Source organism: Bacillus rossius (assembly GCF_032445375.1).
Source record: "Bacillus rossius redtenbacheri isolate Brsri chromosome 9 unlocalized genomic scaffold, Brsri_v3 Brsri_v3_scf9_1, whole genome shotgun sequence".
NCBI lineage: Eukaryota > Metazoa > Arthropoda > Insecta > Phasmatodea > Bacillidae > Bacillus > Bacillus rossius.
This window is the reverse complement of record NW_026962012.1, coordinates 13,987,335-14,131,513: the sequence shown is the minus strand read 5'-3', so window position 1 is coordinate 14,131,513 and position 144,179 is coordinate 13,987,335. Positions and strand designations below refer to the sequence as shown.

General features: G+C 38.2%; 2 protein-coding genes across 2 annotated transcripts; both read right to left on the bottom strand.

The window, feature by feature from the left end:
• Positions 1-32,510: 32,510 nt before the first annotated feature.
• On the bottom strand, positions 32,511-50,187 carry LOC134542542 (glutathione S-transferase 1-1-like). Its single transcript, XM_063386898.1, has 6 exons — positions 50,078-50,187; positions 45,459-45,609; positions 44,811-44,869; positions 44,584-44,725; positions 39,065-39,229; positions 32,511-33,363 (listed from the first exon to the last, which is right to left on the bottom strand). The coding sequence occupies exons 1-6, from the start codon at positions 50,164-50,166 to the stop codon at positions 33,220-33,222; spliced, it is 750 nt and encodes a 249-aa protein (XP_063242968.1). The 5' UTR covers positions 50,167-50,187; the 3' UTR covers positions 32,511-33,219.
• Positions 50,188-60,194: 10,007 nt separating this feature from the next.
• Positions 60,195-141,047, bottom strand: LOC134542717 (uncharacterized). Its single transcript, XM_063387191.1, has 13 exons — positions 140,942-141,047; positions 112,149-112,296; positions 111,572-111,630; positions 111,352-111,493; positions 108,357-108,521; positions 104,658-104,797; positions 102,720-102,750; positions 95,129-95,250; positions 70,640-70,787; positions 66,962-67,020; positions 64,882-65,023; positions 64,269-64,433; positions 60,195-60,470 (listed from the first exon to the last, which is right to left on the bottom strand). Exons 2-13 carry the CDS (start codon positions 112,287-112,289, stop codon positions 60,327-60,329), a joined length of 1,458 nt encoding a protein of 485 aa, XP_063243261.1. The 5' UTR covers positions 112,290-112,296; positions 140,942-141,047; the 3' UTR covers positions 60,195-60,326.
• Positions 141,048-144,179: the final 3,132 nt, after the last annotated feature.

Below are 144,179 nucleotides of genomic sequence, written 5' to 3'. Positions count from 1 at the left end.
GGGAAAATGTGCGTAACGGGACAATTTTTAGTGCGTGCAGCCGGCGTTCATCTATTTATTAGACGTTGTAACGTCAAAAACATTTTTGACGTGACAACGTCTAATAAATCGATGAACGCTGGCTGCACGCATGAAATTGTCCCACTACGGATGTCCCACTACAGATGTCCCACTACGGATGTGTTTACGCATGCGTGGCATCTCTCTGGTATGTTGCGGACGGTACAGAGAACTCGGCCGGCACGTGGCGGCGTACTGGTTCGAAGTTATTGTTGTGCACCGCGCCACGGGAGTATATTCGCAAGGAAATGGCGTTCTTACAAGTACGTATTATTTTAATTACTAGTGTAAATCAGTATATTTAAACAGTGTTGTATGAGTATTGTTTTAGCTGTGTAACTAAATCTATTGCTGGTATGATACTTTTCACGCTTTAGTTTGGCATTGGTAATTATTTGTCATGAGTTATTATTTGATCAACTAAATCACACACCGTATTATAGTTATGAGCCCACGAGCGTGTAAATATTTCGAGTCCAACAGAGAATATGCTAGTTAAAAGAAATTCAAACAAATATTGTGTGTGGAATATTATTAATTTATAACATCTGAAACAATTGTTTCCAATATGGCCTCGTGGCTGTGCGGTTAGCAATGCTGACTACTAATCGATAGGTTGACGGATCAAATACTGGCGGCTGAAATTATTTTTGTACTAGTAAAACAAAATACGGCGCGCACGACACTTCAAAAGTAATAAATATATTTGAATTAATGAATGCAGATAAAAGTAAATTTATTGATTAAATTGTACATTTCATTTTACTCCTTCTTTGTATCCATACAAAATAGTGATAATTCAATAAAAATGATTCAATTTTATTCATAAAAGTATGCAGAGGTAGATTTTATCATACAAAAGACAGAAAAATTTTAAAAAATTTTTTTCCTCAAAGAATATAATATTTTTAATGCCTAAATGGTTTGGTTCCAAAAACATATTACGGCTCAGTCTCAGGCCGAATATTATATTTCATTTTCTTCTGGATCAATGATTTCATCAATGTTTTGTTATGACGTTGTCACGTTAAACTATCGTCCGTAAACCGACTTTACAGACAACCAATTTTCTTTTGTACTTGTAAAAATAAATACGGCGCACGCAACATTTCAAAAGTAACAAATATATTTTAATTAATGAATGCAAATAAAAGTAAATGTATTAATTAAATTGTTCATTTCATTTCACTCATTCTTTGTATCCATACAAAATAGTGATAATTCAATAAAATTGATTCAATTTTATTCATAAAATTATGCAGGGGTAGATTTTATCATTCAAAAGATAGAAAAAGTTAAAAAAAAAATTCTTCCTCAAAGAATATAATATTTTTAATGCCTAAATGGTTTGGTTGCAAAAACCTATTACGGCTCAGTCTCAGGTCGAATATGATATTTCCTTTTCTTCTGGATCAATCATTTCATCAATGTTTAGTTATGACGTTGTCACGTTAAACTATCGTCCGTAAACCAACTTTACAAACAACCAATTATTTTAAATAAATATAAAATTTGTATGTTCAACTTAATTCCTTTATAAAATTCCTTAGAAATATTGTTCAATTCTTTTATACGTTTATGTATTGTTGCATGATATAAAAATTCTGAATATAAGTATCATTGTTTGGCTAAATTCACTCTTAAAAAGCAACAGGTAGTCCGTGAGAACATAGCGAAGTCTTGGTTAACATAAACACAAACCAAAATTAGGTTGGTTTCTCTAAAGTTTAATACAATCCAAGGGTGGCCACTTAAAAATTTTTTTTAATCTTTTTTGGTTTTTTAAGAATTCAAAAACATACTCGATATTAATATGTGAAATTACCTGATGGGTTTGAAAATGTTGGATTGAAACTCGAACACAAAGAGTGAAGCTGGGAGCGACCTCGCTCCCGACGGAGAGCCTGAGTCACGTGCCTGCAGGTCGTGTCCTGGTCGTCGTTAGGGCCGGGACATTAGGCGGCGCTGTTCAGGCCCCTGCGGCTCGGTCGATAGTCCTGGTCGGCCCGCCGAGCGCCCAGGCGGCACTTGCCACTTGCCCAGGCCGCGCGCCTGCAGCTATGCTCGCTTCCATGGCTGCGAACCGCCCACGGATCTTTCACTTTTTTTTTTTTGACGTGACAACGTCTAATGAATCGATGAACGCCGGCTGCACGCACGAAAAAGTGACCCGTTACGCACATTGTCCCGTTACGCTGTGTCCCGTTAAGCTCATTGTACGCTTGCGCCGCATCTATCTCTCTTCCACTCGATTGGAACAACCATCGATTCGACTTTTTCGAGGCACATTAAACTTGAAACACTCCCATTCGTTTCCTACTTTTCCTATCCTCGTCCTATCATTAACAGAATAACACATATTGGAAGAAGTTAAATAGCAAACATGTATAAAATTTATAGTTAAATTAATCTCTTCGTTAAAGTAATAAACATATTTGAATTAATGAGTGCAAATAAAAGTAAATTTATCAATTAAATTGTAGATTTCATTTCACTCCTTCTTTGTATCCATACAAAATTGCGATAATTCAATAAAAATGATTCAATTTGATTAATGAAAGTATTTCATCAATGTTTTGTTATGACGTTGTCACTTTAGACTATCGTCCGTAAACCGACTTTACAGACAACCAATTTTTTTTATATCTCCTTTATCTCCGAAGCTAACTTACTGAGGCCTTGAACTCGCCTTGTTTCTTTATGACTCTGTCTCACACGACGTGTAGATATCGTTTTTTTATATTTAAATTTATTTAAGGTCTTTTCAAATACATACCTTGCATTTGTTGTACTGCCACAAATAGTTTCAACAGATATTCTCTTAGTGCAATATTATGGGGGTGAAAATACGCGCAAGGAATGGTAATTACGAATACGTTCTAGCATTTTTACACCAATTTAATTACACAAAATGAATATATGTTGGTAGGTAATTTTAGGGACAGAACAACAAATGCAAGGAAGATATCAAGATTAAAATTTAGAAATAGCCGAAGAATGTTTCCTTTATTTCAGTGTAAATATTTATAGTAAAGTCCGTACTTTTTTCTACTCTGTAATTCATAAAAGTACACTATGCCTTAGCATAGTGTTAAAGTTAAAAAATTTCACAGCATATAGTGAGTGAAACTTTCAATGCAGAAAGTTCGTTTAAGTTGATATTTGCCATGTTAAAATAGTTGCTGAGGTGGTTAGCTAATTAACAATGTGAACGTTAATGTGCCATCTGTTAAAAACGAGGGTGTAATTGTTAAGATACTCTAACTTTTATACAAGTTGTGTTGCTAAATCTTAGTTCAGGAACAGCTCCATGTTCAGAAGATAAAAAATGTTCCAAATCAAAATTTGCTTTTCGTGCAGAATAACGTCAGTCACTTGCTCCTACGTGCTAAGCCTTGTCCAGCTTTACACTATGACTGTGAAGCAGTTTTTTTTGAATCAGTGACGTGGCACTAACTGAACAACCTGCTTAAATGTTGCAACTGACTGGGTGGGCGCATAGATTGGAATTCACCAAGTCACCGATAAATAAATGACTTATAGTAACTAAAATTAACTATTTCAATCAATTTATTAAAGTGGAGAAGTTATAACAAATAATCAGTAAAACCAAATTAATCTACTTATCTTCTTTATGTATTAAAATAAAACATATTTTTTTTTACATTTATAAGTTTACTTTAAATTAATATTCTTTACAAGTGAAATAATTTCTAAAAAAAAAGTTAAATCCATTATTTTCATGATTTTAATTTTTAAAATTTAAGGGGGGAAATCCTCACCCAAATCTACCTCCTTGCTACAAATGTTCATGTTTTAGAACATTTCACCGCTCTAACCCTTCAGAAAAAATGTAAAGACTAAGGTAAACCTTTTCATCATTCTAAACTATTGAAAATTGTAAAATAGTTAAGGGGCCTCCTCCGAAAACGGTGGGTGTTGGGGGGGGGGGGGGGATGAGGCTATATTCAGATTCAGGAGGTGATTTTTCATAATAATCAGCAAGAATTGCTCAGGGCCTATTTTCAAAGAAACCAGTGTAATTAAAGTACTGGAGTGTTATTATAAATTTGGTTGGTAAAATATAATATCGCTCAAATTAAAAAAAAATAATAAATACTCAGTATTCAATCAAAATAAAAACACATGTATGAAATATATTATTCAATTTGATAAAAAAAATAAGGGAAAAATTTTTATTTAACAATAAAAATCAATCATTATTCTGAATGTTTATTATAATTTATTAATTGTAATTATTTATTAAATAAAAATGTCAGAATTTATAATGTAAATATATTATACATACAAGAAGATAATCTCACAAACATGAAAACGGTCAGGAGACTACTACAAATACTGACCCTGCCAGCGAGAATGTAAGCTTGCTAGCAACCTGATATTGTTTATACCTAAGGGAACATACACTCACTTACCTAAATACATTTGAAAATATCCTTGAAAGTATATAAACACAATTTATATCACTAATATTCACAATAATTAGCATTATATTTTAATATATGGACCAGTATTCAATATGAATAACTAAAGTATATAATTTAAAAGCACCTTTAATATTTTTTAAGCCTATGTAGCCTTTTAACATGTTCTAAATTTGTTTGGATGCTGTGCTTCCATTTTAACACTCTCATAATTTTTTCATAACGAACCTAAGAAAGCATAATCTAACCTCACTTATTTATATATATATATATATATATATATATATATATACTGATTGAATATTTTTTTAACACTTATTATATCTATAATATTAACAACAATTTTTTTTAATTTAATGGACTTTTTTGACGTGACAACGTCTAATAAATCGATGAACGCCGGATGCACGCACGTAAAAGTGACCCGTAACGAACATTGTCCCACTACGATGTGTCCCGTTACGCTCAATGTACGCTTGCACCGCATCTCTCTTCCACTCGATTGGAACAACCATCGATTTGACTTTTCAATCTAGTTTTCGTCCTTTGAATTATTAATATTATGTAATTTAACGAACGTCCCTGATTTTCAGCACAATCGGTACGGTAAATTAAAAGTAATCTTGAATTTGCAAATACGTTTCTGTTCGAACAATGGTGTTATACAGTTACACATAATAATTCAAATTGCACCAGGGATCTTATGAACAATATTAAAAAAAAATATTGTAACACATTATAAATAAGTTTGATATATTTGGGAGCGTATTTGTTATAAAATCGTATTATAAAAACTAAATAATATTATTCCCCTACAGTGCTGTCATCTATGGTGACGGACGCGAACCGAAGAATCGCGCTATCTATCTATTCCGCGGCAACAAGGCACTCGTTAATACATATTTTCCTTGTTTATCGCGAGGGGCGTTATTATTATAATGAATTATAAATAAAATTTCGTGCCCGGGGCCACAATTGCATATCATTTTGAGCACTGGAAGACATAAAAACGTAAAATATTCTCGACGAATTTTAATCTCGGCCCCAGCGCACCACGAGCGTCTGGGTTGGAGATTAAAGCCGAAATTCTTTCTTAAACTTACTAATACTTATCTTATTAACTGCAAGGGCATTTTTATTAAATTCTATGTTTAATTTCACGACGAACAAACTTCGTCGTTAAATGTGTAATTGCGAAAAAGCGTAAAACATTCTCGACTATCTTGAAGTTCAATAGCAAACATGTATAAAAGTTATAGTTATAATTATCTCTTCGTTAAAGTAATAAACATATTTGAATTAATGAGTTCAAATAAAAATAATATATCAATTAAATCGTAGATTTCATTTCACTCCTTTGTATCCATTCAAAATAGTGGTAATCCAATAAAAATGATTCAATTTTATTCATAAAAGTATGCAATAATTTCATCAATTTTTTGTTATGATGTTGTCACGTTAAACTATCGTCCGTTTACCGACTTTACAGTCAACAAATGTTTTAAATATAATCACGAACAATTAGTTAAAATGCCCGCGTTAACCTGTTTGATATTATAGAAGATTATCTGGCCGGTTTTTGCACGATCGGCTCAGGCGGAATGTGACAATTTTTCGTGCATGCAACCGGCGTTCATCGATTTATAAGACGTTATCACGTCAAAACATCCAATATTCGAGTCACGATTAAACCCACTTTTATTTCCGCCTATATTAAATTGAGTATTTATTTTCATAGCGAAATTGTTATACCTTCTTAAGTTAATAAACTGAAGGGAAGGTTCGAACATAACAATTTAAAACAAAAATATTTTAAGAAAAGTGAAATCTCTTCTTGAATGATATATTATTTTGGGCGGAATAAACATACACCAAAATTATATGAACTTTTTATACTGTAACAGTTAAACATAATACACGATTTATACTATTACACGTAGAAATATTACACAACCAAAATATTTAAAACACAATATTCCAACTTTTGTTACAATTTAAATTACAAATAATTAAATAGCGATGTCACTGCGATGTGCACAAATATTTAAAAATCATTCTGTGGTTGTGTTCTCCAAGATATTCATGTTTAATAATCCCGATGATTTATTTAAGTTTCTGGGGGTTTTATTGTATGAATTAAAACAGTTATGCTTCTGCTGAACTCTGATTTATTCTCCTGCTTAACCCTGCGGTAAGCTATTAACATGAATTCTGTACTCAGAAATACTGCAAGTTCCAATAAAATATAGTTGTATTCAAATAATGGGGATATTTCTAAATAAGTAAGCAAATCTCACAAAACTAGTGTCATCTAAATTCTTAGTCTTCACAAACTGATCGATTTAATGTCAGTACTAGCATAACCTGAAATTCCGGTGATGTCAGTATGAAAATGTAACTTTTAATTTGACAACTCCAATACTATCATAGATTTAATACTTAATTTAAGATTTTGAGAATGCCTATTTGCAAACAGTTGTTTGGATAGCTTTCCAGTATAAGCTGCGCATGTTAAACACGGTAAAACAAAAGAAAACGAAAAGTGATATAAAAAAGTAACCTTTCTGTGGCTTTAAAACCAAATAAATAAAATGTTTATACAATAACTTCATGCTTGTAAGCACACACATATTTGAACTAAACACAATCTTTCAAAATAAATTTACCATCGACAGTGCAAGCTCTTACATATTTTTTGACTAGGCTATATTTCTATTGAATTATTGTACAGCTTGACTGTAAGTTTTTTTTGCAGGAAATCAACTAAAAAATTGCCAGACTAGTTATACAAATTATATTTTACTGTTATGAAATAGTAGTATAGGAATGGGGCCCCGGGCGCAGGGTCCAGGGTGTGGTGTCTGTGGTGTTTTCCGCCATCTTGGATTGTGACGTCACGGCGGCCATCTTGGAGGAGTGTAACGGGACACAGCGTAACGGTACAAGTTTGACCTTGACCTTTGACCCTCAAAATCCACCAAAATTGGGCAAAATTTGCCCAAAATTCCTCAAAATTCGCCAAAATTTCCATTTCTGTGAAAAAAAATTCCGCCAAAAAATCTCAAAAAATTCCACAATTCAAAAATTCCCGTTTTCGAAAGAAAAATTCCCGTTTCGAGGGAAAATTTCCCGTTTTTAGTCCTTAAAAATCCCAGCGGCTAGAAATGTCCATATGTAGGCTTAAGCATCCATGTCTACAGCCTACGATAAGCCTCTGACGTCATCATGGATTATGACGTCACCGTTGCAATTTTCGTTACGGCCACCATCTATAACTTTTTTATTTATTATCCGATTTTAATGAAAAAAAAATTAAAATTTATAAAAAAAATCACTTAATAAAATTTAATGAAAAATATTTAAAAAACATACATTTACGACACGGAGTTCGTAGTCCTCGGTTCGAACCCGGTGAGGGCAAAAAAATTAAAAATGGCGACAGGCTCCTTTCTCAATGGTGGCTGCAGGCAGACTGACTCCCACCACTTTTTTTCAAAGCATATATATCGTCACCTAGTATGACGTCATGTCCGCCATCTTGTCTTTGATGCTGGAGACCACCATCTTGTTTTCGTCGGTGAGAGTGCGCTGACACCATGTTAGTTTAGTTCTTATCCGCTAGAGTGCAGTAATCATTTATTATTACTGTGAAACCCGCCATCTTGAAATTTGACCGCCATCTTGAAAATCCGTAATTATTTAGCTAGAAATTCGGGAAAAATTCCAAAATTCATCAAAAAAATCACTCATTAATTTACATATTGATTCGATCGATTCCTGTCCTCGGTTCGATACCCGATCGATGCAAATAATCTTAATTTTTATGTAAAAATACCTAAAAAATGACAGGTTCGAAAATAAAAACACTGCAAGTTCTTTTACAAACATAATATTTATTACATAATTTCTATTTTACTACAGGATCACCTGCGAATGTTAGCAATCTTACAAACATTTAGGTCCGCATAGGCGTGAAATGACTAATTCTTAGCTCCAATCGGTTTATACAAGACAGAGTCCAACCAGATCCTTTACAGACATAGTCCTCCTCTTCTTGACAGAGTTTCTGGATACCTTGTTTAACAGTTTGCTTGACATCGTTAGAACTGTAAATTACTGCAGCCGATGTCTTGAATGCACACTTCTTCACTTTGTCATCGAACGGATAAGGCTTTCCATATATACAGTCCAACCACAAGTTATATTTCAAAGGTCCGTTTGTTGCTACGTCATCAGTAAGCTGATTGATTATGTCCTGTCTGATATCATCAAGAAAATAACAAATGTCCTTTGACTCACTTAACGTACTTGGATAATAGTAGTCTTTCAATGTTCCACGAAATGCAGACTGCGCCAAGTAGAAGCCATTATCGTTCACTTGTAATGCTCCGATCACAGTCTTATGTTCAGATGCCACAGCAATCGGTTGCTGCACATCAGTTTTTTTACTTGTACGCTCACGGGTCACCAATCTAAACTCAGGAGTCGTAATTGCTGCAGGTAGTTCAGCAGTAGGCGCACGGACTTCACCTTTACAGTTTATCGAATGTCGGCACAAATTATCAATTCGAGTAAACCATTTATGACACTCGTCACAGCGAAACTTCATGCGAGAAGGATTCTTCGTACATTTACTCCTCTCATGTCTCCGTACATCATGTGCAAATGCAAACGTCATGTCGCAGTAGCCACAAGGATGCCTAGTTGAAGACAAACCCGAACCAGATGTCGCTGTTACTGCAACTGAATCATTTCCAGGCATACTCTTATGCACATCAATGCATCGTTGTTGTATAGAAACCTTTACTTTCTGCCGCACTGCAGGTCCTTTACATGTCTCCAAGTGATGCTTCAAATTAGCATTTCTTGTAAATTGCTTGCGACACTTAATACAACCAAACATTTTACGATAAGGGTTCTTGGCACATTCTCTCTTCTCGTGTCGACGAGCATTGCTGATGTTTGTGAAAATCTTGTCACAGTAACGACATCGATGTTCGTTAGTTGTTGACGATTCGCCATCCATTGAAGTCTCCATCGAGGGCGAAACAGCGTTCGTCAAGGTTTCCTGTACAGTCAGCACTACCGGCATTAAAGTCTCTTCTGCTGGTGGTATCACATCTGTTGAAATCTCCTCCAATGTTGACGTCATCGTTGCCAACGGGATCTACTCCTTCTCCGTCGTAGCTGTCGTCAAGGTTCCCGTATACGATGGTACAACCTCCGAGTTCAACGTTAAAGTCGGTAAAGATGCCATCGAGTTCGCAAGAACAGGTAATTACGCGATTTATGCTCCAGATTAAACAAACTAGGTGATCCTTACACCGCCGACGTCAGTAACAAAACTGAGCGTCCTGCTGTCTAGGACTCGCTTATATACATGCACCGTATGGAATAATACGCTAGTCAAATCAAGAACAATTTATTATAATACTAGAGTCGAAACAACATTTAAAAAATAGAAGCTCCATCAACAAAAAGGAAGCACATTCTGGAAGCACCGACAACGAAAAGGCAGATCATTTGGAAGCACCGACAACGAAAAGACAGATCATTTGGAAGCACCGACAACGAAAAGGCAGCACATTTGGAAGCACCGACAACGAAAAGGCAGCACATTTGGAAGCACCGACAACGAAAAGGCAGCACATTTGGAAGCACCGACAACGAAAAGGCAGCACATTTGGAAGCACCGACAACGAAAAGGCAGCACATTTGGAAGCACCGACAACGAAAAGGCAGCACATTTGGAAGCACCGACAACGAAAAGGCAGCACATTTGGAAGCACCGACAACGAAAAGGCAGCACATTTGGCAGCACCTAAAACGAAAAGGCAGCACATTTGGCAGCACCGACAACGAAAAGGCAGCACATATGGAAGCACCGACTACGAAAAGGCAGCACATTTGGAAGCACCGACAACGAAAAGGCAGCACATTTGGAAGCACCGACAACGAAAAGGCAGCACATTTTGGGATGCACCATCATAAAGGCAGCACATTTTGGAAGCACCATCGAATAAGGAAGCACATTTGGAAGCTCCATCAACAAAAAAAAAAAGGCAAAAAGGGAGCAAAAGTTACGAGATCTAAGTCTTAGTTAGAAATCAGAATACAAGAAATAAAAACATTAAATTCTTATAATTTAAATTATTTATTTTATTGCTTTACATTATACAAATGCAAGTAAAACAAGCCATTATTGTATGTAGCCAGCATTCCTCAGTTCCTTGAGTATGAAGGATATTTCTTTGATGCACGAATAGTTTCCTGCACAAAGCGAACCATGTAGAAGTCTTAGCCGGTCAACCAATATGTTTGGATCTTTCCATGATGTGTAATCATTCTCTTCTACCACCATCTTCCTTGCACCTTTATAATAAATATTATGATCTCTGGTGTCCTCCGTTTTACCATCAACCTCAGGGTAACTTCCATGTTTGAGACGGTGATCATCACAAGCTTTATCAGATTTATTTAATATATCACGTCGTTTCCACCGTTTCGGTCTCAGGACACCACCACATTCTTCGATCTTGACAGCTTTAGGTGCTTCATCATAGTCTATGTCTTTGTCAACAGCCTCAGAGTCACTGTAACAATCACCGTAGAAGGAATCGTCTTCACCCAATTTACCGTAATAATTCGATGTTGATGATGTTGAAGTGTCTTCATCGTCTTCATGCTTCCTTATTAGGAGTCCATCATTTTTACAAAGTAGGAAAGATCTACTTGAATTCGGCTGGAATATATTCTCACTTTTCACGTTAAGGATTCTTCCATTGTCTTCATTCTTCCGTAAATCATCAACCTCCTTCAATTTAAGTTCTTTGTCGAGATCGGAAGAGCCAAGAAAATTATTGTCGTAATGCAGATCACTCTTCCTTAGGCTAGTAGATTCATCGTTGTCCTCTAGCTTGTACGCAGGCTTGGCGCTACAAGTTCTGCCATGTCTTTTTAGGCTCTCTCTCCGCGTAAACGACTTGCTACATCGAACACAACTTATCATATTGCGCAGTGGATTTTTAACACAGTCATTCTTCTCGTGTTGTCTTTTATTCTTTCTCAAGATAAACTCTTTACTGCAAAACTTACACCTATGTTCTTTCGATACAGCGTCAGATCCCAAATCGGAATTCATATTAGTTACTGAGACTAATGTCAGATACCAATTGAGTGTTTTTAAATTAGATCTAATACTTAAATAGAAATTTTTTCATATTTCATCAGCGAGAATTAATATATCACATGCAAAAGTACTTTATGCATGTAGTTCTGCTTTTCAACAACAGATGACGCCACATGTTGCTTGAAGGTAAATAATATTTAGTTCTTTTATGCGGGATGCGTGATGCTCACTAACGATCGCAAAAGAAGGATGGCTTCGCTAGACTCCAAGGAAAAGGAAGTTCGTCTTGCATGTTGGTGCTCCACAGATGTCTCATGGCGTAATATTAATTTGACTGAGTAATGATATTTGTCAATTCCACCTGATAAAAATATTGCAAGTTTTGATTTAGTAGCAGAAATTATCGAATTAAATGTAACTCCAAATAAAATGACATGTCTCATTAGACAAAAAAAATCCATGCAGAGAGCGGTTCCTCAGAATAGTCAGAAACACTTGAAGAAACCACAGGAATGATTGCAAGAACACGGGAAAAACCATCAAAATATTGACAAGAATAATCAGGAGCACACGGAGAAAACTATCATAATATTTGCAAGAATAATCAGGAGCACACGGAGAAAACCATCATAATATTTGCAAGAATAATCAGGAGCACACGGAGGAAACCATCATAACATTGACCAGATTAATCAGAAGTACTCGGAGAAAACCACCACATGTTTTCTTTGATATAAAATTACAGGAAAAAATATTTAAAAATAAAAATAAATTTATTTAAAAATAAAAAAAATTAAAAAAAATGCATAAATTTCTGGCTTGTACAAGAACTCTATCTTTGCTCAACAATGATAAGTTTACAAGCTAGCAGAAACTGTTTATGCATTTTTTTTAAATGTGGCGTCATCTGTTGTTGAAAAGCAGAACTACATGCATAAAGTACTTTTGCATGTGATATATTAATTCTCGCTGATGAAATATGAAAAAATTTCTATTTTAGTATTAGATCTAATTTAAAAACACTCAATTGGTATCTGACATTAGTCTCAGTAACTAATATGAATTCCGATTTGGGATCTGACGCTGTATCGAAAGAACATAGGTGTAAGTTTTGCAGTAAAGAGTTTATCTTGAGAAAGAATAAAAGACAACACGAGAAGAATGACTGTGTTAAAAATCCACTGCGCAATATGATAAGTTGTGTTCGATGTAGCAAGTCGTTTACGCGGAGAGAGAGCCTAAAAAGACATGGCAGAACTTGTAGCGCCAAGCCTGCGTACAAGCTAGAGGACAACGATGAATCTACTAGCCTAAGGAAGAGTGATCTGCATTACGACAATAATTTTCTTGGCTCTTCCGATCTCGACAAAGAACTTAAATTGAAGGAGGTTGATGATTTACGGAAGAATGAAGACAATGGAAGAATCCTTAACGTGAAAAGTGAGAATATATTCCAGCCGAATTCAAGTAGATCTTTCCTACTTTGTAAAAATGATGGACTCCTAATAAGGAAGCATGAAGACGATGAAGACACTTCAACATCATCAACATCGAATTATTACGGTAAATTGGGTGAAGACGATTCCTTCTACGGTGATTGTTACAGTGACTCTGAGGCTGTTGACAAAGACATAGACTATGATGAAGCACCTAAAGCTGTCAAGATCGAAGAATGTGGTGGTGTCCTGAGACCGAAACGGTGGAAACGACGTGATATATTAAATAAATCTGATAAAGCTTGTGATGATCACCGTCTCAAACATGGAAGTTACCCTGAGGTTGATGGTAAAACGGAGGACACCAGAGATCATAATATTTATTATAAAGGTGCAAGAAAGATGGTGGTAGAAGAGAATGATTACACATCATGGAAAGATCCAAACATATTGGTTGACCGGCTAAGACTTCTACATGGTTCGCTTTGTGCAGGAAACTATTCGTGCATCAAAGAAATATCCTTCATACTCAAGGAACTGAGGAATGCTGGCTACATACAATAATGGCTTGTTTTACTTGCATTTGTATAATGTAAAGCAATAAAATAAATAATTTAAATTATAAGAATTTAATGTTTTTATTTCTTGTATTCTGATTTCTAACTAAGACTTAGATCTCGTAACTTTTGCTTCCTTTTTGCCTTTTTTTTTTTTTTTTTTGTTGATGGAGCTTCCAAATTTGCTTCCTTATTCGATGGTGCTTCCAAAATGTGCTGCCTTTATGATGGTGCATCCCAAAATGTGCTGCCTTTTCGTTGTCGGTGCTTCCAAATGTGCTGCCTTTTCGTTGTCGGTGCTTCCAAATGTGCTGCCTTTTCGTAGTCGGTGCTTCCATATGTGCTGCCTTTTCGTTGTCGGTGCTGCCAAATGTGCTGCCTTTTCGTTTTCGGTGCTGCCAAATGTGCTGCCTTTTCGTTGTCGGTGCTTCCAAATGTGCTGCCTTTTCGTTGTCGGTGCTTCCAAATGTGCTGCCTTTTCGTTGTCGGTGCTTCCAAATGTGCTGCCTTTTCGTTGTCGGTGCTTCCAAATGTGCTGCCTTTTCGTTGTCGGTGCTTCCAAATGTGCTGCCTTTTCGTTGTCGGTGCTTCCAAATGTGCTGCCTTTTCGTTGTCGGTGCTTCCAAATGTGCTGCCTTTTCGTTGTCGGTGCTTCCAAATGATCTGTCTTTTCGTTGTCGATGCTTCCAAATGTGCTGCCTTTTCGTTGTCGGTGCTTCCAAATGATCTGCCTTTTCGTTGTCGGTGCTTCCAGAATGTGCTTCCTTTTTGTTGATGGAGCTTCTATTTTTTAAATGTTGTTTCGACTCTAGTATTATAATAAATTGTTCTTGATTTGACTAGCGTATTATTCCATACGGTGCATGTATATAAGCGAGTCCTAGACAGCAGGACGCTCAGTTTTGTTACTGACGTCGGCGGTGTAAGGATCACCTAGTTTGTTTAATCTGGAGCATAAATCGCGTAATTACCTGTTCTTGCGAACTCGATGGCATCTTTACCGACTTTAACGTTGAACTCGGAGGTTGTACCATCGTATACGGGAACCTTGACGACAGCTACGACGGAGAAGGAGTAGATCCCGTTGGCAACGATGACGTCAACATTGGAGGAGATTTCAACAGATGTGATACCACCAGCAGAAGAGACTTTAATGCCGGTAGTGCTGACTGTACAGGAAACCTTGACGAACGCTGTTTCGCCCTCGATGGAGACTTCAATGGATGGCGAATCGTCAACAACTAACGAACATCGATGTCGTTACTGTGACAAGATTTTCTCAAACATCAGCAATGCTCGTCGACACGAGAAGAGAGAATGTGCCAAGAACCCTTATCGTAAAATGTTTGGTTGTATTAAGTGTCCCAAGCAATTTACAAGAAATGCTAATTTGAAGCATCACTTGGAGACATGTAAAGGACCTGCAGTGCGGCAGAAAGTAAAGGTTTCTATACAACAACGATGCATTGATGTGCATAAGAGTATGCCTGGAAATGATTCAGTTGCAGTAACAGCGACATCTGGTTCAGGTTTGTCTTCAACTAGGCATCCTTGTGGCTACTGCGACATGACGTTTGCATTTGCACATGATGTACGGAGACATGAGAGGAGTAAATGTACGAAGAATCCTTCTCGCATGAAGTTTCGCTGTGACGAGTGTCATAAATGGTTTACTCGAATTGATAATTTGTGCCGACATTCGATAAACTGTAAAGGTGAAGTCCGTGCGCCTACTGCTGAACTACCTGCAGCAATTACGACTCCTGAGTTTAGATTGGTGACCCGTGAGCGTACAAGTAAAAAAACTGATGTGCAGCAACCGATTGCTGTGGCATCTGAACATAAGACTGTGATCGGAGCATTACAAGTGAACGATAATGGCTTCTACTTGGCGCAGTCTGCATTTCGTGGAACATTGAAAGACTACTATTATCCAAGTACGTTAAGTGAGTCAAAGGACATTTGTAATTTTCTTGATGATATCAGACAGGACATAATCAATCAGCTTACTGATGACGTAGCAACAAACGGACCTTTGAAATATAACTTGTGGTTGGACTGTATATATGGAAAGCCTTATCCGTTCGATGACAAAGTGAAGAAGTGTGCATTCAAGACATCGGCTGCAGTAATTTACAGTTCTAACGATGTCAAGCAAACTGTTAAACAAGGTATCCAGAAACTCTGTCAAGAAGAGGACTATGTCTGTAAAGGATCTGGTTGGACTCTGTCTTGTATAAACCGATTGGACCTAAGAATTAGTCATTTCACGCCTATGCGGACCTAAATGTTTGTAAGATTGCTAACCTTCGCAGGTGATCCTGTAGTAAAATAGAAATTATGTAATAAATATTATGTTTGTAAAAGAACTTGCAGTGTTTTTATTTTCGAACCTGTCATTTTTTAGGTATTTTTACATAAAAATTAAGATTATTTGCATCGATCGGGTATCGAACCGAGGACAGGAATCGATCTAATCAATATGTAAATTAATGAGTGATTTTTTTGATGAATTTTGGAATTTTTCCCGAATTTCTAGCTAAATAATTACGGATTTTCAAGATGGCGGTCAAATTTCAAGATGGCGGGTGTCACAGTAATAATAAATGATTACTGCACTCTAGCGGATAAGAACTAAACTAACATGGTGTCAGCGCACTCTCACCGACGAAAACAAGATGGTGGTCTCCAGCATCAAAGACAAGATGGCGGACATGACGTCATACTAGGTGACGATATATATGCTTTGAAAAAAAGTGGTGGGAGTCAGTCTGCCTGCAGCCACCATTGAGGAAGGAGCCTGTCGCCATTTTTAATTTTTTTGCCCTCACCGGGTTCGAACCGAGGACTACGAACTCCGTGTCGTAAATGTATGTTTTTTAAATATTTTTCATTAAATTTTATTAAGTGAATTTTTTTATAAATTTTAATTTTTTTTCATTAAAATCGGATAATAAATAAAAAAGTTAAAGATGGTGGCCGTAACGAAAATTGCAACGGTGACGTCATAATCCATGATGACGTCAGAGGCTTATCGTAGGCTGTAGACATGGATGCTGAAGCCTACATATGGACATTTCTAGCCGCTGGGATTTTTAAGGACTAAAAACGGGAAATTTTTCTTCGAAACGGGAATTTTTCTCTCGAAAACGGGAATTTTTGAATTGTGGAATTTTTTGAGATTTTTTGGCGGAATTTTTTTTCACAGAAATGGAAATTTTGGCGAATTTTGAGGAATTTTGGGCAAATTTTGCCCAATTTTGGCGGATTTTGAGGGTCAAAGGTCAAGGTCAAACTTGTCCCGTTACGCTGTGTCCCGTTACACTCCTCCAAGATGGCCGCCGTGACGTCTCAATCCAAGATGGCGGAAAACACCACAGACACCACACCCTGGACCCTGCGCCCGGGGCCCCATTCCTATACTACTTGAAATGACATAATTAATGCTGAACGAAAACATAATAATACATAAATTTGTTCGTTACCGAGGTTTAATGTTACTGCACGTGTTAATGACACACGAAACTACAGTAAACTCGTGGAATAATATCATGTCAGTGTTGAGAAGAATACAAGTATTCGCTCTACCACTCTGGTTCTGGGGTAGAGCGCCTGCCTTGTGACTTATAGGACCCGGGTTCGCGCCCCGGCTCCTCCAAGGCGGATTGCCCAGAAAAAATGGTGGCATTTTCTCTGGTAGGAATACAATCCCTTGTAACAAGTCAGGCTACCAAAGAATCGGTGGGTGGAACAGAAAAAAACCTTCCAGGTGGCTTCCAAATGGGGAGCCCGTTTCTTTTCTTGGGCTCCCCATGCGGTGGCCATTCCGGGGGTTTCTCCGGGGGAACGGAGTTCTGCAAAAATATTTTATGTAGCCTTTTGTTCATTCTGTAAATATTTCGTTGCATTGAGAGCACTAATCGTAGAAATTCACTTTCATATTTTTTCCATAATGCACCTAAAGAATATAACTAATAAAATGAATTTTTATTAAAACCTATTATTTTTATTATTCGTTAGATTTTTTAAGTTATACTTTTTTAGGTGTGTTATGAAAAAAAATTAAGAGAATATATTTATGCGATGCGCGCGCACCATGCAACGAAATTTTGACAGGATTAACTTAAGGCTACATTCGAGAATAGGTTTAGTTAAATTAGGCTACATAAAAATTAAAATTATATATGTGCTGTTAAATCTTATACTTTTGTAATAGATAGATATTAAATTTTGGTCCAGTTCATTAAAAAAATTTTTTGTGGTTATAAGTGATAGATATTGTGTTTATAAACATGATTTTGTACTTTTTAAGTGTACTTATATCTGTGTGTTTCGGTTATACTTCTTCAGTTACGTTATGAAAAAATAATAAAAAAAAGGTAAATATTCACGATGTATCCGCATCATGAAACAAAAATTGAGCATTTTAAAGGCAACATACCAATAAAAATTATGTATAAATGGTTTTAAATCTGTATCCACCACAGGTCCACTCTCCAAATGAATGGAACAAGGGACATGTTAAAAACGTGACGCAAAAGTAACACACTAAGTCAGCGGAACATTAGTTTTAACATTATATCTCAGCAAATGGAAAAGGTGTGACCGTGTTTATTGGTTACGAGACGTTTCGTGTTAATTTTCTACATTCAACTTACCGTTTTGCTGAAAATCGCGAAAAACTCATTTTATTGACCTTTGACCTTGAATTAAAAATATTCCATTCACGGGAATGATGGGGAACTTTTAAATATTATTTATAATTATGTTTTGAACAATTTTACTGATTTTCAGCTTGTTGGGATTTTATGCACCTTCGAATGTCTAAATTGACCGGACTAATTTAAGGACACGTGAGAAACATAACCTTACCTGTTTACCATGTGGATAGCCTACTGCTGTGTGCTATTTAAGACAGTACAATTCAAACAAAATCATGAGTGTTCCTGAATCCTAAGGCTGGATCTACTTTTATATAGTACTTATATACTTCTACAAGTGTATTTTCAAGTAAATTTATGTAAGCGATTTATTTTCCCGTACCTATAACGATGTCAGGTTGTTTGAAGATTCCATTGTCACTGGAGGTATTATCAATAAAAATTTATCTCAATGATTTTACTAAATTATATAATTTTTAATTTTATGCATGTATTTAATTCAGATTGAATACTGATTATTTATTTAACTTTTTAACATTTAATGGAATTTTTACTTTACTATCAGGATTTATAAAATCACTTTAGTACTTTATATATTTTTTTATTTCTCTAAGTTATTAGCATCCAAAATTAAACTTTTTTTCTTATTACGCCCAGAAAGTATTAAGTTACTTCTAGCGCGTGTACGTAAGTACACACACCTGTTTTTTTAATGTAATCAATTAAATTATCTCCTATTAATAATGAGAATTTATCATCGTATAAACTATCTAATTATAATACTTTACATATTTTTGCAATACCTATTTTTTGTTTTTATTTTCATTAAATTTTTTACACCTGTTTTTTGGTCAAACTCCGAAGTGCAAGGTTTTTTTTTTTTTAACTTAATAAATATGTATATTGATACCAACTTTCTTGCAATATATTTGTGAAATGGTTATCCGGTAGGCATATAGCCTACATGTTATCTTTAAAAGATTTGTGCAATGGGAGTGCATGACTTGATGTAAGTTTTTGGACATACGCCATTGCTAAGAACTTTTTCTGTTGAAGAAAAACTAATAAATAAAATAAATAAATAAAAATAAAAATACTCAAAAAAAGATACAAAAAACACACAAATCCGACCATACCATTGTAATCCTCCCAGCCGATAAGGGTCGTGCTACAGTCATACTTGACAAACCAGACTATGAGCAAAAAATTACTGATTTGATCACCACAGATCAATATACAAAACTGGTAAAAGACCCCACAGCCAGCATTGAAAGAAAAGTGTACCAAACTCTAAAAAAACATCAGAATCACATCCCAGAAAAAACTAGATCAGAACTGACACCACACAGCAGTAAAGCACCCCACATTTACGGTATTCCAAAGATTCATAAACCCGACATGCCTCTGCGCCCGATCATCAGTTGTTGTAATTCCCCATGCCAGAAACTATCAAAATATCTCCTGAAAATTGTTGAGCCACTAGCAGGACAGACAGATACATTTGTCAAAGATTCTAATCATTTTATTTCTATAGTCAAAACACTGAAAATAGAAAACAATGATACCCTGGTGAGTTTTGATGTCCAAAGCCTCTTCACTAATGTGCCAGTAGCCGAAACACTCAGCATTGTCAAGGCGAAATTGGAAGCTGATCCAACCCTAAAGGACAGAACTATAATACCAATCCCATCCATCATGGAAATGATTACCCTCTGTGTCACCACAACATATTTCCAGTTCAAGGATATTTTCTACAAACAGACCGATGGCATGGCAATGGGCTCTTCTCTTTCACCATTTATGGCCAATATATTTATGGAAAACTTTGAGCAAGAAGCACTTAGCAAAAGTAATAGCCCTCCAAAAATCTGGCTCCGTTATGTGGATGATACCTTCACTGTCTGGCAACATGGACCTGAAACTTTGGAGGAATTTGTGAACCACCTCAACTCTCTGAGGCCATCAATAAAATTCACATATGAAAAAGAAACCAAAGGTAGCATTCCTTTCCTGGATGTACTAGTCAGCAGAAAAAACAACAGCCTGGAAACAAAAGTATACAGGAAACCTACGCACACAGGCCAATACCTTAATTTTGCATCCAACCATCCCAAAACAACAAAAACTGGCATAATTCACACACTAACCAACCGAGCTGAGATTATTTGTTCTGATGAGAAATCTATTGCGGTTGAACACAATCATATAAAAAAAGAACTCATAGCCAATGGTTACCCTGTCAACACCATCAAACAGCATTTGAAATCCAACAAAACACTCAAATCCACAGAAACTGAGAAACCTGCAGGAACCCTAGTTATTCCATATGTTCAAGGGCTTTCAGAAAAAATAAGACGCCTAGGAAATAAATATGGACTTCAAACAGCATTCCGTTCTAAATCTACTATTAAAAGTATTGTTACCAAGGTGAAACCAGCCACAGAAAAATTACAAACTCACAACTGTGTGTATCAAATCCCCTGTGAATGTGGCCACATGTACATAGGTGAAACTGGCAGAGCTCTATCCACCCGAATCAAAGAACACAAAAACAACTGCAAGAAGGGTGAAACCCTAAAATCCAGACTTGCTGAACATACATGGGAAAATAGCCACAAAATTCTCTGGGAAGACTCCACACCACTCATACAGGAATCCGATAAAATAAAAAGGAAAATCAAAGAATCAGCCTTCATTATTAGCAATAAAAATACTTTCAGCCAGCAGAGCATTGAATTAAAAAATATGTGGATCCCTTTGATAAAGAGAGAAACATCCCTGCAGCACAAAACAATAGCCAATACTCAACCCACCATAACCAATCCGCTTTAACTACATGGTGCACAGCCAATGGGGAGACAGCTCGTCTGTCATTGGCTGAGCAAGATGTAGCCCTTTCTCTGATAAATACCCTCTTTTTCCAGCCCCTTCTCAATTTTCACCAAACGAGGACATAAACGAGCCTCAGTTTACTAGGACCACGACAGTAGCTGTTAATAACTATTTACAAATCGTTCCACAAGCCGAGCCGGAACTCGTAACAATTAAAGAGCTCTTAGAAGCTATTCACTCGCGACCAAAAAATAAAGCAGGCGGACCTGACGGAATAAATTTTGATACTTTAAAGAAATTATCATTTCAGGCTATACAATACTTTCTTAAAATAATAAATGCTATTTTTATTCTTAAATCCTACCCAGCGTCATGGAAACTAGCTAAAGTTATCACCATTCCGAAACCGGGAAAAAATGCGTCACTACCACAAAACAGGCGACCTATTAGCCTCCTAAATAGCATGAGTAAAATTTTCGAAAAAATTTTACTCAAACGACTTCAACACCATTCGGACGAACACGAAGTCATTCCAGATAACCAATTTGGTTTTAGAAGGGGCCACTCTACCTCTCACCCCCTAATTAAGCTCATTGAAGAGGCCACTGACGGTTTTAATACACGAGCGAAATTTACTGTCGCAACGATGCTAGACGCGGAAAAAGCTTTCGACAAAGTTTGGATACCTGGCTTAATTCAAAAATTAATTACATTTATCTTTCCAGACACGTATATTCATCTGGTGGCCCACTATTTATGGCGTCGAAAATTTTTTGTATCAATAGAGGGGGCGAAATCATCCACTCGGGAGCTGACAGCAGGTGTGCCGCAGGGGTCCCCACTCTCACCCTTTTTCTATAATGTTTACACAGCCGACATCCCGCGGGAACATGCCCACGTGCAATTATATGCAGACGACACTGCAATAATATATCAATCCCCGAATTTGAAGTTTGCTTTAACCAAAGTTCAGAGGCAGCTTACCTCACTCGAACAATGGTACACTCGCTGGCGCATTAAAATAAATGGAGCCAAGTCCACAACTTTAATTTTAACTAAAAAATACACCGCCCCCGACCGCGAATTAAAAATTTTTAATCAAGCCATACCATTTGTTAAATCGGCTAGATATTTAGGTTTAACTCTAGATACCAGGCTCACCTGGAAAGTTCACACCACTAAGGTGACACAGTTTGCGCGAGGCACTTTGCGCAGCCTATACTCAATATTTAAGGCCCCCCAATTTCCTAGAAAGAAAAAATTACAGCTGTATTTACAAATAGTTCGCCCTCAATTATTATATGCTTGCGAAATCTGGGGCTATGCAGCAAAATGCCATATTGATAAAGTACAGGTCACTCAAAATAAATTTCTTAGAGCCATTGCAGATTGCGGCTGGTACACCAGCACACTAGAAGTACACCAGCTACTCAAAGTAGAGTATGTAGAGGAATATATAAAACGGCAAAACAGGTCTTTTTATGGCCAGCTCCCTGAACATGCCAATACTTATATGAATTCACTTCCGGACTACGACCCAGCTGCACAGCGACAGTTTAAAAAACCGCGACTTGCCTAAGCCAGGTTATACTAGAATCCACACATCCCATGTACGCAGGGCAACTTAGCAAACATAGCAGACGTTTTTCTCTGGCCCCGACATGCCCAGGACTCGTAAATATTGCGTCAACACTACTTTTGGCCCAGCGGGGCTCTATTTTATTGCGTCAACACTACCTTTGACCCAGCGGGGCTCTAATTATAAACCAGCGACAACTCGACCGCAGGCCCAAATTCCTTTAATTACCAAATCTTTCCTTCCCCCACCTCCTCCTCTAGTCCTTGCTAGTTGTTTTCCCCAGCCATTATTAATTAATTCATTAATGTAACTTTCATTTTCTTGCTAATTCGAAATGGTCCGAAGCATGCAGGTGTAGGTTTTGACCCATGCAGCGGTCCACTGCCTGTGTGTTAGGGCTGACTCCGTATGCCTGAAGGGCGAGACCCGCCTGGCAGGCTTCACCTCCAGTGCCGGCCGCGTTTCGGAAGACATGGGTTTTTGAATTGCACAAAAAAAAAAAAAAAAACACTGGACGAGGGCATCTCTTTGCTCGAACAATAATAGAATAGGATGACATTCATTTACTAATTTCACTCTCTATTTTTCAGGTTTAGACGACAACAGCCTGGGGGCTAACTACAGCAATACTGGTTCAGCCTAACTTTGACCGAACTATACTGGAACGCAATAGTTCGGTCCTTAAGGCGGCCAGGTGTTTACTAATCTATGTAATTTCTCCTACACATCGGTAAACTTACACGATGATATGCCTGCTTGGTCAGCCGGGTATGAGCGGCCTTGGAGCTATACACTACAGTCACACAACGAAATTAATTAGGTCATTTTGCGCACACTCCACACGCCTCTAAATACAGACATCACGACACTCTCATGCATCAGTTAGCCAACTAACTGAGGGGAAAGGGTGACCTCCCCCCGCCTGACACCTACACTATTAAAAATAGAGCCAAGCAACATGCGACAGCTATTTTACTTCTTCTGGACCGTGAGCCACCTTTAATCTTAAAATCACACACATCGCGCCCCGCCGACGTTTCCAATGATTCGATCAAAGTGACGGGGTTGCACTATTTATATTGGCGACCACATAGCGAGTTATGGGAACGTAATAGTTCCCGGTATCGCTGTCACACGCTCCCGGCCGAGCATATGAGGAAACGGCGGCAGCCCCTTCTCAGTCGCACCTGTGTTTCCGTACCATGTGCGTCTCTGCCTGAGGACGGGAGCAGATAGCAGTTCCCGAAACGTCGCTTGTTTCTGTTTAGGTAAAACTATTGTATTTGTTTGTTTTTTCGTTTTGTCATGTTTTTGTCTCGCTTCAACTGTTGTGCTGAATTATTTTGGGTTTCAATATTTTTGTGTTGTCATCATTTGTGGGGATTTTTTCGTTCTCTTAGTACATTTTTCTTTGTTTTTTCTTTGTTTGCTGACCATATTCCTGTTTCGGAATATTTTTGGTGTTCATATCCTTGTTGACAACAGCAATTGTTTGCTTAATTTTGTGTGTTTTTTGTATCTTTTTTTGAGTATTTTTATTTTTATTTATTTATTTTATTTATTAGTTTTTCTTCAACAGAAAAAGTTCTTAGCAATGGCGTATGTCCAAAAACTTACATCAAGATATAGCCTACATATTGCACATAATCAGTTAACTCTTCAAGACGAGGTGCCATGGAGCTAGGTCCTCGGTGACTCCAAGTGAGAGACAGGTCGGCAAAAAAGTTTGTATAATTAGTTGATATTATATAAACATCTCATGTTTTTACTCTAAGCGGGCTCTTATTGATGCTTTTGAAAAGGATTACCTTAGTTAAATAAAAACAGTTATTTCCAATATTCTATTCTGTGTCTAAAAAAAATCCTCCCTCTGAGAAAATAATTATCTCTCATATCATCATAGCATAGCGATAATTCTTTTTGAAATATAAGTATAATAATTCATTTTCTCTTGATTTCGTGTAGAATATTTAAATTATGTGGAAGTAAAATGAGTAAGAAGGTAGATACATTTAACTTCAATTTCTGAAGTAAGTTTGTACTGGGATGTGGAGTGGTTGCCCCCAGCCAGGCTTCGCCCAGCGCCCGGCCTGGGTCTACCTGCGTGTCTGCGGGCGAACCCGCCCAGGTGCGGTCGCTGAACCCCCCAGGTTGCAGTCGTAAACATGATCGCGTCGTAAACTGCATCGCGGGTAGAGTCCCCTCGCCCCCTCCTCCGTGGATATCCTAGAACCAGCCGACAACCGCTCGTTTACTGCCGGCGAACACACACCCTCGCTCTCTGGCTGGAGGCACGGGGTCGCTTCAGCGAAATTAAAAAAAAAATAAAGCCGCTGGTCTCTAAAGGCATGAGCAACGCTACTGCAGAGTGGGGTTGCTGATTTTCATTTCTATAAATTACACCTACCGGTAATATGTTTATTTCACCACCAATATCATAATTTAGGTAAACAGACTCTCATTCATGTCACTACCTGTGAATTGTATATCAGAAAGAAAATTGTATAATTAATAAATAACATACGTATATCTCTTGCATGTTAATGTTCTTTAAAATAATTATAATTATTTTTTAAACTATGTTTTTTTAGCAAAATGTAGAGAAAGTACAGTATGTCTGATGTCCGCTAGGGGCTTGGGAAAAGTATCGCGAGAAAATTAATTCAGTTAGCTTCATGTTGTTTGTAGTAAATTGAAGTAAAACTCTGGAATAAATTTTTTGCAATAACTGCAGTCTGTATTTGTCTCAGTTAAATGCTTGAGAAATGGCCTTCAGCAGTCAAAAATAAGATGGTGGCCTCCAGTAGACGAAAACAAGATGGCGGTAATGACGTCATACTAGTTGGCGATATATATGTAACTTTGGCATTAGTGGTGGGAAGTCAGTATGTCGGTGGTTTCCGTAGAGGAAGTATCTGTCGTAAGTGTATGATGTAAGTGCGTTTTTGTTAAAATTTTCTTAACATTATAATAATATTAGTTTATAAATTTTAAATCTTTTCACATTAAAATTTGATAATAATTACGGATTTTCAATATAGCCTCCATGACTTCATAATCCAAGAGGGATGAACGTTTGTTTATTTATTATTAACTTTTGTTTTTATTTTTTATTTCTATTCTATTTACTATCCCAAAAACTACAAATTTTTTAGATGGTGGGCGTTACGATGATGGCAATGGTTAAGATGGCGGCCGTAACTAAATGTGCAACGATTACTTCATATACTTCCAAGGTGGTGGGCAATACGAAGAGTGCATCGTTTCTAGAATCCAAGATGGCGACGGTAACAAAATGCACAGGTGATATATTTATTCAGTATGGCGTAATTTTTATTAAAATATTATTAATTAATTTTATTGTGAATTATAAATGTTTTCCCGATTTTCTAGTATAAAAAATACGGATTTACAATATGCCTGCTGCAGCAAAAATTGCAACAGTTACTTTGCAATTCATAATAGCGGTCAAGTAATCCTAATTGTCAAGGTCATGACATCAGTGACTTATGGTTGCTTGATTTTAGGCCTCTTAAGCCGCTTTTAGGAATTTTGAAGCTGTTGACATTTTTGAGGACTAAAGCGGGACATTTTCCCTAAAAACCGGAATTTTTTCCTCGAAATAGAGAATTTTTTTATTTTCTATACTTTTTTTAGATTTCTTTGTGGAATTTCTTTTCAGAAAACTGGAAATTTTGGCGGATTTTTGCAAATTTTGGTAATTTTTGGGTCGTTTTGGCAAATTTTGGCAAATTTTGAAGGACAAGGTCAACGTTAAGGTCAAATGTCAAGGTCATCCAATTGGCCGTCGTGACTTCACAATTCAAAATGGCGGTCGGAAGCATGCACCACTGCCTTGAAGCCGGCGCCGAACCAGCTAATATATACTACTACCAATACTTTCGAAAATTATATGTATGTTTGTATATTAAAACAAACAAATATAGCTTGAAAATATCTTTGTTTTGAATGTGTTGTTTTGTTTAATTATGATGGAATCTATGCGAGAAACTCAATTCAATGTATCCTTTCCTTGGACCTAAAAATATGATTTAGAGAACACAGTGTAAATCACACTAGCTTATCACAAAAAAAAAATCCAGTTTTACCAGCGATTATTTTATCCTCACACAAGAAGCAATCAATCTTATCGGAACAATCGCTGTCTTCTCTGAAACTGGTCAACTTTTTGCCCTGACAGTATTATATTTTATATTAAATTTATTTAACTATGATCTTTATTTTTGAATTATTTTCATCAAATATAACACGTAACATCAGAAAAAAAATAGTCTTATCATTTTTTTATTCTCTCAAATAATTGTTATTGAGAGAAAAATAAATAAAATACATGGCTCAATGGCAAAGTCCACACAAATCATTATATATATATATATATATATATATATATATATATATATAAATTTAATACTGCTATATTTATTAGTAAATATACATCCCACCAAAAACATTCTGTAAAAAAATTAGCCAAGTCTCGATGGAGCTGCTTGTTTATCTCTAAAAAGTAATGAAATATAGAGAAAGTCGTGCCAAGTCTAAGGTTCCTTACTGCTATTTCTTTATTATTATAGATAATGTTGTGTGACTTGGCCGTTGAAGGGTACACAAGGGTACAAAACCAGGTGCTCCATGACACAATTGCACCAATCTGTCACCAGAACCGCTACCCATTGACGATGGAAAATTGCCACTTGGAAAACGTTAATTCAATAACCAGTCAATTGTAGGCTTGATAAAGCTGCGTATTTCAATAATACTTATGTGTAGGCGAGCCTGAAACAAACAGTATAAAAAATTATTTCCAGTACAGGCGGACTTCTAATCACTGATAGAAGTCCGTCCGTACGTCTATTTTATGTTAGATCGGTGGTCGATTTGACGCTCCAAAAATAAGAGAGCAGAAGTCAGCATTGTCAATGCTGAATGCATGTGTTGCACAATCAACAACAGCCTAAAATGATACACTAGCGTCCAATTACCTATACCAGTATGGGCTATTATCTCGCTTAACAAACAGATATAACATTACGTGTAAACAAAATTGACTTGTACCCACTAACGTATAAAGAATGTTTAACGGCCAAGTCACACAACATTAACTATAGTAATAAGGAAATCACAGTAAGGAACCTTAGACTTGGCACGACTTTGTCTAGATTTCATTACTTTTTAGAGATGAACAAGCAGCTCCATTGAGACTTGGCTAATTTTTTTACAGAATGTTTTTGGTGGGATTTCACTTCTTTTTGTAGAAACGTGGGCATATTGATTTATTTTATTAGATTTTCTTATTTGACACATTTTTTTTAAGAGAATTTGTTTTATTATTACAAATCTTCCTTTTCTTTTTTTCCGGTTCTGATTCTTGTACAGTAGCAACAGTTTTTCGTATTGCCCATTCGCGTTCATTATTTATTCTTTTAGACGGTTTAGACGGTTTAATTTCTGAAAGATCGGCGCGAAATTTACGCCTAAGCCGGTTGTATTCGGTGATCGCTGAAGCTTGAGCTTTTATACTCTTGAAGTCAACATTTATGAGGTGCACCCCATGCAGATTGTTTACTCGTGAAAGCGCCACGTAGGCTTGGCCACAAGAGAACAATGTCCATGAGGGCATTTTTTAAACTTAGACCTTGGCTCTTGTGAATTGTTAGGGCATACGCCACACAGATTGGAAATTGTTCTCTGTACACGTATGCCCGGGGCCTGATCTCAAATTTTGACCTAATAGGAAATAATTCGTGAATCAAATTATTAGCGTATTTTACTACCAATTGTTTAGGCTTTGTTTGGTCTTCCGGGTCCCACCTCACTTTTTGTACAACCCCTATCGACCCATTCACTAAACCTAAACTAACATCAATGTTTCTCCTAAGCATTACTTTAGCTCCCTCTTTAATGATTATAGTTTCTTCCAGTCCAGCAGTCATCGACGCATCATCTTCATATTTTTGTAAACACGCCCGGGCTTTCGTTATCATACATTTTGAACAATCCACGGAATCTTCAGCAACTAACTTTATCTCGGGGTGCGGAATCGCTTTTAACATAGCATTATTTAACTGCATACACATATTTCTAGTCGGTAGTAAACAAACAGTATCTTCTGGTAAGTCCCTCAAACATTGTGCTATTTCCATTAACCTTCCTTCATTGGAATGCGAGAGCAGAGGTATCAATCGGTTAGACAGTATATCTCTGTCTGATTGAGTTGTCACTCCTACTCTGATTCTTTTAAACATTTCTACAAACGTAGAATCATCCAGCTGTCTCATATTCAACGTAAGTTCGTCGTAACTATATTGTTATAATAACAACCTGCTAATTAACCTTAGTAAACCTCACGAAATAATAAGCGAAATCAACGAAATGCAAATAATCCGTCCTAATCCCTAGCAAACGTTTTCAAGCGCAGTAGAAAAATGTCGTAAACGACTGTAACGCGGCCGGTTGCCACTTCGCAATATAAGGTTATCGGAAAAACAAACGTAAGCGCGTTTTAAAATACAGTCAGCGCCATCTAGCGACGTGTGCGGGTATCACCGCCACTCTTAGTCCAATGACTTATATTTTGACCAAATTTTGAGCGAAATTATTTAATAATTTAGTGTAATTTGTTTATTTAATTTGTGTAATGTTCTAGAAGAATAAAGTTAATCGTTCGACTATTTCTTCTTGTAAACATGTAAGTATAAGTATAAAAGCCAGTCTAGTCTTATCCAGAGTTTTCCTTTAATTTTATTTATATGCGTATTAAAAGCAGAAGGGAAGGCATTCGCCCAGCAGTGGGAAGCAATAGGCTAGATTAAATTAGAAGATGTGTCCCACTACGCTGGATTTTTGCAATGACAGTCGATTTTTTTATGTATCAATAGTATAAGGGGGCATTACCATATCTCTAATACAGCTGAGACAAGCTGAGGGTTCTTCATCAGATACTTCAGACCTTCGATTTTTGACTTCAAATGAAGAGGCAAACAAAGTTGAATATTTTTGTAAAGGCGGTATGTCGATCTTTAATAGTTTGGTTGGGCTCTTGTGTTTTCAAATAAGGGTCACCAGGTACTCCAGATCTTCGATTATCCTAGTTTTTATAGATTTCCCTTTATGTGGCCATTAAACCCTAACTCTGTACCAAATTTCAGCTCTCTGAGTTTATGGGAAGTACTAGTTCTATTCTGATGATCATGAGTGAGTGAGTGAGTGAGTGTCATAAATGCGAAACTTTGCTTTCGCTTAACTTCGGAACTAAATGACCTACAGACTTGAAATTTTTTATTTTAAGTATATTACATATATGTAATTTTATAGCTTACTGGATGACGAAAATTTCTGCGTTCTGGTCTTATCCAGAAGTTCTCAAATAGGGGCCTGAAAATGCGGCGAAATGGTTCCAGTAAAGGATGGTACGGCAGTGTTTGCTTCGCGCTCGACTTGGCGGGGGCACTGCCGTGCCCCCTGATACTTATTTCATTATTGGGAAGAATAATATTTAAGAATGTATACTTAGTTAAATGTTTTGTCATTGCTAAACTTTCGACTAAATTTATATTCAAACCATATTATAAATCGTTAAATAGAATAATTATTAAATAATTTACAAATAAAAACTTATAAACAATATATAACTAAGAGATGAAATAGTTTTTAATCTCAACAAGATTTTTTTCTTAAATTTTCATGATTTTTTTAATTATGAAGTATATTTATTAAATGTATATTTATATACATAAAAGTATATTTATAAAAAAATAAAATGACTGTGAGGTGCAAGAGCAGCTAACAGCATGGAGTAATGAAGTGAGGAAATGTGGTAAGAGATTCAGCACTTAAAAGATTTAAGTGATGTTCACGAAGAGGAACATAAATGGAGTAGGAAGATGCATTGACTTAGATGGTATTGAGCTAAAACCTGTAGAAACCTTCAAGTACCTACGAAGTGTATTTGAGGGAGGGTTCAAAAAAAAGGGAAAATTTCTAAGACGAAAACAACAATAGGTATACATTCTACATTCTACAGGTGTGTGAGAGATTTGGTATGAAAGAGAGAAATGCTATTAAAATACAAACAATTGTTGTGCAATACCTACTATGTGCTCATAGTCACATGTTGAGCAGAGACTTGGATTGCAGATACGAGAGATTTGGGAGAATAAGAGCAATAGGAATGAAGTTTAGGAAGAATATGTTGGCAGTTAAGAGACGAAACAGGATCAGCAATGAGATGGTGCAGGCAAGAGCAGGAGTTCAGGACTTGAATGAGATCATTGAAAAAGCAAGAATGAGGTGGTATGGACATGTTTAGAGAATGGGAAAAGATAGGCCGACTAGGGAAATGATGGAGTGGAAGTACACATGAAGAAGGGCCCAAGGAAGACCAAGGAGGTGATGGGACGAGCAGATAGCTGATGAAATCCAAGAGAGAGGATTACGGCTGGAATAAAGTGAAGTATGAGGAATTGTGGAAAGACAGAGGAAGATGCGGGCTTTTTACTTCGCTGACCTGGCCACAGGCCGATGATGGTGATTTATTAAAAAGGCAAAGTTTTTAAGTCAACTAATACATGCATTGAGGGCATAATTATATTTGCAGTATTTTCAATACAAAGTCCAATTAGGAACCTGAATATTTATTTTAAATTATCGAAATCAGGTACATCTAATTGTGAACACAGAAAAGCGCACAAAAGCACAAAATATTATACGTACTCTGCAAGCTTCGTTCCATCTCTGCCTGCCACCATCTCTATACACCTGACATTATCTTTACCTGACTGCAACTCTCCTTCTTTGACTTCCTGTCTTCTGTCTGCCTCTTTGTTCGTCATGTTGCCTACCCATCTGTCTACTTGCTTCTGTTTCTGCCTGCCTGATATCATTCCTGTTTGCCTAAACATCTTATTGCCTTCCTGAAAATATTTTCGCTTGACTTCTTCTCTGCCTGCCTCCTTTTATATATCTGCTAGCCTACCAACCACGCTCTGTCTTAGTTTGCCTGCCACTATATTCTTGCATGCGTCCCGTTTCAGCCTTTACGACTGCCTGTTCCCTTTCTGCTTGCTATATTGTTGGCAATTGTTGCTTCTTCCCATTCGGCCATCTTGCTTATTTGCTTTTATTTTAACCTTTATCTTCCCTGCCTTTCTTTCTCACTGCCTGGCTTATTACTCTCTGCGTGACCCTCTCTTTTCCTACCTTCCATATTAAGTCCGAATAAATTTGGGTATTTGTTAGACTTAATTGCTTTTGCGTTACATTTATTTGGCAAGGGTGGTGTGCTCGATCCTGAAAACACCCTAGGGCTTATTTATGAGCACTAAGTAAATATATTAATGTGCTCAGAGGTCCCTATAATCTTGGAAGTCCTGTCGCCTTTCAGGTGCATAAAATGTTATGTACAACCACATGAAAGAATGTTATGTTTCAATTTTTAAATCAATATTCTACTAGAATATCATTTGATGTAAATAAGGCCAAAGGGAATTTTTTAAAAGAGCTTTGAAAATAATGTCAGAAAGTTTTCTTAACTTCCTAATTTTTTATAATGTATCATTAAAGACAATTTATGAATCTTTTCGTTAAAGTAATAATCGCTCGAATAGTTACATTTAAGCTTGAGTTTCAAGAGTTTGTGGATCATCCTGTAATACATTTTTGACGATAGTCAATTGTTGAATCAACCGACTTCACTGTGCACTTTTTTCTGTTTGTCCAATATTAAAATTATTAATACTGGGCATACTCAAATAGAAATTAATTGCAAATAATCTGTATGACATTAATGTCAAAGTCCATTTCACAACTGTTTATTGACACCTTTTAGCATTTTTAAACAGATCCTTTTCTGTTGTGGCTCTATCAGACAATAATGCATTTATGCATATTATTTGTATACAGCCAATATCATTATTACAAAGTCTTGTCACATAAAAAAATTATTTACTGCACTAAACAAATGACTGATTAAAAAATGTGTTATGACTAAACACACATCACTCTAGTGATAAACATTTAAGTTTTATTTTTCTGGTGCACTTGGTTTTATACACAAATCATTAACATTATTTTTTATTTATTGGCGAAGCAGTGTTTCTGGATCTTTGCAAGCATACATAAGATGAAATTAATGTATGCAAATTGCATTTGATGTTGATTTTAAAAGTAGCTGAAAATAAAGGCATTACAAAAAATATTGATTATATGTTGTTTTAACATAATAATAATGCTTGAAACTGCAAAATGCATTCACATACAATTGTTAATCTTCTTTATTGTTTCACACATTCACTGTTTTGTTAACACCAATAAAATTCTCTAATAAAATAATCTTGGCTTTCAAGCTTGAACCACGTTGAATAATGCTTGAAAATGCCTGCACCAATGCAGAGCGAAACTTTGGTACAATCTGTCACTCCAAGGCAGGTCAACCTAGAGAGCCAAATCAGTTTATTAGAAAATGCCGAAAAAAATTTGAACTGCACTTTAAAAATTCCCTCAATTTACTTCTTCAGGGCGTTGTTGTAAATCTCTTTGAGCTGAAGACATCCCTTATGGTTTATTTCGTTGTAGCCAGCAATAGACTTTTTGCATTTCTCAAACCATCTTGTAACATTTTTGTACTCGCTCACATCCACGCCTACACTCTGAAAATGGAAAAAATATAATTAGGAAATAGACATAATTTTATTACTCGGTGATCTTACAGATAAATATGAATGGCGGAGTTGGCTCTGGTGCCATTATCCACAATCTCGAATTCTGAATGAACGGTAACCATTTTGGTGTCGAAAATTCTTCAAAATTCCTCAATAATACGCTAATATTCTCAAAACTCTTAAAAACCTCCCTATTTCGAGGCTAAAATTCCATTTAGAGGGAAAATTTCCCATTTTAGTCCCAAAAAAAGCTAATGACTTGAAAAGTCCGCAAAGAGGCTTAAATTTCCCAATTACCTGACTCCAGTAAGTCTCTGGACTTTGACATTTATCTTAAACTCGGCGACCATTTATAAATCTGAGATTACGTTCACTATTTTGTTTTCTAGAAAGTTTCGCCAATTAATATTCCACCATTTTGAATCCTGACGTCACATTTGCCATATTGCAAATCCGTTATTAATATAATAAAAAAAATTAAACATTTGTAGAATTTATGAAAAAAATATTTTATTATAAAACTTACAAAATTTAAATGAAAAAACGATCTTGTGTCACGGTGTTCGGAGTCCTCTTTTCAAATAAGACGAAGTCATTCGATTAAAAATTGTGACTGGGTTCTTCCTCCACGAAAACTAACAGCATATTAACCCACCTTTCCCTTAATATAAATGAATGTATTATGTCAACCACTATGATGTCGTGGTAGCAATCTTGGATCTGCTATTACGTTTTCGTTTGCCGGAAGTCAATCCCTTCATATTAGTTTATTGTTTACCTGCTAGAGTGTAGTTAAAGTATTTATTATCAGACAGTCTAAAATTGTCACTTCCGCCAACTTGTTCGCTATCTCGGCCACCATACTTTTAGGAATTTTTTACCATATTTAATTAAATACAAATGTTGAATAATTTTTTTTTGCATTAAGCAAGGATTGAACCGATGGCAGGAATCGAACTAATGAATCAGTATATAAATGTATGATTTTTTGACGATTTTTAGATTTTTCCCAATTTTTTGGTTAACAGTATAATTTCAATATGGCGTCCAAGATAGCCAACAAGATGGCGGACGTGACCATAGTTGACTGTCTGGTAATTAATATTAAAACCGCACTCTTGCAGGTAAACAATAAACTAATATGGAGGCAGGGAACTCTAGAAGATGAAAACATGATGGAGGATACAAGATGGCTATCATGACATCTTAATGGGTGACGTCATATATTCCTTGATATTAGTGTTGTGGATTGAATGCTGGTAATCTCCGTGGAGAAAGGACACCGTTTGCCATTTTTAATTGAATTGCCCCGTTGGGTTTGAACCGAGGACTCCGAGCTCCTTGATGTAAGAGCGTTTTTTAAATCAAATTTTATCACAATCGTAATTTATTAAAAAAATTATTATTTTTTACTTTTTTCAAATTTTTTGTGATACTAATTTTTAGAGACCCGGAAATTTCGCGGATTCTTCTGGCCTCAGGATAGAATTCAAAGTTATAGGTGTGCTTGACCCTTGTTTACTTTCCCATTGGTTGATTTCTTAGCGAGAACATTTTTATCCTTGTTATTTGGCACTACCTGGTTCGCTTACTTCTCTCCTAGCTGGACATCGTTGGCTCACGGTCGTAGACGGGCGTGTCCAAACAACTGCGGGACAATCAGGAACACAGTGCGAGAGTGTGAATGTTTGCATTCTAGCTTGCGACTAAATGAATCCGCGAAATTTCCGGGTCTCTACTAATTTTCAATATGGCTTGAAATACATCGGAATTAAAAATGGTGGAATGAAAAATGGCAGCACGTTCTAGAAAACAAAATGGTGGACGTAACGTCAGAATTCTAAATGGTGAAATCCAAAGTGGTGGAAGTTTCTGGAATCCAATATGGTTGTCGAGGTCAAGGCCAAGGTCAAAGGTCCCCTCCAGAGGTTTACTGGAGGCTGATAAATTGGGTAGTTTAAGCCCCTACGGGGACATCTGAAGCCATCAGCGTTTCTGGGGACTATTTTGGGTAATTTTTTCTCGGAAAGGAAATTCTTCCCTAGAAAAGGAGGTAATTTTTTGATGAAATATTTAGAATTTTTGATAATTTTTAAAAACATTTTAGAAATTTTTGACACCAAGATGGCCACCGTGAATATGACGGACACCAGCTCCTGCTCCACGCAGCGGTACCGCCGCCAGCTCCGCCATTCATAATATAATTCTAATTGTAGCTTAATTTAAAAAAAGGAACTATCGTTTAATTTCCCCCCTCCCTTCAATTTTAAATTAGAGCTTCTTGCTACCATAGTTAATACATGTTGGCTGATCATTGAAACGATATGCTAGATTAGTATTTTAAATACTTTTTATAACAAACTACACTTTTTAACTTTCAAGTAATAATGAATTCCATATTGCGAATAAACCTTACATATTGATAGGATACCAGATAGTTGTTCAGTACCAGGCAATATGTGTTCTTATTAATTTTTACGTTATTTGGGAATTTAAAAACTTCAGAAATTATGTAGTTACTACTATATCCCTGCTTTAAGTCTTAGATTGCGTGCTAACTATCGGGATTGAGTATCGCAGTAAACTGTGGAGGTTTTAATTTTTTTATTTTTAAAATGGCAGATTATTCTGGTATTTATATTTAGAAATTGAAATGGGTTCCTCATTTAAACGTGTTTTTCATAAAAGATTTACTTTTCTTACCAGAGATGAGATAATAAGCTAAACATAAACAAAATTTATAAGCATAAACAATCATATATTCTGCGAGTGAATCTGTGTTAAATGTAGCAGTTGGCTGTCACGTCATTCCAGATATTGTAGTGAGCTATTAGCTAATTGAAGATTAATATTTGAACGATGATATGCAGATTTATATTATTAGTTAACTATGTATGCATTTATGTGGATCTATATGCCCATGAGCAGGTTTTTATTCTACCAAACGCAGTGATGCCATTTAGTGGTTAAAATCCCACGAAACAAATATTTGGTGTAATAAAAATGTTATAAAATTTAAATTAATCATGTGCTAAAATGAACATTTTTTAATTAACGTGGTTTATTTATAACTTCAAAGTTTATAAAAACTATTTAAACAAATTATCAAAATAATCAATTTTATCTTGTATAATTTTACAATTCTATGGTGAAAATGTTTTGGTCGAACATTATTGTTGATTGTTTACTTTACAACATTAAATAACAAATGCTAAATCTCCATTAAAAGATTTATTTAATCAAATTAATCAAATCTACAAAAATATTTACATTTATGTGTGCCTATGTGTGTAATTAAATGGTTTCATTTTTGCTAAATCGGAAGTTTGGTGTTTTGCGGGGAAAAAGTTCTAAAACATGACCAAAAAAGTTCATATAAAGTTCAAAATTTCGTTTTCTTAAAACCTTATTTTTGGGTTAAAAAAGTTACTGTTTGAATCAGAAGATGTGGCACAACTGAACGTACCAATGAATTGAAGGAACTCCTCCTCTTTCAAATGACACTTCTGGGAAGAGATCAACAGAAAGTTTGTACAATATTGAAAGGGTTTACAGAGTTAGAGTTGAGTTGAAAACTTTACATGGGAACAACTGCAAAAGACTGTAGCTGGCAATGTTCGATGTTCACTCTATTATAAATTCTTTAATGTGTTTGACTAACAATTACAATTATTTTTAACAAACAAAATAAATACTTACGGGATATAAGTTATCAATACGGCGTTGAAAAAACAAAATAGTTATTTTTAATAACAAAAACATTTACTTTCGTATGCTGTTCGGACATATAACTAAAGAAATAAATTTACAGGAAAAAGATTTTTCCTCTTTGAAAAATTATATGTAAAAAGACACAAGAATTATTAATTAAGTTAACTCTTTTTCTCTTTATTTCACTTTGCTTAGATTTGGCAAAAGAAATACATATTGATTACAAAGAGTATATTAATAAACATATACAAATAATCGGATCACCCTGGTGGAAGAACCGTAAACTGTTCACTCAAACACCCCAGCCCCAAGTAAGAACCTGACTCCAAATATTAAAAAAAAAAAAAAAACTATAACCATACGGGTACAATAACTCTTTACCAGATTTTTTTAAATTAATTAATATATTTTATGTTTAACTTCATTATTAAAACAACGTCTCGTGTTAATTATGTTAAAATATACCTTACAGTAATATTTATCTGTTGGTTATATATTAGACATTGTGTTCATTTTGTCATATTTGTTCAGACAATAAAATACATATTATAGATAATAATAGACAAAATAATAATTCAAAAATATTGTAATAGTGCTATGAGGTCAAAAAAATATTGAAAGCAATTTTTTTTTTCGAAAAAGACAGCATGGAAACTAGGGTGTCGCATCCCAAATTATATATATATATATATATATATATATATATAATGTGGCAAAACGTAGGTCTTAAAAAATAATGATATAAATTTTCATTTTATTACTAAAAAACCAATTACTTGCTTAAAAGAGAAATATTCAGATTAATTATATACTTCCTTAAGGGCTCCGCCTACCCGGGCACACACACGGTGCGCAGAGCTTCAGGAAAAACAACGCGATTTCAAAACCACTCAAGATATCCGAGTAGGTCTGTTTACGAAAAGCATTTAAGGGGCCCGCCTCGTCAGGGGTGTATGTGTGTTAGTGAGGCGGGATGATAAGCGCGACGCTCGCTGGTGCTTCTAGCGCGGTGTCTCCTCTGGACTGGCGCGCAGTCTTCTCGTCGTCACAGGACAACTGTGAAATTTGAACGGTGACCGAAACATTATATGGCGGAGAAATGAAGATAAAGGTGTTATGCAAGCCCCTTAAGTGCTTTCAAGAATCTGTACTGATTGTTTTATGCCTAAAAATTACTCTGAAAACATGCGTTTTAGGCATTTTAACGCTTCTAAAAATACAGTTTTAAAACTTAATCCGAAATTAAAAGTACTTTTCGACCCTCAGAGAACTCTTAAATGCTATTCGTAAATAGGCCCCACTCGGATATCTTGAGTAGTTTTGAAATCGCGTTGTTTTTCCTGAAGCTCTGCACACCGTATGTGTGCCCAGGTAGGCGGGCCCCTTAAGAGTTCGTTAAGGGCCGAAAAGTACTTTTGTTTGCGGATTAAATTTTTAAACTGTATTTTTAGAAGAGTTAAAATGGCTAAAATGCATGTTTTCAGAGTAATTTTTAGGCGTAAAACAAGTGGTACAGATTCTTGAAAGAACTTAAGGGACTTCCATTACACCTGTATCTTCATTTCTCGGCCATATAATATTACGGTCACCGCTCAAATTTCACAGATATCCTGTGACGACGGGAAGACTGAGCGCCAGTTCAGAGCCTTGCGCTTAGAGGCGATACCGCGCTAGAACCACCAGCGAACGTCGCGCTTATCATCCTGCCTCACTAACACACATACACCTCTGACGAGGCGGGCCCCTTCATATAAATTTCTAATTTAGGGAAAACGTTCATGTCTAGTGGCTAAATATTCATTGAAAGATACTTTCTAAATAAACAAAATAGTTTTTTTTTTTTTTGTCTTTATTTGGCTCTAACGTATCACATGATGACAGCATTCGACAGTTTTAAAGGTATTGTTATGATTATTATATCATCACATGTCTAAAAGTTTTTTTTTTTGTGAAAGAACTAACCAAACCATTGACTTACCTCGGCGGTGGATACTGTCGACACAAGTGTGATGTCAGCAATGGTGAAGCTGCTGCCCGCGACCCAGTCTTGACCATTCAGGATCGTGTTGAGAAACCCAAGTGCTTCATGTAACTTCTTCAACTTTTCTGGGTCAGGAGAAGCCTTGTCTAACATAACGGGAAGCTGTAAACATTAAATAATGTATGACTCCAAAAGCGTGAAACCGGCCAAGAAAAAACAAAAGTTAATTAAATGTTTGTATACATTCATTTCCAAGTGTTAGCGTAATCGTTTGGTAGTGGCATTAATCCAGCCAAACATTTTAAATTTACAACATATTCTTTAATGTTTAAATGCAGTTATAATAACACTGCGTACTCTGTAAGCAATTAAAACACGAACACTGAAGAAAATTTACCATTGATAAAATAAGTCACTATTAATTGGTTTATCATATCTAAATCGTCTTAAGGTAAATACTGCAAACATGCGATTTGCACAAACAATTTTAAATTTTATCTATTATTTATTCTCATGTTATGGAGCTATTTGAAGCTTTACAAAACCATTATGAGCCATGTAGATACTTTGGAGTCATATAAAGCTATTTGAAGCTATCATGAGATTTAATGGGAGTAATCGGGAGGCATGTGGACTCATTTAGAGTCATAGCTACCAATTTGGAGCCATGTGTAGTCATAATGGGGTCATGGGGATCTATGTAGACTAATATGGAATCTTTTTTTTATATAGTGAGCGATGAATAGAAGATCATTTGCCCTATGGTGAGCATAACACGTGACGAGTATGTCCACTATGAGGTTTTATGTTATAAAATTGGACCATAAACTTGCTATTGGTAATATATATTTTCCTGTAGTTTGAAACTATTTGTCCTATTTACATCTAGAGAGCGTATTGCAGGTGTAAAGTAAACTGCATTCCGTATCTGAATACCTCGCGGTACTGAGCACTTTGGTCCAAGTACTTGCTGTTGTATACATGGTAGGAGTAACATTTTGTTACTGAGTATTTACTACGGAAGGCTTTCGTGTTTAAACGAAATAATCTAGTATACTGGTATTGACTCTTAAGTACTGCATTGTTCACATCAGACCTATTTTGCTACTGAAGTTTCCAATGTTAGGAAAATGTTGGCGTATATGCGATGTGGTAGGCAATCTGAGTACGTAGCTGTAAGCCTTGTTGCTACCCTTGCTTTGACGTACTCATCAAAAACAAATAGGGGAAAGCAGAAGGCATTAACTTAATGAATGACTAATATAAAGCTAGTGAGTTTTATTGAAACTCTTCAAGAACCACAAAAGAACAACTTTAACAACAAGACCTACAACTGACAAAATGTTGCGCTGCAATTTTACAATCAACATGGAAATTAATGTATATATATAGACAGCTAATATCATGTCATGTCCGCCATCTTTATTTTCGTCTGCTGGAGGCCTCCATCTTGTTTTCGTCTGCTAGAGTGCGCTACCACCATCGATTTATCAGTAATAACCAGAAGCTCTCACAGAATATCTGCAGAAGTCCCGACAGGAATAATAATGAGCACACTACCATCAAAATATTGGCAGTAATAATCAGGAGCACACAGAGCTAAGTATCGCACGTTATTCTCGATATAAGTAAATCACAAAAAAAAAAATTAAGACAAAATAAAATAAAAAGTACAAAATAAAAATAATGAAAAAATAAATAACAAAAAAATAATAAAAATTTACAAACAAATTCTGGCCTGTACTACAACTCTATCCTTGCACAACAAAGGAGAAGCTACTAGCTTCTGCCAGCTTTTTTTGTAATTCCCAGTAGCAAGTAGTGAATACAAGCTGGTGGCAGCACCCTCTAGCAGAGATGAGTTCACTAGCACTCCTAGTAGCTAGTACTGAAAATTAAGATGGCAATGCCCTGTAGCAGGTGATACTATTGCTATTTATTAAAATAAAAAAATTACAAGAAAATTACAAAAAACAATGTGTTATTTTTTTATATACATTACTTAAATCTCAGATGTTAAATGTCTAAATGGCCGAGTGTTCAAAGTCGTATGTTTTCCAACCCAGAGGTTTCAGCTGTCATGGTTCAAATCACCTCGCTTCCAACTTACTTTGTATAAAATATTAACTTGAAAATGCTGGTAAGGATCATAAAATATTGGTAGGTAATATAACATCGACTTTACATGCATGAGACAGAGAGTGCTCTTTAGGAACAAAATGTGGGGGAAAAAGCGGACATTATGTCATCCAAGATGGCGATTTCCAGCAGAACAAAAAAACAAGATGGCAGCTGTGACATCATCAAAGATGGCAACCTCCAGCAGACTAAAAAAAAAGATGGTGGTTGTGTTGTAAGATTTAAGAGGGCGACCTATAGCAGAACAAAAAAATTGATGGTGGCATCCAGCAGACGAAAACCAGCTGGCGAATATGACATCATCCAAGAAGGCAGCTGTGATGTTAGTTAGAATCCAACATGGTTGAAGGATTTGCCGCAACGAAAAGTTAAACGATCGTGAGTGGGGCCTTCAGTTATAAATGGCAGAATTCAAGATGGTGGAATTAAATATGGTGGAATCCAAGATGGTGAATGAGGTCAAGGTCCAGGTAAAAATCATCCAAGATGGTTGCCATGATGTCGCAATCCTAGCTGGTGGTCGGTCACCACGGTCACTGTATTCTGGATCCTGTAGCCGGATATACCAATATATACTACTGACCACTATTCATAAACATAATTTAGTCCAATTTCACTAAGAATATCATTTCAAAAGAAAAATTTTAAAAACTATTGTCAAAATTTAATTTCCAGGCTGGTTAAAAAATGTTGTTTTAAAGCATATTATTTTACAAAGATAGCTTCCAAGCTGTAATTTTTCTCTCAGAGCTTTTTCACAACCTATCACCCCCTCCCCCACTTTTTTTTCAGATAAGTTCACTGACTAAATTATAAGGGCCACGCAACAAATAAGTAAATGTCCGAGGGCCCAACAGAGATTAGAGCCGCTTCTTCATTTCACCAATGTTCTATCATCATTATTGTAGATGTGACGTTAAACTTTAATAGTGTTGGTTAATTCCCTTAACTTCTCCTCACGTCTCAACGTCATAACGTGAGAAACTACATTCTGCCAGATCACGAACTTCCAGCGCTCCAGTGTGGCAGGAGTAACAAGCGGCTGCTGGTGGTTCGCGCTTGTCCGCTAGAGTGCAGGCGAGTCAGTGTACACCGCACTCTGCCTGCTGTCTGGTGGCAGTGTGCGCCATCCCCACTAGGGGCGCTGGATCCGCGGAGAAGCGGCGTTTGAAAGAACTACTTTCTCTCGACGCTGTAACCTCCGGCTTCCCGCCAATAGCATTGAAGTGCGTCCGTATGGTATACTATTCGAACTAAAAAATAAATCGTCCGTAAATCAATATTATTTTTCGTAAACACAGCAAACCTAGAAACAAAACTAATCCTCTGGTTTCACCTGGTGAATCTGAGTGGACTGACACTGCAAATAAATTTTATCACAATAAGAATTTTTGCGCATCTGCAAATGCCACATATCAATCAAACAGTTCGTACAAGCCCAAAATTATATTAATTTGTGAAAGGGAGGAGGACGATTTTTCGTAGGCACGATCACATTGATCTTGGCACGGTGCGGTGCTTAATCAGCACAACCTCGCTCGTAAGTTGTAAATTTTTGACTAGCTTTGTTAACCCGCGTTTCAATGCAGCTAGTGATACATATTTCAAAACCAGTGCTTTTTAAAATATAAATATCAAGGATTTTCTAGCAAGGGAGGGGGTGAAGTTTACGAAATCTGCTGTCCAAGGGTTTTTCACACGAGATTAACCTGCGCAATTCGAGAAGAGTATACGAAGAATTTCATTTGTAATGTGGGAGGGCGGAGAAAAAATTTATTTTCCCCGTTGTTTGCTTTCAAAATCTTTCAGTTTGTTGGTGGGAATAACACTTTTTTTTTTTCGGAGTGGTGATACATTTCCTTATCAAAAACCCCCTCCCTCCTCCACAACACAACAAACCTTGCGTTTCTGTCAGAGCTATTTCATTCCAGGGGTAATGAGCTTCTACCGCAATGGCCATTAAAATAAGGTGTTAAGTTATTTATTTTAAATTATGAAATATTTTCACATTAATACGTCTGATATAGGTAATACGTCAAAAATTTAAGCTTATTTCTCTCCGGATAAGATAACTAAAGAAAAATCAAAATGGATTTAAAAAATGGTTCGTTTCACAAAATGCCTTAGATACATGTATTTTACTTCTGCGTAAAATGTTTTGTTCTTATTTTAACCAATTTATTGCGAAAATTTACAATTTCAGTGCTTTTGATATAAATTAAGTTTTACAAAACTATCATTTATTTCCTTGGCCACGCAAAATGGCTTAATAGTCTCGGAAGTGCGTAATTGGGTTATATGCACAAACTCCTTTTAGACATTTTTATAATATAAATATATGTAAAATCTTGGTCAAGTTCTTTAAATAATAAACTCGGACAAAAAGATTATAGATGAGCAAGGGTTTTGAAAAACAGAAATATCGCTGTAATATTCCGTGTGTTAATAGTTATAATACCTGCTTAGATGGAAACTAATTTATTGTTTGAAATTGTTATTTTTAAACAACGACCGTTATCTCAATTAGTGAAAAATTAGTAGGAATAAAAGAACAATAATTAATTAAATTTATAGTAATAAAAAATTTTTGCACACGAATTTTGATACGACAAACTCCTATTTTAAGGGGTCATATCTGTTTAAATTTAACTTTTGATTGTTTCATTTCGGTTCGCTCCTTGTTGATAACGTGCTGCCTGGATAATAACATCAGTAGAAAAATTTTGAGAACAAGTTCGATGTTATCAAATGTGGAGTTATAGTGAGTCAATTGGGTGAACAGATCAGGTACTAAGTAATAACGGAAATAATTAGTTTTATATCCTGAAAAGGAATGGTGGCCTGCTAAATACACTTAAAGAGTTAATAAGAGGACGACAAATTATGAAGCTAAAGAAGTTACAATTATGTATGTCCAATAAAAAATATATAGGAATAATATTGTTTGGTACAAAAGTGAATTCAGAGCAAAGCGAGTTGGAGTTGGGGCCTGAATCATGGCAGAAATCATAAAAATAATTTTTTTTTCAATCTTATTTTGCAGTTAAACACTAGATAATAATTAAATTTGATCATTTATTTAGTACTTTTTTTATATGATAATCCATAACAAACACTTTTTAAATATTTTCAAAGCTGTAAAATATATAAATATATTTTAAATACCAAAACACTTTAATAAATTATAAATTTTACTTCTTCAAAACTTTATTTTAATTCATTGCAGAAATTTATCCAAATTTTTTTTTTAACCTAAGTACCGCTAAAAATAATTATTCTGGCAATAAAACTGAAATGCTAAATTGAAGTAAATTTTTGAAGGACATGTATTGAATAGGTGTGTGTTATGAAGGAATTATAAAAATACATTTACTCACATAGTAATATATGAGTCTTTGGTAGAGGGTGCCCATATCGAAATACAGTCTCTGAGTAACCACGGCTCTTTTCTTTGCGTCCTTTGGGTACAGAGAGTCATTTTTGGCATATTGGTCCACCAAATATTCCATTATTGCTCGGCTGGAAATCGTAACACATTTATTACTCAAAAAACAATTTTCAAAGAAAAATATAACAGTCACATTAATTATTTTAAGATAATTACCTTTCACTCAGATAAAAACCGTTGTCATCAAGTGTAGGGACTGTGTGCTGGGGATTCATCTGGAAAAAATTACTTACTGTTAAACTAATTTCAATTAAGTGCAGTTCTTAAAAGTATTATTTCGTACGCATAATCGTTTAAACATTTCGCGTTCGAACCGCGTTAAGTTCGAAGCTGTTAATAAAATAATTTCGTAGCCAAACAAACAACACACTAAATTCACTTTCCCATTAGTTACAACAATTTTTTTCCCATATCCACAGTTTGTATGCAATATTCCAACACAATTTCACTTTCAAAATAAATAACCCACAAGATAAAAAAAAAACTATTTTTATATGTCCTAATAAACAAGACGAAACTGCATAAATATGTTCGATGTTAGATGGAATTAAATGTATTTTAACATCTAATAAGTTATTCTATTCAAACGGAGAGATCATGAACTCAAATATGTTTACGAAATTTCAAAAAATTTATTTGAAGAAACCCAGGAACTTCTTAAGAATGAACATCAATCTTAAGGATAGTGTATTTTAGAATCAGTACCAGTATAGCAACTACCAATATTGAATACCAAATTCAACCATACCGGATTTTATATACATATATATATGCCAAGGGACACTACACAATAATCAAGCTTACCTTGATAAACTCTGGTTTGAGATGCTCTCCAGAAAAGAGATCACACGGCTTCAAGTTCAGCTCGACACCAATAGCTTTGGCAGTCAGCATGACAGAGCGACAAGGACCACTGGCCAGTATGTAGTGCAGATCGATAGTCATGATGGCAACACTGGAAAAAAGAAGTATCTGGTTTAAACATACCTACTATAGAATATGGTTATTTGTTATTTGACATCCTCCGCAACGACATTAGTAATCTTTGCGGTACATGTGTTAAATTGACTTATAATAGTAGGCCTACTTTTAATAAACATCTAATATGTTCGACACACTGTTATAAAGAAAACGTTCTCGAATAAACAAATAGTCTAAATTTTAAAAGGAATTGAATACATTTTTAAACCTCCATTGTCTATATTTTGTCAATGTACAATTATTACATAACCATTTCAGTCAGCTTATATTATATTGGTAATAAAACATTGATTTACATACATCAATAAACACATATGAAAACTAACTGTGAGCATATAACAATATATTTTTCCAAATATTTGTCATTCTTCTTTATTTTAAATTGAAAATTTTGTTTACCATTTCTCAGAAACTGTTACCTATTCGGTGTATGAAATAATTATGTGTCACAAAAATAAATTATTATTTTTATTATTATCTTCAGACGGTAACGATAATATTTAAGAAATAAATATTTTAAAAAAATTATAACTCGAGTATGATTTTTAATTTGTCGTTTGGTTAAAATATTTTTATTTAAATATGAAAAGCTTTATAACAGCACTAGGTAATGACGGGATTTTTTTTTTGAGTAATATCAAATATATCGTCATGAAAAAGAAGTGTGAATATCCTAAGATTCAACCCACGTCGAGCTAAAAATTAAAAATGTCTTGAAATTAATGATTAATATACAATCTGTTCACCGGTAGGACGGAGACCTCTGACAAAGCGCAGAATATCTGTCTAAACACGAGCGATCAGTCCCGATCTTACAAAAATACAATAGTCAATTGAGGCTTTTCAATGAGGTAAAAAATTATTTTTTATTTTTTATATTTTGTATTTTTTTTATTTTGTCGTAGGTATCATCAAGAACATTATACGTGTAAGTACTTTTTTAAATATTTTTATTTGTATTATTTATGTTTTATTCAAGTATCGCTGATTCCAACTGCAATTCGAAAATTAACAGTGTTTCTTTTTTTAAAAAAAATCTAAGTGTGTAGAAACCTTTCAATATATATACTGTATAGAAGTCGCCAGCCCAGGTTAAAATTTCTAATACGGTTTTGAGGTAGTTGGTTAATTCACCGCCGCAATCGCCACCATCTCTAGGGCATCGACTTGTGGTGGTCCCTAGCGGACAAGTGTCGAACTCTTCAAACACCCCTTCCCCCTCCTGCTGAACAACCTTGAGCTGCAGTGAATGATTGATGAGGGGGGCGGGGAATGAGAGCGGGCGACAGTGCTGCGCTCTAACGTGTAAATAACAACTAAGACGATGCAGGGCGTTACGGCAGCGCACTGCAGCGGTGAAGTTCCCAAGCTGCTCATCATACGCTTCTGAAAAACGTAGAGTAAATCCTATCCACTCGCGACTTCTATACAGTATATATATTCAAAGGTAGAAACCTACTATCCTTTTAAATAAATAACCTTTTTTAAAATATTAAGGAATCACTTTATCACAGAAACCATTTACTTTTCAGCAACCTGTCCAGGTTCGAGAGAAAAAGCAAAAAATTAACAAATAAAAATTATAATTTCTGCATATACAAACAAGGATACTATGGGGTTTCTCGATTTCTAAATACTACTGTCCTTTTCATGACTTTTAGGGCAATAGGCAATGGGGAAACAGAATTTAATATTTATTTTAAGTTTTAGTTACTCATATGACTGGTCGAGAATCAAAGAAAGGGTGGATATCAATGGATTCAATCATTATTTTAATAGGTGATTGTTTGATTATTTTTGGAATTTTCCTGAATTTCTGGGTGAATAATTAGAAATGTCTAAAATGCCGGTCAAATGTCAAGATGACAGGTGCTCTGGCAATAAATAATTACTGCACTCTATCTGGTGGAAATTAAACTAATGTGTCGACAGCACACTCTAGCATACGAATACAAGATGGCAGCCTTCAGCAGACGAAAACAAGATAGCTGTCTCCAGCTGACGGTACGACATACTAGCTGGCGATATATATACCTTGGCATTAGTGGCAGGAGGTCTCGAAGCATATAGGCAGCAACCTAATAATAAATTACTTATATTTAGGTATAGGCTGGCTGGCAGCCTGGCGGTAAACGACAAAATGTCGCCCCCGAAACAACCAGTGCCAACCAAACTCAAGCGGACAGCAATGTCCAAGTTCCCACCCTTTGATTAGTAGTTTACTTCTACTCTGTCCAACTCTTCTACCGGAACCATCCTTCTGTTTCCTGTAATCAACCTGCTTGTTATTAATGCATGAAATTTTGCATCCCGCATGTCAGTACCCATTGTTTTCCCTGTGTCTATGCAGGTTTTAACTGGGCCCAACTTATCTAGTTTTTAGTCTAGAATAGTCAGTGAGGGGAGTTAGTCATGGCGCCAATTGCTACCATGGCTGGCCAATCCCCCTCCTAGCACATAATGCATGCTTCCTCTTTCACATGGCTTAAACCCTGCATGATTAGAGCGTATAGGCTTCGGCCTGAGACACACTTAGTCTTTCCCTAACCCAGACCCCTCCCAAACACAATTAGTTTTAAGTTAGGTTAGGGAAAAAAAATTGCAGGAGGTCAGTCTGTCGGGGGCTTCCGTGGAGGAAGGATCTGTCATCATTTTTATTTTGGCGTCACCAGGCTTCACGACGTAATTGAGATTTGTAGTTAAAATTATACTAAAATTTTATTAATTAATTTTTTAATAATTCTAATTTGGTTTTCAATTTTTTTTTGGATAGTAATGGCATATTTTTAATATGGCGGCCCCGTAACTACTTATTCAAGATTGCGGAAATAATTTTTAACATTTTATTTATTGTTTTATAAATTATATAAGTTTTCCAAATTTGCTAGCATAAAATATATTTAATTTTAAGATGACTGCCATAACGAAAATTTCAACATTCTATAATCCAAGATGGCGGCCATAACTAAACATGCATCGTTTCTAAAATATAAGATGCCGACTGTAAAAAAAAAAGTGCAATGGTGATGTCTTTATCCAAGATGGTGTGATTTTTAAATCAAATCTTATTAGTTACATTTTTTATGAATTTTAATTTTTTTTCCAAATTTGCTAGCATAAAATTTATTTGATTTTAAGATGGCGGCTGTAACGAAAATTGCAACATTGCATAATTCAAAATAGTGGCCATGTCATCCTAATTGTCAGCGGTTTCTGACGGCTTGCTTTTAGGACTCTTAAGCTGATTTTAGAAATTTGAAAGCCATTGGAATTTTTGAGGACTAAAACGGGGAATTTTCCCTCGAAACGGGAATTTTTCCCTCGAAATAGAGAAATTTTTATTTTTCAGATATTTTTATTTTTATTTTTTGGCGGAATTTTTTTTCCAAAAAACTGGAAATTTGGGCACATTTTGGGTCAATTTGGGCAAATTTTGAATGTAAATGTCAAGGTCAAATGTCAAGGCAAAGGACATTCAATATGGCCACCGTGACGTCACAATCCAAGATGGCGCCCACAATCCATAATCCACAGCCAGAATAACTGACACCATTTTGTGAGAGTTCATATGTTTTCAGTGTTTCATAATATTTTAAAAATCGCCGAGCTAACTTTCATGCTAGATACGATCAATTAAGGGTGTGAAACCTTCCCCGGAAAAGAAATAAAATAATTTTTTAAGTAAATGTAAAATATGTTATTTTTTGACTTGACAACGTCTAATACGCACGAAAAAGTGTCCCGTTACGCTGTGTCCCGTTACACTCATTGTACGCTTGCGCCGCATCTATCTCTATTCCACTCGCTTGGAACAACCATCGATTTGACTTTTTCGAGGCACAATAAACTTGAAACACTCCCATTCGTTTCCTACTTTTCCTATCATCGTCCTATCCTTAACAGAATAACACAGATTGGAAGAAGTTACATAGCAAACATGTATAAAAGTTATAGTTAAAATAATCTCTTCGTTGAAGTAATAAACATATTTGAATTAATGAGTGCAAATAAAAGTAAATTTATCAATTAAATTGTAGATTTCATTTCACTCCTTCTTTGTATCCATACAAAATAGTGATAATTCAATAAAAATGATTAAATTTTATTCATAAAAGTATGCAATCATTTCATCAATGTTTTGTTATGAAGTTGTCACGTTTAACTATCGTCCGTAAACCGACTTTACAGACAACCAATTTTTTTTTCACTGTAGCAAAATAAAAGCCCGAATATGCATGTACACGGATTACTCGGGGCGTCTGACATTTGGTCATGGAATATTATATTTCCCATTCATCATAGCGGAGTAAAAAATACATGACTTCACGGAAGCCGTCGGTAAGCAAACAATCGAGTTCCGCTCCTCGTGCATAATCTACACTATTTTGAGATAGTGACATCGCGTTCACAGCTCAACACAAAGACTTGACCCAGTGTCTCACCTCGGTGCGCCGTGTAGCGGAACTGATGCCGGTGCGTAGTTGCCTGGTCGGAGCGCTGCCGTCGACTGGGAGTGGCGAGATTGTGCCATGACTCGGCGCGACCTTGGGAATGAGTTGGCGTTCCTCGTAACAAGCGTCTAGGTCTCGTTACGTATTTTCGCTCTTCGGAGATGCTCGTAAGCGCTCGGATCTCGTCGGGATTCGTGGAGAGGAAATATGGTACTTTTATAATTTTTTTAGTGGTCTAGTACATTTACTCTCAGATCTAGTACTTTTTCCTTTAATATAATAATATTACAGTAACCCAATTTGTTTCAGTAAAAATGCCCAAGAAGGATTTGAAATAGTGAAATCCATTTTGACAGCACTACAAAACCCATTAGTTAAGGCATATTTTTGTTCCTGGATTTTATTCTGCCGACAGTAATTAATTTAAATTTAAATTATCAAGGTCCTGAATATCGTCTTCATGTTCTGATTTTATCAGTAGAAGAAAAAATGAAAATAATAATGAAATATTACATAAAACCTCAGTATGTTTTAAATAATCCAACTTATAAAATAAAGCCAGCTGACAACGGCCAGTTTTTAGAAATAAGCAAATGTTTATATAGAAGCGAGAGTGGAATCCCTTTTGATGGGATTAGACAAGAACATAGTTCCACCAAGTGATGCAACACAATTGAAAGTTAAATGTTTGGCCTTCTTTGTTGAATTTTGCTTCCAAGTTTTAAAACGAATAAATTTTAACGACTCAATTCTAAAAAGTTTAGCAATGCTGAGTCCAGAAAAAAGAAAATCAGACGACAATCACAGTATAATGCCACTTGCCAAAAATTTTCCTAATGTTATTGAAGAAAAAAATTACGAAAACTTGGATAGGGAATGGCGTTTATTGAAGACTCGAAGCACTGAAGAAAGACGACGAAATTATGGATTTTTGGAATACAGTTTTTGACGTGACAGTGTCTAATAAATCGATGAACGCCAGCTGCACGCACGAAAAAGTGTCCCGTTACGCACATTGTTACGTTACTCTGTGTCTTGTTACGCTCATTGTTCCGTTACGCTGTGTCCCGTTACGCTCATTGTACGCTTGCGCCGCATCTATCTCTCTTCCACTCGATTGGCCTATGCGTCCGAGGAGAAGAAAGACAGCGGCAGCACACAACTTACATCTACACGTGAACTGTTTCGTCGACTGTTTATAAAGTGAAGTGAAAAGTTAATGTAGTTTTCATTGCTTATTACAACAACATTTTCGGCAATAAAGGTTAATTATTCTTGCATTTTAAAAATCTGATTACTAGTATAATTTCAATTATTTATTCTTCTATTATTAAAATAAAAATGATTCATTTTTATTCATAAAAGTATGCAATCATTTCATCAATGTTTTGTTATGACGTTGTCACGTTAAACTATCGTCCGTAAACCAACTTTACAGACAACCAATTTTTGGAATGAAAAATGTGGTAGGAGACCAAATGTTTCCTTCTTTAACAGTGTTCATTAAATTCATGCTATGCCTGCCTCATTCATACGCAGCAACTGAAAGAATATTTTAAACAGTAACTTTGAACAAAAATAAAGTATTAATCAAAACAAACACCGCCGGTAAATTGACTTATTTTGCTAAAAGAAAAATTGAAGAACACATCAGCTGCAGATTTTACTGTTTCAGAAGAACTGATTAAGTTAGCAAGCTCTGCTAGAAAAAAAATGAATGAATATTTCCTGTGGTTTATTTTGGTAGTGGGAAATCGGAAAATGTGTAAATATAATATTTAGTAAATGCAAGTTTAATGCATAACTATTTCAAAAACAAAACTATTTTTTTTTCAAATTTTAAACATTAAATTTAATCACATGTAATATGTCAAGTGCAGGATTAAAACATGGGGCATGATGTAACAGCAACTCCAATTGCATGCTGGTGATAAAATGGTAAGTTAAAAAATTATTTTTTTTTTTTTTTTAATCTTTGAATGTGTTATTTTACTGTTTATTTTCAATTCATTAATTGTTAGAGCGTTGCAATGACATAATAACTCCCTAAATTGGTAAAACAACAAATTATAATTTAGTACTTTTTTTTTTCAAATCTAGTACTTTTTCTCGCTTAAGTTGGTACGAAATATTTTTCCCTTGTGAACATCCTGCTTCCCCCTGCTTTTCGACTCAGTCACTGAACTGACGCGCGGTCTCCCATCTGCTGAGCGACTCTCAGAGCTCACCACGTAATATTCTGGTGAAATATCAACCTCCTAGGCTCCATGCACTGGCCTGCCCCAGTTGCGTTGGCATGACAGACTCGACACGAAGAACGCGATGAGACAGCATGTATTCAGGGCCGGGTTAAGCCATGCCTATTGCCTAGGCCCCTAGGTAATGAAAGGTTCAGGGCCCCTCTCCCCTTAGATAGGTAGGACTCTTAGGTGGGTAGCATCTTAATATTTCGGTACGAATTAATGTACATAATTTATTAAAACAAAATATTATAGTTAATAAAATTTAATTTAATTTATGCAATACTTGTAAATGATGATCAAATTAAAATTATAGCAATTATTTATTTCTCGATTAACAGTAAAACATAATCATCAATCATCCAACAGTCAGAAAACCGCATTGAAAACTAATGAAATATAATCATATTTTTAAAACATTAAAATTTCTCAGATTTTTTATGTGAATTCTTTCAATATATCTTAACAATTATTTTATCCAATCTATCATATTCATTGACCATAATTAAAAGTACATTCAAATGTTTTTAAGCCGTTGATGATCGAAGACAGTTTTTTTAGTTTAAACCTTGAAAAACTTCGTTCGCCAGATGCTTTTGTGATCATCAGGTTTCAGTATGTATACAATGCTCTTTCTTGAGCCATATTACAAAATAAAAATTGTTTTTATCATTTCTCTGCATTCATTACTTTTTTTTCTCTTCGGTAGTCGTTGTCTAGTTGTGAGATGAAGTACTTTAAGTGTATAATTTCGACTTTAAACTCAGGATGAATATATGTACTTAGGATAATGTTCCCTAAACTTTTCACAGGTCTCTTTAATTTAATCTTCAAACATTGTCAAGAGCTCTACCAAAAATCCAAATAGGTAATTAAATTTCCTGTAAGCTTCTAGGCGCTGCAACTCTTCTGTAAACAACCTACCTAATACAGGCCAATATGTTTCAATTTTAAACTTTGTATTTCCTTTGAGCACAACGTCTTCTGAACTTCCATCATCATAATGCTTTGTCTTTTTTTTTTGCATACGTTGATTTTCAACACTGTATTGTACATGATGCAGCTCCAGGGCATCAGTTTTCTCATTTGCCTATATCTCGTAGTCATCAAATATGTCTCTCTGTGACATCAACACATCTAGAAGCAATTTTAAAAGACTGACTGCCTTTCGAAGTTTAATTGTTTCTTTTTGTATAGATTTATTGACAACATTGATCCGATCCAGTATGACAGCCCAGAAAACTGTCATTATGGCTATTTTTCCAAGTACTTCCATACATCTGGCCTCGTACACCACTTCCGAGCTTATTCTTATCGCCATCAACAAACTGTAAAGTTTTCTAAAAAAATTCTGCAACCTTTTGACAAAGCCTTAGTTGCATCGGCCCTTGCACACCACCTTGTATCGGATGCTCTTTTCAAAACCAATGCTGAGTCCTGCTTATATTCACCACCTTGTCCACATCCTTCGGGGTATTTGAGCATAATCTCCCAAAGATGAGTTGAAGTTTTACAGTACCTGTACGAGTCCAAAAGAGGTTATTGCTCCGACGCAGCTTTCCACAGCACTTACTCCAACTAAATTAAGTTAGTAGGCTGCAAACGGAACATAGTGTGCGAGATTATTAATTTTCTTAATATGCGCCTAAAATGCCCTCACTTCACAGTTTGACGTCGTAACATATATTAGCACTAAAGTCAGCTGATCTGTAAGATATTTGTCTGGTATAGAATCTACCGGAAGTTATTTTGTGATTTTTTTTTATTTTTATTTCTTATTAGTTTTTATTATTTTATATAACTTTGTTTGTGGTCCACTGATCTTAATTTAGGAAAACGTGCGTTAGTTTTTTCCACGTGTTCCTGATTATTAATCTCAATGTTTTGTTGGTTTTCTCAATGTACTCCTGAATATCCCTGCCAATATTTTGATGGTTTCTCCAAGTTCTGGTAATTCATGGCGATGCTTCTTTAGGTTTTCTCTGTGTGCTCCTGGTTATTTCTGGCGAGACTTTTGCTTATTTTCTCCGAGTGCGTTTGGTTATTTCTGAGAAATAAATCTCTGTATGAGAGACTTTTTACTTAATGAGTCATGCAATTATATTCAGAGTTTTGTCAAATATTACTAAATTCCTGTTACTAAATCAGCACTCATAATATATAAATCAGGTAGAATTTAAACCAAAACAACCATTACTTAGTCAAATAATATGCTTTGATACAGCTAAGAAGCACTATCATGCAAGACGAACTTCCTTCTCCTTGATGTCTAGCGAAGCCTTCCTTCTCTTGCAATCGTTAGTGAGCATCCCGCATCCCACAATAGAAAATCTAGGTCATGTTAGATAATGCGCAATTTCTGACAAAAATAGTACAAATGGAAATGGTTCTCTGAAGAAGAAAAAAAAACAGAAAAATCGCTATACCTAACTCTTTTAATATGACAAATATCGCATCCATTTCAAGAAAATATATTTAATTAGGGTAATACCAAAATATTTTGTCTAAATAATTTTTGGATAGCACCAACCTTAACTGCAAGTAGTGGAAGAAACAGGGATTGAAAAACAAACAATATTAGTAACTCCCTTAGCAAGCATGCTATAAAAAATTCATATCTTCTTTAGTAGGCATGGTATGAAATTAGCTCTAATTGTTCAATGCTGAATAAATTGAATCTAAAACATTTGAATCATTTCCGCTGCCCTGAATATTGGAGATCCTATAGTTACAGATGTTTTTAGAAGTTAACAGAATGTTCCAGAATAAAAACGTTCCTTCGAAATATATCTACGGCGTAAGAAAGATTTTTTAAATTATTTAAAACGGGACACATTTGACGATCAATATCCAATAATTTGGTAGAATGTTTTATGTTTATTTAAGTTTTGTTGATAAATTGATAGTTTATGCTTATCGACTCACTTATTTCTCAATTTTATCAATTAATTTTTTCAAGACTTTCACAATCGAAAACTGTTTTTGTTTTTTAAGTTAGGTTTATTTAATCTCTTGGTACTTTTGAGTATGCACGTTTCTACCAAAAAACTAAAGAAAGTTTTTGTGTCAGGTGGGTAGCCATTTGCTAGAAGTTCATACTTGAAGTGATTTGGTTCATCAGAAACTGATTTCTTTTCGGTACATATAACTTCAGCTCGGTTGATTAAATTGTGTATTATGCCGGTTTTTTTTTTTTTTTTTTGATGGTTGGAATTGAAATGCAGGTATTGGCCTGTATGAGTTGGTTTCCTGTACAATTTAGTGGTGATTTTGCAGTTTTCCCTTGAATCTAGGACATCTAGGAAATGAAGGCTCCCTTTGATTTCTATTTCATATGTGAACTGTATAGATGGCCTGAGAGGATCGAGGAACTGGGCCATGTTGCCAAAAAAAGAAAAGTATCGTCAACATAACGAAGCCGGATTTTAGGTGGAGTGTCTGGCGTGTTCAGTGCCTCTTGCTCGAAACTCTCCTTGAAAATCTTCACATTCTCCCTTCATGGACAACATTTTCATAGAGAGTTTCGTGCAAGAGGCACTGAAAATAAGATATACCCACATATGTATTATATTAATTACGCCAACTCCTTTTTTTGTGATACAGTACTCGTGTACCCGAACATAACTGTGAGCCCCTGCGCACGAAGTGCGCGGGCTGATTGGTTGCTGGGCGGTCGCGGAACCTCGGCAGTCCTCGGAACTCCTGCCCAGTGGTCGGAAGAGGAAAAGGCGCTTATAGAAGGCGGCCGTTTAGGTTTGTCTGGATGTTTCAACATGCTCATCAAGCTCGTCTGAAAGGCTGCACAAGCCCCTCCTCAGCTCGTTCAGCAGGACGACGCCGAGGACTGCCTCGCTGCTGGGACCACTCACGAGCTTCGCCGTCGACAGGCTGCCCGCTGTCGCCGTTCCGTCGAAGACGTCGAGAGAAAATGGATTTAGACTTTTGCTTGAAGTAAAGAAATAGACAGGTCGTGATTACGAGATGTAAGCTTATGGACATACGCCATTGCTAAAGCGCATGTATGTCTGTAGAAGAAAACTACAAAAACCCAAACGACAAAAAAAAACAAATTAAGCAAACAATTAATGTTGTCAACTGGATATAAACACCACATAATATTCAATAACAGTAATATGGTCAACAAACAAAGAAAAACAAAGAAAATGGACTGAAAGAACGGAAAAAAACCACAAATGACGACAGCACAAAAACATTGAACCCAAAACAATTAAGCACAACAGTTGAAACGAAACAAAAAACACAGCAAAACGAAAAGACGAAACAAACACAATAGTTTTCTAAAACAGAAACAAGCGACGTTTCGGGAACTGCTATCTGCTCCCGTCCTCAGTAGGGACGCACATGGTACGAAAACACAGGTGCGACCTACAGACATGTCTACAGACATACATGTGCAATAGCGTATGTCCATAAGCTTACATCAAGTCATGCACTCCCATTGCACAAATCTTTCAGAGATAATAGGTCGTGATTAGTTGGGGCAATGACTCGGTTATTTGTAGATAGTTGGAAGTAATGAATGACGAGTGGTAATTTCAACTCGTTTACCAAAGTTACCCGCACAGGCGACTTCGTGTTTAATGTCACGGGTGGCAGGCGGTGGTGGTGAGGTTCGCGAGGTTCAGACGACAAACCCGATCAGACTTCACAGGATTGAACATTGTTCCCAGTGGAGGTTCATACAAAAAAATAAATACTTCCGTCTGTACTCAGTCATATTGACGTTCAGATATTGAGTCATAGACAGCGAGTAGAATTAGCGGGGAAACAAGACACTTAGTAGTTTCAAGACATGATGGCATAGCGAATTTTGCGAAGATGGAAAGAGGAGGTGGTTCGACAAACGAGTGTGTCAACTTGAGTCACTGTTCACCAAGTTGCAGGGCCGGATTTAGAGGTCCGGAGGCCTCGGGGCAACAGAGGAGCGGAGGCTCCCTGGCCCCAAGTTATTTTCCAAATAAAATGAACAATTTTTTTCAGTCTAGTTTTCCAATAAACAATTTATTGTGAAATCAAGTACTAAATTCTCTTAGTATTTAAAAAATCATACATAAATATAATCGGAGACAAGAATTATATGAAATTAAATTTTAGTGTTAATGAATATTTCTGTTAATATATTTAACAATAATATAATCATGTATGTACAAAGTACTGTAGGTAAAGGTAAAACAGCGAAAAAAGAATATCAAAGGATTTGTGGGGGCCCTCCGTTTGTGGAGGCCCGGGGGCTTTCGCCCCGGTTGCCCTCCCCTAAATCCGGCCCTGCCAAGTTGCAGTAATTGCGAGTGGCGAACTGGTTCCATTACTTTTTTGAAGCGCTGGGAGTAGGCGAGTCCTTCGTCGCCGAGTGGAGTGCCAGTCGCTGACGACTCGCGGCAGAAGCCACCACCTGCCCCGGCCGAGGCGCCGAGCTGCGTGTGACGGCCCGGGAGAAGACTTCGGCAACCCGGGGGAGCAACTCGTTGGGACTTCGCTGCAGTATTCTGAGGCGAGTGCGATGGACACTGGAACCGCACTGGCAGGCGGTGTCTTGCGTTGACAACCTCGTAAAGACTTACCACGGGGTACGGCTAATTTTGGTCCAGCCTTCACTCATAAGACATTTAGTAATTTTTTAAAATAATTGTTTAAAAATAATCTTGAAATATTATTTGTAAAACCTGTATAATAGTAATTTAAATATTTTTATTTGTCGGACTTTGAGGTTGAAGATTAATTTAATGTCAACTATTTAATAGCCCTATGTCTTCTCTTTCTTATCATACCTGTAATATTTTTCTATATTTCAAAAAATTATTTTAGAGAATAAAACTTCAAGAAAATATAGTCTCATATGAAGCCATTAATGTTCAATCAGTTAACAATAGGGTTTTTTTGTTAAGTTTGTAGCAGTTAACACCCGTAAGATATAATAAAACATTTTAGCTTAGTTTTCTAAAAAAAATAGGCTACGCATTTATGCAGTTCCTTACTTGTTTTAACAAGGTGGTAGCTTGCATATTAAGTCCAGACAGTGGCATGGCGAACGCCATTGCGGGATATAGACACAGTCACCTTTAAGGCTCTTGCTTGTCTTGATATTCAGGCCCTTGCGAATTTCTGATTTTTCTAAAAATTGTATCTGATATATTTACAGAACTTGTGCTATATGATGGGGCAAACTTATACTTGAGCCTGGAAGTTTAAATGCAACAGTCGTTGTGATAATGTTTTATTGATTTTTGAAATGTACAATAAATTGTGTGCCATCTCTTATACAGTCACACTCGCTCTTGAGTTTAATTTTGTTGTCTTTCTCTCCTTCTCAGGGATTGAGTTTTATAGAGTTGACTACATTCATAACTCAGCCAAATTCAAACCTACATTCCAAACTGATAATGTAAAATATTAGAATATTTGTAAGACATTAATATCTTTATTCTGGAAGTACATTAAAGATAAGAAATTTTTTGCTCACCATATTTGTGGGTTCATTTAGGCTATATGCCTATACTAATTGAAAATAATCTCTCGAACTTATCACCACTTTACCCTTTTTCTCACAATTTTTGAACTAAAATAATCAATTTTAGGATCTTTATTTTTAACATAAATTATGTATAGGAAAAATTTCACCTTCAAAAAAAAAATTATTTTGTCTGCTTGTAGCATACCGCTAAAACTACTGGACAGATTTTGATAAAACATGTCTTGTAAAGTCTTAAGCTAAATTAATCACAAGGCTAAATATAATTACGAAATTTTATTTTTTATATGTTAAAAACCATGAAACAATTTTAATAAAACATATTTGCATATTTAAATAAGCAGAAGTAAAAATATTGACTGAGTAGCGCACAACATGTGAACGTGATATATTAATATTAAATATATGTTTCCTTACAGTTAAACGGGAAAAATTAATTGTCATACTTAATAGTTATTTTGCTTGATAAATTAACAGCTATTTTACAATACCACTTACGAAATTATATCTTTGATTGTTTTGTAACTAATGAAAAATTTGTATACATATTAAATTAATATCAAGTTCCAACTAGGAATCACAACTGCATCACCGGCCAACATCATTTTTTATAGCAGTACACCCGTTCTTCCAACGGAATATAATATAAATCTAACAACACTGTTACAAAAGCATTGTCTTTCATTCACTATGATGCAAAATATTATTTTTAATCAAGAAAATATATGTATTTAAATCTGTAAAATTTACAAGGCTGAGTAACCCACGATATAACTAATTATGCACGACTCTTACCTCGAACAAAATATTTCTTTTTACTAATAATAATCTAGCAGACTATAATTTTAACTGCAAAATAAATATGCTGCTGACAGAATACAATACAAAAGTTTTGTGGTGATTGTAAGAAAATCAACAGTCATTTTAAAGGAAATAAGTAGTAAACATTTATCACAAACTAAACCAAACGTATCTAGGAGGGTGTAGGAACGTAAAATAATACAAAACTTTCACTTAATAATGGCAAATTAAGGCAAATATTCGGAACATACTTGTCGTAATCATGCCATTAAGGTTTAAATAATGACGTAAATATAGTCATTTAAGAGATGATAAGAATTGGAAATAATAGTAAATGTATGAGATAGTAATAAATTAAAAACTCAATCTAATTTCGGACAAATTATTTCGAGGCGCACATGGACAAATATGCCCTCCTCGCCCCAAGGAGTGTCCGAGTACCAAATTCTAGGCAGATCCATCACTGCGCTATTCGTACGGTAGACATGCACACAAACCGACAAACGCTATCTCTCTCTTATTATTTTGGAAGACAATTAGTAAATTGAATTTAAGTCCAAAAAATTATATGACTAAATTGTCAGTGGTTTTTTTTATTTATACATAAATAACACAGGCCTGATACACTCTCTCTACCGAATATTGTTATGCATATAATATTCTTTCATTCAAATTTCTCCGCTGGTAATAATGAATAAACACATCCTCATTAGCTAAATTTGGCTTTGCCCATAAAGTTCTTGAAAGCCAAAAGGTCATCTTGGGCCACTTCTTGGTACTCAGGAATTGACTTCTTGCAGTTGTCAAACCATCTGGCAACATTATCGAACCTCTTCAAGTCAAATCCCAAAACCTTCAACAAAATACAACATGTATGGTTAAAGCTGTGAAATATTGTGATAATTTCTTTTTTTTAATGAATTTTCATGAAATCAACTATCTGCACATTTAACAATAAAGATAACAATTAGAAGAAAAAAAATTAACACTGTAAAGACTTTCTATTCCTTGTGTGAACCGCTATACAACTAATGTAGGTAATAAAAATATGTTCTTATACACGCTGGCTTTATGAAAAACAAGTTAAAAAACAATTTAAATTAAGATAATCAGTAGCACCAAATAGTGTTACAGATTTTACGATATAATTTTAATTTAAATTACAATATTTAATTGTTTAAATTACTTAATTTATTAATATCAAAACTTGGTCATTGCAGGGAAATAATATCACTCTAGAGGTTTTGCGTGAACAAATCATGAAAATAAAATGTTTATAATTTTTAACGTTAATAATATTCGTACAACAGTATTAGATTAAATAACCAATTTAACCCAAAGCGAATTAAAATGTATCAAATAAATAACTAACGAATAGACAATTTAATAAAAACCACACCAAAAAGTAAAACATACCATAACTAGGAATCCAGTGCCGATTCAAAGAACCAAATACCCACAGAAAGATGTCATAAATTATATAAAATAACAAAGACCGGCACACCTACATATAGCAAAATGAGGACCGCAAAACTTTTTAAATAAAATTAAATTTAGAACACAAATAACGATCTGAAAAATTGTTATAGAATATAAATAAATTACACAAACAAATGAAATTTAATATACACATCCTCATTAGTAGGCTACCACATTTCTAGTCCACACAAATATGACACCGCAAAAACCAAACAGACCTTTTAGGAGGGATGGGAAGTACAACAAAAGACTACCGCGATTGTATAGACTATTGCATACAGAGTAACGCCCGGAGGAGACCTACTTCAAGTCAGAAGTCAACTTTGAGGGGTGCTCTGCATGACGGCCTCAGGACGCTGGAAGGACGATATTTTTTTCATAATAGTAAAGAAAATGTTGTTTAGTTTAGTAATTTCATTTTTTGTATATATGTTTTGTAATGCATATTTAAGTTGGTGACTTGGACTTGAGCATAGTTTTTTTTGTATTTAATTTTTTTTTAAATATTTTTTTTTAATATTTAAATAAAATGGTCTTAATTTTATTTTATTAGTAATATCTTAAGTGTTTAAAGCAGACTTTCGCTGGTGTGCCTTTTGTAGCGACGTTCTGAAATAAGTTCCGCTGCTGACCGCTAGGGAGTGTAACGCGCCTGAACGTGTGGTGGCGTGAACTCGAGGCAGTCGCCGACTGTTACCGGCGGGAAACCATCTTTCACAGGCGAGAGAGCCAAACGCCCGAACGTGCATCTTCGGTTTTTTTTATCATTGTAAATAAATACGGCGGTGTTGATAAAAGGATACTAACGATCAATTAGTAGAGACCGGAAAATTCGCGGGTTCAATGACTTCCAGGATAGACTCTACAATCCTCTACACACTCGGGCAAATGCCAACTGTTCATTGGTTGTTTACTTGTGAGTCGTCTCGATTGGGTGGCCTGTGATTCGACACTTCTACGAGTGAGGGTCTCTAATTGGCCCTCATTACTCCAGATTAACAGTGAACCAATGGCAGAAGCAGCACTAAGGTATAATTATTTGAATTGTAACATGTCACGAATTGAATCCGCCAATTTTTCCGGTCTCTATCAATTAGGTTAGGTTAGCTACATTATAAATACTTTAAAACATCGTGGACGGTTGATTTGGTTAGGATAGCTACATTAAAGATACTGTGAAATCATGTAAACTTCGGGGAACTTCGGGTGTGGCTCTCTCGTCTGTGAAATGAAGGCTTCCCGTTACCGGCCTGGCGCGGGTCGCTGTGCCACGGGCCATTCTCACTTCTCTGTCGGACTCGTCGAGCCTGTTGTGTTGGCAAACGAAATCACCGATTGAAATGGAAAAGATATGTGCGGAGCTGGTGCTTGGTGCTGCCTCGTGGGGCTGCTAATGAAGAACCTGCGTTTGGAGAACCGAGTCCACTGGCTCGTTTGAGGGCCAACGCCCTTAACTCGTCATGTCGATACGCGAGTAACAAGTTACTGAAACAGATCCAGGGTGGACGAAGCCGAACCGCAAACCTTTCGTTACCAGGAGCCCCTTCGTGTCACAACTGTGAGTCGTTACTTTACCAAGAGATCGACGCCAAACCATGGAGCCCCTTGTATTGGATTTTGGGTTTAAGGTAATTATGCGTAATGGTTAGAGACCTGCAAAATTCGCGGATTCACTTCGTGATATGCTGCAATTCAAATAATTATACCTTAGCGCTGCTTCTACCACTGGTTCACTGTTAATCTGGAGGACTGAGGGACAATTAGAGACCCTCACTCATAGAAGTGTCGAATCACAGACACTCAGTCGAGACGACTCACAAGTCAGCAGCCAATGTACAGGTGGCATTTTCCCGAGTTTGCAGAGTGTAGAAGAGTCTATCCTGGAGGTCATTGAACCCGCGAATTTTGCAGGTCTCTAGTAATGGTAAATTACTTGTGAAATATGACTTAGCATCACCACTCAATTTTGTCGCGAACTAAGGAAGATTAAAGATGTGAAAATCAGACCTGGGTCACAAATTCTGGTGAATGTGAATAGTTTATAAACTTTATGAGGATTTTGATACTTATATCATAGTTTTTGTATACTTATTACTAGCAGTAAAAAGTTTATTCTAGTATTTGTATTGTCTTGTAAATATGGCCCTAGTAAGGGGTTATCTAAGTATGAAACACGCTTGAGTTATTATAAGGTTGTTGCGTGATTTTTTTTTTTTACTTTTCATTTTATACAAAAAAGATTTGTGATAAATATTCCTAGGAAAATTATGTTAGTACTGATTAATGAAATGCTATGCTATACTGCGTGCAATATGATGACAGGTGTGCGACACCTGAAATTTATTGTACAATCCTGTTCAGAATCCGAGGTTGTGATCCGTACTAAAATTTTGTAAATAGTAAGTTTTTGCAGTTAATTTTTTATAATTTCCAACATGGCCTCCATGTTAAAACTTTAGAAAATAATTCTCTGTTGTAAGCTTTAAGGGCATCTACTTTATGGAACACTTCTTTTCCTCTTCAAAAAATTAAACTTTTGCATATTTTCTTTTTTTTACAATTCAGAAGATTTCCAAATCGTACCGTCATGGTCCTGAGTGGCAAGGGGGTATAACTTAATATTTTTCTAAAATAAAAGTATTCCATTTCAATTTTAATTCTAAATATTCAATTTTTTTCTCACGAATTCATTTACTTTTGTACTTAAGGTTATTTTTCGGGTGTTAACAAACCCCGTAGTGAGTTAATTTTACTAGTATAAATGAATGATTTATTGAGTTGTAAAACTTTGTAGTAAAGTAATAATGTTAAATTTTTTCTGACACAGCAAAGAAATTGAAATATATTTAAGAGCAATTTTTTTAATAACTAATATTATATACACTTTGTGATTGGATGTCTTTCAAATTCCCGATCAATCCAAGGTTTTAATGGTAAACTAGAGGCTAGTTTTACACAACTAACATGCTTTAAAGAATAATAATGTATAAACAAAGATGGTTTACAAGTTTCTGAATTTCTATATTTCATGGTCGGAAAATCTCAAATATCACAGTCACAGAGATTTTAGAACCACGTAAATTGTGTGGCTTCTGTAAATCCAGGCTGTTGCAGTATTATTCTAGAACTCACAATGCACAATGCACAATGTGAAGAGATTGTTAAAACTTACAACAGGTGCAGCCACGGAGGATGTGAGCGAGATGTCTGCGATGGTCAAGCTGCTACCTGCCACCCACTTCTTGCCCTCCAGGATTTTGTCCAAGACTCCAAACGCTTCTTCAAGTTTCTCCAGATTTTTTTGATTAGGAGCAGCACCATCAAAAACTATGGGATACTGCAAGGGAAATATTTCGTCTTATTAGATATACATTTTTTCCGTGGTACCCAGACACATGTAGGGACCAAATATTAATATGTTTATTAAATTATTATAATACAGATAGCAACTACGATTTTAATATAAAAAGTATACAAAATTATAAAAAAACTGCTAAATTAAAATATATATAAATTTTTCTAAAATCCCAAAGAACAAGAAAAAACATACAGCGGAAAGTAAATAAAGCGAACAAAATTTTTGCATTAGCTTTACGTATTGACAACGACCTTTGACGTCAATTAATTTTCTTGCCCATGTAGCAAACCAGTTCTTAGTTAGTAAAATATGTATACGCTAGAATTATTTTATACATATGGCCAACGTTAGTTACAACCAACGTGTATTACAATGAATAAATTAACCAAAAGTCTACTTATGATATCTTTGGAAAGTATTTACTCACGCAGTAATCAGAAAACCTCTGGTAGAGAGTCCCAATGTCGAAGTAGAGTCTCTGGTTAACCAATGCCCTCTTCTTTGCGTCCTTCGGATACAAAGAGTCATTCTTCGCGTACTGGTCAACCAAGTAACCCATTATGGCCCGGCTGTTCAAACAAATAATTGTAAAAACGGTTGTGTTGCACATATTCAAATACATGGAATAAAATCAAACAAATCAAAGAGGAAGAAGACTATACTATCCTTACGTCCACACAATGATGGGTCTTCTGAGATGGATTTCTGTGTAAACATTGATCTCTAACAGTGAAATGCAGCTATACTCAGTGACGAAACAGCAACAGAATGGATGTGAAGTACTAACGGTCCATACAAGCAAGTAAGCTAGCAGAAAACTGTTTGATGGTTTTGTTTGTTTTGTGAATGGGGTCTTACTCTCTCGTAGTGGGTTCAACCCTATTTCCTGCTCTCTTCTTATTTATATTCCAAATTTCACTCGTGAAAATGGCTATGTAAATGTTTTTTTCATGGTAATTAAGTTTATTCGTAGTTAAAAGTAAAAAAAGAGAGATTTTAGTGTTTTTATTTCAGTTGGGTTACTCTGTCTAACGGTGATAGTTTTCCAGCTGTATGTACCTCCTAAATTGTCAACTTAGTCCAGAGGGAAATTTTAAAAAATTTGGGGAAAAGGTAGGGGACAGGGTGGACGTGGCAAGGATGAGAGGAGGGGGAAGTAGTGTTATGTACACCTGTCACTTACAGCAATAAATCATGACAGAAATAATTCTATAAATATTACAGAAAAAAGTTCTATAAATATCACTTAATGGGCTAAACCCCCAGAGGAGCAGGGAGGGAGGGATAGGTAAAGGGGGCCTGGCCTTGAGAGAGGTAGAGAATAATATAAAATATGTTTCATGACTGATAGGGAGAAGGAGAGAGGGGCTAACAATGATTAATTGCCTAATATGCATAACCTTTATTGGTCCAGAAATCTTCTGCTCCCCCTACTTAAATAAATATAATAGAGTGGTTTGTAAATGAGAATCATACAGCTCACAAATGTTTAGAGACACTTAAGTAATTCTGCTGAAAACTTAACATTATTCGTTTTAAGTTATTATACATATACGTAATATTTACGACATATATGGCTCAAAGGTGTTGCCGAGAATATTAAGAGGCAATTGACTGCGAAATTTTTAATTCTTGCACCGTAAGATTTATATTTTATTCCCCTGGGATAGGCCAGAATCGTTTTTGGAATACGACAGCTGGACGGGGACTCAGCAGACTGATAGAGGATAAAACCATAATTTTTTATAAAACCCCAAATTTTGGCAAAGTAGCTGAGTAGTGATAGATTTTCAATAATAAAACCAATACATTTGAATGATTTTATGTTATCATAATATGATGTGATGAATTTATCCTCAATAATATTTCTCCCTCGCCTCTGGTATAGTATTTGAAACCTGAATATAATGGTTAATAAATGTTTGAAAATATAACTTTGCATAGTTACTGCAAATAAAGGACATATGGAAGTATAGTTTTTCTTTAATGTTTAGTCTGATTTGATGCCTCCCGGTTTTTAAGTAGTACGGCTTCCCTGTTGTTCATCTGCGGCCCTGTAAATGCTACATAATACACGTAAAGAAAATTATTTTTTTTACGAAATGTAAATTTTTTAATGTTTTTGATTGAAAGACAGTATAAAATTAAATCCAGGAATATATTCGTATAAAAGGAAATATATAACTTGTTTTTGTAACGTTCTGAACTGATACAAGTAAATCAAAAATTAAAATACGGACACATTTAAAATAATTAGGCTTTTAGCTGATTACATTTCACATTAACATACTTGCAATTGTGATTCAAGATTTTATTTTCCAACAAATATGGTTTAGCAAAACGTGTTAGTCTCCGACCCTCTAACAAACTGTACAGGAAGACATTGAACGTATCCTAGTCCAAAAATTGTAATCGACGTACTCTTAAAGTTTGATCGAGTTTTGTGCTAAAAAATACCTCTTGTTTCACGGGCGTTGCCATAGATCTTAAAGCCTCATGCTAATTACCTTTCTCCGAGAACAAATCCGTTGTCGTCAATGGTGGGAACTTTGTGCTGTGGATTCATCTGAAAAAAAAAATATTTTGTAATTTTGCCAATAAAGTTGTAATAATAGTTCTTTATCTTTAGATTTTTTAACATTAAAACTGTACAGTATCCTTATTTTTCATTTATTCTTCAAAAAGAACATGTCACATTCCCATAACTTGCATTTAGAGCTTACATACAAAAAAATATTCAATAAAAAAAATTAAATACAGACTACAAAAATTTTCTTACTTTAAATGTACAGTAAAGATAAAAAATATATATTAGTTGCTGAAAAAACTATTTATTCGCTAAATATCTATTAGAAATTATAATTAAATTGTGTATGCTTTGTAATAATCTTCATTTAACAAGATGGAATAGGGACTAATATTTTGTGCATACATATCTATCAAGTAATAGTTCTACGAATAACATGTTAAGCGTCCTAAAAATCCATATTTAACCAATTATTTCCACTCTAGTTGTTCTCTATGCTTCATATCAAAAGACAATGTTGTATATTTAATGTCAAAATTTCTTATGTTTATGTTTGATTAAATGATGTTCTCAAAACGTATGAAACATGCTTACCTGGAGTAAATGTAGACCAAAACTAATTCAGCACAGATATTTTAATACTGTATTTATTAAAAGGAAAAAAAACAAACATGCTTCTAGACTGTTGAAAATCTCTCAATAATACAAATGATAAATTTTAACATACATTTATTTATAACCTGATATCCTTTAAAGAAATTCCCAAAATAAATTCACTCTACATCTGTACCACCTTAACATTATTTATCAAAATATGCTATTGGCTAAAAAAAGAGTACAGTTAAATGATCGTTTCTTAGAATTTGTACCTATAGCAAGAATTTTCATCAGAAGGTCTGGACATCTCGTTATTATTTTAACAAATACAGATACAAGCGGTTTAGAACAATGAACTTGTAAACCTTGAGTGATGTCGTAATGTTTAAACAAAGGCGACACAGGTTACAGCCCCGTCTGTTTGACGAGTCGTGGTGGACTTGTGTGGAAGTGTGTGGTCTCGGTGAATAGATGGAAATAAGGGTAGCCGGTGCAATGTATTTCTAATGGAACTACGATATGATATATTACTCAGTTGTGACTTGCCAATCGCAAGGAATCGGCCATGTTCGGGCGTGTTCGCCCCTCGATGCCTATGATCGGGAGTTCGTCGACCATTACCGGTAACATTCGTTTTTTTTTTTTTTTTTTCATCCTCAAGTCTACACAATAGTTCACTATTTAACTAGTGTCTCCTAAGATGCACTCTAATCGTTATGGATAGTCAAATTTTATTGACGTGACAACGTCTAATAAATCGATGAACGCCGGCTGCACGCACGAAAAGTGTCCCGTTACGCACATTGTTCCGTTACGCTGTGTCCCGTTACGCTCATTGTACGCTTGCGCCTCATCTATCTCTCTTCCGCTCGAATGTTTATAAAGTGAAGTGAAAAGTTAATGTGGTTTTCATTGCTTATTACAACAACAATTTCGGCACTAAAGGTTAATTATTATTCTTGCAATTTAAAAATCTGATTACTAGCATAATTTCAGGTATTTATTCTTTTATTATTAAAATAAAAATAATTCAATTTTATTCATAAAGTATGCAATCATTTCATTAATGTTTTGTTATGACGTTGTCACGGTAAACTACCGTCCGTAAACCAACTTTACAGACAACCAATTTTTTTTATCGGTATTGGTTTCTACTTATGCAAAAATCTTAATAATAGTCCATATGAAGGATCATTAAAATGATTAAATAATTTTAAAAATATACATGGAGGTGGGCAGTGTGGCACTGACCTTGAGGAACTGCGGGGTCAAGTGCTCCTTGGCTCGGAGGTCGACGAGCTTCAGGTTGAGGTCGACGCCCACGGCCTTGGCCGCTAAGAGGGCGGTGTGGCACTGACCTTGAGGAACTGTGGGGTCAAGTGCTCCTTGGCTCGGAGGTCGACGAGCTTCAGGTTGAGATCGACGCCCACGGCGTGGCCGCTAAGAGGGCGGTGTGGCACTGACCTTGAGGAACTGCGGGTTCAAGTGGTCCTTGGCTCGGAGGTCGACGAGCTTCAAGTTGAGGTCGACGCCCACGGCGTGGCCGCTAAGAGGGCGGTGTGGCACTGACCTTGAGGAACTGCGGGGTCAAGTGCTCCTTGGCTCGGAGGTCGACGAGCTTCAGGTTGAGGTCGACGCCCATGGCCTTGGCCGCTAAGAGGGCGGTGTGGCACTGACCTTGAGGAACTGTGGGGTCAAGTGCTCCTTGGCTCGGAGGTCGACGAGCTTCAGGTTGAGGTCGACGCCCACGGCGTGGCCGCTAAGAGGGCGGTGTGGCACTGACCTTGAGGAACTGCGGGTTCAAGTGGTCCTTGGCTCGGAGGTCGACGAGCTTCAAGTTGAGGTCGACGCCCACGGCGTGGCCGCTAAGAGGGCGGTGTGGCACTGACCTTGAGGAACTGCGGGGTCAAGTGCTCCTTGGCTCGGAGGTCGACGAGCTTCAGGTTGAGGTCGACGCCCACGGCGTGGCCGCTAAGAGGGCGGTGTGGCACTGACCTTGAGGAACTGCGGGTTCAAGTGGTCCTTGGCTCGGAGGTCGACGAGCTTCAGGTTGAGGTCGACGCCCACGGCGTGGCCGCTAAGAGGGCGGTGTGGCACTGACCTTGAGGAACTGCGGGTTCAAGTGGTCCTTGGCTCGGAGGTCGACGAGCTTCAAGTTGAGGTCGACGCCCACGGCGTGGCCGCTAAGAGGGCGGTGTGGCACTGACCTTGAGGAACTGCGGGGTCAAGTGCTCCTTGGCTCGGAGGTCGACGAGCTTCAAGTTGAGGTCGATGCCCACGGCGTGGCCGCTAAGAGGGCGGTGTGCAATGACCTTGAGGAACTGCGGGGTCAAGTGCTCCTTGGCTCGGAGGTCGACGAGCTTCAGGTTGAGGTCGACGCCCACGGCCTTGGCCGCTAAGAGGGCGGTGTGGCACTGACCTTGAGGAACTGCGGGGTCAAGTGCTCCTTGGCTCGGAGGTCGACGAGCTTCAGGTTGAGGTCGACGCCCATGGCCTTGGCCGCTAAGAGGGCGGTGTGGCACTGACCTTGAGGAACTGCGGGGTCAAGTGCTCCTTGGCTCGGAGGTCGACGAGCTTCAGGTTGAGGTCGACGCCCATGGCCTTGGCCGCTAAGAGGGCGGTGTGGCACTGACCTTGAGGAACTGCGGGGTCAAGTGCTCCTTGGCTCGGAGGTCGACGAGCTTCAGGTTGAGGTCGACGCCCACGCCCTAGGCAGCTAAGAGGACGGTGAGGCACTGACCTTGAGGAACTGCGGGGTCAAGTGCTCCTTGGCTCGGAGGTCGACGAGCTTCAGGTTGAGGTCGACGCCCACGGCCTTGGCCGCTAAGAGGGCGGTGTGGCACTGACCTTGAGGAACTGTGGGGTCAAGTGCTCCTTGGCTCGGAGGTCGACGAGCTTCAGGTTGAGGTCGACGCCCATGGCCTTGGCCGCTAAGAGGGCGGTGTGGCACTGACCTTGAGGAACTGCGGGGTCAAGTGCTCCTTGGCTCTGAGGTCGACGAGCTTCAGGTTGAGGTCGACGCCCATGGCCTTGGCCGCTAAGAGGGCGGTGTGGCACTGACCTTGAGGAACTGCGGGGTCAAGTGCTCCTTGGCTCGGAGGTCGACGAGCTTCAGGTTGAGGTCGACGCCCACGGCCTTGGCCGCTAAGAGAACGGCGCGGCAGGGCGCACTGCCCTTCACGAGGTACAGGTCGATCCTCGATGCGCCGCTGGAACAGACGGTGACAGCTGAATGCCGGATACCCGAGTATATAGTTTTGATCAAAGTTTCCCGTGAAGCCTATAAGCAAACGGTAAAACCTTTATTAATAGCCCATTACATAACTATAGCGTTTTTATACTATATAAGAAAACTATTTATAGTTTATAAGAAACAGATTAATTTATTTAAAATTTTTAGTATATGTTAATCCAACTAACTTACCCACTTTTTTTATATTCACATCCACTGCCATAACAATTCAATAAATCACTTCTATTTAGATAGAATCAAATAACTTTATTTTACTAATTTCACTTTTAGCTTATTTTTAAAAGGATAAACGATAAACATATTTTAAGATATTATTTCAGTATGTGACGTCATTTGTTTATTTATTTCATTTTGTGGTACACAATATAATTTATTTAGTGTTATTATATATTTACGAACACACATCTTGAAAGCACAAATAAGTTCTCAAAAATTTTCTTACAGACACAATTTTCTATAGAAATGTTTGTCTACCGTTGTGCAGAATGTTTTATGCACGTGATATATACTTGCTTACGATTTCCTGTTTTCTTTCATTTCTGAAACAAATCATAAGCTTATCCATCAAAACATTCTGTTCACATTTCTGTTTGCAGTTGCCTTTTTTAAATATAATTTTAGCAAAAAGGGTAAAATTACTACGTAGTATTTAAACATGGATAAAAACCATATAGGATATTACAGCTTCTGAATAAAACACAAAAATTTATTTTTTTAAAAATTTAGATATTTGTGAAAACAGAATTTTTATTGTTTGCATAAGACGGTCAACCAATGGAAAAATATAACTGAAAACAAAAAGCTGTTCTCTATTTCAAACAGTCAGAAAATTTTGTCTTGGCTTCAGTTCCCGAAGAGTACAAGAGCATGAGCTAGGTGACAAAAAAATGAAATCATTTTTTGGACTGCGTGTCATCATACATTTCTGCTACGTTAAAGGTGGAGTCGCTGATGACAAAATTATTCATTTTGTGATGAATGTTTAGGCGAATAATGTTTACGACGCCCATGCATCACATGATCACCTCGTTAACATCGCGCCATGTTTAAAATAAAATGTAAATACAAATAAATAGCAATAATTTATGTATGTATGTATGTATGCATGCGCATTTATGTGTTCATAGATCATTTACGTAAGTAGTATGTAAATGTTCCCCCGAGCGCAGGCTTCAGGCTGTGGAGCCGAGAGCCGGTCCGCCATATTAGATTGTGACGTCACGGCGGCCATCTTGGATGAGTGTAACGGGACACCGCGTAACGGGACAAGTAGATCACGGCGGCCATTTTGGATCCGCCATCTTGGATGACGTCATTTTGTTTTCTCGAACATTCCAGCATTGTGTTATCCGCCATTTTGAATTATGAAGTCACCGTTGCAGTTTCCGTTACGATCGCCATCTTTAAAATCTTTATTTATAATCCGATTTTAATAAAAAAATTAAAATTTATAAAAAATTCATTTAATAAAATTTTTAATAAAATATTTAAAAAAACAAGCATTTACGACACGGAGCTCGGAGTCCTCGGTTCAAACCCGGCAAAGGCAAAAAAATTAAATAATGGCGACCGATCCAACCCTCACAGTGGCTGCAGGCAGACTAGCCCCCACCACTTTTTGCCATTCATATATATCGTCACCTAGTATGACGTCATGTCTGCCATCTTGTCTTCGATGCTGGAAGCCATCATCATTGTATCGTCGGCGAGAGTGCGCTGACGCCATGTTAGTTTAATTCTTATCCGCTAGAGTGCAGTAATCATTTATTACTGTGATACCCGCCATCTTGAAATTTGGACGCCATCTTGGAAATCCGTAATTATTTAGCTAGATATTCGGGAAAACTCCAACATTTATTAAATAAATCACTCATTAATATACATATTGATTCGATCCTGTCCTTGGATCGATACCCGATCGATGCAATAACGTTTAATTTTATGTAAAAAATAATAATTTCAATAAACCATGTTCAACATTTTTAAAGAGACTTTAAATCCTCTACTACCATCATCCTATCAGACATCAAGACCAACATATTGGTAATTCATAATTTTAATGCTAGAGATTCGGGAAAAAGTTCAAAATTCATTAAATAAATTTGTAATCTATATAATGATTAATAAGGTCGACTAAGGTCCTTGGTTCGATCCCTGGCCGATACAAAACAACTTTAATATTTTAAAAAAGTACCACTAAAGTGACAGGATTGAGAAAATAAAAACACCGCAAATTCTTTTAAAATAACTTTTATTACATACATTCTACACTACTACAAGTACAAAAAAACACAAATTACTAAAGTCTTGTGGATTTCTCGATGTCTGCATCTGCCACCCACGACTTAAAGCGAGGTGGAAAGCCCCACCACTTTACGTAGGACAGTCCATTTCTTCGTTTTATAATCTTCTTCACCAAGTAGGCTGAATCTCTTCGGCATAGAAGCCGCCATGAATAGGTTTGTGGTCCAAATTTTCCAGGTAGTAGGTCCTAGGCTCCGATTCACGAACATGTGTCACACGGAAAAGTTCGGGACTCCAGTTCGCAGTGAAACCTTTCTCGAAGATACCTTTCTGCTTTGAGATTCGCACAATGCCACCGACGTTAGCTTTACGCTTTCGTGGATCTTTCTTCTTCGTGTTGGAAAACACTGTTTGAAGCAGGCGATTGTCTGTTACATCCTTTGGCTTCATTTTCGTGGTAGAATGCACCGTGTAATTATACTCGCTTATTAGTTTCGGCAAGATGTCAAGCCACTTGTAATTTCCGTTAGCCGTGAACTGCCGCCACATCTTGGAACGCAAAGTTCTGTTAAACCTTTCGACAACGGAGGCTTTGACGTTACTTAATGTAGAGTAGTGTTTGATTCCATACTTCTTCATCAAAGCCTTGAAGGTCGCATTGTAGAATTCTTTCCCGAGGTCCGTTTGCAGGTGCGACGGTACACGTCCATCACGCAAAATACTGTTCATGGCCTTGGCTACTTCAGTTGCAGTCTTTGATTTGACAGGTCTAGCCCAAGCGAACTTGCTATAAACATCGATGACTGTCAACATGTACTTGAGAACTTTATTCAATCGGGAATATGGTATCATCTCAACAAGGTCCGCCTGGAATAAATCATCAATTCCACGAACTATGACTTTGCGACGAAGGTATTTTCGTCTAGCAGGAGCATGAAGTTCGCGAGCGATTCCGGTTCGACTCATTGTATGTAGCCGGCTTCCCTCAGTTCTTCAAGTATGGAGACTATTTCGTTGATGTGCGAATAGTTTCCTACACTAAGCGAAGCATGTAGAATTCTAAGGCGATCAACTAATTCATTAGGGTCGTCCCAATATACATAGTCAAATATCTGACCACTTTCTAGCTTTTTTAAACCTTCTCCATGTATTGCTTGTTCACTGAAGAGATTAGCGAGAATGTCGAAGTAGTATGTAAATGTATTTCCTAGATCAGGATGCAGGATGTGGATTGTGATTGTCGGTCCGCCATCTTGGTTTGTGACGTCACGGCGGCAAAAATTCCTCAAAATTCCTCAAAAATGACTCAAAATGACTCAAAATTTCCCGTTTTCGAGGGAAAAATTCCCGTTTCGAGGAAAAATTAGGATTTCAAAAAACCACAAATGTCTTTTGCCTTAGAAAGAACACAAATTCCTAAAATAGGCTTAAGCATCCTTAACTCAAGCCTCAGTTAAGCCATTTCTAGGAATAAGGATACCATGACCTTTGACCTTGACCCCGGCGGCCATCTTGGATCCGCCATCTTGAATGGCGTCATTGTGTTCTCGAAAATTTCGGTGACGTGTTTTCCGCCATATTGGATGATGACGTCACCGTTGCAGTTTCCGTTACGGTCGCCATCTTTAACTTTTTTATTTATTATCCGATTTTAATGAAAAAAATTCCAAAATTCATCAAAAAATTTACGTATTTGAATTCTGTTTGATTATATCGATGTACGTCCTTGGTTCGATTCCCGGCGAGAGTAAACAGTCGATCCTTCCTCCATGAAAGCTACCTAGACTGATCTACCAATAATACCAAGGTATATATCGTCAACTGGTATGACATCATGTCCGCCATCTTTTCTTCATCCACTGGAGACCACCATCTTGTTTTCGTCTGCTAGAGTGTGCCGATACCATGTAGTATAATTATCTGGTCACCATACTGTTGTCCTCAACTGTTGACATTGAACATTGACCTTGAACTTTGACCTTGACCTTGAACTTTGACCTTGACCTTGAACTTTGACATTGACCTTGAACTTTGACCTTGTCCATGAAATTTGACCTTGACCTTGAAATTTGACCTTGACCTTGAAATTTGACCTTGAAATTTGACCTTGAACTTGAAATTTGACCTTGACCTTGAAATTAGACCTTAACCTTGAAATTTGACCTTGACCTTTAAATTTGACCTTGACCTTGATATTTGACCTTGACCTTGAAATTTGACCTTGACCTTGAAATTTGACTTAGTCCTTGAAATTTGACTTTGTCCTTGTCGAACATAATGGATCCGACATTTTATGTTCAGTACATGCTACCAGGAGCTACCACCTGCTGGAGTATGCCATATTGTGTGTACTTGTATTATAGAGTACATTTCCATCTGGATAATTTTATTCTAACCCGCTACAGTGCAGTAATCATTTATTATGGAGGTGCCCCCGCCATCTTGAAGTTCGGCCGCCATCTTGAAATCATGTAATAATGTAGCTAGAAAAGCGGGAAAAAATCCAAAATTCATTAAATAAATTAGTAATCCGTATAATGATTGATTGGATCGACTTAGGTCCTTGGTTCGATCCCTGGCCGATACAAAACAACTTTAATTTAAAAAAATACTAAAAAAGTGTTAGGTTTGAGAAAATAAAAACACCACAAGTTCTTTTAAAAAATTTATTACTTAAATTCAATACACTACTACAAGTACAAAAAACACTGACAAATTACCAAAGCCTTGTGGATTCCTCGATTCAAACAGTCTTCTTATTGTACGGACTAAGACTTTTACATGACTTTAAATGTCTATCCGATCCGTTCATCACCACAGCTAGAGACGGACTGAAGTTCATAGCACTTATATATAGTCTCATTAGTCGGTACAACACATGAGTCAAATCAATAACCATGTTCATTATACGTCCCGGAGCATTTTTTATAATGACGATGTATGCTATCGAGACGTGAAATTAGTTTATTGCACTTATTGCACTGAAATTGTATTCTTTGAACATTATTAGAACAACCGCTTCTTTCATGTCTGCGAGAATTTGAGGTGATAGTAAATGATGCACCACAGTATTTGCACTGATGCGAAGTACGCTCTTCATTAATTGAAGTATTCAATGCTGATGAAACTTCAGCTGATGGTGGAACAGCACATATCGAAGTCTCCTTTAGTGTTGTCAGAGGCGTTGCCAACGGGATCTGCTCCAACATCGTCGGCGCTGACGTCATGGTTCCCGTAGTCGATTCTACATCCTCCATCGAGTTCGACGTTAAAGTCGGTAAAGATGCCATCGAAGTCTCAAGAACAGGCAATTACACGACTTATGCACCAGAAGAAACAAACTAGGTGATCCGTACACCGTCGACGGCAGTAACAAACTGAGCGTCCTGCTGTCTAGGACTCGTTTATATACATTAACCGGTTTGAATAATACGCTAGTCAAATCAAGAACAATTTACCAAAATACTAGAGTCAAAACAACATTAAAAAAATAGAAGCACCATCAAAAAAGGAAGCACATTTGGAAGCATCATCAAAAAAGGAAAAACAATAGGAAGCACCGCCAACGAAAAGGCAGCACATTTGGAAGCACCGTCATCGAAAAGGCAGCACATTTGGAAGCACCGACTACGAAAAGCAGCACATTTGGAAGCACCGACAACGAAAAGGCAGCACATTTGACAGCACCGACAACGAAAAGGCACCACATTTGACAGCACCGACAACGAAAAGGCAGCACATTTGGAAGCACCGACTACGAAAAGGCAGCACATTTGGAAGCACCGACTACGAAAAGCAGCACATTTGGAAGCACCGACTACGAAAAGGCAGCACATTTGGAAGCACCGACAACGAAAAGGCAGCACATTTGGAAGCACCGTCATCGAAAAGGCAGCACATTTGGAAGCACCGTCTACGAAAAGGCAGCACATTTGGAAGCACCGACTACGAAAAGGCAGCACATTTGGCAGCACCGACAACGAAAAGGCAGCACGTTTGGAAGCACCGACTACGAAAAGGCAGCACATTTGGCAGCACCGACAACGAAAAGGCAGCACATTTGGAAGCACCGACTACGAAAAGACAGCACATTTGGCAGCACCGACAACGAAAAGGCTGCACATTTGGAAGCACCGACTACGAAAAGGCAGCACATTTGGCAGCACCGACAACGAAAAGGCAGCACATTTGGAAGCACCATCATCGAAAAGGCAGCACATTTGGAAGCACCGACAACGAAAAGGCAGCACATTTGGAAGCACCGGTAACGAAAAAGGCAGCACATTTGGAAGCAACGACAACGAAAAGGCAGCACATTTGGAAGCACCATCATCGAAAAGGCAGCACATTTGGTATCTCCATCAACAAAAAAAAAGGAAAAAAGGAAGCACAAGTTACGAGATCTAAGTCTTAGTTAGAAATCAGAATACAAGAAATAAAAACATTAAATTCTTATAATTTAATTTATTTATTTTATTGCTTTACATTATACAAATTCAAGTAAAACAAGCCATTATTGTATGTAGCCAGCATTCCTCAGTTCCTTGAGTATGAAGGATATTTCTTTGATGCACGAATAGTTTCCTGCACAAAGCGACCCATGTAGAAGTCTTAGCCGGTCAACCAATTAGTTTGGATCTTTCCATGATGTGTAATCATTCACTTCTACCACCATCTTCCTTGCACCTTTATAATAAATATTATGATCTCTGGTGTCTTCCGTTTTACCACCAACCTCAGGGTAACTTTCATGTTTGAGACGGCGATCATCACAAGCTTGATCAGATTTATTTAATATATCACGTCGTTTCCACCGTTTTGGTTTCAGGACACCGCTACATTCTTCGATCTTGGCAGCTTTAGGTGCTTCATCATAATCTATGTCTTTGTCAACAGCCTCAGAGTCACTGTAACAATCACCGTTGAAGGAATCGTCTTCACCCAATTTACCGTAATAATTCGATGTTGATGATGTTGAAGTGTCTTCATCGCCTTCATGCTTCCTTTTTAGGAGTCCATCATTTTTACAAAGTAGGAAAGATCTACTTGAATTCGGCTGGAATATATTCTCACTTTTCACGTTAAGGATTCTTCCATTGTCTTCATTCTTCCGTAAATCATCAACCTCCTTCAATTTAAGTTCTTTGTCGAGATCGGAAGAGCCAAGAAAATTATTGTCGTAATGCAGATCACTCTTCCTTAGGCTAGTAGATTCATCGTTGTCCTCTAGCTTGTACGCAGGCTTGGCGCTACAAGTTCTGCCATGTCTTTTTAGGCTCTCTCTCCGCGTAAACGACTTGCTTCATCGAACACAACTTATCATATTGCGCAGTGGATTTTTAACACAGTCATTCTTCTCGTGTTGTCTTTTATTCTTTCTCAAGATAAACTCTTTACTGCAAAACTTACACCTATGTTCTTTCGATACAGCGTCAGATCCCAAATCGGAATTCATATTAGTTACTGAGACTAATGCCAGATACCAATTGAGTGTTTTAAATTAGATGCAATACTTAAATAGAAATTTTTTCATATTTCATCAGCGAGAATTAATATATCTCATGCAAAAGTACTTTATGCATGTAGTTCTGCTTTTCAACAACAGATGTCGCCACATGTTGCTTGCAAGTAAATAATATTTAGTTCTTTTATGCGGGATGCGGGATGCTCACTAACGATCGCAAAAGAAGGATGGCTTCGCTAGACTCCAAGGAAAAGGAAGTTCGTCTTGCATGTTGGTGCTCCACAGATGTCTCATGGCGTAATATTAATTTAACTGAGTAATGATATTTTTTAATTCCACCTGATAAAAATATTGCAAGTTTTGATTTAGTAGCAGAAATTATCGAATTAAATGTAACTCCAAATAAAATGACATGTCTCATCAGACAAAAAAAAATCCATGCAGAGAGTGGTTTCTCAGAATAGTCAGAAACACTTGAAGAAACAACAGGATTGATTGCAAGAACACGGGAAAAACCATCAAAATATTGACAAGAATAATCAGGAGCACACGGAGAAAACCACCATAATATTGACAAGAAGAATCGGAAGCACACGGAGAAAACCGCCACAAGTTTACTTTGATATCATAAAAATACAAAAAAAAATTAATAAAAAATTAAAAATAAAAACGGAAAAAATTCAAACATTCTGGCTTGTACTAGAACTCTAACTTTGCACATCAAAGAGAAGTTCACAAGCTAGCAGAATGTTTGAATTTTTTTCGTTTTTATTTTTAATTTTTTATTAATTTTTGTTGTATTTTTATGATATCAAAGTAAACTTGTGGCGGTTTTCTCCGTGTGCTTCCGATTCTTCTTGTCAATATTATGGTGGTTTTCTCCGTGTGCTCCTGATTATTCTTGTCAATATTTTGATGGTTTTTCCCGTGTTCTTGCAATCATTCCTGTGGTTTCTACAAGTGTTTCTGACTATTCTGAGAAACCACTCTCTGCATGGATTTTTTTTTTGTCTGATGAGACATGTCATTTTATTTGGAGTTACATTTAATTCGATAATTTCTGCTACTAAATCAAAACTTGCAATATTTTTATCAGGTGGAATTAAAAAATATCATTACTCAGTTAAATTAATATTACGCCATGAGACATCTGTGGAGCACCAACATGCAAGACGAACTTCCTTTTCCTTGGAGTCTAGCGAAGCCATCCTTCTTTTGCAATCGTTAGTGAGCATCCCGCATCCCGCATAAAAGAACTAAATATTATTTACCTGCAAGCAACATGTGGCGACATCTGTTGTTGAAAAGCAGAACTACATGCATAAAGTACTTTTGCATGAGATATATTAATTCTCGCTGATGAAATATGAAAAAATTTCTATTTAAGTATTGCATCTAATTTAAAACACTCAATTGGTATCTGGCATTAGTCTCAGTAACTAATATGAATTCCGATTTGGGATCTGACGCTGTATCGAAAGAACATAGGTGTAAGTTTTGCAGTAAAGAGTTTTTCTTGAGAAAGAATAAAAGACAACACGAGAAGAATGACTGTGTTAAAAATCCACTGCGCAATATGATAAGTTGTGTTCGATGTAGCAAGTCGTTTACGCGGAGAGAGAGCCTAAAAAGACATGGCAGAACTTGTAGCGCCAAGCCTGCGTACAAGCTAGAGGACAACGATGAATCTACTAGCCTAAGGAAGAGTGATCTGCATTACGTCAATAATTTTCTTGGCTCTTCCGATCTCGACAAAGAACTTAAATTGAAGGAGGTTGATGATTTACGGAAGAATGAAGACAATGGAAGAATCCTTAACGTGAAAAGTGAGAATGTATTCCAGCCGAATTCAAGTAGATCTTTCCTACTTTGTAAAAATGATGGACTCCTAAAAAGGAAGCATGAAGGCGATGAAGACACTTCAACATCATCAACATCAAATTATTACGGTAAATTGGGTGAAGACGATTCCTTCAACGGTGATTGTTACAGTGACTCTGAGGCTGTTGACAAAGACATAGATTATGATGAAGCACCTAAAGCTGCCAAGATCGAAGAATGTAGCGGTGTCCTGAAACCAAAACGGTGGAAACGACGTGATATATTAAATAAATCTGATCAAGCTTGTGATGATCGCCGTCTCAAACATGAAAGTTACCCTGAGGTTGGTGGTAAAACGGAAGACACCAGAGATCATAATATTTATTATAAAGGTGCAAGGAAGATGGTGGTAGAAGTGAATGATTACACATCATGGAAAGATCCAAACTAATTGGTTGACCGGCTAAGACTTCTACATGGGTCGCTTTGTGCAGGAAACTATTCGTGCATCAAAGAAATATCCTTCATACTCAAGGAACTGAGGAATGCTGGCTACATACAATAATGGCTTGTTTTACTTGAATTTGTATAATGTAAAGCAATAAAATAAATAAATTAAATTATAAGAATTTAATGTTTTTATTTCTTGTATTCTGATTTCTAACTAAGACTTAGATCTCGTAACTTGTGCTTCCTTTTTTCCTTTTTTTGTTTGTTGATGGAGATTCCAAATGTGCTGCCTTTTCGATGATGGTGCTTCCAAATGTGCTGCCTTTTCGTTGTCGGTGCTTCCAAATGTGCTGCCTTTTTCGTTACCGGTGCTTCCGCATGTGCTGCCTTTTCGTTGTCGGTGCTTCCAAATGTGCTGCCTTTTCGTAGTCGGTGCTTCCAAATGTGCTGCCTTTTCGTTGTCGGTGCTGCCAAATGTGCTGCCTTTTCGTAGTCGGTGCTTCCAAATGTGCAGCCTTTTCGTTGTCGGTGCTGCCAAATGTGCTGTCTTTTCGTAGTCGGTGCTTCCAAATGTGCTGCCTTTTCGTTGTCGGTGCTGCCAAATGTGCTGCCTTTTCGTAGTCGGTGCTTCCAAATGTGCTGCCTTTTCGTTGTCGGTGCTGCCAAATGTGCTGCCTTTTCGTAGTCGGTGCTTCCAAATGTGCTGCCTTTTCGATGACGGTGCTTCCAAATGTGCTGCCTTTTCGATGACGGTGCTTCCAAATGTGCTGCCTTTTCGTTGTCGGTGCTTCCAAATGTGCTGCCTTTTCGTAGTCGGTGCTTCCAAATGTGCTGCTTTTCGTAGTCGGTGCTTCCAAATGTGCTGCCTTTTCGTAGTCGGTGCTTCCAAATGTGCTGCCTTTTCGTTGTCGGTGCTGTCAAATGTGGTGCCTTTTCGTTGTCGGTGCTGTCAAATGTGCTGCCTTTTCGTTGTCGGTGCTTCCAAATGTGCTGCTTTTCGTAGTCGGTGCTTCCAAATGTGCTGCCTTTTCGATGACGGTGCTTCCAAAAGTGCTGCCTTTTCGTTGGCGGTGCTTCCTATTGTTTTTCCTTTTTTGATGATGCTTCCAAATGTGCTTCCTTTTTTGATGGTGCTTTTATTTTTTTAATGTTGTTTTGACTCTAGTATTTTGGTAAATTGTTCTTGATTTGACTAGCGTATTATTCAAACCGGTTAATGTATATAAACGAGTCCTAGACAGCAGGACGCTCAGTTTGTTACTGCCGTCGACGGTGTACGGATCACCTAGTTTGTTTCTTCTGGTGCATAAGTCGTGTAATTGCCTGTTCTTGAGACTTCGATGGCATCATTACCGACTTTAACGTCGAACTCGATGGAGGATGTAGAATCGACTACGGGAACCATAACGTCAGCGCCGACGATGTTGGAGCAGATCCCGTTGGCAACGCCTCTGACAACACTAAAGGAGACTTCGATATGTGCTGTTCCACCATCAGCTGAAGTTTCATCAGCATTGAATACTTCAATTAATGAAGAGCGTACTTCGCATCAGTGCAAATACTGTGGTGCATCATTTACTATCACCTCAAATGCTCGCAGACATGAAAGAAGCAGTTGTTATAATAATGTTCAAAGAATACAATTTCAGTGCAATAAGTGCAATAAACTAATTTCACGTCTCGATAGCATACATCGTCATTATAAAAAATGCTCCGGGACGTATAATGAACATGGTTATTGATTTGACTCATGTGTTGTACCGACTAATGAGACTATATATAAGTGCTATGAACTTCAGTCCGTCTCTAACTGTGGTGATGAACGGATCGGATAGACATTTAAAGTCATGTAAAAGGCTTAGTCCGTACAATAAGAAGACTGTTTGAATCGAGGAATCCACAAGGCTTTGGTAATTTGTCAGTGTTTTTTGTACTTGTAGTAGTGTATTGAATTTAAGTAATAAATTTTTTAAAAGAACTTGTGGTGTTTTTATTTTCTCAAACCTAACACTTTTTTAGTATTTTTTTTAAATTAAAGTTGTTTTGTATCGGCCAGGGATCGAACCAAGGACCTAAGTCGATCCAATCAATCATTATACGGATTACTAATTTATTTAATGAATTTTGGATTTTTTCCCGCTTTTCTAGCTACAATATTACATGATTTCAAGATGGCGGCCGAACTTCAAGATGGCGGGGGCACCTCCATAATAAATGATTACTGCACTGTAGCGGGTTAGAATAAAATTATCCAGATGGAAATGTACTCTATAATACAAGTACACACAATATGGCATACTCCAGCAGGTGGTAGCTCCTGGTAGCATGTACTGAACATAAAATGTCGGATCCATTATGTTCGACAAGGACAAAGTCAAATTTCAAGGACTAAGTCAAATTTCAAGGTCAAGGTCAAATTTCAAGGTCAAGGTCAAATATCAAGGTCAAGGTCAAATTTAAAGGTCAAGGTCAAATTTCAAGGTTAAAGTCAAATTTCAAGGTCAAGGTCAAATTTCAAGTTCAAGGTCAAATTTCAAGGTCAAGGTCAAATTTCAAGGTCAAGGTCAAATTTCAAGGTCAAGGTCAAATTTCATGGACAAGGTCAAAGTTCAAGGTCAATGTCAAAGTTCAAGGTCAAGGTCAAAGTTCAAGGTCAAGGTCAAAGTTCAAGGTCAATGTTCAATGTCAACAGTTGAGGACAACAGTATGGTGACCAGATAATTATACTACATGGTATCGGCACACTCTAGCAGACGAAAACAAGATGGTGGTCTCCAGTGGATGAAGAAAAGATGGCGGACATGATGTCATACCAGTTGACGATATATACCTTGGTATTGGTGGTAGATCAGTCTAGGTAGCTTTCATGGAGGAAGGATCGACCGTTTACTCTCGCCGGGAATCGAACCAAGGACGTACATCGATATAATCAAACAGAATTCAAATACGTAAATTTTTTGATGAATTTTGGAATTTTTTTCATTAAAATCGGATAATAAATAAAAAAGTTAAAGATGGCGACCGTAACGGAAACTGCAACGGTGACGTCATCATCCAATATGGCGGAAAACACGTCACCGAAATTTTCGAGAACACAATGACACCATTCAAGATGGCGGATCCAAGATGGCCGCCGGGGTCAAGGTCAAAGGTCATGGTATCCTTATTCCTAGAAATGGCTTAACTGAGGCTTGAGTTAAGGATGCTTAAGCCTATTTTAGGAATTTGTGTTCTTTCTAAGGCAAAAGACATTTGTGGTTTTTTGAAATCCTAATTTTTCCTCGAAACGGGAATTTTTCCCTCGAAATCGGGAAATTTTGAGTCATTTTGAGTCATTTTTGAGGAATTTTGAGGAATTTTTGCCGCCGTGACGTCACAAACCAAGATGGCGGACCGACAATCACAATCCACATCCTGCATCCTGATCTAGGAAATACATTTACATACTACTTGTCGATTTTTTCATGATCTTCGTCTTTATAAGTATACACCACTATCTGGATCGTTATCGCGAAAATGTGCATTGGTTAGCTCTTGCAGTTTTTTGTACTCTTGTAAGTCTTTGTGAGAATATCCTTTAGGCTCCCTGCGAAACAGCAATTCGTACAGACCCGGAGTCCTGCGCGTTTTGAACGCTTCTACGCGCACGATATTTCCTGGTAGAAAGTCTATTTCTTTAGCACCGAGGAACCACTTATTATGTTTTCTGTACACTCCATAGGTCGTGTCATTATTCCGGCTCGTAAACGATATCTGGTATGGTCGGACCATTTCATTAACTTGATGTCCCTTTTTCAGTATTTTCTTCTTGTGCATGGACTCTGTACTTGTTAAGTCCTCTTCTTCTCGATCTGGTTCATACTTTCTCTTCTTTACAGTTGGCATTTCATCTTCAACTTCTGTCTTCACAATGATGGCTGGTTCTTTTTTGTTTTTAAGTTCATCGAGGCGACTAGTGATTGGTTTAAATATCTCCTCATTTTCCATCTCACGTGCAAGTCTGGTTCGTCTAGCAAGTAAATATTTTTCACGAACAGACTGTATAGCTCGATGAAGGCCACTGGACAGGTCCGACATTGTACTGGCTGAAAACTTATTGCAAGACCTCCTTTTATACTTTTTTATTCGTTCCCAGAAACTTCTTTCTTGTGTTTGGCTAAATCTGAATTTGTTGACAAGTGAGATAGTGATGCTTTCAGACTACTTTGAAAAGTCCTCAAATCGTCACGTCTTTGTGCATTCGATACTTCGATCATGTCGCGAATGCGAGAATCCGAGGCTTCCATATGCTGGTCGATAGCAACGAGATACTCTAGTAATTCCTTTTTCACACTTTCTGCCTTTTAAGCCAGTAGCGAAATGTATTTGCGGATAACGTCGACATGAGACTTGAGAGCAGTACGTAAGTCTCGACTGCAGCGTCCAAATTTGGAAATGCTATGACTCATGTTTGACGATAAACTGATCGATACCTCGTCTGTACCTGCCCTTATATAGCGGCCAGTCTTTGACTATAACTAGGAATCCGTGTTCTTCTTTCCAACACAAGGAGCACAAGTCTTTGAATTCCTGGAATGGAATGTCGGTGTTTACGTGATCATCATAAGCGTTGCGTAAATTAAGTTCGTCCATGCGAAACAAAACTATGACATTTGCGTTGTCTCGTAGGAGATGTTTTGGAATACGACTGTACGTCTGACACAGGTATACGCAGTCTACCTTGGCGTGTCTGCCCATGGAAAAGTACTCTTGTATTATGCCTTGTTTCTCGCACATTACATCGTCGAAAACAAACACGGAATTGGCTTTTGTTTCGCTTGGAGGTACAACATCGGTATTATCGCTAAACGGAAAATACTACAGACCATCCACCGAGCGTAGAACAGTTGCTAGGCGCTGGTACTTTGGCTGTTGCTACAACTTGGAATACAAGTAAACGTTCTCGAACCGAAGACCATTTGGTTCCTCCAGTATACTCAGCAGAACGCACGTTTTGCCACAGTTAGACGGACCCGCCATTATGCAACGTACGGCAGAAGGCAACAGTAAGCCATGTCGTGATTCACGCACACTAAATACATCGTCTTGCATAATACGTACTGGCAAATACACGTCTTGCTTGACGACCTGCATTGTACTAAAGTAATTGTATAAAATCAAACACATTTATACTTTCTGGTCAGTTGTGCGTAATGACTCGAAGAGGTAAGAACAAAAAACACATCGGTGCAGGACTCGTGAACTCGCTGATAAACAATCTGCCATTCGAGCTACACATTCCCGGCTACAGATTCTGCGGCCCCGGCACTAAACTAGCGAAAAGGTTAGCTCGCGGTGACGTGGGCATTAATTCTCTCGTCGAAAAGTGCAAGCAGCACGATATCGCATATTTATTAAGCAAGGATCTGGATACCAGACACCGGGCCGACGAGATACTGTACAGGAAGCCGAAGATATAAGTAAATCGTCGAACGCGGGTCTAGGAGAGAAAATCGCAGCGTGGGGCGTTTCCAAAATCATGAAGGCAAAGACGAAATTAGGACTGGGTGCTCGTCGAGCTAGCTCCATCAACTCAAAGACTAACTCACGCAAGACCAAACGCAAGACTGGTGCAGGCGTGCAAAAAGCCAAGCAAATATTACAGACTCTCGACAAGAAGATTATAGGAGGTATTCTTCCTTTGCTTTTGCCTGCATTGGGTGCTCTCGGCGAACTCATCGGTGCAACGAGCGGTATAGTGCGGGCAGTCAACACTTCGAAGAATGAGCGCAAGCAGTTAAAAGAAGCACAGCGACACAATGCCAGCATGTAAGACATTGCCATGGGTAAAAAAAAGGCGCAGGACTCTACTTGCAACCTAACAAATCAGGTCGAGGCATGAGAAAGAAACAAATGAAAAAATCCTAAGTTCTTTGCCGAAACGTCCGCTCACCAATATATATTTGTTCAGGTATGCTCGAAAACTGAAAATACCATATTTCCGCGGCGTGTTTATGCGAGACACTTTGCCCAGCAAGCCAAAGACACGTGAGTGCGCCATAATTAATTTAGACAAGTCGGCGGGTCGCGGCACGCACTGGGTGGCCTATGTAAAGTCTGGAAAAATGGCCGAGTACTACGATAGTTTTGGAAATTTACAGCCTCCGCCAGAACTGCGACAGTACTTGGGCCGGTCCACTACGTTGTTTTACAATTACGAAATGGAACAGAGGCCTAATCAAACAAACTGCGGCACTTGTGTCTTCGCTTTTTAACAAACAAAAATTAGCTGACAAATAAAAATTGCTACTTAAAGGTTGTGCAGTGATGATAATTTATTAGTCATGTCGATAACACTTACATTGACAGGTCACGCATCTGAGCTGCGGGCGGTTCATTTCCCGCCTCTGGATTTAGACGGAGAATGGTGTATCGGACTCGTATATTTTCAAACGTATAATGCCATACCTAATATCGACGAGGAAAACTGCAAGATCTGCTTCCTGAAAAGCGATGGGACCGCTCATGAAATACAGTTACCTGTTGGCTCTTACGAAATTGACGACATTGCAAAGTACATCAGGGATATGTTACCACAGGATGTAGACTTTCAACTGCGTGGAAATCCAAACACTCAAAAAAGCATTCTAACATGCAGTGAAAATGTCGACTTTACGAAACCTGGGACCATAGGTACGATGCTCGGATTCGAATCAAAGGTGTATGATACAGGAAAAACGTAAAATCTACGCGCGCAGTAAACATTTTGCCTGTGAATGTCATAAGAATAAACTGTAATTTGGCAAGTGGAACGTATCTCAAAGGAATACTAAGCAACATGCTGCAAGAGTTTTCGCCGATGGTCCCGCCAGGATATAAACTGGTAGAAGTACCGCAAAGTATCATTTACGTTCCAGTCGTCGTGAAGTGCGTACACGAAGTCGTCGTCAGAATCGTTGACCAGCGAGAACGATTTGTGAATTTTCAAGACGAAGAAATTACATTACATCTGCACTTGAAGCGATGGGCATAAAGTTCGTAACACCGAACAATTATAAAAGAAATCGTATTGCCGTGAATAAGAACAGTTCTCTACCAGACATCGGTGCATTAACACCTGACAGCAAAAAGTATCTTCTCAGTATTGGACAAGTGCCGAATAAATATGGAAGACGAAATCCTCAACGTGGAAGATCCGGTATTTTTGAAGACAGCATTACGAAAATGGAATTGCACGAGTACCAGCCTTTCCTGCTCGGACCGTACGCACTACCATCGGAAGTACGCATTACAGTACAGCACCAAGATATTTGTATTTTACCTTCGCAGTCATTTCTACGTATAAGAGGCACGCTGACAAAAGCGTATGGTACGCACCCGACAACGACGTCAATATCCTGCAATGGTATTCTTCACCTAATCGAGCGCATTACATATGTACTCAATGGTGTCGTGGTAGACCAGACGAGAGATGCAGGCATAACATCTGCTATGAAAAATTACCTTTCGCTCACGCCAAATGAACTGTCTGCTGCAAAGATGGTCGGTTGGGCTCTCGAGGATGAATATAAGCTTCCGGTTTATGCCGAAGGGAAGTTCGAAGTTTGTGTTCCTCTGTCCATGCTTCTTGGATTCGCTGAGGACTACAAGCATATAATCATTAATTCGAAACAAGAGCTCGTACTGCTTCTAGCCAACACGCACATTAATGCAATTGTCGTCGCTGCAGAAAACCCTCAAGATGTCTCGCTAACACTACAGTCTATCGAGTGGATACTGCCCCACATCCAACTGAGCACTGTTGAACGAGTCAAGATGTTGAAGAACATAGAAAATGGCAAGAACTTCGATGTGCCATTCCGATCCTGGAGCCTGGAAACTTATCCTGGCTTGCCTCATAGTCAGCGTATCAATTGGATAGTAAAGTCCAGCTTCGCTACGGAAAAACCAAGATACATCATTGTCGGGCTTCAGACCGGAAGACAGCTCAATGCAGGAGTGAGTCGCTCCGTATTCGATAACTGTCAAATACGTAATGTAAAAATATTTTTTAACAGCGAAAGTTATCCGTACGTTGACATGAACATGGACTTTGAAAGTGGAAGATTTCTTCTCGCATATCAAATGTATGCCAAGTTTCAGCAAGCTTACTATGGGTGGAGACAGTCACCGATACTGAGTCCCGACAGTTTCAAGAACAAGGCTCCGTTAATGGTGTTTGACGTTTCCAAACAGAATGATCGAATAAATTCAAACATCATCGACTGTAGGATCGAGATAACGACTAGCGGAAATATTCCGCCAAACACCTATGCTTTTTGTCTGATACTTTACGATCGGCTTGCATCGTACAGTTGTCGAGACATACTTGTGAAAATTCTGACATAAATACCGTTTCGTTTTCGATGATAATTTAGTTACACCGAGCATTGCTAGCGACAAGATGTACTGCAACCTGCAAGGTTTCCAGAGCCAAAATGGATTCGTGCTCAAGGACATTAGCGTCACCTCCGAAGACAAGACTCGAACTCGCACTTTCCGACCTCCGTATCCTTGGAAACTACTAGACGAAAAAAGTAAACGGTCGAATGAATGGCTATGTAAATATTATCACGGACTAGAGTGGGACGAAGGAAAAATTCCGTACCACCAAGTGAAAAACACTATTGAAGATTTATTATTTCAAAACGAAATAATTTACGTTACCGGACCTGAACAGAAGAAATGGCTGAGCAAGTTGTGTGATGCACCTGCTGAAATTGTAGACTTACAGACCGACTACGGCTGTCCTTCCCTGCGCAAGCTTAGTGCAATATACGACGTGCAGCCACGTGACATGTTCGAACGTGTCTGTGCCTGTACAAACTCGCAGTTAATGCAGAAATGGCACGCACAGTGTTAGTAGGAGCCTGCATATATAAATGGCGTACATATGTACGTGCCTTCAGTTGTCGTTCTACCCGCAAGAAGATGTTTACGTTTCATCCTGCTAACGTATACGTGAGCGCAAGACCTAGCTTCAGCAGTGTCGAGTACAGCTACTGGGATTCCGCGTATCTATGTACATATACAGAAACCTGTGATGGAGGCGCTCAGCATTGGCGGTTTGCGCACTTTCCTGTGTCCTACGAACCACCTCAGCAGCTGGTAGATTGTTGCGAACCTGGAAACTGTGCCGTCTATCACATGAGACCACACACAATCCTTCCTGCTACCATCGCTGAGGTAGTCGCCTCGTCTGCATGTGCAACACCAAACATGGACGTGTTGCAACATGTTTCGACCTGTGATGCTTCTACGCAGACGTCCAAACGGTGTGCGTCTCGCCGTCGCAGTTCAGGCAGTGAATCTGTCCCAACTAGCACTGAGCCAAAGCCCAGGCGTAGACGTGGTCACAGATGTCATCGACCATGTCTTGTCGGAGTTGTCGACGTCGCAGAAGATGACCAGCTGGAAACCTGTGTTCCTGATCCCGTGGCCTTCGAACCAGTTGGAACCGGAGTTGATGTTACAGTGTGTGCGGCATTGAAGACTTTGCTTGTGAAAATGCTTGATTCCTTAACCTAATGTGTATTTGTGTATATTTTATAAATAAATGTGTAAAATTTGAACTTGTGTGTGTTTTTCTTTCTATAATTTTTAGGTACCTAATAAAAAAATAATTTTAAATACAGACAATGTTTTGACTCATTTAGTATACCATTAGACCGCGGGTATATAAGCGAGGTTCAGACGACTGGACCCGCAGTTCACCTCTGACCACGGTGCAGTACGGACTTGCTCTCTTTAGGTAGTTTCGTGAGGTTTAGTTATGTCGACCAGAATAGACTGTTTACCATCAGCAGCAGGGACCTCGATGGCAGCAGCGATGATGGAGTCGGAGATCCCGATACCATTTGCAGAGGGGACCACGGCAGCGGAGAGCTCAATGGCTGCGGTGTCGACAGCTGTGGAGATCCCGGTACAGACTGCAGAGGAGACCGCGACAGCGGTGGAGATCCCGATACCGACTGCAGAGGAGACAACGATACGTGCTGTTCCATCATCAGCTGAAGTTTCATCATCTGCATTCCAGACTTCATTTAATGAAGAGCGTACAGCGCATCAATGCAAATATTGTGGCGCATCTTTTACTAAACCTACAAATGCGCGCAGACATGAAAGAAGCAGCTGTCAGAATAATGCTCAAAGAATAATGTTTCAGTGTATAAAATGTAATAAACTAATTTCACGTCTCGATAGCTTACAACATCATTATAAAAAATGCTCCGAGAAAGTTAAGTGCGAGTATAATGAACATGGTTATGGTTTTGACTCATGTGTTGTACCAGCTGATGAGACTATATAAGTGAGACTCTGGTGATATGAACTTCAGTCCGTCTCTGGCTGCGGTGATGAACGGATCGGATAGTTAGACTTGTATAACATAATAGACCGGTATCTAGCTATTCTTGAGAACTCGATGGCATCATTACCACTATCTACACCAACCTGGATCGAACGTCTACCATCATCAGTGCAGAGCACGATGACAACGATGTCTACAGCTACACCTGCTCTCTCAGCACAGCAGGAGATTTCGACGCGTGCAACATCTTCTGCAGAGCAGACATCAACGGCTTCAGAAGTTAACATGTCAGCAGTGTTACAATGGTTGTCAACAGTTCCAGTGTCATTGATGAAGGAAGGAGCATCCAGCGGTGTTCCATCACCCGACTGCACGTACTGTGAGAAGATCAATAACTTGAAATTACGGGATTATCTAATACACAATTGTAGTAATAACTCTGAACGCATTAAATATCAGTGCAACATGTGTTTAAGCAAGTTTGTACAATATGGAAGATTAAAACGGCACCTCAGGAATTGTGATAGACTGGCTGTACATTCATCGGAATCAAGCTGTATATTTTGTAACAAAACATTGGCAAACATTCAAAGTGCACAACGACACGAAATATATCACTGTCCTTTTAATGAAGTCGATAATTCGTCTTTGTGTGAAAATTGTGGTGTACCAATATGTCGACCAGATAAACTGAATAGACATTTACGAACATGTAAAAGACTTACTTCGTCCATTAAGAAGACTGTTTGAATCGAGAAATCCACAAAACTTTAGTAATTTGACTGTGTATTTTTTTTTGTACTTGTAGTAGTGTAGTATGTAATAAAAGTTTTTTTTTAAAAAAAAGAACTTGCGGTGTTTTTATTTTTTCAAACCTGACACTTTAGTGGTACTTTTTTAAAATATTAATGTTGTTTTGTATCGGCCAGGGATCGAACCAAGGACCTTAGTCGATCTATTCAATCAGTATATAGATTACAAATTTATTTAATGAATTTTGACCTTTTTCCCGCATCTCTAAAATTAAAATTATGAATTACCAAAATGTTGGTCTTGATGTTTGATAGGATGATGGTAGTAGAGGATTTAAAGTCTCTTTAAGAATGTTGGAACTTTTCCCGAATTTCTAGCTAAATAATTACGGATTTTCAAGATGGGGTCCAAATTTCAAGATGGCGGGTATCACAGTAATAAATGATTACTGCACTCTAGCGGATAAGAATTAAACTAACATGGCGTCAGCGCACTCTCGCCGACGATACAATGATGATGGCTTCCAGAATCGAAGACAAGATGGCAGACATGACGTCATACTAGGTGACGATATATATGAATGGCAAAAAGTGGTGGGGGCCAGTCTGCCTGCAGCCACTGTGAGGTTTGGATCGGTTGCCATTTTTTAATTTTTTTGCCTTTGCTTGGTTCGAACCGAGGACTCCGAGCTCCGTGTCGTAAATGCTTGTTTTTTTAAATATTTTATTAAAAATTTTATTAAATGAATTTTTTTATAAATTTTATTTCTTTTATTAAAATCGGATAATAAATAAAGATTTTAAAGATGGCGATCGTAACGGAAACTGCAACGGTGACTTCATAATTCAAAATGGCGGATAACACAATGCCGGAATGTTCGAGAAAACAAAATGACGTCATCCAAGATGGCGGATCCAAAATGGCCGCCGTGATCTACTTGTCCCGTTACAATGTGTCCCGTTACACTCATCCAAGATGGCCGCCGTGACGTCACAATCCAATTTGGCGGACCGGCTCTCGGCTCCACAGCCTGAAGCCTGCGCTCGGAGAACATTTACATACTACTTACGTATAGGAACAAAAATCTGTTCCATTAATTTAAGGGTATGGCCATGGCATAGCTAAGATTTTGATAACGGTAATTTACACTTGCAATATTGTTTAGATTCCAGATGTAGCACATTACATGCATATAACCTTATGTTTCCGTTTTGGAAATTCTGCCTAAGTATCGTACTTCATGGTAGCACTGAGTTAACTACTCATGGAATTCTGCTTGCTTGCTACAGTACGTTTGTTTAAGAATAGTTAAAACGACACAATGTGTGATAACATAGATAACACCATTGTTGGAACTTAAAGTGTTATAAACAAGCGCGCCAAATTCTTAACTTCATGCATGAGTAAGAAACCACATAATATTTTGACTTTAGTTCTCTCCCATACTATGAGCAATATGGCACAGACACATGACATATACAAAGCAAATCTTTGCATATCAAAATTTTTTTACAAAAATATATATTCTCAAGCCCTTTCTTTTAAATATTTAAAATTTTGCTTTACGTTCTTAAACAGATTTTACCTACTTAAATTTACTAGATGTTTTAAAAATGTTAAATTAAAAACAGATTTTTCCGTTAAGTTATAATTATTTACATGACATTTAGGTATTGTTAATTAATTTGAAATTAAATTTATTAAATAAACAATTAGGTAAAATTGGACGGCTACAAAAATAACAACTTTCTTGGTAAAATGTATATGAATTTAGTATCCTGTTATCTTTGAAGCTAATAATTACAGCATTTAAAAATATTGCTGACAAACATTTCTTTAGATTTAATTTAAGAATAAATAATATAACTGCATTTTTGTAGACTTTTACGATTTAAAGATCTTTAATTCTAGTGTACCTATAGTTTTTCACAGTGCTATTTGAACGAAATATTATTCGCGTTTGCTGAACGTTATGCAACTAACTAAATATTTTTTTAATATTGTTACGAAATGTAAGCAGGGCCGCGGCGCGCAGGGGCAGAGCTGGCTAGCGGCTCCACACGGCCACTGACAACACGCTCCCGCCGCAACATGAAATGTGCCGTGCGCACCTGTGTCGCCGCTACCCCTCCCTCCAGTCCTCCACTCCCCGCGCGACGCTGATAGCTTGACATCTGACACCTGACAGCTGGGGGAGTTCCGCGCGCCACCTGGCAGCTGCCGACGCGTGTCTAGATATTTCTCGCGTCGGGTCGGCGCGGAATGACGCGACTGGCCCCAGCCGTGCTCGTGAATTCTAGAAGTGGCGCCTGTGATATATAAGCCCGGGATGCCGGCCTCCGAGTGAGTTCAGTTCAGCTGGGAGCTGGGAGTTTTCCCGCGGCGGAGTTTCCGGGTGATAGAGCAGCGCCAGGGTGGAGAGTTCAGTTCAGGGCGATAGTGTCGTGGGCGCGGCGGAGTTCCGAGCGAAGCGTCGATTGGATGCTCAGCGAAGGGATGTGCGACGGCGGCGGCGGAGTGCGGTGACGGAGTCCCATGACGTACGTCCGCGAGGGGTGCTGCGGCGAAAGTTGCGCCAGAGGTGCGGCCCAGCGAGGTGTGCGGTGTGTAAGAAACGAGTGACTGGGGAAGAAACATTTTTAAGTGTAATTAATCATTAGGCATTTTGAGAAGAATATTTGTTAGTGACGTAAATAGTGGCAATAAATAAAACTGTTTAGTAAAATCATTAATTGGCCTATCCTTTACGAACCCGATCGTAACAATATTATAACTGATCAATACAGATTACTCAATAAACTCGTTAGTTAAAGATGCACTCCAAGTGGGTTACTATCTAACTAAACATTTACATCTATAACTAAAGAAATATAATTGAATATCTAACATTTGTTCTATGTTTCTTTTCTTGTAAGAACGTTTACTCATGTGTACACAAGGACACAATGTAGCCTACTAATCTTTTAAAAAGCGCCGTTTATTTTCATAATCGCGTATGCCTAATTTTTTGAATTAATTTCTCTTCAAAATACTTGAATTATGGATTTATGTAATAAGATAATAAAAAAATAAACATAAAGTGAAACATGGGTAAGTTGTATTTTCCCTCTTCTTATATATCGCAAATATCTGGGTTACTAGCATCGAATGTTCTCGACTGAGCTATGCATTGCCTGGCAACGGGATGGGTGACACGGAGAAGGTTTAGTGCCGGTGACGTTGGACGCGGCGCTGTTACCAGGAGACGCCGTCTTCACGTTCGCCCGCGGCGCAGAAGTCCTCAGCGCCGGCGAGGACAGCGCAGCAGCACAGCAGCAGAGCAGCAGAGCAGCTCAGCAGCAGAGACGTCCTCATGTCGGGCTATGTTGTGCCTCCCGGCCTCTCGACTGCCTCCCACCGCCTGCGGGGCGAGAGACACGCGCGCGATCGTATGACGAGGTGACGGCTGACGAAACGCAAAGATAAGATGGTGTAAGCGTGCGAGCTATCTTTGTGCGCGCAATTACATCAGCCACGCACACATCAGTCACTTTCCCACTGCCGAAATGGACTCAAAATTTGCGAGATCATGCACGCGCCTTCATGTACGAGCGAGAAATGTCCAGCCCGTATCCAAAACACTAGTACTGGCTTTTCTCGGTGTGCACCTTATTGTGAGCTCCGCGGTTGTCGTGTAGCAACTGCGCCATGCTATCGCGACCAATCCAACTGTAACTTTGATAACATTGTAATCATTGTTCTTCTTTAAATAATAAAGGAATTGCTAATACGATATTTTACACGATTTTCAAATTACTCTTAACAATTCTGAGTGTAACTTTTATGCTTTTTTTTTTTCTTTTCCAAACTGCTTAACTAACTTCATAGTTGGATACATTATAGCTATATATATATGTGTGTGTGTGTGTATGTGTGTGTGTGTGCATTAGTAGTGGATGTCAGTCTGATGGAGGACATCAATGAGGAGGGAGCAGTGGCCATTTTTAATCGAATGACCTTGTCGGGTTTTAACTTAAATCTCTAAGTTCTATGTGATGTCAGTTTTATACTATCACAATTTTATTAAATAATCATTTCCTAAATTAATAGTATTCTGATTTTTCATATGAATTAAAGATTTTCAGTATGATAGATGTAGCATCATAATTATTCAAAAAAAGCGAATCCAAAATGGTGGCTGTGTTCAAGTATGCGATGTCACCATTAAAAAAATTTCAATACTCGGAAGTGGGTCATTCTATTCCAAGATTCAAGATGCTGGAAAGTTCTAGAAAATAAAATGGTGGAAAATTTTAGAAAATAAAATGGCAGAAAGGTCTAGAAAAACTAATTGGCCGAATTCAAAATGGCACCCTGTGTCAATGGCAAAGTCATCCAAGATGGCTTGGGCCAAGGTCATCTAAGATTGTTGCCATGCCATCACAATTCAAGATGGCGGTCGGCTCCTCTGGCTACTGAACCTTGAATCTGCCGCAGAAAGGACTATGATATACTACTCTTTCTTTTTTTGTACATATTCAAGACTAACTTCTTGTAGACCTATTTCAACTATAATTATATAAATATTTTGATTATAATTATATCGATTTATATCATAAAATATGTGCTCATACCGGTGTACAACTTTGAAAGCCTTAGCATTTGTGAAATCTTTAGCAGTAGGATGTATATTATAAAAAATGTGTATGTTTTTAAAAGTGTATTATAACATAAAATGTATTTGCTTCAATTTTTATTACTGTATAATATCAGTATTAAAATATATTTACATTAATAAGTGTCACTTGATGTTGGGCACCATGATTCCATGACGTCATGTCACTGTCAGTTGCTAGGTTTTGATGCAATTCGTAGGTTTTTTTGTTTCAATGTAATGAATAACTTTTAAAATTATTTAATGGGTATAACCTACTCCTACATATACTTCAAGCACAAATGTTAAGTATGTTATGTGTAGACATCATACAATGAAAGAACTTAATGACGATCTGTGAAGCTAAAATCGGTAGAGTGGCTTTCGAAAATTTTAAGTATATAAGTTGAATATGAAAAAAAAAATTCCAGTAATTAGTTATGAATCACTCGGAAAAATTCTCTGAAAAAGTAAATATTTTACAAACCAACACGTTTTTAATAACACTCGGACTCTTTCAACAAAAACACTTAAATTTCGATGTATACTAATAATAAAACTGTTAGAATAAAACAATTCACATTAGGTATATTAAATGATGAAAAATTATTGCAAATAAATATTTAAATTTCTGAGAACTCAAAAAAAAAAATTTTTGAAATATATTTTTTTTTTTGTTAGTCTGTTGGTCCTAGGATCAGTCGAAAACTACTTGGCGGTTTTTGGTGACTTTTTATAATAAGTTGCCTGGGCTAACTTAAGAACGAAGCTAATAATTACAGAATTCCAGTCCTAAGTTGGTGAAAATGGAGTAAATATAGTATTTTGATTATTAGTTTTATCTGAAAATAATCAAGCACAAGAAAAAATGTTGGGTAGGTACCAATAATTAAAATACGTAAATTATCAACCACAGTATCATCATTTTGAAATTCAACCTAAAGTACTGAAAAACGTGTAAATTTTATTTAAATATATATAAATAAAGCTCTGAATTTAGTTATATATGATAAAATTAATTGTTACCAAAAACTAAAATACGGAAAATATTAACTACAATTTTACCATTTTGCAAAATTAAAATTCCAAGGAATGAAAATGGGGTAATAATAGTTTTAAGATTAATAATTGTATCTCCGAATTTATTTAAGCATACTAATAGATATTGAGTATAAATAATGAGCATAAAAACTACCGAACAAAATTTTAACATTTTACAAAGTTAAACCTCTAAAACAAACACTTCCTATTTAATACTTATACCTAGAAGTAAGCAACTAAGATAAAACAACCTGCATCTAGAGTAACGTAATCAATATATATTTTTTATTTCTTCTTTTAAGGAGATTAAAAAGGGGTAAGTTGTGATATATTTTAAAAATCGTATTTTAGAAACTAATGAGTATGATGTAAATTACTTAGCAAGATTCCTGCCCTCAGTGGGCATGAAAGGGTTAATTTTGATTTTAAACAATGCGTGTTTTCGAATATATTAGATCTAAGGGTAAGAGATGAAGAATGGTTTTAGACTTTTAAGGGTGTGAAAAGGGAGTAAGATTTTTGTCATAAAAAAATCACATGTCCTTAACAAATAAAACTGAATGTAAGAAACTGACCATGAATAATTTTAAAAAATAATAACGTAGGGTGGTTTTACCATTTTTCTATATTAGTTTTTATAGAAATACATCATATATCCAAGGCCAATAATGACGGACGTACGAACCTGAGCAAAAATAACATTCATTACCTACTATATTTAATAGGTTCCTTTTTTACTATACAGCTATATTCAATAGCAAAGGAGGTATATATGTGGTGAATTCTTTAATTTTATTATAAATGTCCTATCTTTGAAGATAATCAAGTGGGGCATAAGGATGAAAGTTATGAGGTATGATTTATGAACATGCGAAAACTTCCAATACTTTTTTACTACTTGCTAAAGATATAATTTTTAAAGGATGAAACATTGTAAATATGCTTATGACTTTTAATTTTTTTTTCTGATCAAACCTACCTCTCCGAAATATCACTTATTAAGTCGTAACTTGGGTTAGATATATTTTAAAAATTAAAATATTGGCGTTTACGAAATTAGTATTGGCAAGATAAAATGTAATTCAATATAAATGTAAGTTTTATATACTTATTTTTGAGTTCACAGGATGAGTTTGGTTTTATTTAGTTTACGCATTATGCCATACTTACTTGCTTCTTAATTTGTTTTCATAGGCATCCCTGTGAGAAAAGAGGAGAGGGGTAAGAAATGTAGAAATGTATTTTAAGTAATTTTTAGCATAACTAATTATTAACTAATACTTCGGGTGAGAAATTTTTATTCTGTAGTGTAGTTTCAAAAAAAAATATTTATTTTATCAAATATCTTAAAATAACGGAGGTATTTGAAACTAGGTGAAATTATTTATTTATTATAAGCAAAGTTTTAACAATAATTAATCAAAGGGTTAGAATAATAAATGGCATAAACGTAACTTAAAAAAATGGTGCGTGTTTAACAATTTTTTTAAGTTGTTTACTTCGTCTAAAACAGGAGTTCTAAAATCGTATATACTTAATATTTAATAAAAATTAAAAATGCCTACGCATAACCACATAAAAAATCGTTAATGGTTTTGTTATACAAAAATTAAAACGTTTATGTAACTGACAATTTATTTAGTCAATTTATTAGTAAAATATTTGGTATTAATCACATACTTTTCTTTCAATATTGAGATATCAGCAATACACTGAAAATAAGCAAGAGAAACTGCGTGTTATTAGCTAATATATAATAAATAACTTTTTTTTAATCACAATGTATATTTTGGTGGGGGAGGAGGCCAATATTCCACAGGCTTGTTAATACCTAGAGCATGTTTATATTTTATATTTAATATTTTGACGACACATTTATACTGGCATGCTGTTTAGATTCAAACATAAATAAAATAATTGGTATAATCATGAATTGTTCGTCCCATTTTGATTTGCCTTGTTGCAAATTTGTTCTTTAACTATTTTCAAGTTATAGGTTTAAGGCACAAATATACATACACACACACACACACTCTCTCTCTCTCTCTCTCTGTGTGTGTGTGTTTGTGTGTGTTTGTGTGTGTTGTGTGTGTTGGTGTGCGTGTGCGTGTATGTGTGTCTGTACGTCAGATAATTTTTCAAATACGGAAATGTTACTAGATTATATGTGCAAATCTAAGTATTAAACGTTTTTGTCTGAACTGGCTTCCCCTTCAGATGAAGGTTACGATGAGTGACTTGAAGGTCAGTTGAAGGTCAGTTGAAGTGGAAATGCCCCGCGTGAATATGTGGGCTGGTATTGCTCCAGACCTTTTTTTTTCAGAACATTTATTTACTACCATTTCTTTTTAATTATCCCTAATTTTGTGTCATCTAAGACCAGTTTCACATAGGCTGATGACATTTCTGCACATAGCTTGAATAGCTTGTGTGTTATGGTCATGGATAGAGACCGGAAAAATTCGCGGATTCATTTCGTGATAGGCTAGAATCCAAATAATTATGCATTTGTGCTGCTTTTTCTATTGGTTCACTGTTAATCTGCAGGACTGTGTGCCAATTAGAGACCCTCACTCATGGAAGTGTCGAATCACAAGTTGCCCAGCTGAGACGCCTCACAAGTCAGCAGCCAATTAACAGGTGATGTTTGCCCAAGTATGAACAGTATCGTGGAGTATATTCCGGAGGTCATCGAATCCGCGAATTTTTCCGGTCCCTAGTCATGGATATTGTTGACACGGATACATGCAGTGTTTGATATGGTAGTTAATTTTAGTGGATGCTCACCCCTTATATAAACAGTTTCCGTAGGGCAGTAAAATGGGTTTTTATTTAAGGTATTTTAATACCATGATACATTGTGTTTAAGTGGATATATAGTGACGGGCTTTTTGCGCGAAGTTATGAGCATCGGGAACCGAATTATCCGGGACGGTCTTTTATGAGCGGCTGACGACTGAGTAGTGACAGCTGGTGCAGTGATTATTTCAGCACATTCGATTCAAGTAACTTTTCTCAAAGAATTATTTTGTAGCCAATTTTCAATTAGTGTGATAGTGACTAAGGTAATAAAATCTATTACTTTTACCGTATCTACTAATAAAGTACAGGGCATTCTGTACTTAAAACTTATGCGTACAAACGGATCACAAACCATCACAGTAAACATGAATAAGTTTACTGAAACTTAATTTTTGGTTTCAAGTAACACAAAAATAATGATTATAGCTTCGGGTGTAGTAAATAAATAACCGATAACATGCAAAGTAGCACTCAATTTGTTTTTCATTCTTCATTTTTGTGAATATTTTAGGTAACACCATTATCAGAAATATTTTGTGATAGGGTACATATTATGTACATGACTAATCTTCAAAAACTTGCTTTTTTTTAATACAGACACAGGTAAAAATCCATAAACTTTTTCAATAGTGATACAATTATGAAAACATAGTTTTGCAGAAAACTTAGGTTTATCCAGATTTTATAGTTTGTTTATATTTAGTTATATATAGATTGTTTATATGACGTTTTGTTTCAATATAAAACAAAGCTTTTGACTAACGTTTAACTCGCAGTACTTCAATAGAAACAAAAATTTACTAAATTGAAAAATTATAGAATACTATAACTTATATTAAGATGTTAATAAAAGCAATGTTTTTATTTGGTACTCAGCAAACTAAAGAATTACTTTATACTACAACTAAATAGAGTTTTTATTTAGCTTTCCTTTAGTCCCAAAACTAAAATTGGTTCTACCAGACTGCCATGTAGAAATGAATAGTGCTATCACAGTGGAAGTGGAGCTGCATCTATAATATAATAATGAATCGCAAAATGTGTTGGTAAGCGCATAACTCAACAACGCCTGGACCAATTTGGCCAATTTTTTTTTTTTTTTTTAAATGTTCGTTGAAGTTCAAAGATGGTTTTTACGGCGACAAAAATTCGAATAATTGCCGGAAAAACCCTAAAACCAGCCCTTTCCTTTTTCCCATACAAACGTTTTCTAACTAAAACGAGCACTCATTGTTGTTTAAACAATGTAGGTATGTTCCTAACGTCAAAGAGTCAATTTGCACTTTATTACCTCTGTACAAAGTTCAATCATATCTATCAAAACAGTGTGCGTTAGAGCACAGATAAACAAAACAAAAAAAATAAACCGAAATCGAATAGTTCAATTTGGTTAGCTTCGCGATATTATTTCATTTGTTTTACTTCAAAATGCATCAGTTTTCAAGTCATTACATCAGTCAAACAAAACCAGCGTTACCAAAAGTATTTCATAAGTTTAAGTTTTTATTATTTCATTTTCCTATTTTAAATATGGCTTGAAGGATTTGACTCCAAGTCATATCAAATTTAAAAAAAGTTGAAACAACAACAAACTGTCAATGTCAGGGTTTTTTTTACTTGGATTTTAGGTTACCTACCCTAATGAGTTTGCTTTTGTCAACTTATACACGAAACAAATTCTTACCTATATAGTGTTTTGTGCAGTGTTTATTTACCTATGATCGCTAATTATTGCATGTGACAAAATAATCTATAATATAGATATGCCTCCTATTAGACGAATCAATTTAGGTAGAAGAACCCGAAATGCTACAAACCAAGCTAATTACCGATCTAATCATGCACTACAATGAAAATAAAAATTATGTTTCACATGATTAACAATAAAGAGATTACTTATTTTTTATTTATCTTTTTATTTATATTTTTTATTTAATTATATTTCTTATTCACAACACCCTATCACCAGGGTGACGGTTCTGTTCAGGAAAATTTTTTGCCCCGACTATAAAATATGTAGGAACAAAAAAATGTCACATTACAAATCATTTCGACAGTACTTTATTGCAATTTAATTAGGCAGTACGAAGTCTGCCGGGTCAGCTAGTTGCTGATAAAAAAGCCGAACTCGTGATAAGAGCCAAGATTAAAAAACACTGCGAGCCACTTTGTTCCTAGATTCGCAGAAAAAAACTGTAGTTTTTTAAATACTGAATACCAAAACAGTATGTCCATACAAGAATTCCCCAGTTATAAATTGTAATAGTATCAATTGTAAGCGTTGTAGAGTGTTGGTTCAATGTTACAACTAAAGAGCACTTCAAACATTTTGGATAAGTGCATGCGCAAGTACTGCTCTGTTGTTTTCTCGCTTGCAGCACCACCTACGCAAAATGGCGACACCTGAGCGTATAGCGTTTTGCTAAGAGAGAATCTACGATTTCAGTTCATCGTGCGTTTCGTTTAAAGTTGAATAGTGATCCCCCAAGTGGCAAAAAAAAAAAAATCCGCCGATGGTACAGACAGTTCGAGATTACAGCGCTCTTTTTCGCTGGCCTCCACGTTCAACTGACATACCGGCCATGGGATTTTTATTTTGGGGCTTTATAAAAGATCGTGTATATACGTTTCACCGCTACCTCAGGATTTTCCAGAGTTGAGACACAATTGAAGATGATATTGCTTCCATTACTCCGGACATGTTAACTAATGTGTGGGAAGAATGGGACATTAGGTGGGATTTATGCCGTACAACTAAAGGTGCACGTAATGAACAATTGTAAGAAAAACCAGTTTAGTTTAAATTTAATTTGATGTATGATTTTTTTTTAAATACGTAGTTTAAATTATACTTAATACAACATAGAGACTGGGACATTCTTTTATAGACATCCTGTATTTGTTATTTTTTTTTAATTTGTGTTTCTTTTTCCCCAAGGACGGACTTATTTGATATTGAGCCGTAAGCCCATCACGATGCATCAATCGTCGCCACGCCTCGGGCATGCCCATCACCCTGCTCTATCTTTCCCCGCCGCTCTGAAATTGTTTCTGCCTCTGTGTCCCTACGGTCTCTCTTAACAGGGCAAGCATGTGTTGGACGCATGCGCGGGGTCCGTTCTCGCACTGACTTGAAGAGACTCGTCGTCCTCGGTCTCATTCAGTTTTTTAACGACAACAGCAATAAGGAGATGTCAGCATGCAAGCATGAATAGGACAATATCATGGTGGACGAGTTTTTGTGAGAACTTCCATTTTGTGACTTAAGTGGGCATTATTTAAGTCGTGTGATAGACGTTATTCTTTCTTTTATTTTTATTTTTCAATTTTTTTTTTCTGCTGCTCCCATGGAAGACTCTTTTTTTCTTTTGTTATATCATTATTTCTTTAAACTTACAAGATGCTCAGTCAGAACCTTGTGTTTTTTTTTTTTTGTTGTAAGTTATATTCTGCATGATTAATTGTCCTGTGGATTTTATATACATTCGCAGAAAATTAAATTCCAACGCCAAGAAGGACATTGTTAGATTAACGAAATTCTAGATGCGTGTCAACACACGTGAAGGATTGCGCGTATTTAAATTAGCGCGCAAGTTACGAAGAGTGGTGCTAGTAGAGCCACTATGATCTTGCAAAGCAAGTTCGCCTTAAATACGTCCTGTACACTCGGCGAGCATTAGTCATGGTCCGGTGTCGACATTGTGAGGTAGGTGTGAGTCGAATATGCATTTAAGGAGAAGAAGAAGGCAGTATCATAAGCTTACTGAGTTTGAAAGTTTGAACGAGAATGCTGATGTGTACAGGAAGACTTGGCAAGGCTGTATCCACAGTGCTCTGGTGTTGGCAATAAGTGCTCAATCGGTTAAGCCAATGATAACTCGATACAAAATTATTTCTATTGGCTGAATATTTTTTAGTCTAAAGACACGCAAACAATAAGCTTCCTTACATCGTACATAAAGGTACAAAGTTATTATAAATAAATGCGCAAAAAAGGTTTTAAAAATAATGAAAACAAGGGTTTTTTTTACTGGCAAAACAATAATTTTATTCAGTCTATAAAATAATACAAACAATAGATGAATCCATTTTTCACAACACACATAATGTAAGAAGCATCATAAAGACAATGGAAATCGTATCAAAGGAATGAACTTTTAGTTTTGCTCGATGTTTATATAGAACTGAACTTTAAAACAGTGTTCAATATTGTAAATTGCGTACACACTTTTTTTTTATCTGATTTTTTCACACATACATTGTTCCTGTAAATAAAACTCCTCTAATTCACTTCTTTGTGGCTTTGTCCAACATCTCTTTCAACTGAATGCATCCCTTGTGATTCAGTTCCTCGTAGCCGGAGATGGACTTCTTGCATTTCTCAAACCATTTCGCAACGTTCGAGTACTTGCTCACGTCGAATCCTACGATCTGAAAATTAAATATAAATGAGTTAAGCGTGCAAAACATAAAATTATGTAGTCTTTAAAAGGATTCTAAAAATTCATCACGTTAATACAGTGAGAAAAAATACACATTATAAGTCTTATAAGTTTGACTAAAATTATCACTACATACTAGTAATGTTCAGAAATAATGTATACTGTAATATTCTAGCACAAAAAAATAATTATTAAATATGTCATTAGTTAAAAAAAATATTTACTGAAACCTATTGATAATCAATTATTTATATTGGGTTAGCAATGTCATAGTAAAAAATTGGATAATGTTTGTTACTACTTCTATAGGGATAGCTTTATCTAGTCAAACAAAATATATATTTTAGTGAAGGTGATAATAAATAAAAAAAATTGTTATTTATGTTTTCAGTTACGTTTTAGTATGTTTTACATATTTGTCAATGATTCCAATAATAATAGTACCAAACATAGACATGGTGTATGGTAACGAACCGGAGTAATTTCAGGTTAAATATAAAAACTGAAATTAGGATGGATGTAGGGGCGTAGCCATGGGGGGTTTTAGGGGTTCAACCCCCCCCCCCCCCCCCCGTTAGCACCAAATATTTTATTAATTTCTTATTCATCACTCAAACAAATTTCATATTAAAATTAATAAAACTTTTACCATTACAATATTTAAATTTAAGTACCGAAAACTGCTAAAATAGCACTATTTTACACCTTAAAATCCAAATGTTTCCGGGGGAGGACCCCCGGACCCACCGCTTTAATACGGGGGGGGGGGGGGGGCATGCTTCTTAACACCCCCCATACACAAATCCTGGCTACGCCACTGGATGGATGTAGTGGGATTCGAACAAGTGACCTTCAAATTGCCTGCCAAATGGTTCATCCCTGGGCCAAGTTATTTCTTAAATTTAGGCGCTTTGGTAACTTCTTATATCCTAAGAGTCGACATTCTCCTGTAATGACTTACTATTAACAACAAATATTCATTACTGCACAGTAAAAAATAGTAACGTTCCAAAAATAATTTGAAACCATTAGTCGAAATTATTTTTGTAAAAGAACACGAAAAATGATGTAATTTTTACAGCATATTATTGGGGGAAATCCAAAGATAAAGCTGCATTTTTACAAAGGTGTGGTACAGTTTCAGTAACTTCTGCTATCACTCAGGGTCAAGAACTGAAACAAAAGAATATATGTATTTCATTCGAATGTAACTGTTTAGCACACCGGGTCACGCTAGTTTGTGAGATCTGCAGACAAAGGCGTAGATCCCGGGAGGGGGGGTGGAACCCTGACCCCCCCCCCCCCCCAATCACGGAAATCAAAAATACCCTCTCTGATTTCTCTTGCGAATTTGTAAACTGTGAAATGGAAATGATAAACGTAATCCCGCATGTCCACCCTGGAAATCCAACAGATTTCCGCCCATGTCGGCAGGCAATGTTTTGAGTGAACCGGCTGGTCTGATATGTTCGTAAAATGACTCGTGACATCGGGAGTCAGATTAATCAATAATCGTTATGATCTTTCTAACAAGAGCAAACGATAACTGATCAGAGAATATGGGGTACATGTCAGGAGTTGAGGTTAGCCACCCAAGTTAACACATTGAATTTATTATTCATGTATTGTCTAGGTTTTGTTTACTAATTTTATCTGCGAGATCTTTGCAATGTGTTCACGTACATTGTTCGTAACATTGTTCTGGAATGTCAGCCATCAGAGCCCACCAGATAACGACAACCACCCAGGCAACAACACGGCCAGCCACCTAGACGTAACGAATATTTTAATGAGATGTAACAGATCCCACTGTCGGTGCTCAGAATAAAAAGAACGAAATGAACTAATAATCTGATCGAATCTTTACACGGAACTGATACAAATGAATCGATTATGTCGATTGAAATCATTCCGCCCAATACTAAAAAGTCTAAGTGGCAGGACAGTCGCTCCCAGAGAGCGCGTTCCCTGGTGAGAGCATCCATCCTGACGTAACTCCAATTTAAATGCCTTTATATAACGTGTTTTTATTTCTCAGTTTGCCCTGGTAATATATGCCATGAAATTTTATAGTAAATCAGTAAATACACATTAGACAAATTGTATCTAATTATATGATCCGGGGAATATAACTTCACTTGGTAGTTAGACCTATACCAAGTCCATGGAGCTAATACATAGTTACAAGCTGGGCTTTGCTGGCGACCATCACATAAAATTGCTAACAATACAACTGTCTGAATCGTATTTAACATTAAGTGTCATCTACCTGTAGTGGGCTCCACTTCCAGAGTCCATTGACATATAGTATGAGTGATTACAGAAGATATGAATTAATATAAGTATTTTTTTTGGTCTGTTACTTTTCCTGTGACAGTACAGACACAGGTATACAAAAAAATCGTTACTCAAAAAAATTTGTAGTTTTACAAAAATATGTTGAAACATTTACAATACTTCTTACTGTTCGTGTGACAATAGATGTGACATATATGGATAAATACAAATGTACACCCATGCCTTATTCGAGACTTAAGACCCAGAAACCCACGCGCTTTGTGCCAGCTCGCATGCAAAAGTATCAAGAAGGTCGATTTCAAACAGCGTAGTAACGTCAAACAGTGCAAGTATAACTTGAAATTAAGCTCCTTCAATTCCCTACAAGGCACCTGTTTTCCTCTCAAATTTATGCTTAAATAATATCCATGTGTCTCATGACTTTAATTAATTAAAGACCCAATGTATTTAAACTCGATACCCGTACAGAAGTGAAAACATCGGGAGTAGTAGGTATATATTGGACAGTACTGGCACTGGACACAAGGTGTGAGGTGGGGTCAATGACCGACTGCTCTGATGTCACGGCGGCCATCATGGATGACCTTAACCTTCAAAATTACTCGAAAATTATTCAAAATTCCTCAAAATTTCGTTATTTCGCAGGAAAGTTCCTTTTTAGGGGAAATTTCCCAATTTGTTTCATAAAAAAATTCAAAAACTATAAATTCTAAATCCCTCAAACGACTTTCACCTTTGAGAGAATACAAATTCCTAAAAACGATTTAAGACTACTAAAAGAACGCCACCCTAAGCTGTCGAGGTCACGACCTTACTCTTGGCAGTAAAAACCAAATCTCTCATTTTTGACCAAAACATTCCGAAAAAAATCAACACAAATGAAATTCCCCATAGCAGCTTAAATTCCCCGTCGAATAGCCGCCCTAAGACGCCGAGGTCATTACCTGGACCTTGACTGTAAACTCGAAATTCTTTCATTTTTGACCACATATTCTGAAAAAACTGAGTTAACATTTCGTTTAACAATACTCGCGAAAGTGTAATTTTTCGATTCTTTCTTGAGAGTTCCTCTCAAGCTAAACAAATTCAGAAAATCGGCGTTTATACTGCTGCAGTTTTTATATCTTTTGGAATATACAGTGCCGTAAGTTAATTTGCAGCAAAAATTAAAATTAAATTTTTATTCATATTGAAAACACGTCACATATAAGGAAGGGTGTCTTAAATGTCAGGTCCAACCTCCAACTTACATCGGCGCTGGAGACACTTGCCACAAGGGCGAAGTCGGCAATTGTGATTTTGCTGCCCGCGGCCCACTGTTGTCCTTCCAGGTACTTGTCCAGGAAGCCAAATGCTTCCTCGAGTTTCTTCATTTTCTCCGGATCAGGGGAAGCGCCGGCAAATGCAATTGGAAACTGCAAACATTCCACACAGAAGTTACTTTTATATTCACACTCTACATCTTACAACTTAAAACAAACATAAATAAATTGGATAAACGTAAATATTTGAATTGCATCCAAAATCTTACTAACAATAGGCGAGTATACCTATATGATCTCTTACATTTGGCTTCTAAAAAAAATTGGTTGTCTGTAAAGTCGGTTTACGGACGATAGTTTACATAACAAAATATTGATGAAATTATTGCACACTTTTATGAATAAAAGTGAATCATTTTTATTGGATTATCACTATTTTGTATGGATACAAAGAAGGAGTGAAATGAAATCTACAATTTAATTGATAAATTTACTTTTATTTGCACTCATCAATTCAAATCTGTTTATTACTTTAACGAAGAGATTATTTTTACAACGTATAACCTTTATACATGTTTGCTATTTAACTTCTTCCAATATGTGTTATTCTGTTAAGGATAGGACGATGATAGGAAAAGTAGGAAACGAATGGGAGTGTTTCAAGTTTAATGTGCCTCGAAAAAGTCGAATCGATGGTTGTTCCAAACGAGTGGAAGAGAGAGATGCGGCGCAAGCGTACAATGAGCGTAACGGACCACAGCGTAACGGGACAATGTGCGTAACGGGACACTTTTACGTGCGTGCAAGCGTTCATCGATTTATTAGACGTTGCCACGTCAAAAAAAAATTAAATATATTGGCTAAACGTAAATATTTGAATTGTATCCAAAATCTTACTAACAATAGGCGAGCATACCTATATGATCTCTTATTTGGCTTCTAAGAAAAATAACTCTAGAACAACACTACACAAATTATCAAGACAGTAACATGAAACCAGAACTAAATGTCGACATGTGGTTAAATACCATAGTTTGAATACCATTGAAAACAAACATTTCATTTTTCATTTATTTAGAATTACATGGAAGTAATTGAATTCTTTGTGATTCTTGCAATGGGTAATGTTAACATCAAATCATTTAATAAGCATAGGCCTATGCAATTGATGGTTTACACTGGTTGCCGTAGAGAAACTTTAAGAATGTAAAACAAAGATAAACATACAAAATTCATAGAGAAGCAGCTAATATCAAATGGTGACAAACGTTAAATACCTTAACAGCACTGATTATTCTGCAGAAAGAATTAAGGCAGAGAAAAATTGCAACAAAGGACAGTGAGCTGACAACGATGAGGCAGTTGCACCAATAAAAGTAAATCTGTTTATTTGTCGTTTATATTTGTTGTCTATTTTTGAGGTTTCTCTATGGCATCCAGTGCAAGACAACAATGAAATATGGTCACGAATTATCAAGAAAATAAGTATTTCCAGATATGATTGTATAATTAAACATACTTTATGGTCCTATGAAAGTTATCTAATGCGTTAGATGAACGTTATCAATACTGTAATAAAAGAAAAGTAAATTTGAAAGGAAAAGACATAAAATTATAATATGATATATTGTTATGAGTAGTTTTGTGCCATCTGAGTCTAAAACAATCCTGTAGAAAAATAATGTGTGTATATGGTTATTTAAACATGTATATTTTGACTGACATTTTTTTTATAAATTTTAAACATTCCAGGCATGTGCTATAGGACTACCACCCACAAATGTTTTACATCGTACCATAAGTTACGGCATGGTTTTCTCTCTTTTAATGCGTGGAAATGTTTATTATTAAACTTTTTGTTTTAAATTTTAAAATAATTTCTTTCATTAGGATAACCACTATAGACCTTTATTAAGCAATAGCTTCATTTTTTTAAAGATGGTACAGTACTGGTTTTACGATTGTTATTTAGTGTTAATATTAGAGCATTTCCAAACCACGTCACAGTAAATTTGTTAAAAAGAACCCTTTAAGTATGTTTATAAATTACGTGTACTTATCTGTCGTGGCCCTCCCACATTTTATTAGGCAGATAATGAAGTCGAGGGCGAGAATACGTCAAACAAATCAAAAGTAAAATCTGAGTTTGAAGACACTATATGGTCAAGATTGTAATACTTATACGGACACTCCACGAGTATGGCAAACTAATTAAAATGATAGTAACTGTAGCATGGGCCGCGCTGGTCGAGGAAAGCTTGTCAGAAGGGGAAGGTAATGCCTCAGTTGGACGCGCACAAACAAATGGGAAATACTTTTTTTTTCAGGCATTTTTCTCCCCGTGCTATACACGTTTAAAATAAGTTGACTATGTAGTGCCTTGCGTGAAATACGTAAATACACACAACCAGCACCATTACGACGATTCATGTCTTTAGCACAGTTGATGGGCGACTGGGGCGTGCCAAGACAGCGCTGTTTGATATGCAGGGCTTTGGTTACTGTTTGGTTCTAACGGTCCATTCCGAGCTGCATGTTTCCATCGAACTATGGCGCCCATTTAACAGAACCTTTGACCCTCACTATACATGTTTCTTGGAGGGAAATTTTCAATGAGATGAAGAAATTTTTGTTTTATTTTAATATGTTATTTAGATCGCCAATTTTTTTTCAACAAGAAAAACTCTCACTTAAAATTCAACTAAAATATTTTGGAAGAAGAACATGAGAATTAATCAAACTGAGCAGTCCACTCGAAAATCTGGCAGCCACTGCAGAGCAAATTGTTTGATGTAGTGTTCAATGGTGCCATTTATGCATATACGCATTGTGTTTATAGTGAATGGCCAAAATAACAAAAAAAAAAAATTCCAAACTGGCCAATTTTATTAGCATACAGCTTTGGTAAATTTTACTAGGTATTTATCACATTCAAGATCTGTGTTCTTTGGTATGCAGTCATCAGACGGCTACAATTACTTACATAATAATCTGCAAAACTTTTGTAGAGGGTCCCCATGTCGAAATACAGTCTCTGGTTAACCAGGGCTCTTTTCTTTGGGTCCTTTGGATACAGAGAGTCATCTTTGGCATATTGGTCCACCAAATATCCCAATATCGCTCGGCTGGAAATGAAGACACAATTATCTCTCAACATATAGTTTCCAAATCAAGAATTTTAACGTAATAATAAAAAAACCTACCTTTCAGACAGATAGAAACCACCGTCATCAATTGTAGGGATCGTGTGCTGCGGATTCATCTGTAAAGTAAAAGTCCATTACTATAATATCTTGCAGGAACTCGTGCCAAAATAAACATTAACATTTTATATCATCAACCTGGCCATACATAAAAATTGTATTACTTAAACAGAGAAAAGGTGTACCAACTCATTAGTTTTTTTAGGAATGCCACAATTTTAGTTGCAGTTGATTATTTGCACGCACATGCAGCCATCGGGCAGTATTTGCAATCTTAATTCAACCACCGAAGAACATTAGAAAAGTAATTTTTTTAAAGTTGGTTCAGCTTAAAATTTGTTTGAACACATGGCATTAAATAATTATGTATACGAAACTCAGAAGTTAAATAATGACAATTCAATGTTGTGAAAGTTAAACATAGCTTTTATTCTACAAAAGGTCCATTCCAGTCCAATGCAATACTACAATATCTTATTCGCAAGTTTTTATAAAGTTCTTTGTAATTTAAAATTCTACAAGGTCTCTATTGTGATATGTGTGTCTAGCTCGAGACCCTCTACAAAACAAAGCCTACCTTCAGGTATTCTGGTGTGAGATGCTCGCCAGCAAAGAGGTTGGTCAGCTTCAAGTTCAAATCAACCCCGACTGCTTTGGCGGCCAGCAATACTGAGCGGCATGGTGGGCTACCGGGAAGGTAGTAGAAGTCTATAGTCATGATGATGCTGCGAACAAGAATGTTGTTTTATGTTGGCGTACATATACTGTACAATGTAGTCCACACATTCTAGTAATATCTCGGTTAACTATTTAGGAAAGAAGCCGATCATTTCTTCAAGAGCATTAAAATGAAATGTGCTCCACAACCTTTCCTATAGAGTTAAAGTATTAGCGGATCCACTCACAATTTGAAAATAGGAACGGCCCAGCACATCCATGGAAACAGAATCACTTCATCTTTAAGCTCTTCTTGCAACATGTAAAATTTATGCATTGCTTAGCTATGATATATTCTCAGTTGTCACAATATTATGAAGTGTACAAAGATTTACAAGTGTGTCTTTTTTTTAATAACACCATATTCTATAAAACAAGCTCTCCAAACTAGTCAAATACTTCAATTTAAGATTAAGGAAAATTAATATTAAAAAATAATGTTGCAGCGTAGAGTGATGAGAAGAGCCGCCAACACATACGTATAGGGGCAAACACTCCTAAACAGATGCATACTCATAGAACTAGTACTACATACATATCATGTAGATGTAGTAAGAACTCTCGTAGAAGGTTTTTTAAGTTACCTACTCAAACCTCTGAAAAGATTTTTGATTGTAATCAATTTTAAATTTTAAAGTAGTGAAATATTGTGATAAGGTCTTACATTGCCAATTTTTCATATTCTTACAGCGATGTAATTCTCTCGATAACAATAGTATTTGAACCACTGTGTAGGGATCGATTGTCTTTTCACAAATCTGAGTTGCAAATACCATTTGCGAATGTGAGATAGGTTTCACGGAATAATTTTGTACTCAAAGAACAAAAAAAGTGTATTTGCTGACATTAGTGCAACTGAATTTTATAAAATTTTCTTACTATTACTTTGTGAATCGTTAGCAATTATGTATTTGCGTAGCGCACTGTAACAACTATTATTTGCACTGTTCTGACATTATTTCCGATTTATATATTTTGAAACTTTAAAATAATTAAATTTATATATGTATGCATATGCAATAAAACTTATGGATTTAAAATTGCATTCTACAAAAATTTTATGAAGGCGCACTTGATTGCTGAAGAAAACTTAGACATAGGATCTTACGTCATGCGTTCGACCACAGAGGCATAAGGCGACGGAATTTCCAATATTTTAGTGGAATCCCCGCCACCTCATCATGGACTTAAACTCATAAATTGAATCGTATTGGAATCCAACCCACCAATACACAATTACTCAAATAGTTTCAAGAATAGAGTCCCTAGGCTCAGTTTTGTCAATCCTCTTTATTCATGAACCTTTCACTTCGAGAATACAGCCGTCAGCGCGCCGTATAACCGAACCCAAATATAGACATGTTATAGAGAGGAAGTGTAGCAAGTCAGGCCAAGGCCTCGGTCTTCATACAGCAGTCTGGATTATGGGTGCTTAAACTAACCCCTCTAACACACGCACGAAGTACTTAGATCTCTCGGTTAAACAGATAAAAAAACCTTTTTTTTCTTCAAAATGTTAATAATTTAAAATAAGGTAGAGTTCAATCTGTCAGGTTTTAAATGGTCAAGACTCCTGCTTAGTCTCCTAAAGTTTTCTGGTTCTATTTCTGCTTGGTTACAGGTGTTCCACTCCTGTCACATTTCCTCTTATGGTTAAGTACTAGCTTTTTAGATATCCCTTCACTTCTAGAATGATGAAAACGATGAAAACGATGAAAACCACTGCAGAATCATCTTGCCATGGAAAAACTATGCTGGTAGATGTTGTTGGTGCTTTCAGACCTCCATTCACTTTCTTTCTTGCAGCATTTCCTTTAAGTTACTTTTTTACTTGTTGATTTTCCTTTTAGTTACTTTTTTTTTACTGGTTTAAGTAAGTTCTTTTGACTTCGTTCGCAGATAGCTTTTAAAACTGTTTCTCAAATGTAGCAAATTACTGGTAATGTATGGTACTAAATTTTGTTGTAAACATCCAAATGATCATACTTCATCCTGTATTGAAATTCAAGCTGTGATGCAAAAATTGCAACGCATAATTTGTTTTAATAAATCCAATAAATCTCGTAATAACTAGCTAAGTTAATTGCAATGTCGGTATTCAAACGATCAAATCTTTTTTGTTAGAAAGTAATCAATTCTAATTTAGTTTTAATGATACCATTGTAAAATTATTAATGACAAAATTTAAGCAAGACACTTAGCTACATCACATTGCTCTCTTTTTATTGGAATGCAAGAAATAATTAACCCTCAAAAACTTTGTATGTTATCCTATACCATGTACAGCAATATTTTACAAATCCAAAATAGTATATTAAGAATAAGAAAACAGCCGATGCATGCAGTTTATTGTTTTTACCCCATTTTTTACATACATTCATGATAATGCTATGTTTCTTCGTTATTAAATCGACCATGAAAATCGACGGCATTCATTCAATTAACCCTTAGAGCATGAGTCAGAGCTACGAACATTAAAAATATTGAAAATGTATTTGTCATTTCTGGCGCTAGAGCGCGAGCACCAGCCTCGCCGGGGCAATGGTTCCACTTGCTGCCACGCGGGAGTGGAGGCGCCACCAGGACGCCAGCCTGACGCGGTCATCTCTGGCATGTCTGTGACCAGTCTGTGACCAGTCTGTGACCAGTCTGTGACCAGTCTGTGACCAGTCTGTGACCAGTCTGTGACCAGTCTGTGACCAGTCTGTGACCAGTCTGTGACCAGTCTGTGACCAGTCTGTGACCAGTCTGTGACCAGTCTGTGACCAGTCTGTGACCAGTCTGTGACCAGTCTGTGACCAGTCTGTGACCAGTCTGTGACCAGTCTGTGACCAGTCTGTGACCAGTCTGTGACCAGTCTGTGACCAGTCTGTGACCAGTCTGTGACCAGTCTGTGACCAGTCTGTGACCAGTCTGTGACCAGTCTGTGACCAGTCTGTGACCAGTCTGTGACCAGTCTGTGACCAGTCTGTGACCAGTCTGTGACCAGTCTGTGACCAGTCTGTGACCAGTCTGTGACCAGTCTGTGACCAGTCTGTGACCAGTCTGTGACCAGTCTGTGACCAGTCTGTGACCAGTCTGTGGCCAGTCTGTGGCCAGTCTGTGGCCAGTCTGTGGCCAGTCTGTGGCCAGTCTGTGGCCAGTCTGTGGCCAGTCTGTGGCCAGTCTGTGGCCAGTCTGTGGCCAGTCTGTGGCCAGTCTGTGGCCAGTCTGTGGCCAGTCTGTGGCCAGTCTGTGGCCAGTCTGTGGCCAGTCTGTGGCCAGTCTGTGGCCAGTCTGTGGCCAGTCTGTGGCCAGTCTGTGGCCAGTCTGTGGCCAGTCTGTGGCCAGTCTGTGGCCAGTCTGTGGCCAGTCTGTGGCCAGTCTGTGGCCAGTCTGTGGCCAGTCTGTGGCCAGTCTGTGGCCAGTCTGTGGCCAGTCTGTGGCCAGTCTGTGGCCAGTCTGTGGCCAGTCTGTGGCCAGTCTGTGGCCAGTCTGTGGCCAGTCTGTGGCCAGTCTGTGGCCAGTCTGTGGCCAGTCTGTGGCCAGTCTGTGGCCAGTCTGTGGCCAGTCTGTGGCCAGTCTGTGGCCAGTCTGTGGCCAGTCTGTGGCCAGTCTGTGGCCAGTCTGTGGCCAGTCTGTGGCCAGTCTGTGGCCAGTCTGTGGCCAGTCTGTGGCCAGTCTGTGGCCAGTCTGTGGCCAGTCTGTGGCCAGTCTGTGGCCAGTCTGTGGCCAGTCTGTGGCCAGTCTGTGGCCAGTCTGTGGCCAGTCTGTGGCCAGTCTGTGGCCAGTCTGTGGCCAGTCTGTGGCCAGTCTGTGGCCAGTCTGTGGCCAGTCTGTGGCCAGTCTGTGGCCAGTCTGTGGCCAGTCTGTGGCCAGTCTGTGGCCAGTCTGTGGCCAGTCTGTGGCCAGTCTGTGGCCAGTCTGTGGCCAGTCTGTGGCCAGTCTGTGGCCAGTCTGTGGCCAGTCTGTGGCCAGTCTGTGGCCAGTCTGTGGCCAGTCTGTGGCCAGTCTGTGGCCAGTCTGTGGCCAGTCTGTGGCCAGTCTGTGGCCAGTCTGTGGCCAGTCTGTGGCCAGTCTGTGGCCAGTCTGTGGCCAGTCTGTGGCCAGTCTGTGGCCAGTCTGTGGCCAGTCTGTGGCCAGTCTGTGGCCAGTCTGTGGCCAGTCTGTGGCCAGTCTGTGGCCAGTCTGTGGCCAGTCTGTGGCCAGTCTGTGGCCAGTCTGTGGCCAGTCTGTGGCCAGTCTGTGGCCAGTCTGTGGCCAGTCTGTGGCCAGTCTGTGGCCAGTCTGTGGCCAGTCTGTGGCCAGTCTGTGGCCAGTCTGTGGCCAGTCTGTGGCCAGTCTGTGGCCAGTCTGTGGCCAGTCTGTGGCCAGTCTGTGGCCAGTCTGTGGCCAGTCTGTGGCCAGTCTGTGGCCAGTCTGTGGCCAGTCTGTGGCCAGTCTGTGGCCAGTCTGTGGCCAGTCTGTGGCCAGTCTGTGGCCAGTCTGTGGCCAGTCTGTGGCCAGTCTGTGGCCAGTCTGTGGCCAGTCTGTGGCCAGTCTGTGGCCAGTCTGTGGCCAGTCTGTGGCCAGTCTGTGGCCAGTCTGTGGCCAGTCTGTGGCCAGTCTGTGGCCAGTCTGTGGCCAGTCTGTGGCCAGTCTGTGGCCAGTCTGTGGCCAGTCTGTGGCCAGTCTGTGGCCAGTCTGTGGCCAGTCTGTGGCCAGTCTGTGGCCAGTCTGTGGCCAGTCTGTGGCCAGTCTGTGGCCAGTCTGTGGCCAGTCTGTGGCCAGTCTGTGGCCAGTCTGTGGCCAGTCTGTGGCCAGTCTGTGGCCAGTCTGTGGCCAGTCTGTGGCCAGTCTGTGGCCAGTCTGTGACCAGTCTGTGGCCAGTCTGTGGCCAGTCTGTGGCCAGTCTGTGGCCAGTCTGTGACCAGTCTGTGGCCAGTCTGTGGCCAGTCTGTGGCCAGTCTGTGACCAGTCTGTGGCCAGTCTGTGGCCAGTCTGTGGCCAGTCTGTGGCCAGTCTGTGGCCAGTCTGTGGCCAGTCTGTGGCCAGTCTGTGGCCAGTCTGTGGCCAGTCTGTGGCCAGTCTGTGGCCAGTCTGTGGCCAGTCTGTGACCAGTCTGTGTCCAGCTAGAGCGGGAAGTCTAAGATGTACATCAAGTTCTGTCCCTGCCCGAACACGCCCGAATATTCACCTTCGGCCATCCTCGGGTTTATTTATATATATTTATATTTCTCTGTTTATTTTAATGTATCTATACTAACCTAACTAATCCTCTATAGTGTTTTAATGTAGCTAACCTAACCAACCACTTTTAATATTTTAATTCATTTATTTCCTGCGCAAAAATAAAACAAATCCCTAGGTTGGCCGAAGGTGAATATTCGGGCGTGTTCGGGCAGGGACAGAACTTGATGGACATCTTAGGCTTCCCGCTAGAGCAGGCCCGCTAGGACTCCCTTCTGCTCCAATGTGACTGCACTCCTGCTTCACGGTGTCACCAGCGAATGTGCTGCTGAGTCACACGAGTACAAGACTGTCAATTAAGAGACTCGACATTAGTGATGAAATGGATATCCGGTAACTATTCGGTATCCGGCCTAAATTTCCTATCCGGCCGAACACCGGATAATAAGCGAGTATCCATTCGGATACCAGACAAAAAAAAATACGAAATGTAAAATGTAGGTACTTTATTTAATCTACATAACAAATAAGTATAATTACCATATTTTCATTTTACAACAATAAAAATTAGTACTCGTACTGCACTAAGGGCAGTACACGCTCCTGCAGGTAGGGTTACCAGACGTCCGGCAAAAGGAGGACATTTCCTCCTTTTTATGTATTTTTTTGCGTCCGGCCGGATTTTCCTTAATGCTCCAAAATGTCCGGCTTTTTTTATAAAGTGAGATAATTCCTGCAGTTACACTCTGAGTAAAGCGCGTGGTGCGGGCTAATACGCCGTCCGCAGAGTCACCCCACTAGTAAGTAGTTCTATGACAGCTTGACAGGTAGCAGCACATGCAGAAGCAAGTGTTTTTAATATGCTGTATATGCGTAGTTTGTTTGATTGTTTATACTGAAACTGTATTAAATGCCAAAACATTGTAAAATAGCGTACTCCATTGTAATTAATTCATGGCTTTTTAGAAAAAAATATATTGTCCTCCTTTTCAGTGAAATGTCCTTTTTCGAGGTGAATGTCCTCCTTTTTTGTTATCAGTGTCTGGTAACCCTATCTGCAGGTTACTTTGGCAATTTATAGCGGAGTAAAGCTTGTTCTGGGAGTCTGGTTCTTTCTACTATGGATAATAGCTCCTTGTCTAGTGCAATATTTTCTGCTATTAAATAATGGTACTTCTTGACTTTTGCTTCATTTACGTACCAAAACAATTTCCTTTCGAACGATTCTGTCATTATACATTGCTTTTTTGCCGATACTGATGACCAACTTGACCCCCGGGATGTCTAAAGACAATGTAATAGGCACTACATCAGCTGGAGCTTTATTCAGTGCACGGAATTCGTCTGGATGTTTTATTTTCATGTGATTTTTCATGGCAGACGTACCTAAAAAAAATAGGATACCGTCAACAAAACTCTGCTGCAAATGTGCCTTACGAAAATATTTAAAAATCTAAAACTTGGTGTAAATCATTATGTTGTTATCGTATTGTCCGGGTGAGTCAGAAGTTTATTCAAAAACTATGTTTATATAAAAGCATATAAAATTTACACTAATAACATTAAGAAAATATTCTTGAATCATATATTTTTTTCATATTATGTCGGTATCTGCCATGAAGCAATTAAAAACAAAACAAAATGATAAGCTTGATTTGTTTGGTATATACCTAATATTTCCTTCACCACCACAAAAAAATTTTAACATTGCATAATAGGCAGCAAATTTTGATCCAAACTGTTTACATCAAAATATTCCCATGAAGGCGATCTTTTCTTTACCGATGTCATTTTTCTTCGCTAAATCTGTTAAAAAAAATACATTTTATAATAACCTCAAACTAAAATAGCAAGTTGTTTTTAATAAATTCAAATTATCGTGTTTGCGATCAATTCAACAAGTCAATGAAGAACTTCTCAACTTCGCTCATGAACGGAAAGACCCGAATCCACCCGAGTCCGCCCGATCGTTTGTGCGCCACTGCGCGAGCTCGCGCGTTTCGATGCGCCAATTGGCAATGTTCGACCGAACATCCGGCGGCCGGATATCAGGCTGTCCGGCTTCAAGGTTGGCCGGATATATGGTCTCCGTTTCATCACTATTCAACATTCTTGTCAATTGTGAAAGTCACAATCATTTCATTTTATCCTGAGAAAAGATTTTTTGGAGTAAAATTATGAACTTTTTTTAAATGGTCTAGTTAAGTATTAAAGATCTGTCTGTTTACGAACGTTATTCAGTACACAACAAACAGTTTTATCTCTTATTTCGATTGTCTCAGTTGGAAATTGAAAAGTTAAAATTAGTTGGAAAAAAAGCCTTTGCATGTCTTTTTGAGCGACAATGGGAATAATGAACTCCCGACACAGATCATAATCACGCACTCTTTTATGCAAACCAAATGCCACTGAATGAAATTGAACTGAATGACAGCCATTTTTTTTCAGCTATAACCGTTAATAGGCAGAAATTTGGGTTCAAATCTCCGTTCAACGACTGGACACGTATTTTTCAAATTTTTATGACTTTCCATGAAAACTTACATATTTAATTTGCATGTCAGTATTTTGGAGGTAAAATAAGATACTTCGTTCAGTAATTAATTAAAATAACTTAAGGATTATATACTTTTTTTTTACTTTATTCGAGGCATTTTACTGTTTAACACCAGCACATTTTTTTTTTTTTTGATTTCTTTGATTCAGTGTTCATTACAGATATCAGGTCCCCACAGAGTGATATTTGAAATTTACGAAACTATAAAGTTGTCGAGAAGAATTTTCGTGTAAGATAGCATATGTAGCTACTTATTCTGAACGATAAGATAGTGTTATGTTAAGTTGTGAGGAGTTTTTGTTATTAGAAATCAACAAAGTGAAAAAAAAACTTAAAATAATTGGAGCGCTATTAAGATAGTATTTTTTTTTATTAAAAATGTCTTCAGACCAAAGAGAGTGTATTCCCCATTTACAAAAGTACCCCAGGGAAATAGTAACTAGTAAATAGTAACTACTAATCCTCGCGAATGCAAGACGAGAAGTTAAACTGCTATCTTTAATTCACCCTCCAGAAGAAAAAAATCTATCTAAAGAGAGAAATTAGTCTCTTGATTATACAAATTTAAATAAAACAATTAACAGTATATTACAGATTCTAAGAAAATTATAAAGGATAATGTTCCGAATTAAATTACAATTTAGAGGAAACATTAAAAAAAATGCCAGAAATTAGCCATTTCAATAACTAAACCTCTTCTTAGTGTCAATGTTTAAATCAAACGTAATGGGTAACACACAAATTACTGCAGACTTTCTGTCGCTGGATGTGAAGTGCACTGATTGAAAGTAAACCTCTCTTCAGATACTGCAGCTGTCCTGACAGTGGCTGTACAGTAGTGGCACGCACTATCAGGGCGCAACCCGGCAGCCTGGTGTGCCGCGTTGCTCGCGTTTACGATGCAAACATGCATTGTGATTCTGAGACAATGATGAATGATACTGTTTAATGTACCACAGCTTCACGCTCACATCTTCCACATTGTGTGCTTTACATTTATTGTGTAGTATGGAGCCTTATAATCAAAATGCTATATAATTTGCCTAGCTACTAATCATTTACTCTCATATAGACTTTTGCTCTACTAATTTAACTAGGATAAAAAAAATACTGTGGGAGAATCTTTCAGCAGTGGCTGACTGCTACAGTAGTTTCTCCTGTGAAATAATAATTAGCATTTAGAATTTTTAAAAATGCATGTAGTCCACGCATTACAGAAGTGAAACTTCTTGCTTATTAGTTATAGATAGAGATAAATTACTAATATATTTTAATATAACAAGAGATAATTGAGAAGAGTAAGGAAGCGGGTATGATATCCAAAGAAATAACTCTTTTCCGTACGAATAAATAAATTTTAGATTCTTTGAATAAAAAAATGTACTAATATTTTTTTCTCGTAAATTTAAAACAAACATTGATTTTAAATAATTTTTAAACTTGAAGCTTGCCGATAATAAGGTAGTTCATGCAGCTTAACTAATCGTCCAAATGAAAATGTGTAGTCCGAGGTAGGTATCTCACATGTGAAAGTGACAGCATGGCATACGAATAAGACAGCTCGATGCTACTTTGTTAAGCCAGTCACCCACAGCTACACTCCGATCGAAAAATATTCACGCCTCTGAGCTGAACTTATTTACACACTCATGGGCTCGTAACTATAATACGGTTAGTGTTTTAGTTAATTAAATAATAATTCGTGACAAATAATGACTTATGTCAAACCAAAAGGTGAAAAGCATTATACCAGTAGAAATATTTAGTTACACAGCTAAAACAATACTGATTTACACAAGTAATTTAATTAATAACATATACATGAAAGAACAATGCTAATATGACCCGTGGCGCGGTGCACAACAATAAGCTCAAACCCCGTTGTGTTGCCCTCTGACCAAATACTCCCTAAAGTCGGGGTGGCGTCAGGCGCAGGCGGGTCCCTATCCCTGCAGTATGGCGGGGTTCAACCTGAGCCGCACGCCGCCACGTGGAGCCCGCTCAAGGCTGCTCCAGCGATCACCGCCCGCACCAACGGCCCCGGAGTGGGGATAGCGTCAGGCGCAGGCGGGTCCCTATCCCTGCAGCATGGCGGGATTCAACCTGAGCCGCACGCCGCCACGTGGAGCCCGCTCAAGGCTTCTCCAGCGATCACCGCCCGCACCAACGGCCCCGGAGTGGGGATAGCGTCAGGCGCAGGCGGGTCCCTATCCCTGCAGCATGGTGGGATTCAACCTGAGCCGCACGCCGCCACGTGGAGCCCGCTCAAGGCTGCTCCAGCGATCACCGCCTGCACCAACGGCCCCGGAGTGGGGATAGCGTCAGGCGCAGGCGGGTCCCTATCCCTGCAGCATGGCGGGGTTCAACCTGAGCCGCACGCCGCCATGTGGAGCCCGCTCAAGGCTGCTCCAGCGATCACCGCCTGCACCAACGGCCCCGGAGTGGGGATAGCGTCAGGCGCAGGCGGGTCCCTATCCCTGCAGCATGGCGGGGTTCAACCTGAGCCGCACGCCGCCACGTGGAGCCCGCTCAAGGCTGCTCCAGCGATCACCGCCTGCACCAACGGCCCCGGAGTGGGGATAGCGTCAGGCGCAGGCGGGTCCCTATCCCTGCAGCATGGCGGGGTTCAACCTGAGCCGCACGCCGCACGTAGAGCCCGCTCAAGGCTGCTCCAGCGATCACCGCCTGCACCAACGGCCCCGGAGTGGGGATAGCGTCAGGCGCAGGCGGGTCCCTATCCCTGCAGCATGGCGGGGTTCAACCTGAGCCGCACGCCGCCACGTGGAGCCCGCTCAAGGCTGCTCCAGCGATCACCGCCTGCACCAACGGCCCCGGAGTGGGGATAGCGTCAGGCGCAGGTGGGTCCCTATCCCTGCAGCATGGCGGGGTTCAACCTGAGCCGCACGCCGCCACGTGGAGCCCGCTCAAGGCTGCTCCAGCGATCACCGCCTGCACCAACGGCCCCGGAGTGGGGATAGCGTCAGGCGCAGGCGGGTCCCTATCCCTGCAGCATGGCGGGGTTCAACCTGAGCCGCACGCCGCCACGTGGAGCCCGCTCAAGGCTGCTCCAGCGATTACCACCCGCACCAACGGCTCCGGAGTGGGGATAGCGTCAGGCGCAGGCGGGTCCCTATCCCTGCAGCATGGCGGGGTTCAACCTGAGCCGCACGCCGCACGTGGAGCCCGCTCAAGGCTGCTCCAGCGATCACCGCCCTAACCAACGGCCCCGGAGTGGGGATAGCGTCAGGCGCAGGCGGGTCCCTATCCCTGCAGCATGGCGGGGTTCAACCTGAGCCGCACGCCGCACGTGGAGCCCGCTCAAGGCTGCTCCAGCGATCACCGCCCTAACCAACGGCCCCGGAGTGGGGATAGCGTCAGGCGCAGGCGGGTCCCTATCCCTGCAGCATGGCGGGGTTCAACCTGAGCCGCACGCCGCACGTGGAGCCCGCTCAAGGCTGCTCCAGCGATCACCGCCTGCACCAACGGCCCCGGAGTGGGGATAGCGTCAGGCGCAGGCGGGTCCCTATCCCTGCAGCATGGCGGGGTTCAACCTGAGCCGCACGCCGCCACGTGGAGCCCGCTCAAGGCTGCTCCAGCGATCACCGCCTGCACCAATGGCCCCGGAGTGGGGATAGCGTCAGGCGCAGGCGGGTCCCTATCCCTGCAGCATGGCGGGGTTCAACCTGAGCCGCACGCCGCCATGTGGAGCCCGCTCAAGGCTGCTCCAGCGATCACCGCCTGCACCAACGGCCCCGGAGTGGGGATAGCGTCAGGCGCAGGCGGGTCCCTATCCCTGCAGCATGGCGGGATTCAACCTGAGCCGCACGCCGCCACGTGGAGCCCGCTCAAGGCTGCTCCAGCGATCACCGCCCGCACCAACGGCCCCGGAGTGGGGATAGCGTCAGGCGCAGGCGGGTCCCTATCCCTGCAGCATGGCGGGATTCAACCTGAGCCGCACGCCGCCACGTGGAGCCCGCTCAAGGCTGCTCCAGCGATCACCGCCCTAACCAACGGCCCCGGAGTGGGGATAGCGTCAGGCGCAGGCGGGTCCCTATCCCTGCAGCATGGCGGGGTTCAACCTGAGCCGCACGCCGCACGTGGAGCCCGCTCAAGGCTGCTCCAGCGATCACCGCCTGCACCAACGGCCCCGGAGTGGGGATAGCGTCAGGCGCAGGCGGGTCCCTATCCCTGCAGCATGGCGGGGTTCAACCTGAGCCGCACGCCGCCACGTGGAGCCCGCTCAAGGCTGCTCCAGCGATCACCGCCTGCACCAATGGCCCCGGAGTGGGGATAGCGTCAGGCGCAGGCGGGTCCCTATCCCTGCAGCATGGCGGGGTTCAACCTGAGCCGCACGCCGCACGTGGAGCCCGCTCAAGGCTGCTCCAGCGATCACCGCCTGCACCAACGGCCCCGGAGTGGGGATAGCGTCAGGCGCAGGCGGGTCCCTATCCCTGCAGCATGGCGGGGTTCAACCTGAGCCGCACGCCGCCACGTGGAGCCCGCTCAAGGCTGCTCCAGCGATCACCGCCTGCACCAATGGCCCCGGAGTGGGGATAGCGTCAGGCGCAGGCGGGTCCCTATCCCTGCAGCATGGCGGGGTTCAACCTGAGCCGCACGCCGCCATGTGGAGCCCGCTCAAGGCTGCTCCAGCGATCACCGCCTGCACCAACGGCCCCGGAGTGGGGATAGCGTCAGGCGCAGGCGGGTCCCTATCCCTGCAGCATGGCGGGATTCAACCTGAGCCGCACGCCGCCACGTGGAGCCCGCTCAAGGCTGCTCCAGCGATCACCGCCCGCACCAACGGCCCCGGAGTGGGGATAGCGTCAGGCGCAGGCGGGTCCCTATCCCTGCAGCATGGCGGGATTCAACCTGAGCCGCACGCCGCCACGTGGAGCCCGCTCAAGGCTGCTCCAGCGATCACCGCCCGCACCAACGGCCCCGGAGTGGGGATAGCGTCAGGCGCAGGCGGGTCCCTATCCCTGCAGCATGGCGGGGTTCAACCTGAGCCGCACGCCGCACGTGGAGCCCGCTCAAGGCTGCTCCAGCGATCACCGCCCTAACCAACGGCCCCGGAGTGGGGATAGCGTCAGGCGCAGGCGGGTCCCTATCCCTGCAGCATGGCGGGGTTCAACCTGAGCCGCACGCCGCACGTGGAGCCCGCTCAAGGCTGCTCCAGCGATCACCGCCCTAACCAACGGCCCCGGAGTGGGGATAGCGTCAGGCGCAGGCGGGTCCCTATCCCTGCAGCATGGCGGGGTTCAACCTGAGCCGCACGCCGCACGTGGAGCCCGCTCAAGGCTGCTCCAGCGATCACCGCCTGCACCAACGGCCCCGGAGTGGGGATAGCGTCAGGCGCAGGCGGGTCCCTATCCCTGCAGCATGGCGGGGTTCAACCTGAGCCGCACGCCGCCACGTGGAGCCCGCTCAAGGCTGCTCCAGCGATCACCGCCTGCACCAACGGCCCCGGAGTGGGGATAGCGTCAGGCGCAGGCGGGTCCCTATCCCTGCAGCATGGCGGGGTTCAACCATGGAGCTAATATACAGTAATACATCTGGAGAGGACAAGGGAAGGCCAGCAAAGGATGCGAGGTGAAGCCGGGTATCGGCGTTTATTCCCTGCTTCCTACGCTGGAAGAAAACGAAAACGAGCCAAACTTGTCTCGCGCGGCCGTAAAATCCTCTAAACTAAACTCGCAACAGCTCCGAAACTATCAAAACAATCAAACTGAAAATTTTACTGGATTATCTGTAAACATTCTTCCCCACACCGCTTTAATCTTTTTTTCGAAACATGAATACTTTCATTTTTAAAAATTAAATACCTATTTACTGCCAATTTTTTTTGTAAATACGCAGAGTAAATTTCAACATCGAGGAAAAATTTTTGTTTGCAACTATAGGTGGGGGACACCTGCGTATGAAATTAGGAAGAAGCTTCAAATTTTATTTATATACCACTCTTGACGCATTCAACCCCATACTTTTATTTTTACAGAGAGTTGAAGTGGGAATAATGTTTCAGTGGGTAACACTACCGACATATGTCTTCGTAACGCACTTCTTTTTGTTATTATACTTCTCAAATTTTATAATTTCATACACAACGTTTATAAAAAACTAATTCTTACTTACTTCATTTAATCTATTACAAATATCTTGTAATATACGTGTATTAGTAGAAGTTAGAAGTCTTTTCAATATCATGTTCATGTTCCAGTCTACTTACTCAACCAAAGTAACATGCAAACCTTAGCTAAACACTGGTAGAGAATTGTTTGTAATAACTGTAATGCTATGCATATACTGACAATGTAAGAAACTTTCAATTTTATTAATTGTTTGCATAAGAATTAATAATTTAAAAAAATCATAGAATAGGCCTTTATAGACTGAAAACCTTTCACGTAGTTTCAAGTAGCGTACATAAAAGTTTTTAAATATATATAATTACCAAATATTGTTGAATATATTTAACATTTTTATACATGTTACAACACACATATAATAAAAAGCCTATATAGGATATAAAAAGACAGACGCCAAATTTTAGCATTTTGTATTTCTTTTCTCTGTGTGAATAAAATAACAGTTCTTAACGTAGTTGCTAATACATACTGTACTATATTTCTTAAAAAAATACGAAAACCCCTGACATTGTCACCATAACAATGATAAATTTGCAAAATAATTAAGGTACGTCTTTTAATGCTACGAAGCACACTTTTAAGAGAAATGTTTTAAACTTATGTTGGGATTTATCTAATATCTTAAAAGCATTGTGAAACCGTTCCTTTGAGGGAAACCTTAATATACCGAACACCATATCATCCTTTAATCGAGTTAGATTTTCGCTTCTTAAGACCCATTTGTCTTCAAAATGCACTGTACACAATGCATGGTTCGGAGACGCAGTCCAATTTTTCCGCTTTGTCGCTTTTTCCCAGATCTGTCGTTGATCGTCACGTTTTGGAAATCTATGAAAAAAGTAAAGAATTATACTTACAACTGAAACAACTTCTCTTTGTTAAATAGTTTTCTTAGGTTTTTCGAAAAGTTCGAAGATTAGTTACTTCCGTTTAAAAAATTTGCCACTTTTTTCTGATGCTTCAAAAGTTTTGGGAATTAATTTAGTTAACAAATGAAAAAAAAAAATCTTTAATACTTGTGAAAAGCAACGCTATCCGGCTTGGAATTCCATCGATTTCTTCAGCCATATGCGCTACAGGAAATCACCATTGTAGCCGCACACCAGCGCCACTCAAACCTCAAGGACAAGTGGGCTGGGGCTGCGTTTGCAGTAGAAATACGCTCTCTTCCTCTTTCTTTTCAACCCTTCTTCGCAACCGGCTGGCTTCGCTCTCGCCCTACACATGTCCACTCCAGATCTTCTTACATGCTCCTTGGGTTCAACCTGAGCCGCACGCCGCCACGTGGAGCCCGCTCAAGGCTGCTCCAGCGATCACCGCCTGCACCAACGGCCCTCGAGTGGGGATAGCGCGACGTACACTCTAAGAAACAATGAAATTGCGCAAGAGAACAAGAATGCTGTGTCATTTCTACATTTCCCTGCTGTCGCCTCTATCGGTTCCGCCACCACGTACCTACACTAATTTATAGTCTTAGAAAAATCAATAGTAAAAAAATATATGACTTATTACAATTAAATATATTATACAAAATAGAGATGGGTATGTTAACAAGCCTGGTAGAATCAATCTGGCAACAGCGACTGCCATTTGCTCCGTGCTGCAGTCTGTGCGTACAGAATACATAAAAAAATATGCAAGTCATGGGGACTGTCAACAGAAGTGAAAACTTAAAACTTTGTTTTTAAATGTGTAATATGACATCATTTCTACAGAAAATGTACGTAAGAAAATTATTTTGGTATTATATCAGTACGATGTCAGCATGATATAATTTATTCTCGTTTTTTAGTCACAACAGATGTCAGTGGTATGTAAAAATTACGTAAAAATTCATTACCTGGCTATGACTTACCAGTGATGTCAGACCTATGCCATGTATTCACGTGGTCAAATTAACTTCACTTACTGCTACTACAGCATGTCGGTGATGCGAACTCTCAAGATTTTACCCATCCACAAAAGAGTCCAACACGCACATGATGCAGTCGAGTATATACAATGTATTAGTGTATATATGCGTATACAGTCTGGCGCAACACGTCACTAGCATGTCGGTGACGTGGACCCATACGTTTTGCCCCTACCAAAAATCGCTCAACGCGGCTAAAGAAGATTTCACTTCAAAAACCAAACGCTGCTGTCATTCAGGGCTATGAAACTTTTGTTAAAGAACAATATGCAAATGTTCCATGGGACAGGCTTTCGGTGCTGCTCCTTGAATCCGTCAGTCATTAATAAAAAATTGGTTGTCTGTAAAGTCGGTTTACAGACGATAGTTTAACGTGACAACGTCATAACAAAACATTTATGAAATGATTGATCCAGAAGAAAAGGAAATATCATATTCGGCCTGAGACTGAGCCGTAATAGGTTTTTGCAACCAAACCATTTAGGCATTAAAAATATTATATTCTTTGAGGAAGAAATTTTTTTTAATTTTTCTATCTTTTGTATGATAAAATCTACCTCTGCATACTTTTATGAATAATATTGAATCAATTTTATCGAATTATCACTTTTTTGTATGGATACAAAGGAGTGAAATGAAATGTACAATTTAATTAATAAATTTACTTTTATTTGCATTCATTAATTCAAATATATTTATTCCGTAGTGGGACATCCGTAGTGGGACAATTTCGTGCGTGCAGCCAGCGTTCATCGATTTATTAGACGTTGTCACGTCAAAAAAAAGGCACTTCTGTTTATGTACGTGGGTTATAAGTTTTTTTTACTTTTTTATTTTATACAGTAAACTATTTGGTAATTAACAGGTATATAAATTATCACAATTTACATAGTTACGTGGCTTTTGCCACAGAAAATATATTTCGCAGCAAAACAGTCAGAGTTAATTATATATAATTATAAATATTACATTTAAGCTCAAGTACCCAGAATTTCCCAGACTTTATACATTGTAAAAAATCTTTATTCAGAGTGACTATAATATAAAAATGTAATGTTTTCCAGACGATCTCGGCAACCCAACGACACTGTGACGCACAGGCAAATCCAGCGATCAAACTGAACATGTTTTATGTACAACACGAAGGAGACGGGAACGACAAACACCGCAGGCTTGCTTCCTAAGGCACGACATTGATCCCCGTCATCACGCACAGACAGACCTCTACAAAGTATTTGGTTGAAGTTAACTCTGGTTGGCAAGTGGTTAGTAAAACAAGCCTCAACAGTATAGCGGAGTGTGTTCAACTTGAGAGGAACTCACAAGAAAGTACCGAAAAATTTCACTGTCGCGAGTACATATTGTTAAACGAAATGTTAACAACACATCAACAAGGAAATAGCCTTAAAACATTATTATAGCAGAGGCATGAGTTGCTATTCAGAAGGGAAAGGGGGGCTGGAGGTCGTTCTCAGGTTGACTTCAACTATTAACACGACAAAAAAAATTGTGCACACCGAATTCCTACAATCTTTCATTGTTACCCTCTCACTAGACAACGGCTGTCGAAGGACGCCAATAACCGCACCGGGCGGTGAGAGCTAGCCGGAAACCACCCAATGACGGGGCGTGTCCTATGGCCTCGGAGTCGGCGCAGGAACGGCCTTGTCTTGGCACGGCAGCGCTCGACACGTCGCCACGTTTTTACGAACATTCATTTTACTTTTTGTCGTAAATTTTTCTGCAATCCACCATACGGGTGTGATAAAAAATATTTTTTTAGAGAAATGATCTGTTATTATGTAGCTATAATTTCGGGAAAAAATTCCCAAAATTCATTAAATATATTTGCAATTAATATACTGACAGATTAAATTATTTCCTGTCTTGGTTTGATCCTTGGTCAATAATGTAATTTTAAAAAATACAGGTTCGAGAAGTAAAACACGACAAAAGTACAAATTATAGATTTATTAATGTAATTTCTACTCTATTGCAGAAATACTTGCAAAAGATAACAGGCTAATAAACATTTAGTTCTGCGTTGGCGTGAAATGACTAATTCTTAGCTCCAATCGGTTTACTACATTTAATCTCTCCCATGTTTGTTTAGGAAACGGTTGAAACTCCCAAGAAATCTGGCTCAATTCCCGTTCAGTGTAAGAGGAAGTTATGTCCATTAGGCAGACCAATTATGCTAAGTAACATGAACAAATAACGTTTTTAGTGCGTAGTTTACTGGGTAGTTTTAACGTGCTACTTCTGCAGAAATATGTGGAACGAAAGGGAAAATTCAGGAAACAAATTTAACCAATGTAAATCTGGTGATTCTGAACTACTTAACAATGCCGTCTTATCGGTTTGCGGCCAGTAACCTTTCTCTGCCTCCAGTCTCAACACGCACAACGGATTTTCGGTGCGTACTAATGAATGCAACATTGCAAAGTGGGCAAGTTCAGACCACACCAAGATCTTTCGTCTGGAGATCACTCAGAAAGGATTATTGTGAACAGCTTATTTTCAGATTTTGATTTTCTACCTTCCAAAATTCCAGAAGTGGAAAATACGTCAACCAGTCAAGAAAATGGAATACATGCCACAGTCCAGTTCAGCGCAAACCAATGTGAGACCAACACGAGGTCACGCGGACTAGTCAAGCCTTTGACAGTTTTGGAAAAATCTCACCTCTGCCAGGAGGCAGGCAATTTAGGATTCAAAACAGTAACAGGAGGAAGGTGAAATTCTCGCTTAAACTCAATTTAAAGAAGCTTTGCAGGATAAGCACAATGAGACAGTTGAGAATGAAAACAAGAAAGCGTCATAAATACAAGAAATCAATCAAATTTGATGCCTGCGCAACAACATCATAAGCTAGTGTACAGGAAACTGTCTGCATATTGTGTGGGGAAAGTTTTGAAGATGATTGGATCCAATGTTGTGTGTGTAAGAATGCGTCAATGGAAACTATGCAAGTTGTGTATGTCCTTCCTGGTTTAATAAATTTAAGTGGTATATAATTCACTTCTGAAGCCGATCAACCACTACAAGTATGCACTAGTCCTGGAAATCAAATCCATATTAATATCATATACATGGGCGTAGATCCCGGAGGGGGCCGTGGGCCGCCGCCCCTCCCTGGTAAGTATCTAAAAAGCCTCTCACTGAGGGGGCCCTGTTTCCATTTTCAAAAGCGTGACTGTGATACTGACAGATGTCAAAACTATTTCTTAGGCTATAGAAAAATTTCTGTAAATTACAAAGTTTTTTGCTTATTGCATGCATATAAGCCTAAATAAGGGAGTATACCACATATAAACCCCGCATCCAGAGAGGACGTGTCGGTTAACCCCACGTGCAAAACCCTCGGGCCATCCCCCACCACTGGAAATTTCCTTGGGGGGGGGGGGGAACCTTGCGAATCCTACAGATTGGCGCCTCTGTATGTGTATGTGTGTGTGGTGTGAGTGTGTAGTATAAGAATGATCCTTAAAAAGTTATGTTTAATAAAAATCTGGTAATCGATAATTATACATCCGAAAAGTGATTAACTTAATTGCAACATTCGACACTGTTAATCCAATATTATGCACAAATTATTTTTTATTTTAATTTTTGATTGAACTAAACTCTCTTTGACTTGACTGGCCAGTGAGTTTGACAAATGATGAATAATTTAACTAGCTTCAACCGATTTACAAGCTACTGGCTTACTTAATAGTTTAAAGACTCTTTAGCTCGAGCTGTAATCTGTACCTCTGAATTTGCAATAATTTAATATTATTCACTCAACGTTAGATAGAAGTTACTCGACGACAGTCGACAAGAACATACAAAATACTGTCGTGTCCGGATGCCGCTGTGACCAGGCTTCCACGCGACCAAGCGGTGGGTTCTAACACCGAGCGGAATACTAGCCGTTACCCGAATTTAAGAGGAAAGGAGTCCCAACGAAGGAACTCTAGCAGAAGGTTTGCAGGTTGCTCTTTTAGTATTAACTCCATCTGTTTCACTACACAGTCCTTACAAACATGACACTTCTACATCCTGCGAGAGCCTGACATCCAGTCCAGACATAAAAGTCCTGGTGTGCAAGCAAAAGCAGGCATCCTACCAGTGCCCGAGGTCAAGTCCTCTCCGCTGGTGCGTCCACCGGTGTTACTCAGAAGATCACGCCCAACCAAAGTTCAGACAAGTCACATGCTCGGACCACTAGGCACTTTGGCTTTGATAGGTTCCACAGTTCCAGGGGCACATACACAGATACAAGCCATTCGTTTGAACAGCGCGTCGAGTGAAGTAAACTTGTTTATGTACACGGCTGCTGATACACCAGTCCTTGACGTCAGCACATTTGTCCACAATGTCTCTACAAACATTTTATACGCATCAGCAAAGCCAACTGCGTACATGCCATTCCAAATTAATAACTACCTTTGTTCGCATTTCTAACTAAAGGACACTAGACTTATTTGAAATAAATACATGTTATTTCACTAATCTCTAAAATAAAACAGTTAAGATTCATTAACTATTCCCCAGTTGTGTCCGTCCGATTATTCTAACGTGGAATCGCGGACACAACAATCCTATTATGATCTAAATATTACTTGGTTGGCTGATGTCTGATTCAGGACAATCCTCGGGTTCTTTGGCTTCAATTGGGTTCTCACACTTTGGTCCCTCACGGTTGGACGATACGTTATCAACAGATCTGGACACGACGTCGTGTTCTGTGAGATGCCACGAAGCAAACGGACGTTCAAGGTATTTCGGGCCACCAGGTTACGACGGACAGTTCGGGTCCCCTCGCTCAAGACTCACGCTCGAATGATGGTTAAGTGTCAGAACAGTTTATTACACGTTTGGTTACATTGTAGACTCTTTTATTTCTGTAATATTTCTTAACACTTATTTTCTTCCTTATTTCAATAAATAATAATTTTGCGAAACAACATTTTTTTCTTTTTTATTACTCTTTGTAAAGCTTTGTCATCAAAATGTGCTGTGCACCCCAATCATGTGACTTGGTAAGAAAAAATATTCATAAATTAAATGATGACTTAGGCAAATAAATAAAAATATAAGATATATGGGTACCCTTATAAATTGTTGGAGTTTATAGGTGTGATGTGTTTTTAACTTTGAAATACAGTGTTTAATTTTTTTAGGGTATAATTGTGTTGGAAATTCTGTTAAATAGAAAAACCATTTATTGATTTATATCATAAATTTATGATATTTATAGAGTCATTATAAATTAACTTAAAACCCACGGCTTCACTCGCGCAATTTCAGAGTAGTGCTAACATATTTCCATTTAAAGAAAGTATGTAATTAACTGAAACATTTTTAATAAATAAATAGACAATAAATTTTTCAGGTGCATAAAATATTCATTTCATAACAAAACTGTCTAGGAATAAAAAAAAATCATAGTGGATATGGAAAGGCCTTTAAAATTGTTGGTATACAGATCAAGTATCAGATTTTTAAATTTCGGTATTAGAGTGTTCGAGTATGTATTTTACCTTGATAAAATTACACTTAACTACTTTTCATTTAATGAGGTAAACAATTTTAAAAAAATTGTTAAACACGGAACCTATTTCATTTAACTAAGTTTATGCCATCGCTTACAATAATACTTTCAATTACTATGATTAATGCTATCCTTAAAAAAATTAAATAATTTTACATTATTACAAATATCTCCTATTATTTAAGGATATTTGATAAAATCGCATTTTCATTTGAAATAAAGAGTAGAGATATTTAATTTACTATCCTACGTATTATTTGATTCTTAGTTTGCTTAGTATTACTTAAATAAAAAAAACAAATTTGCTAGCCATCTCTTCTCACTCGAATGCCAATGTAAAATTTTATAATTAAGTAAATATGGCAATATCCATTAACCAAACAAAATCTTAAATAATCATTTTATTCTGCCACACAGGAAAATTACAAAATAAATATAATAAACTTTTATTTCAACTAAGTTTTAGTTTATCTTGCCAATACTGATTTAATGGTTTACATAACTTTTTTATTTATTAAATAATATTAATCCATGTTTAAAAAAAAGAAATATTATATTTCGGAGACGTTGAATAAGAGAAGGAATCTGAAGGTATGTTTATAATTTCCAATATCTTAAATTAAGTTTGATTTTATCACAGGTTATTTTTTAAAGTTATACCCATATTTTCAATATTTCACCTTTTATTAAGTAGAACTTCAGCAAATTGTTAAAAAAATTGTTAGATTTTCCATTTTTATAAACTATACCACATAACTTACAGCCTGCCTGCCCTATCAGCTTCAGAGATACGACTATTATGATAAAAAAATTTGTACCGCCTTTTCACCCCTTTCGCGGTTGAATATTTAAAAATCTTGAAGGTTAAAACATATGAAATCATTATTTTGTACGTTATTTTTGCTCGGTTTCTTCCCTTCATCTTAATTTGCTTGACTAAATGATTTATTACTACAAAAACTAACGTACTCCCGTTTCACTGCTTTTGGGCTTTTATGGCTATAGATATGAATTTTTATGATAAAACATAACCTTGCATTGTGGACGGTTGATTTGGTTAGGATAGCTACATTAAAGATACGGGAAAAAAAACATGAACTTGTGGGAACTTCGGGTTCTGGCTCTCTCGTCTGTGAAAAGAAGGCTTCCCTTTATGTCAGGCCAGCGAGGCCATAGAGACGGTAGCTCTAGATGACACAGTTCACGGATATCGTGGGAGGGGGGGGCGGGGGAAGTACATTCCCAACTCAGCAATTGCCCGAAATGACTTCGAGATCCAGCACGGCTGGGAGAATGGAACCCATGACATCTGGCGAGCGAGTGTCCACCACTGCTTCATCTCGCTCCTTCTCAAAGTAAATGTTCGTTAATTTGCCGTAGCAAACATTCACCCACAGTCGGTTTCGAAATAGCTACGAATCAAATCAACGAGCAAGTCATGCGTGTACTTGAGTGCGTCTGTTGCGGTTGCACAATCTCGTGTAAGGCTGGGTTCTTGTTGCGGTTGCACAATCTCGCGTAAGGCTGGGTTCTTAATCAGTTAAACACAAGCGAGTGTTATCACTCCGTGAATGACACAGCAGGCCATGCGCACGACTTGTGCGAAGTCGGTTCACAATTGAAATCTTACTGTTATTTTCAACCAATGAAAGTTCGCGATGTATCCAACATCTGTTCAGCAGTGTTAGTAACCAACTATACTAAGTACCAAATCGTTATCCCGTAGTATCTGACCAACAATTTTTGAGCACAGTTTTTTCAACATATAAAGAAGATAGGGTTGGTTATATAAAAAAATTTTGTTAACCATTTTAACCAAAACACGTTTATTTTATTTACAATTTTTGCTTGTGACTTATAATCATAGCATTAATTTATATTTAAAGCAGGCATTACACCTGAGCATTGAATATCGCGGAAATTTCTTGCCACAGTATGATAGGTAAAAATAAACAAATTCTCTAGTCCCACCAAAATGGCTTTCATCTCAACTCTCATTGGTCGTTGCACCATGCGTCCGTAACATAATAAAATATATTCATTTCCCTTCTATGTGCACGACCTGTCTCCCATGCACATCACCGTCCTATGCGCTATTGTGAATCAGTAGGTTGGAAAACATGGCGGTGGGTCAAACCTCTTGCGTACGACCTACTGTTACTGTTATTTCTTCAACTGTGCATCCGCGTGATGCTCTCAGATTCGAACGGGTCGTTACCACAACGCCGAAATACCACAACGTCGTCGTACAAAAACGCCTAATACCATAACGCCGAATGCCAAATTGACCGCAAAACCGACAGCTAGAAAACTGCTGTGTACCACAACGCTGAAATACAGTAACGCCGAAAAATGTCGCTGAGGGGAGGGGGGGGGCACAGGAGCAAAATGATAAACAACTGAATGAATTTGTGTGCTAACCTTACCTAACCTAACCTTTGTGGCAGTCCTGCAATGACATTTTTCGGTGTTAATGTATTTCGGCGTTGTGGTACACAGCAGTTTTCTAGTGGTCGGCGTTGTAGTCAATTTGGCATTCGGCGTTATGGTTTTCGGCGTTATTGTACGTTCGGCGTTGTGGTGCGTCCCCGATTCGAACACGCGCACAGCCACGGGGCCGGCATCGCTGGGCGCGAGGCCGCGTGACCGCAGTCCCTCGACCTTGACGCGCTCTCTTCCAGTGTTGCCAGCTCGACGACATCGAAGCCGAGAGACTGCATCGCCATCCAGCAGCTTCACTCCAGCAAAGACAGTGCCTGTCCTGAACATTTCTCGTCTTGGACTAGTCGGAGCTCCTGCACTCATACACACTATTTCATTCCGACGCGGCACTGCCCATAAAAAAAATTGGTTGTCTGTAAAGTCGGTTTCGGGACGATAGTTTGTGACGTCATAACAAAACATTGATGAAATGATTGCATACTTTATTAATAAAATTAAATCAATTTTATTTTAATAATAAAAGAATAAATACTTGAAGTTATACTAGTAATTAGATTTTTAAAATGCAAGAACAATTAACATTTATTGCCGAATTTGTTGTTGTAATAAGCAATGAAAACAACATTAACTTTTCACTTCACTTTATAAACAGTCGGGTGGAAGATATATAGATGCGGCGCAAGCGTACAATGAGCGGTAACGGGACACTTTTTCGTGCGTGCAGCCGGCGTTCATCGATTTATTAGACGTTGTCACATCAAAACAAAACAGTTCCTTCCTGAGTAGCCATTAACAAAGATAATGCAAGGTGGTACGGACAGTAATATCGTTAGCAATAGAAAGGAGCCTGCTACATATTTTTAGACTATTAATAAATATATCGTCGTTATTAGATTTATTTTAATTTTATAATACATAATATATCTGTAGTTATTTAAATTTTTCTTAGCACTTAGTGGTGTTAATTCTGCAATTATCAAGATATGATAATGACAATACACCTATATAAGGTGCTAACTGCATTAGAACGCTTTGTTACGTAAAAAAAATATCGTATTATTCGACGATTGAGATTGGTACTACATCTAGTAAGATTATGGGAATGGAAACCGTCTGCAAAAAAAATTAACGCTGCAAACATGCGCATTGCCTTTCCTTTTCTTTTATGACGTAAGTCATAAAAGCTTCAAAAAAATGTAATATGTAGTCTACTTATATAAACTGTATACAAGGTAGTGGGAAGTGACCCACCGATCACTTCTTGTGTTCAAAACATTTAAGCATGCAGGTATAATGCAATTATGTCAACAAAATCATTTCCTTCACAGTACTTTCTCATATGACGATACATTATTGGATGTATTATTTATAGTTCAAAATAATTTTACACTTTCCGTGTAACAAGTTAGCATCTTTTTTTAATTTTTCACTTTTAAGTAATTTTTCCGATCAAAGAGTAGTAGAAATAAGCTAGTTACACAGCTTGTTTCATTTTATTTTTTTTGTCACCAAGCTTAATACTAATCTAAGCCGTCACCTCTACATTGCATGTACGACATTACTGTATATTCTCGTAACTTCCCCAGCGCCACCGCCCATGTGTGGTGGGGCGTGAGACTCCGGGAGCGACATTTACGCATATTTGTTGTCCGTGGCTGATCCCTTCTCTTGTCAAAGTCGTTTCGTTTCAAAAAGCACTTACGCGACTGTGCCTAAGGGCAAGGGCGAAAAAGACCATTTATGGAAGGGAAAAGGGGGGAAAAGACACTAAATTGCCTATCACATCATGAGCACAATGTTCACGTCCAGCTTAAATATGTAGTCTATTTATATACACACACATATGTTTGTGTGTGTAGATATGTATGATATTTCTTCCATGTAACTACCGGCTTTGCTAAACACTAAGTGCAGAAAATGTGCCCTGAGCACGGCCCTGTGAAACACGGGAGAGCCGTGTAGTTGGAACTGCCCGGTGGGAGCAGTCGTACCAACGCCGCTTGCGCTGATCGACCTGCGCCGCGGGGTCAGCGGCCGGCGAACAACCGGTTTCAACCAGGCGATGCCATAGTCAGTCACGCAACTTGTCTCAAAGCTTGACAGTTCTCCGATCGCTTGGAGCAGGCTCGAATGGTTCCCTAGCCCGATGCGGAGTCGACGTGGTGAGCGACGACACAGCTCCGGTGCTAGCCCGGACAGCTAGCAGAGGTTGGATAGGCCTCCACTGGACCACGGGTTCACTGGGTCCCAGCGTGATGTGGGAGATCGGGGAAGGCGCCAGCAGTGCTGATAAAGTCTTAGGGCTCAGGACACAGCCAACTGTCTGGTCAGCTGAGTGCGGTAAAGTAACCGAGACGTTGACTATGCTGGGTTGGTGGCTCCAGCCACTGGACATTGCCGAAACCATACCCTCCCAACCAACAAAAGGAAGCGATCCCTAACAGTTCTGGTTTTCCTTCAAACTCTGGAATGTTATAAAAAGCGAACTGGAACGCCACTCCCACCCTACCCCATTAGGGCGCACATGTGGGAGGGGAACGCGAGAATGCCGGCCGTAAGGTCGGAATAATCTGTAGTAGTGCCAGAGGTCCACCTGTACTTCCGCCACTGTTGATCTGTCAGCAGTGGTAGGCGGTGTTCGTGAACAAACATTACGCGTCGCTTTTTAAGTGACCGTTGGGTATTTGCGGGGACGCACCACAGCGCCGAAATACCACAACGCCGAACGTACAATAACCCCGAAAACCATAACGCCTAATGCCAAACTGACTACAACGCCGACAGCTAGAAAACTGCTGTGTACCACAACGCCGAAATACATTAACGCCGAAAAATGACATTGAAGGACTGCCACAAAGGTTAGGTTAGGTAAGGTTAGCACACAAATTCATTCAATTGTTTTTCATTTTGCTCCTGTGGCCCCCCCTCCCCGCAGCAACATTTTTCGGCGTTACTGTATTTCGGCGTTGTGGTATACAGCAGTTTTCTAGCTGTCGGCGTTGCGGTCAATTTGGCATTCGGCGTTATGGTATTCGGCATTATTGTACGTTCGGCGTTGTGGTATTTCGGCGTTGTGGTAACGACCCGGTAATTGCTACCACTGGCACAGTGGCGGATGCGCGCTGATAAGGGGGATATCCGCCCAAGTTACGAAACAATTAGCTAAATTTTACTGTCTGAGAAGCCACATGCTTACAGCTACCACTGTAGGTCCATAGCAATCTAAGTTCTCTTCTAATATATGTGTTCGAATACTATTTTTTTTTTCGTTTTCTCAAATCCACCCCAAAAATATTTCTTTACCTACGATTTGTAACTGTTGAAATCGAGACAAGTTGCACATGCAGACTATATCAGCGACACGTCGGCGGGACTCTTGCAACTTTCATTCCCGTGACGGGCTAGCAAGCACGTGACGTCACCGCCTAGATGTACAGAGTACATTTTATATTAGTTTACTCTCAACGCCGCTTTTCGTGACTTTCAGTTTCTTCTTGTATTGAAGAACTGCACTTGCATTGAATAGTGCACTTATATTGTATACGTAATCACCCATACATTTACTAACAAATATTTTCATATCGACTTCAGAATACAAAGTAATTACCTTATAAATTTTTATGTAATTTAAAAAAAACGATTAACAATCTTGTATATGTTACAATGCTTTTATTTTACAATGGTATGCATTAAAGTCAGTCCTTGGATAATATATAAAGGTAAAAACACTGTTTCTCAACCTCCCCCAGACCCAATAACTTTGTTAGTAACTATTTCCCGGACAGGTTTCACAGTTTTTTTGTGCCACTTCTTTTCATGCCAATTACCACAGTCATGATATAGTATAAAGCTCAATTTTAGTTACCAACACGCATTTACAGTGGTTCATCATTACTATGACCAACGATATGCAAAATATATTTATGTGTATAGTTTTAGTGTTAAATACAGCGTATAAAACAATTCCTGCAAATAAATCATTTCCACTGTTCCATAACAGCATTGCCAGTGTATTACTGTAACTTCTCCAATGAACCCATGTTCAAGGATCTTGCCTCAGTTCAGCACTTGTGCAATAAACACACTCCCGGCTCAAAAATTGCATTGACTAGCAACACGCAGTTAAAGCAGCTGAAGAGCCATTGTCACAACTTGTGCCTACGTGCGCAGCTAAATATTTTCTTTTTAACGTTTGATTTAGTGACAACAGCATATTTTAGTTGAATAATTTTCAAGAGCCGTTCCCGCTGGTATGAAAACCTTGACAAATTGTGACAATGCTCCGATTCACGTTTTTGTAGGAAAGAACTGGAAATATTGTAGGTGTCACGGGCTCGTTTCATAAACGTGATGGTTTGTATCGATCACTTCACTGCCGCAGAAATATTAGTTTTGAAAAGTTGTGCAACACATAGCAATAGTAGATAAATATTTTATGTGCAAGTCATGCGAACTGGCTTCAGATATTTTGTACGTGCGAGATAAACAGTGGCGTTAAAATGTTAGGGTTGACTGAACTGTGCCCCCAAGACCCTTTCGAGTTTACCTAATAAGGTAGCCTACCTACCTCATAAATGACAGTGTTATTTTGTTAAACGAATCCGTTGTAATTTAAAGCTAAAATGAGAAAACCATAATAATAATTTTAAAATATTCTTAATAGTATCCGTGATTATATATCATTCATATCGTAAGAAAATTATTATAATTAACTAAACTTATTTGGAGCTTTATTGTCGTATGGCATTCACTGATCTCTTAATGGTTTTCATAATGGTATAGAATCTTCGCCAAATGAGAGAAACTAACCACACTTTCTCAATCCTAAGACAATGTTATTCAGATAACGTTAATGAACTTGAGACTCGTCTGTGTGAATCAGCTCAGTTGGCGTGAGTGCCGGGCCTACCTGGGGCGTGGTCGCGTGGTCTGGCTGGCTGCGGTGTTACCGGCTCGGAGCGCTGCGGTCGACTGGCGCGCACTGGCGGCGACAGCTGGTATATACACGCGCGGCCCTGCACGGTGTCTCGTTGGAGCGCCTCTCACGGGAAGCCTTCTTTTCACAGACGAGAGAGCCACACCCGAAGTTCCCCGAAGTTCATGCTCGCTTGCTATCCTAACCAAATCAACCGTCCGCAATGTTTTAAAGTATTTATAATGTAGCTAACCCAACCTAATTGACCATTAGTATCCTTTTATCAACACCGCCATATTTATTTACAATGAACAAAAAAAAACCGAAGATGCACGATCGGGCGTTTGGTTCTCTCGTCTGTGAAAAGAAGGCTTCCCGGCTCGCACAGCTCCACACCCGAGTTTAACTAGGTCACTTGACATTTCAGCAAACTTACAAGCCTCTAATGCTCACTACATCACACCGGTTAGCCGAACAAACTGGTGGGGAGCTTGCCTCCCCAGCCGACGACAGGCACACGTAAATTCCCTTAGCATTACACAACCTACCAGCGCACACACAGGCCCGTGTGCCAGACCTATCCCACAAGACACGCGCCCCGCCCGTTGATCCAAGTGATTCTAACGAAAGTGCGGGGCGCATCTTGATTTACTATGCACCGAGCGAGTCATAGACACCTCGGTTTCTGACCTCGCACGCACTAAATGCCCCGGATGGCAGAATGATGAAGGCGGTCCGTGCTGGCAGCTCCATCTCAAGGCTGCACCGTGCGGCATGTTAGAATAAGCACAGCGCAGAGTTATTTCTTCTTATTTTAACTGGGGCTGGCTGGCAACCCGGCGGGAAACGACTAAAGTCGCCCCCGAAACAACCAGTGCCACCCAAAACCAATGCGGACAGCAATGTCCAAGCCCCCAACCCCCCGCATGGTAGACTCTTTTCCACTCTGTCCAACTCTTCTTCTGGATCCATCCTTCTTTCTGTCTCCTGTAATCAACCTGCTTGTCAATAATGCATGAAATTTCGCATCCCGCATGTAAGTGCCCAGGGTTTTCCCTGTGTCTATGCAGGTTTTACCTGGGCCCAACTTAATCTAGTTTTTTAGTCTATAAGTAAGAAGTGAGGGGAGTTAGCCATGGCGCCAATCGCTGCCGTGGCTGGCCAATCCCCCTCCTAGCACACGATGCATGCTACCCCTCCTGCATGGCTAACACCTTGCATGATTAGAGCGTATGGGCTTCGGCCTGAGACGCACTTAGTCTCCCTCCCTAACCCGGAACCCTCCCAAACACACTTAGTTTTAGTTAGGTTAGGAAACAATCGGCCCGTGGTACCAACGGTGCTCGGGGAGGCCTTAATTAAATTATCTAATACAATTTCAGTACATTTATAATTGGAAATTAAATACATATTATTTATGCTTCAAGAATGTCCAATATATATAGAACTACAGTAAAATAATACTTTAGAAAGTTTGGTAAACTATGATAAGTTGTTAGGAGAAAATCTAAAAATTATTCACTTTTCACATGTCGCTTGCTATGCCCACCCCTTCTTTGTCCGGATCCACCAGTGAATAGCACAGTAGGACTCGGAGAAACATGCTTCGAGATGACAACCCAACAATTTTTTTTATTAATTTATGAAAGATCGACAAATAATGAATAGTTTTACGACAGTCTACATATGAATGGTTAATCCAAAACTTTATACAACATGATTTTATGAATTCGGTATATGTTATATCTAACAAATAAGTTGCCTTCAAATGCATAAAAAAATATCAAATAAAGACATGTTTAATGGGGAAAAAAAAACTTTTATAAACAATCAAATATGGTTATATTATGCATTTATTTAAAATTATGTACAAAAAAATAATACAAGCACAATAATTTAGGATTTAGGATTTTATCTTCTAAAGGCTATTTATTCACTGTAGGGAAGAAAAAGTACTTTGGCAACTAAGCAATACCTTTTTTTTTTCTTGAATGCACGACTATCTCTTAAATGAGCACGGTTTACTTCAAATCGTAAAATATTATCATAGTTAAATACAGCTGTAGTAAATAATAATGAAAATAAAATGGACCTTTAAAAATTGTTTACCATGTAAAATTATGTATTATGCTTAAACTTTAACTTTCTTTGTTTGTGTTACAATTATATTATTTATAGTGTTATTTATTTATATTTTATTGCAATTATGATAGTTTATGTTCACAATACATATTTTCATTATATTTGTGATTGACCTGTTGTCTTTTCATATTTTAACATTACAGGCAGACGTGAAAAAGGTATTCCTGCTAATATTTTTTTTTTTACAGCTAGGCTGAATTTCTTTCTTGTGTGATTTTCGAGGGAATGCTGATTCTTCTAGAGTTCTTAAGTGTTAATCATTTGGGTAGATACAATTTACCTGCCGTATTAATCACAATTTTGTCTTTTTTTTAAGTTGTACATATCTCTGTAACTTCACTGTGAATACTTTAATAAGCCTCAACGCGATATGCACATATTTTACATACCAATACCTGCCAAAATCTAAATGTTTTTCGTTTTCATTGTGCACTCGGGCAAATTTCTTCTCAACTGTCATTGCATTTGCAGTGGGCTAATTTCAAAACATAAACTGTTGCTGATCGAGCTCTTAATCAATTAATGCAGCTGCAACTGTCAACGTTTAAGAAATTGTCTTGGCTTTCGAGGTTCAGCCACATCGAACTTGTAGAATGTAGGTACATTCATGGTCGTTTAGGAACACTCTACGACTATGACGCAGCTTGACCTCGAAAGCCAATAATGTTCATTATACAATGGCCGCGAAAGCTTGTAAACTACACCAAAGTTCTGCTGCCAGCTTTTCTTTTCGAAAGAAGAAGCACTAATTTTCTATCCATCGTTCTTCACGAAATTTTTCTCTGGACAGGCAATCTAAAAAAAAAAAAAAATAGCTTGATTAGTGTGTAGAAGATCCTGTTCCGCCGATTAGTTTCAGAGTGAGTGAACTTAATGATAAATACGTGAGATAGTATTTGTACTGCAAAATTTCGCCAACAAAGTATTCAAGATCTCCGAACACACTATCACTTACACACATACAGGCGTGCGCTACGAAGGTGTCACATGTGCCTGTGGACTGCCAATACTCTGAAATAAGTAGTTTTCCATGTGTTTTGCAGGTATGTGAAATAAAGTAATAACTAAATTTGACAAGGTAAACATTAAA

Excerpts from the sequence above, each read along its gene's own strand:
- LOC134542542 (XM_063386898.1), bottom strand. The coding sequence starts at position 50,166 with ATGGCACAATCTCGCCACTCCCAGTCGACGGCAGCGCTCCGACCAGGC. Across the intron at positions 44,726-44,810 it reads GGTTTTTATCTGAGTGAAAG|CCGAGCAATAATGGAATATT; the intron begins GTAATTATCTTA and ends TACGATTTCCAG. Across the intron at positions 33,364-39,064 it reads CGACAGTATCCACCGCCGAG|AGTGTAGGCGTGGATGTGAG; the intron begins GTAAGTCAATGG and ends TTCCATTTTCAG.
- LOC134542717 (XM_063387191.1), bottom strand. The coding sequence starts at position 112,289 with ATGACTATAGACTTCTACTACCTTCCCGGTAGCCCACCATGCCGCTCA. Across the intron at positions 108,522-111,351 it reads AAAGTTTTGCAGATTATTAT|TTTCCAATTGCATTTGCCGG; the intron begins GTAAGTAATTGT and ends GAATGTTTGCAG. Across the intron at positions 65,024-66,961 it reads GGATTTGTTCTCGGAGAAAG|CCGGGCCATAATGGGTTACT; the intron begins GTAATTAGCATG and ends TTGTTTGAACAG.